The sequence below is a fragment of the Chiloscyllium punctatum genome, chromosome 22, assembly GCF_047496795.1.
Source record: "Chiloscyllium punctatum isolate Juve2018m chromosome 22, sChiPun1.3, whole genome shotgun sequence".
Taxonomy (NCBI): domain Eukaryota; kingdom Metazoa; phylum Chordata; class Chondrichthyes; order Orectolobiformes; family Hemiscylliidae; genus Chiloscyllium; species Chiloscyllium punctatum.
This window is the reverse complement of record NC_092760.1, coordinates 59,930,355-60,053,481: the sequence shown is the minus strand read 5'-3', so window position 1 is coordinate 60,053,481 and position 123,127 is coordinate 59,930,355. Positions and strand designations below refer to the sequence as shown.

At 42.2% G+C, this 123,127-nt stretch overlaps 2 protein-coding genes across 2 annotated transcripts; one reads left to right on the top strand and one right to left on the bottom strand.

Annotated features, from left to right (window-relative positions):
• Positions 1–2,417: 2,417 nt before the first annotated feature.
• On the top strand, positions 2,418–41,019 carry LOC140493696 (malignant fibrous histiocytoma-amplified sequence 1). Its single transcript, XM_072592437.1, has 11 exons — positions 2,418–2,781; positions 6,117–7,002; positions 11,100–11,394; positions 12,061–12,247; positions 16,371–16,549; positions 20,751–21,238; positions 22,135–22,292; positions 33,350–33,512; positions 37,395–37,510; positions 38,130–38,227; positions 39,185–41,019. The coding sequence occupies exons 1-11, from the start codon at positions 2,766–2,768 to the stop codon at positions 39,194–39,196; spliced, it is 2,598 nt and encodes an 865-aa protein (XP_072448538.1). The 5' UTR covers positions 2,418–2,765; the 3' UTR covers positions 39,197–41,019.
• A 3,193-nt stretch (positions 41,020–44,212) lies between these two features.
• Positions 44,213–68,497, bottom strand: irf7 (interferon regulatory factor 7). Its single transcript, XM_072592436.1, has 9 exons — positions 68,161–68,497; positions 63,023–63,197; positions 61,802–61,938; positions 59,044–59,104; positions 57,946–58,122; positions 54,003–54,155; positions 49,705–50,073; positions 48,972–49,084; positions 44,213–48,165 (listed from the first exon to the last, which is right to left on the bottom strand). Exons 1-9 carry the CDS (start codon positions 68,323–68,325, stop codon positions 47,995–47,997), a joined length of 1,521 nt encoding a protein of 506 aa, XP_072448537.1. The 5' UTR covers positions 68,326–68,497; the 3' UTR covers positions 44,213–47,994.
• Between the last annotated feature and the right edge of the window lie 54,630 nt (positions 68,498–123,127).

The following is a 123,127-nucleotide window of genomic DNA, read 5'->3' as shown; positions in this document are numbered from 1 at the left end:
GGCAGAAAAAGGTGGGGTTTGTGTGATGTTTGGGGAACATTGCTGTACCTTTATACCTAACAACACGAGCCCTGGGGGATCTTTTACTAAAGCAATGAAAAAACTAAAGAATCTAAGATGGGAGCTAAAAGACAATGTGGGGTTTGGACATCAGGCTTTTGATTGGCTGAATAATATATTAGGGTCTTGGGGAGCATGGTCGTATTGTAGATGCGGTTTTGCTTCTTGTCACCTTCGTCTTTTGTTGTGCTTTACCTTTTATTAAGTCCTTTTTAGTTCGCGTCACTGCACGGCAACTTGTGGTCATTTCAGCTACCTCAGGAAGCACTTACACCTCTGATGGAATCCCACTGCTCTACTATTATGAACTAACAACCACCATGGTGCAAGGAATATGTCCACGTGGGGACATCGATGATACTTCTGAAGAACGCGCGGGTACTAGATTGTGAGGGGTCTTGTCTTTTTTCCTGTTCTGGTTATTGGAGGACAGGTTTTTGGTCCAAGGGACCCTGGAATGGAGGAAGAACCCTTTAGGTCCCAGATTCCAAAAATTATTTAGCCCTTGTTGGGACCTATATTGTTTGTATTGAGCATAAGAGAGGCTCAATTTATTGTCTTCTTTCTCTGGGTGAGACCAGTAGGTCTCAAAGGGGGGAATATGGAAAAATAAAGAACATGAAATCATGGGAAGGGTTAAAGCATGAAACTACTGACAATCTGTGGTCTGTGGAAGGCAGGATGGGATAACCATAGTTGAATTTTCTTACACCAATTAGCAAAGTAAGGTTAAGGCTGAAAGGTCACTATGGTGAGATGAGATAATCCAAGTAATAAAACAAGTTTCTCTCTCAAGTGTTATGATAGGACCATAAATATTTGTGACATGTCATTAAAATATCTAATTATAGTTAGACAGGAGGCTATTGTAATAGATGGAATAGCTAAATATCTATCATGATAGGTTAGTCTGCAATGGAAGATCACTGTAGCAGAAGTGATAATAAATATCTAATCATGACATTAGGAAAATATTAAGTAGGGTCTGGAATGAAAGACCATTGTAGCAGAGTTAGCAATAAATATCTAACCATGATATTAGAATAACATTAAGTAGAAAGTACAACTAAAAAGATAATGGGAACTAACATCACTGTTTTATTGTGTAGCTAGAGTGAGGTACTTAGCTTATCAGCATGTCCAACGATATTAATCAAACAGAAACATGATAAAAAAAATAAAAATCCATAGACCCTGAGGTTGGTGGGCATTTGAGAATCTGCTTTCTCAGTTTCACAGTTTTTTGTTTACAAATAAAAGACCTACTTCTTGAAGAACTCTGTGTCTCCTAGTGGTTCTCTATATTTTCTCCACAACAACTCTAACCTCAAACCTTTGATACATTGTCTGAGCTGAGAATTCACTTTTTATAAAACCTTAAGTCATCTTGGAAATGTGACTTGAAAGAAGTTCTGTAATTTACACATTAATGAATTGAAACCTGCAACCCCATTCTAAGTGATTGAAGACTTAACAGCTATATAGGTTTGTTCAATACATTGCATCAGTTGTATTATACTGTAATCTTTTACTGCCCTATGATCCTGCCCCACTAGCTACTTGATGAAGGAGCAGCGCTCCGAAAGCTTGTACTTCCAAATAAACCTGTTGGACTAAAACCTGGTGTGTGATTTTAACATTGTCCACCCCAGTCCAGACCAGCATGTCCACACCAACTGACAAGGCATGGACAACTTATACAGGCCAAGCAAAATGGCTGAAGAGCTTTCCTTTCCACTGCATCAGTAGGATAATGGGCATTTCCTGGCAGTCATGATGTAGAGGAGCCAGTGCTGAACTGGGATGGACAAAGTTAAAAATCACACACCACCAGGTTGTGGTCCAACAGGTTTAATTGGAAGCACTAGCTTTGGTAGCACTGCTCCCTCATTTGGTGACCCACAACCACCTGATGAAAGCCCGCTCCGAAAGTTAGGGCTTCCAAATAAACCCGTTGGACTATGATTTGGAGATGCCGTGTTGGACTGGGGTGTACAAAATTAAAAATCACACAACACCAGGCTATAATCCAACAGGTTTATTTGGAAGCACACGAGCTTTCGGAGCGACTCTCCTGATGAAGGAGCAGCACTCCGAAAGTTAGTGTGCTTCCAATTAAACCTGTTGGACTATAACGTGGTGTTGTGTGATTTTTTAAACTACTTCCTAGCAGGATAGTGCTGAGTCTGTAAAAAGTACCCTAATGTGTAGGGATTCCTCGCCATGTCCATTGTGTGGGTCACATTGCACACAGAATTACAGCGTGTCCATTTTTCGGATGTCGGGTTGATTGGAAAACACGGTTCCTCCAGCTTGCAATTGGCTGTAGCTCTGAGCCGTCTTCCTTCCCTCTCACTGACCCAAGTCAGTGGCAACGGTATGAGGAAAAGGAAGCTGGTCATTCTGGTTTTATGTGACCTGGCCCGGTCCACTTCTGTTCACTATGGCCCTGCAAATCAACAAGTTGTCTCTCCAACTATAAATGTAGCCTCTCCAGGGATAAAGCTGCACTATTGGTCATAAACTGCCGGGGGTAAAAACCCCTACTCTGGGATAATATTGACCCTTTCTGACGGGAGCAGGCCTGTCCTTTGTGATAACGTGGATGCAGACCTGTGTGTGTTTGATGGGGTACACACTTGCCCCTTCGGAGACAGCCCAACACGTCACTCACTTTCAGTTTCGTTTCCCTTTTTCGGAGCAGAATGGCCGGGAGAGCGGGTGAGTGAACCAAGTGTCCTCCTCTTTCTGCCCCCCACCACCACCTCCCCTTTCTCCCTTCTGCTTGGTTGGCCCTGGCCCCGCTCTCCGGACTCTTTCCCCGCGGATTCAGTCCCTGGGATGGGACTTGGACCCACAGGAACCGTCCCAAAAAGGCTCTTCGCTGATTGCAGCGCTCAGAGTGGCAGCCCAGCCCAACGGCTCGGAGTTCTCCCTCCCGATCCGTACTCTCAAACTCTGCCTCAGAGATGTGACCAGTTGGTGGCACAATCTATCCCTGTCCCTCTCTCCCAGCCCCAGCACCTCTGCCTGATGCTGACCTATCTGTGAGCTGTCCTGCCCCTCAGTCTTTCACTTGAGTCTGTCTCCCTGTAGAATATGGGAACAGAGTGAGCCACTTTATCGGCCTCCAGTTCCTGCTTTCAAACAGTTTTAGTTGCATAAAACAATCATATTGGTAACTGAGTGAAATTTCCCGGTGAAAGCCTGCGGTCATTCAGAATGGGAGAAAAAAAAATATTTCAATCCTTCTCTCACTTTCACCTGATTCATCTCTGACTCTTCACTCCCCTCCTTGACTTCACTGTTTCCATTTCTGAGGATAGGCTGTCCACCAAACTCTATTACAAACCCACTGACTCCCACAGCTTTCAATTTTACACTTCCTCACACCCTGCTTCTTGCAAGGACCTCAGCCTCATTCCAGATGAAGGGCTTTTGCCAGAAACGTTGATTCTCCTGCCCCTCGGATGCTGCCTGACCTGCTGTGCTTTTCTAGCACCACACTCTCGACTCTGATCTCCAGCATCTGCAGACCTCATTTTCTCCCAGTCCATTCTGTCAGTTCTTCTGCCTCCATTGCATCCTTTCCAATTATGCCAGTCTTCCACAGGAGTGCCTCCAACATGTGCTCCTTTTCCCCCAACTCTCTCCCATTGTGGTTGACAGGGCCCTCAACTGCGTCCGACCCATTTCCCATATTTCTACGCTCACCCTTTCCCTTGCTTCCCTCCTTTTCTAACCAACCAGTCTCATCAGGATCATCCTTCACCATTTCCACTATATTCAGCATGGTGGCTCAGTGGTTAGCACTACTGCCTCACAGCGCCAGAGACCTGGGTTCAATTCCTGCCTCGGTCTGTCTGTGTGGAGTTTGCACATTCTCCCCGTATCTGCGTGGGTTTCCTCTGGGTGCTCCGGTTTCCTCCCACAGTTCAAAGATATGCAGGTCAGGTGAAATGGCCATGCTAAATTGCCTGTAGAGTTAGGGGAATGGGTCTGGATGGGTTGCTCTTTGGAGGGTCAGTATGGACTTGTTGGGCCGAACGGCCTGTTTCCACACTGTAGGGGAATCTAAGAATGCCACCACCAAGCACATCTTTCCTTCCTTTCCACTGTCAGCCTTCCACAGGGATAGTTCTTTCCAGGGGCTTCCTGGTCCACTTCTCCATCACTCCTAACAGTTCCTCAATCCACCATGGCACCTTCCCATGCAACTACAGCAGATGTATCACTTGACTATTCACCTCCTACTGTCTAAGGCCCCACATTGCCTTCCAGGTGAAGCAATGAATCATTTGTGCTTCTTTCAGACTTGTATTTGCTGTCTATTGTCTTATTGTATTTGCTGCTCACAATGCAGTCTTCTTCATGTTGAAAAAAACCCAATGCAGACTGAGTGATCACTTTACTGAGCACCTCCACTCTGCCGATTGGAATCAGCGCAACCTTCCAGTTGCTTGACATTTCAATAAACTGCCTTGTTCCTATAGTGATATTTCCATCTTGGGCCTGTTAAGAAGTTAACATGAGCTGAAGGAAAAACAATTAATATTCCACTTGGGCACACAATATTGAATTCAACAACTTCAGAGTATGACTGTCCTTTATTTGTCTGACATCTCCCTAGCCTTCCTGACCATGTCTTTACCATGTTTTATTCTTTACTTTGTTCCAGGAGAGTGGACCCATTTTCTCCTTTTCCCATATATTATTTATATCTACATCTATTTTACATCTCTATCCCTCCTTTACAGCATTAACACTCACTCTGCCTTTTACTCTGAGCACTCTCACAATCTGTTCCACTCACTCCTCCTCCCTCCCCGTTATCAACATAAGAAGTATCCTTTTCTAGCCCCTTTTTGTTCTGAAAAAGAGTTAATTCACTCCACAGATGCCAGCACACCTGCTGAATTTTCCCAGCACATTTTGTTTTGAGCCTAATCTTTAGCTCACCAACAGCCTGCATGCTCACAGAGGCTCTTTGACCATGTCCAGCACATTTCCCACCTTCCTTTCTCATCCTTTCTCAGACTCCCTTATCTTCCATGTACCAGGTTTCAGTTTAATGGATCATCCTCTATTACTTCATCCAGTGTAGTGTGATGCCATTATCAAACATATCTTCCCCTGCCCTTCCCTATCAGCATTCTAAATGGACCATTCCATCCATGATATCCTGGTCCACTCATCAGTCACCATTAGCACACCATCCCATATCTTCAGCAGTTTCCACTGCTCATTGGGTGGAAATTGAACATTAGAAAAAAAGAAGTGATTTCATACACATTTGACTTACCTTGCCTCTGATCTATATCCTCACAAGTTACACATTTGAATCCCTGCAATTTACACCCTCTGGATTTACACCATACACTCCCTGATGTATAACACAAATTACATCCCTAATGTATACCCACATAATTTACATCACCGGATTTACATTTCCTGATTTACGCACTTCTTGATTTAGAGCCTAATGATTTACACTTACCGATTTACACTGCCCCAATCATGAGTTACACTCTTCAGGTGTATATACATTCTTTGATTTATGCTTCCTTGAATTTACAGTCCTGAATTCACATACCTCCCCAGATTTGCACATCCGTGATTTACACTCAGCTCCCCAAACTTATACTCTGCTGAATTAAACCACCCCATCCTTCATTTAGGCATACGTTCTTAATTTACACTCCCCCGATATACACACATGCACACAAACAGACACACACTCTCCAGGATTTACACTCCCCTGACTTACACACATGCTCCTGGACATACACGCCCCTGATTAACACATTTCTATCTGATGGTGATTGTCAGTGATGTGTTAGGTGATTGGGATGCTGCACAAAGACTTATTCAATTAAATCCAAACTCTGTCCAGCCAGGAAAGAGGACACAGCCCTTATTTTTGTAGCATGACTCATCAATCTTTTATATATCTATTTAAAATAAATCGGGGTACAGCAATTGTTCAGGAATATATCACTGAGACTTTCTAATTCTCAAGTTTTGAATGCATTTTTGAAAGTGTGTTTGCCTTTCAGAGCAAAACCAGACAGCTGAGCAAACCCAAGATCGAGATGTGGACCTATCCATGAAGCGTCTGAAAGTTTTACCTTTGGAGATCTTGCAGAACCCTCAGATCGACCATCTCAATCTAGACCGCAACAGACTGAAGAATATAACAGACATTTCGAAGTTGAGGAATCTGAAGACCCTCATCCTGTCTAAGAATGAGCTGGTGGATTTCCCCTCAGAGATCGGCTCACTGCGATATCTTGAAAAGCTGCATTTAAACCAGAACAAAATCTCGCAGATCCCAGCAGAGATTTTCTCCTACCTCCCACTCCTGAAGCAGCTTAAACTCAACAACAATCGGCTCAATGACCTCCCGGAAGATCTGACCTGTTGCACTGAGCTGCAGTACCTCAACCTGTCTCACAACCTTATCAAGAAACTTCCCAAAGCACTTGCCAACTTAGGAAAACTGGAGGAATTTTACATTGAAAATAACAAGTTGTGTGAACTGCCTCCTGTGCTGTTTGAAAGCTGCTCTCTCAGGAGATTCAGTGCCCGTGCAAACCCACTTCGAGAGCCCCCTGATGAAGTCTGTGCTGGAGGCCTGCAGCATATCCGCAGTTATTTCAAACAACTCCAAAACAACGAGTCGTTGAATGACAAGCGGGTCAAGACCATGTTTCTGGGCGCATCCATGGCGGGCAAGTCAACTCTGTGTAAAAGTTTGACCAAGCGGGAATTGGTGACAATTGCAGAGAAGGACAGGACAATTGGGATTGAGATCAGCGAGTTTCAAATGGAAGACTTCTCCTTCCTGTGCTGGGATTTCGCTGGGCAGCTGGAGTATTATCTGACTCACCATGTCTTCATCACACCACAAGCCCTGGTTGTGCTTGTTATTGACTTGCACAGGTGAGCAGACAGCTAGGATTGAGAGATCAGGAACAAATCAGGAAATCCTGCAGAAACATAGCAGCTTTGGTAGAGAGCGAAACAGCATTGATGTCTGAAGTCCCATGTGACTCCTCTTCAGTCTATTTGTTATTCCAGGTGTTTGTTTCAGATTTCCAGGACCGGCAGTATTTCACTTTTATTCTTGAGATTAGGAGATGCCTGATCTGCTTCGAGTGTTGATTTAATCACAATGCTTCCTTTGTCTCACTGAGTGAACACAGCTCAGTGCATAACAGCAAGCATTAAAGATCCACAATGCATCAGCTTCATTTGTGGAACTACAGTTAACTGAATCACTGGAGCAAGGAGAAGCAGATCAACCAAACCTGATGTGAATCAATATCTGGAGGTCCCTTGTCATTATTCTTTCTTCATCTCCCCTTTCATCTCTTTCTTTCTTTCTGTTTTATTCCTCTCCCTGTCTTTTGCTGGATTGCCTTATTCACTCCATCTTACATTCTCTTCCTTTTCTCCTATTTAAAAAAATACTCTAATTAGTTTACTTTCATTCTTTCCTTCCATCTCTCATTGCTTTCCTTTCATTCTCTTCATTGTTTCCTTCTCCCTGTGTCTAAAATAAGATGAACAAATTCCATTTGAATGTTTTTCACTCTATGCTGTTCATATTTTTGATAAGGTCCAAATACTAGTGTCAAAATATCTTAGTATCACAATATCGTATGGTTTCCATGTCCCAATGTTACAATGTCTCAGTGAGCCCCTGTCCCAATATTCCTCCGTCTCAATATCCCCAGTTCCAATATCCCCTGTCCCAGTGTGTCCCTGTCCAAATATCCCCCTGTCCCTTGTCCCACTGTCTCTATGCCTTGTCCCAGTGCCCCTCTGTTCCAGTGTGCCCCTGTCCCTGTGTCTCCTGTCCCAATATTGCCTTGTTCCAATGTCCCTGTCTCAATATCCCCCGTCCCTGTGTCCCCATCCCAGTGCCCCCCCATCCTAATATCCCACTGTTCCTGTGTGTCCTGTCCCAATATCGCCTTGTTCCAATGTCCCCCGTCCCAATATACCCCATCCCTGTGACCCACTATCCCAATGTCCCCCTGTCTCAATGTCCCCTGTCCCAATATCCCCCTGTCCCTGTGTCCCCCTGTCCTTGTGTAATGTTAAAAGATTAAATAGGAGTATCTCTCTGGACATTAATGTAATATTAAAGAGTTAAACCGCTCTGAGTAAATATTCTGGAAATGGGTGAGGACAACATTCATGCAGGAATGCAAGTGAGCGCCACTCCAATTAGACAGTCATTTACTACTCCTCCGGCTACTATTATCAAATTAAACTATCATTCAATCTTGTCCATTCAGAATTGTTTTCTAGCCATCCCCTGAAGCTATGTATGCCGCATCTGCATTGTCTTGGGGAATCACTGAGTCAGGAAATCATTTCCGTAATGATTCCCCAGGCTTAAGGCATTTACATTATCTCTGAAGATCATCTCATCCTACCATTGTACCTGGGGTAACATGTGACTGTGAGGGAGTGACTAGGGGTTGTCTTGAGTGGCATGTAACTATGGAGGAGTGGTCAGAGTATCTGTGAGTATTACCAACTGACCTGTTTAAAGGGGATTTCTTTGTTTGGGGCCTCACTTTGACTTGACTTCGCACACCTGCGAGGAGGGTCAAACGGGGTCACCACTTTAACTGTTTGCAGAAGTTGGTGTGTGCAAAAAGATCACTAAAACGTCCTCACCTCGGTGGAAACTGGACTGAGGAACACCACCCTACCATCAGACAAGGCCGCGAAGAAAAGAAAGACCAGCTGTATCCTCCTGATGAAATCACACCCAGTAAAAGAGAAAAGCCTGCCAGCCGACCACGTGGCACTGCAGTCCATGCCACTCCATTCCTCCAGAGTCGAGTCCATGGCACAAAAACCCAGACAAAGCTTCTGCAGCAGTTAATGTACTTTACTGTCGGGACCCAAGCGGACCAGCTCCACTTTCTCCCCCTTCTCCCGGTGATGCCATATTGTCTAAGAGTAAGGGAACGTGTGGGGGACAAAGGCAACAATTAAGTACCAAATTCTAACTTTTTTTCTGTTCTGCAGCTTCAAACCTTGTGTCTGTAGAGGACTTTAACCTCCTTTCTCACTTTACTTCTCACTGGGACTCTCACCCCCCTTTTAACCCTGGAGACTCTAACCCACTTTTTAACCCTGGAGATTCTAACCCCGATTTAACTCTGGGAACTCTAACTCCAAATTAACCATGGGGACTCTAACCCCAATTTAACCCTTTTTGCGCAAAGTGACTCATTGGTGTGCAAGTGTGCGAGTTACCTTCAAAGATTCTGTCACCACCGAGTCCCAGGAGATGAGGGGTTGATTGAGTGTTAAGTTTAGAGAGAGAGAGATCAAAGTGAATCTTACCTTGTGGTTCCATCCATCTCACGCAACCAATACTCAGATGATTGCTTATTCAGTCCACTTGGAAGCTCTGTGTATGTTGGAATCCCACTGCTGCCACCATATGTTAGGTTCTTTTCCCGAGGTTTTGCACACAAGATGCAATTTGCACACACCGACTTCTGCAAACAGTTAAAGCGGTGACCCACTTTGACCCTCTTCGCAGGCGTGCAAAGTCGAGTCAAAGTGAGGCCCCGAACAAAGAAAATACATCCCCTTGATACAGGTCAGTTGGTAATGCTCCCAGATACTCTGGCCACTCCCCCATAGTCACATGCCACTCAAGACAACCCCCAGTCACTCCCTCACAGTCACATGTTACCCCAGCTACAATGGTAAGATGAGATCATCCTCAGAGATAATATAAATGTAAATGCCATAATCTTGGGCAATCATTATGGAAACAATTTCCCAAGGCAATGCAGGTGTGATATGCTTGCTTCAGGGGACGGCTGGAAAACAATTCTGAATGGAAGAGCTTGAATGATAGTTTAATTTGATAATAGTAGGGGGAGTAGTAGAAAATGACTGTCTAATTGGGATGTGAGTAATTCGTTCTTGCCTGAATGTCATCCCCACCCACTTCCAGAATGTTCACTCTCTGCAGTTTAACCCTTTAATATTACATTGGTTTTCAGAGAGATAATCCCATTTAAACTTGTAACATTACACCTCTGTCCCCTGTCCTAGTGTGCCCCTGTCCCAATAACCCCGTCCCTGTTACCCTGTCCTCGTGCGCCCCAGTCCCAATGACCCCTGTCCCTGTTACCCTGTCCCAGTGTGCCTCTGTCCCAATGGCTCCTGTCCCTATTACCCTGTCCCAGTGTGCCCCTGTCCCAATGACCCCTGTCCCTGTTACCCTGTCCCATTGTACCTCTGTCCCAATGGCTCCTGTCCCTCTTACCCTGTCCTATTGTACCTCTGTCCCAATGGCTCCTGTCCCTGTTACCCTGTCCCAGTGTGCCCCTGTCCCAATAACCCCTGTCCCTGTTACCCTATCCCAGTGTGCCTCTGTCCCAATGTCCTCCTATCCCTGTGACCCCGTCCTAGTGTGTCCCTGTCCCAATGTCCCCTATCCCAGTATCCCAATGTAGTTGTCATTATTGCTTTGTTAGTAAATAATTTCATTGAGACTTTAAACAAACTGAGACTCCTATATATTCAGTATAATCTCTCATCCAAAAAGCAAACTCTGCTCTGCTCACAGGTACTTTGATGACAGAAAAGGATTGACCCAAACATGTTCATTTTCAGCTGATTTACTGTCAGTGAAGACACACTGACTTGACCTTTCTGCAAGAGCCTGGATAAATCTCAGGCTTGGATTGGTATTGGAGATTAAAGGGTCATCACAGACTTGGAAGATCAAACAATCCCCAGCACCTCAAATGCCAAGGTTTTGGGCAATGACATGGATATTAATGTTGATTGTAAATGGGCTGAAAAATGGAGCTGTGAGGTTGAATGACTGTTCTGGAGGTTTTCTTATTTACCTTGTGAGGACTAAACCCCTATCAAGATTAATATCACAGGGCACCTTCTGTGCTAACGTTGATGAGATAAACAAGCTTCCTGAGTTGCGCACTTGGCTCTCATTTTGTCTTTAAGTGACGCTAGTTATCTTCTTCCAGGTATAAGATGGATGACAAGGATTCCTTCAAGGAGCTGGTTGGTTTCTGGATCAATAATATTTTGATGAGAGTCCCCGATTCCATTGTACTTCCTATTGGGAGTCACATGGATCTGTGTGAGAAGGATGAGGTCCAGATGAAGAAGAAGGACATTGAAGAGAAGATCAAAGAGATACTGATTGAAAGATACGAGAATTTGAATCAGCGCCTGGCAAAACTAAATAAGAAATCACAGTGTGAATTATACAGAGATCAAGTGAATAAACTGGATGATTTAGTCAAGTACAATTTAAAGGTGAAGATAATGATGTTTCTATAATGTAGAATAAGGTTCATGTTGGGAAGGCTGACCATTTAAAGGGTCACTGCATTGTTTGGAAAACCTTTTGTTTCACCTGTGCACATCAAGTTAAACAGGACCGAACCAAATCCATGGTAACACCAGACCGGGACCTTTGGCGCTGAGGCCACTGGATTGTGGTGCTTCAGTAATGGGCAGACAATGGCATGGAGCAAGTAGTGACAATTACTATTTCTGGCACTGCCTGTTCTTGGGGAGGAACAGGAGGAGACAGAGAGAGATGATGTTATTCAAACATTACTCGGTCCACTTTATTTTATAATAGTCTCAGGTCTCACAACAACCTCAGTCAATTTACAAAGATATGGCACATCCTGTTTGAACCTGAGTAGATTAGGAAATGTTAATCCCTCATTCCCTTCCTTTCTTCACTTCTTCATTCTCTCCACTCCATCTCTCTTCGACTTTCCCTCCATCTTTGTATTCCTTTCTCCACATTCTCCTTTCCTCTTTCATTCCCTTCCTTCTATTCCCATCCTCCCTGCTTTCATCCATCCTTTGTCCCCTTAATTCCCTTCCATTCCTTCTTCCATCATTTCTTCTTGGGCAGTTGAGAATTTGAACAGGGTTGAACTAGAATTGGTGATCCTTGTCTTGCAGGTTTTGGACCTCATTCCCGTTGACTGCACTCAGTATGATACAATCATCAACGCTTGGATGCAGATTCTAGAATCAGTTCGGAATAAAGATATTTTCCCAAATGCAATCCGGACACTTCCAGTCACTTACAAGAAAGTGGAAAAAGTTATTACTGAACTGATTGAAACAGAAAAAGTTCCATTTCATGGTAAGGATTATTCATTTTACTCCGCGCTGAGTCTAGTCTCAATGCTGGCAATAGTCATTCATAAGAAAATAAGAAACAGGTGCAGAAAGCCATTCAGTCCTTTAAACGTGCCATATTGTCCTGGCAAATCTCCTCATTATTGTGATCATGGCTCTTCTATCTCAGCGGCTCTTCTATCTCAGCTACAATGTCTGAAATAATCCATATCCCTAAATTCTCTTAGTACCAAAAACTAATTGAACTCTGTTCTTGAATACACTCAACCAACTGCTGTCTGAGGTGGAGCATTCCAAAGATGTGCCATCTTTGAAGAAAAAAATCTCTTCATCTCAGTTCTGAATAGGTCCCAGCACTAACCAGTTCCTGCTCTTTCCTCATTCTTCCATCACTTCTCCCCTTTTCGCACTCCCAAAAGTACTGATTCTCACTGGAGTACAGTTCCACACACATTTATTTACATTGGCTTTATAGATCATATTTTGTCTATTTTTATTTAACTGAAACACAAGCACTCAAACAGAAGTTTATTATGCAATACAAATTGAATAAACTAAACTACTTGTATGTTGGGAGATTTCAAAACACACAGGAAAATGACAATCCCATATCCCAACATCATCGATTTACAGTATCCACAAATACTAAAACCCTTCTGTAGCACATCTATCGGTTTGCTCAATTGTTTCTTTTCATCACCACTTTTGGGAATTTGATAACTTTTTCCGTGATTATTCACACAATTGAACTATATTTTCTCAGATTCAAATAACCCTTCAGGGTTCTAACCAAACAATTCAGGTCTGAAGATTTTGTAGGTGGCATGGTGGCACAGTGGTTAGCACTGCTGCCTCACAGCGCCAGAGACCAGGGTTCAGTTCCCACCTCAGGTGACTGTCTGTGTGGAGTTTGCACATTCTCCCTGTGTCTGCGTGGGTTTCCTCCGGGTGCTCCGATTTCCTCCCACAGTCCAAAGATGTGCAGGTTAGGTGAATTGGCCATGCTAAATTGCCCGTAGTATTAGGTGAAGGGGTAAATGTAAGGGAATGGGTCTGGGTGGGTTGCACTTCGTTGGGTCAGTGTGGACTTGTTGGGCCGAAGGGCCTGTTTCCACACTGTAAGTTATCTAATCTAATCTAATTTCAAACCTAATACTTACAATGAGGTAACCTATTTCCCAACTGTTCTGAACTGTTTCCTTTCTTCAGGGGATACTGTTTTTGCATCTAATTCCAACCAGGACATTAACAAATTGCTACCAGTCAGTGATGTATAGAAGTTTTCTAGGTTTTGCTAAAAACTAGGCAATTACCTATCCTTCAATCACTTTATGAGTTGTTCACTGGAATGGTGCTGGTGCATGTTTTGTTCTAAAATGATGATTTTGCATCGATAAAGTATTACAAAGACCCAGATAAGTAGTTCTTCAAAAGCTGGTATTGGAAGTAAAGGCGCAGGTTTTACTACTTGACATGTGTGGCATGTCTGCCAAATTTAACCACATGTTCTGTAACCCTGGCCAATACAAAACATCCTATATTTTAGCCTGTGTTTTCCTCATCTCAGGCTCTTACCATAGTAACATTTCATTGTGATATTTAGATGGAATTACCACCCATGGACCACTTTCCATTCCTTATTGGCTGGTATTTGAATTGATCTCCATTTCCCCATTAGTTCTTTGTCTTCCAAATAATGACATACAGGTATTGTTTCTGAATCAATTTCTGAATAGGCTGTTTCACTTAACTCTTTAAATTCTGAATCTGTTGATGGCATTTCTATTAAAGAAAAGTTAAACATATCAGCCTGATTCTCTTTACATTCATCTTTTTGAGATAAATTTTTTGAAAAATGTATTTGATAACTGAATTTATAAATCAAACATCCTCCTGTTTCATAGACTCTTTTTCTTTCTGTCTAATGCAATGCGCTGAAATTGCAACACAATCAAGGAACAGTACATGGTATTCCTTCTGCAACCGTTCAGTTTACCTCTACCAGTCATCACCACTCTTGGTGAGGTTAATATTCTTGAACCTGCCAGGTCAGTTTACAAAATAAAATCAATTCCTTCTATTGGCATTTATTCCATTATTTCCACTATAATGTCTCCATTTACCAATTCACTCTTTAATCTCACTCTGTATCTGAGACTGGTTTGTAACCTCCATGTACACATCCAGTCAATATTTTCTCATTCATTAACCCATCTGTAAGACAAATAGTATTGTCAGTCAGCAACAGTGACTGACTTGCACCGGTGTCTCAATGTCTTTACTTAGATTAGATTAGATTACTTACAGTGTGGAAACAGGCCCTTCGGCCCAACAAGTCCACACCGCCCCGCCGAAGCGTAACCCACCCATACCCCTACATCTGCATCTACCCCTTACCTAACACTACGGGCAGTTTAGCATGGCCAATTCACCTGACCTGCACATCTTTTGGACTGTGGGAGGAAACCGGAGCACCCGGAGGAAACCCACGCAGACACGGGGAGAACGTGCAAACTCCACACAGTCAGTTGCCTGAGGCGGGAATTGAACCCGGGTCTCTGGCATTGTGAGGCAGCAGTGCTAACCACTGTGCCACTATGCCACCCAATTCAGGTATTGGTTTACCTCCTTGATTCTAAACACAAGGAGTCACCCTCCTTTTCGGACAAAATACTCAGAACTTCTAGAAATCTGATTCTCTCTGTCAATATTAAATAAAGATTTTTTGCAGCTATCTAGAACTATCTCTCCCTTCGTAGTACATTCCAAGGAAACAGGATCTCTGCTGCTACCATTTTAATACCTATACCTGTTCTTGTCTGGATAGGGTGGATGGGGAAAAGATGTTTTCACTCGTAGTAGAGATTAAGACCCAAGGGCACAGCCTCTGAGTGAAGGGGCAACCATTTAGAACTGAGATGAGGAGGAATTTTTTCTGCCAGAGGGTGGTGAATCTGTAGTCCTCATTGTCACACAAGGCTCTGGAGAGCAAGTCATTAAGTGTATTTAAGACAGAGGTAAATAGGCTCTTGATTACTAATGGGAATCAAGGGTTAGGAAGAGAAGGAAGGAGAATGGGGTTGAGAAACATCAGCCATGATCAGCCATGGCAGAGCAGACTTGACAGGCCAGATGGCCTAATTCTGCTCCTATATCTTATGGTGATATGGTCACATGGTACACAACCATAATCTGTACTTGTCAAACTCTGAAACAAATCTCTTTCACTTCACCAATCTGTCTACGTTCTCAAATGAGGTAAAATGACTTTTGACTCCATGTTCAGGAAATGTTGTCACTGAGCAGAGAGTCTTAAGTTAAACCAAGTCCTTCACTGGAATCAGAATCATTCTTTGAACTATCACCTTGTCTTTTCTACTTTACCTTAAGCTTTTTCTCTCGCCAACTCATGTCGTCAAAGTTCTCTTTGGAATTCAATTGTTCTTATAAAACTGTTCTTATCTATCTCCTTTCTTCATCAGAAACCATATTTTTTTCATTTACCTCCAACCAGACATGGGCAAATTGCCACCAAAATATTTCCAAGCCAAGTGGTTTTCCTCAAGCGATAAAATATCATTTTCTGACTCTTCTAAACCGAAAGCAAGCTAATGGTTTTCAAAGTTCACTCCTTATACATATAAAGTCTCACAATGTAAAAAGATTCCTATTATCACTCTGGGAACTCTCTCTCTCTATCATAGCCGTTTGGAAAAATAAATCAATGCTTCAGAAATACTAACAAATTAATCATTAAATGACTACATGCACACTGACTAAAACTCACACGTCACTAGTTCAAAATCCAAACTCTAAAATAAATGTTATTAATATGCTAAATCACACACTTTACATCATAACTCACATTACAGTCCCACACACACTCTTATTAGAGTGCAATTCCACTCATGTTAATTCAGATTGGGATATATTTTCCAGAGACTCTGGTTCTCTCTGGGATATAGTTCCACCAACACAGATTCACACTTGGGTATAGATTCTACAAGCACTGACTCTGGAGTATAGTTCCACAAAAGTAACTCCCATTGGCACACAGTTCACCCACATAGATTGGCATACAAGTTCCACTGTCGCTGACTCTTAATGCTGTGGGTTTTTAAAAACAGGGACTGTAGCACTCGATGAATTACAGAAAATGTTAAATCTTCACAACATTGACAGTGAACAACTGGAATATATCCTGAGTTATTTGCATCGGATTGGGTTAATTCTGTGGTTCCAGGATCTGCAGGCTCTGGAAGACACTATATTCCTGAAGCCATCATTTCTGATCACTTTGTTTAAGGTAAGTGTCTGACTAGGATCACTCTTGTTTTTATTCTGTTTGAGATGATTGCCATTCTTAGATGACTTCCTCATTTCACATGCATAAAATCATAGAAACGTACAGTACAGAAAGCATCTGTCACCTCTGTACCAGTCCTTTGGGTGAGCTGTATTTAATTCAGTCTGTCGGCTTTTCCCCACATCATAGAATCATAGAATCATGCAGACCCTTCGGTCCAACCAGTCCATGCAGACCATAATCCCAAAATAGACTAGTCCCACCTGCATGAGCTTGGCCCATATCCTTCCAAATATTTCTTATTCATGATTCTTATCACTTATCTAAATGTCTTTTAAACATTTTAAGTGTACCCGCATCCACCCTTCCTCTAGAAGCTCATTCCACACATGAACCATCCTCTGCGTAAATAAATTGCCCCTCATGTCCTTTTTAAATTTTTCTTTCACATTAAAAATATGCCTCCTAGTTTTGAAATTCCCCCCATCACAGGGAAAAGCTATCTGCTATTCACCTTACCTATCCATCATGATTCTATAAACCTTGCAGATGTTTCTTATTCATGTCCAAAACTTCTTTAAAATCTAATTCCATAATGCTTTGAAGGAGTGAAATCTTAATTCAGAATCTTAACTCGGTGTGACGAGAGTCTTCCCTATTTCCCTCTAGTTACTTTGCCAAACATGTGAAATCTCGGCCCTCTAGTGACAAAGCAGAGCTTTTCAAGGGCCAGGGTGCTCAGGTTCAGAGTGGTGAAGTTCAGGATGTATTGTGAGTGTTGAAAGGGGTGAGACTTGGGGATTGGAAGAAGGGTGAGGGATCAAGATGGGTGCTGCTCCCCATGAGTCAGTGGGTGCTTGTGATCCTTCAAAAGATGTGGTGCTGGAAAAGCACAGCTGGTCAGACAGCATCCGAGGAGCAGGAGAGTTGACGTTTTGAGCATAAGCTCTCCATCAGGAATGATGACGAGCTTATGCTCGAAATGTTGACTCTCCTGCTCCTAGGATGCTGCCTGACCGTCTGTGCTTTTCCAGCAGCACACTTTTTGGCTCTGATCTCCAGCATCTGCAGTCCTCGCTTTCTCTTTGTGATCCTTCACACCTGAAAGGAAGATAAAATGTTTCTTTGTTAAAGTTCCAAATAGGGTGGAGGATGAAATGAAGCTATGGAACATTTGGTGTGCTTAAGGTAGAGATTGGGAGAGTGAGCCCACAGTAGTGTGTGGCTTTGAGAGGATGTCAAAGGCTTGATGAATTTTCTGCCTCTTGGACATACGTATGATCATAACATAAAAGATGCAGTTGGAATCCAGAAGGAGTAACTTGAAGCTGAGATAGTTGCTGAGGAAGGCAACATGGCTGTGAAAGGAGTTTTTTTTTAAAGATACCTGCTCAAACACGAGGTGGAAAGGAAAGAAGATGACTAGATTAGACGAGCTCAATAGAAATCCAGTCAGAGTGGACAGTGGAATGGGTAGGCATTCCGGAAGAGAAGTGGCCATGAATTAAATAGTAATATGAAAGAAAAACTCTTCAGAAGCTGAAAATCTGAAAAAAAAAATCCAAAAATAAATGGATGGAAATCTCAGCAGGTCAGGGAGTATCTGTCAGGTGTAACAGGGTCAATGTTTCAGGTTGATAACCTTTCATTCAATGTTATGAGTTCTAGTCAAATCCCACTACTCCATGACTGCACCAAAAGTATGAATAACTTAGTTAATCACCAAAATGGTCAAATTATTTCTCTTTACCACTGTTATCTGAAAAAAAAGAGACCTTCACCTAACTATTTAATAAAGTAAAGAGAAACCTATTTATTAGAAACAAACTTATGCTTTAAACAACTGGTAAAGCTGGTTATCAACTAAACTATTACACAGAATTAATCTATATCTCCCAAATCCAACACAAATGTAATTCATGCACAGACAAGGAAAGACAACTCTGCAAAGATATCATGGCTTCAAACTTAGGCAAAAAAAAGGAACAAAATTTCTGTAGGGCAAGGTTTTGAATGCAGAAGGAAGAATTGACTGAATTCTGTGATTTCCTGTCAACAAGATTAAATTTCTGACAGACACAGAATGATAGAAGAACTTTAGCCTAGATTTCACCTTCAGATGGGAAATAGTTAAGAGTCCTGATAATTCATCAATTTTTTCAAATTGCTTATCAGAGAGAGATTTTTTAGCTGGTTTTGTTTTAAGAGCTTTTTTCTTACTGACTGAGAGAGGGAGTATGTGTGTGAGTGAGAGAGACAGAGATAGTGCTACTTCTCTTTGCAAGCTTCTCCACAGCTACAACTTCAGGGTGTGTATTGAAAATGCAACTTTAGTTTAGAAGCTGTTAGTTGGCAACCATCAGCATAGATCCAGCTTTTCCAAACCTGTTTGTTGAACAATAAATCCATAAAAATCTTTCTCCTATTACTTCTTAAGCGTTATCTGGATATTCTTTCCATAAAGTCAATTGATTGGATAAACCGATATCTATTTGACCTTTTATCTTTTTGTTTCTAATAAATCAAATGGTAAATCCCTCTTCAATCTAGCAATGTCAAAATGGTTCCATATTCAGTTTCTCATAGTTTAAAAATATATATGTATTTCTAACATGCATCCACTCTTGGATGAAACATCAGTCCTAAATGTCTGTCATCACAAAGTGGACCTGATATAAGTAAATGCAGGAAAGTCACATTAATTCATCAATATTGACTCCTAATACAGGATTTAGAAAGATTAAAAACTTGGAGCTGGTGTAGGCCATTCAGCCTTTCAAGCCTGCTTTGCCTTTTATGATGATCATGGCTGAATCTCTGTCTTGATTTATACAGTTTCTTGTTACCATTTTTTTTCTTTCTCCATACTATTCCATTATATTGTTCAAAGTCAAAAGTCACATGACACCAGGTTATAGTCCAACAGGTTTATTTGATATCACAAACTTTCAAAGTGCTGCCTCTTTGTCAGGCCAAAGGAGCAGTGCTCTGAATGCTTGCGATTTCAAATAAACTTGTTGGACTATAACCTGGAGTCATGTGACTTTTGACGTTGTCAACCCCAGTCCAACACTGGCAACTCCATTTCATGTTGTGTTCTTGATGCATCTGGAACAATTTTTACCTTATAAATTTACGTTAGCAAAATGCCAACAAAATAATTCAGTGTTTTAAATTTCAAATTTACAAAGGCCAAGGATTTATGATCAATGTAAATTTGTGTTTTGTTGTGGCAGTGATACATGAACTTGGCAACTTTTAAGTGCCAATAATAAACCCAGAGCTTCCTTTTCCACTCTAAAGTCTTTCTATATGTCCCTGCCTGGGTGCTATTTTAGCCTCAGTTTGTTCTATTCATTTATGGTCATCTTGTGCAGTGGTAGTATCCATACCTCTGAGTCAGGAAGCTTGGGTTCAAGTCCGACCTTGAAGTAACATCTCTGAACAGGTTGATTAGAAAATTTCTAGAAGGAGCACTGCATTGTCAGAGATGCTGTGTTTTAATGAGATTTTAAAGTGAGGCCTCATCTGCCCCTTCCTGGCAAATTGAAGAGCCTATAGCCACTGAAGGAGGAATAGCATGGGAGTTCTGCCTAGTGTCTTGGCATTCATCACACCACTAATCTCACCACAAACACGTTATCTGCTTATTACTATATTGTTTTTTGTGGAATCTTGCTGTCTACAAATTCACTGCTGTGTATAATAACAATGATCACAATTCAAAGAAATACTTTGTTCACTGTAACATGGTGATGTTGTGAAAGGCCTTTACAAATCTTAAATTAAAAACTGAAAATAATGGAAACACTCTGCAGAGTTGGCAGGATCTATGGAGCGAGAAACAGAGTTAAAGATTCGAGTCTAAGGCCATTCATAAGAACTGTGAAAAAAAAATCACAGACCTAAAACGTGAACTGTGTTTGTTTCTCTCCATGGATGCTGCCATTTGTGCTGAGCATTTCCAGCATTTGCCATTGTCATTTCAGATTTCCTCATCATTCTGCTTTCTGCTACAGAAATCTTTGTATGTTTTTCTTTCAACAATCTCCCCTTTTCGGGAATATGTGAAATAACATGAATGATAATAATAATCACAAATGAAAATGCTCTAATACACCTACTACTGAGTAAAAGGGAAAACAGACTCAAGTTTCTATCAACTGGAATGTCTTTCCAATCAAGTTCTGTGCTATTTCAGATGATTGTCCGCCATGATCTGTTAAACCAGCTGAACAATATCCCAGCCAGAACACTGAAAAAGGAGTCAGCCATTAAGCCAGACCAACAAAAATGGATCAGTGACTTTCAGACTAAAGCAACTCTACACCTTAAAGCCATCATAGTACTTGTCAAGCATCAATTGAGGCTAAACGGTAATAAGGATCTGCATGAAATTACAGAGGAGCTGATTGGAGACGAGAACGAGAAAGGCAAACTCTTCCAAATATTGGAATATTTTGATATCTGTCTTTCTTCAAAACCCCAGGCCCTAAATCCTGATGCACTTGAGTTCAGACCAGGTTCCCAGTGGTTACCGCCAGATAATGCTCCGCCTCTCACCTACCTATTCCCAAGTTACTTGACTGATGCAAAGGTGGTATCAAACAAGTGGAATGAAGACAGTGATAAGGATCTCCATGTTCGAGCTTTCTTTTTGCCTGAAATTCCACAAGGATTCTTCCACAGGTATTCCTGCTCTTAGCCTTTTTTTTACTGTTCCATGTTTCCCTCCTCTGTTAAATGCTACTGGGAAAAAACTTCATGAGGAACAGTTCTCTCTACAAATCTAGCCCATTTAGTGTGAGTTTAAATGATGAGATTGGAAAACCTGAGAAAAGGAACAGGCCTGAGCTATTCAGCCTATTTCACCATATTGTTAATAAGACAGATGTATCACAAACTAGCTTTATATTTCAGAAATTCTGTGTATCTTAAGCATTTGCAGTTTGGCTTCTTATTAAGTTTACATTAATTAATTTAAATTGCATTTTAAATCAGTTTTGTTTTAACTGATTTGGATTTGTTTAATGAATATTAATTGTAGCCATGCTGAAAATACATTTTATTAAAGTGATGCTGCATAAGCCTTTGTTTCCTGGCTTGATAGCACCTTAATTTAAAATTTTTCATTCTTGTTCTCAGATCCCTTCACCTTGCCCCTGTCTCACTCTAGAAACTGTTCTACTCCATTTGTGATATTTGCATTCCTGCCCTTCTGAATTCTCCAAAATCTATAATATTAATCTTTCCAAAATTGATGGAAATACCTTTGGTAGCTTGGTGTTTAAGCTCTGGAAATCCCTCCTCTTTAAACCTCCCCATCCCTCTGTTTCTTCCTCTCTTTCTTATCATGCTTCTTAAAACCTACCCTCTTTGAGCAAGCTAATTATCACCGACCTTAGTATTTCCTTATTTGGCAAATATTATATGGTAATGCTTTATTTGATGTGGCTTGGCAAATTTTACAGTCTTAAGGGTACTACATAAATGTAGTTATTTTTGTTGCTGTTGAAAACCAATTGGTTATGAGCAAGTGTTTGCAAGACAATTCTTTTCCTAATTCCCATCTCTGCTTTTCACAGGGTTACAATTAAACTGTGTAATTTTATTTACTCTCACTGGGTTGGTAAGGAGCGATGTCTAGTGATATGTAATGGGAGGAAACTGCTCCTGAAGGAACACAATGAAGAAGCCAACAGTTACATTGAATTCCGCTGTAAGGAGAAGGGAGAGGAGAATGGTAAGCCTGGTCACACCCTTTTGTTCACCTGCCCTTTTGTGAATTGGGGTAACTGTTTCAGTGAGACCTTAGGATAATCTATAATGAAAACAAATGCAAATGCTGCAAATCTGAAACAATAGCAGAAAGCACTGGAGAAGCCCAACAAGTCTGTCAGCATCTGTAGAGAGAAAAACAAAGTTAACATTTTGAGTCCAGTGACCCTTCTTTTGAAGTGAAAATAGCAGGGCAGGATTGGTAATTATGCTGATGATGGGTGGATGTGAATAGAGTACATGGAGAAGGTGCCCAGAGAGAGAGAGAGAAAGAGAAAGGGATGGGCAAACAAAGAGATTGCTGATGATAAGTCGAGAGAGAGAGAAAGATAGAGACATGCTGGGTGGGATGCTAATAAGAAAACTAAATAGTTGAAAATGAGTTAGTTGTGCAGGGAGCAGCCAACACAGAACAGGACCTAGAGGTGTGAGTGATGGTAACAAACATAACTCAGGGTGTTCACATTCTGAAATTGTTGAGCTCTGATGGCTATAAGTACCTGTGCAGAAGATGAGACGTTCTCCCTCCAGCTTGCGTTGAGTCTCACTGGAGCAGAGCAGCTGACCTGAAACAGTGACATTGGCATGGAAACACAGTGGTGTGTCGAAGTGCCAGGCAACTGTAGGCTCACAGTCATTTTTATGGGCAGAGTGTAGGTGTTCAGCAAAATGGTCACCCAATCTGCATTGCATCTCCCCAGTGTAGATGAGAGTGCAATTTTGGAGAAGATTTGTAGCTCAGGTTGTGGATCGGGTTGTAAGTTTGCTCGCTGAGCTGGTAGATTTCTTCTCAGGCGTTTTGTTATCATGCTAGGTAATATCATCAGCACTTCATTGGAGGCACACTGATGATGTTACCTGGCGTGGTGATGAAACATTTGAGGACAAATCTACCAGCTCAATGAGCAAACTTACAATCTGGTAGAGGAGACTAATGTGGTTTTCCATTCCTTTACAATTGTTAAAATACCAATTAAAGAAGGAAGGGAATGCACTAAACCCTTAAAATATTAGGTGTACTATGTTCTCCTCAGCTGAACAAGGTATGCTACGTAGATCCTGATGAAAGGCTTGTGCCCAAAACGTTGATTCTCCTGCTCCTCGGATGCTGCCTGACCTGCTGTGCTTTTCCAGCACCACACTCTTGACTCTGATCTCCAGCATCTGCAGTCCTCACTTTCTCCTAGGTGCTGGATGAAAACAGATTCAGTATTCTATGACCACCAGAACAACGTATTGCAATTATCTGGCCCCTTTGAGAAGGTTACATGTTCCAAGGTGTTTTACAGGAATATTATGGCACAAAATTTGACATTGAGGCACATAAAGAATGATAGAGCAGGCGACTGTAAATGGTAGGTTGTGAGAAGCATATTAAAGGAGCAGAGGTACTGGAGAGATGGAGGGAATTCCAGAGCCTAGAGACCAGGCAGCTGGAGGCATGGTCAGCAAGAGTGGGGCACTGAAAATCTGAAGGACACAAGAGGCCAGAGTTAAAACACCACCAGTTGGCATTTATATCACGCCTTTAACCATAATGAGCAATGTCAGAGGTTGAGGATGAGCTTTTTGAGGAGAGGGTGTTTGAGGGAAGATTTTCAAGTGGAGACAGACAGTACTTGAAGAGAGGGAACCGTTAACCATATGAGCTAACATGGAGGCCAGGAAGGGACATGTCAGTGGTCAGACATTTCCTGAGAGTAGGTCACAGGCAATAAGAGGGTTCTTGTGCATTCCTGATTTTCATAATCCATCATTGGTGGCTGTAAAATCAGCTGCATGGATCCTAAACTCTGGAACTCTGTCCCCACCTCTCCTCTTCCTATAAGAATTTGTTTTCAGGCCTCTATTTTTGGTGATCTGACCTAATACCTCCTTAAGTGAATCAAATGTCAGATTTCATTGATAACAATCCTCTGAAACATCTTGCAACATTTTACTTTATTAAAGGTTCTATATAATTGCAATTTGTTGTTGTATCTCTATCTCTGTTGTATCAGTGATTATTAGGTATTAGAGATTTTGTTATAACAGCAGTAGGGATAGTGAACTCTCTCCTTGTACAGGACATGACTTATTTCTGGGCTCTGTCCTGCAACAGTGAGGAACATGATGGGGAGAAAATCTATTTGCTCACTTTTGACTGCAGAACATCTGGCAGTCAGGAAGTTCCTTTTTGATTTTAGAGTTCGCTTGTAGGATATTTTAACTGTCTTAAACAAAAATGCACTTCCCACAAATAAAACACATAAATATGTCTTTTCTGCTTGGGACAGAAACATCTTAAGCAGTTGCTCAGTGTAGTTTTCCCATTCTGCATCTTAGCCCCAGTCTCAGAGAGCAGTTCCCAAAGGATAGTGCCACATCACCATTTCCAAAATCACTTAGTGGATCCAGGCTTTCTGAGTGTCAGTGATTTCTGGAGGATTTTATACTTTGTATACCCACTGTTTAAATGTAAAATGTGTCTGTGTCATGAAGCATCCTCTCAGTTGTTCACCATTTTATACAAGGAAGAGGCCATTTTTTTCCTCTTAAGCTGTTCCACCATTCCATTTGATCATGGCTGATCTGCCCCTTAACCTCATTTGCATTTATTTGATACAATTTGCAAAAGAGACGAATGGCCAATTGAAGTCCATGGAAATGAAGGCAATTATTTCACCTGGGTTAGGAAATAGGCAGGGTAGCAGAAGACAGAGATAAGGGCTGAGAGTAAGTACACTAACTGGCAGGACGTGATGAGCAGTGATTCCAATGATGAGCATTCTCATGTCCGTCTGGGATTACAAACTATAGCACACCTTCCACAATATGGCATGCTGCAGGTAGCCACAGTAAGGTGGGAGTCTAAGACGTCGACCTCATCAGGTCAAATGCCATGATACAGTGATGATATCATGAGCATGTCTCTTAAAGACATACTGTATTGTAGCTGGGAGACCAAACACAACATCAATTACTCACCATGCTTATTAATAACTTAGATGAAGCGATAACCATTTATCTATATTTGCAGATGACAGAATGTGAAGCAATATTGTAAATCATTTAGATGAAAGCATTGCATTAGTAGGTGATATTGATAAATAGGCAAAATTGTGGCAAATGAATTTCAATGTAAATAAGTATAAGGTCATCCATATTTGGAACCATAAAGGAAAGAATAGAGTGATTTATAAATGATGCAAAACTAGAAACAGTGGATGCTCAGTGAAATTTGGGATGTGGGTACACAGGTCATAAAGGTATTATAAAATCAATCAAATGCTGATGGGCCAATCTGGTCTTTATATTGAGAGCACTGAAATATGAGTGGATGGAAATCATGTTACAGCGAGTCAAACGCCTGATTAGACTACACCCAGAGCACTGTTAGCACGTCTGGGCACCATACATTAGGGAGGATGTATTGGGCTTGGAAAGAGATTGTTGGACTCCAAGGTTCTGACCACATGGACTAGGAGTAGAGGAGGCCACTCAGGGCCCCTAAGCCTGCTATACCAATGAATAGGATCATGGCTGATCTGATTACTTCGCATTACAGTCTATCTCAGAAAACCTTTCATCCTCAAGTTTATCAAGAATCTATCTATCTCTATCTTAAAAATACTCAAATGACTTTGTTTCAAGTGTCTTTTGAGGAAGAGATTTTCAAAGACTCTGAAAGAAAAAAAACTTCATCTCTGCCTTAAATTGAGAACTCCTTTTTTTTCTAAAAGGACTGTGACTCCTAATTCTGGACTCCCTATAACAGTAAACATCCTTTCCACATCCACCTGTCCAGGCCCTGTAAGATATGATATGTTTCAATTAGGTGGTCTCTTAATCCTTTAAACTGCAGTGGATAAAAGCCCTGGCTCTCCAATGTTTCCTCATATTACAACCTGCCCAGTCCAGATACTTAATCAAGTAAACCTTCTTTGAACAGCTTGCAACACATTTACACCCTCACCTTTTCTTAAATAAGGAGACCAATACTGGACACAGTACTCCAGCTGTGGTTTCACCAATGACCTGTATGAACCATTGCCTCTATACTTTTGTATTCAATTCTCCTCATGATAAATGATCATCTAGAGTCGAAAGGGATGGTGCTAGAAAAGCACAGCAGGTTAGTCAGCATCCGAGGAGCAGGAGAGTTGACATTTAAGGCATAGTTCCTCTGTCTCCATAGCACATGAGTGAAAGAACTCAAATGAATTGATAAAAAAACATGATTTTCTTTTCATATAACTATTTGACTCTGTCTAATTACTTTGAACTTTTCTAAATGCCCTATTATAAGATCTTTAATAGTAGCTTCTAACATTTTCCCTCTGACAGATATTAAGCTAATTTCCTGATGAAGAGCTTACGCCCAAAATGTTGACTCTCCTGCTCCTCAGGTGCTGCCTAATCTGCTGTGATTTTCTAGTGCCACCCTTTTCGATTATGATACTCTAGCATCTACACTCCTCATTTTCTTCTAAATGAAAACTCAGTAAATATTTTCTAAGTACTTGCTGTACCTGCGTACTAATCTTTTGTTACTCACGCACTCAGGCACTGAAAATCCCTCTTCACCTCAGAACTCTGCAATCTCTCACCGTAAAGATGATATGTTTCTTTTTTATTCTTCCTATCAAAATAAACAATACACATTTTCCTACATTGTCCACTGGACAGATTTTTGTCCACATGGGTAAACTACCAGTAGCCTTTTCTAAATGTTTTATGTCACATTCAGAACTTCCTTTTCTACCTATCTTTGTGTCATCAGCAAATTTAGAATCCATAACTTCCATCCCTTCATCCAATTCATTTATATAGATTGTAAAGATTCAGAGCCCAGCACTGATACCTGTGGCATAACACCCTTTAGATCTTTGCAGCCAGTAAATGACTCAGTTTATTCCCAATCTCTGTTTTCTTCCTTTTTAGACAATCCTCTGTATCAATATGTTAACTTGTACGTTATAAGCTTTTATTTTCTACAATAAACTTTGATGTGGCTCTTTATGAAATGTCTTCCAGAAATCTAAGTACAATATATTCACCAGTTCCCCTTTCTTCATAGCATGTGATATGTCCTGAAAGAACTCAAGTGAATTGATTTTTAAAAATCATGATTTTCTTTTCATAAAACAATATTGACTCTGCCTAATTACTTTGAACTTTTCTAAATGCCCTATTATATGATCTTTAATAGTAGCTTCTAATATTTTCTGACTGACAGATATTAAGCTAATTGGTTTGTAGTTTTCAACTTCTTGTCTCCCTCTTTGGTTGAATAAAGGAGTTGCATCGGCTATTTTCCAGTCTAATGGAAACTTCCCAACATCTTTGGAATTTTGTAAAATTAGAACCAACCCATTAATCATCTCCATAACCACATCATTTAAAATACTATGATGAAATCCTTCAGAATTTAAAGACTTGTCAGATTGCAGCTCCAAAAATTTGTTCACTACCATTTCTCTGATGATTGTAATTTTCTTGTGTTCTTGCTCCCTTCCATTTCCTAACTTAGAGCTATTTCTAGGATATTATTTGTTCCTTGTGTCATGACGATTGATGCAAAACACCTAGGAGAGAGTGAGGACTGCAGATGCTGGAGATCACTGTCAAAAAGTGTGGCGCTGGAAAAGCACAGCCAGTCAGGCATCAACCGAGAAGCAAGAGAGTCGATATTTCAGGCAGAAACATTCCTGATGAAGGGCTTTTGCCCGAAACATCAACTCTCCTGCTCCTCGGATGCTGGCTGACCTGCTGTGCTTTTCCAGTGCCACCCTTTTTGACTCTGATGCAAAATAACTGTCCATTTCATCTCCCCTCTCCATATTTTCCATTTTTAATTCCTATCACTCACTTTCGATAGGACCAATGCTTCCATTTTAAGAAGAAATCTGGAGAAACCTTTACAATCTATTCTAAATGTCAAGTTAGTTTTCTCTTGTGCTCTAATTTTCCATCCTTTTTAAAGTTTTAGTCATTTTTTTGCTTTTTATTAATATATTTTGTCCAATCATCTATCCTTTCACCCATCTTTGTGCATTTTCTTTTAAGCTTTTTCTTTAAGTTTGATAATGCCTTTGAGTTGTTCTAGTGAAGCGTGGCTGGTGGGTCCATTGTAGGGATTCTTTCCTTTCTCATTATAGCTCCTCTATTGTGTTTGTTCTAAAATAACTGCTTAAATGTCTGCCACTGCAAATCTATTGACCTATCCCTTCATCTAATTTGCCAGTTGACTTCAGCAAGCTCACTTTCAAGCAATCATAATTGCCCTTTTAAAAATTAACATATTAATCTTGAATCCACTCTTCTTCAAATTGGAAGAAAAACTCAATCATGTTACGTTATATCTAGGAGCACCTTCACAATGATGTGATTAACTCACCAAAGCTCACTGTACAATACCAGGCCCAGAATGCTCTGCTCTCTGGTTGGCTGTAGAATGTACTCTTCTGAGAATCTACCCTGTTAACATTCTGTGTGCCCTTCGTCTAGGCTGTCTTTGTTCATCACTTTTTTTTCTAGTCTACACATAGATGAAAACCCCTCATTGCTAAACCTTTCGGACAATCTTCCAACGAGTGTTTTCTTTATATTCTATCCTACTATACTGTTAGGACTGTACGTCAATCCCACCAAGAGACTTCTTGTCATTAGCATTTCTCATTTTTACCCAAGCATTTCTTATCTTTATCCTGGGAAAAGTGACGGCTGCAGATGCTGGAGATCAGAGCTGACAGTGTGGTGCTGGAAAAGCACAGCAGGTCAGGCAACACCTGAGGAGCAAGAGAATCGACGTTCCGGGCGTAAGCCAAGGGCTTTTCCAGCACCACAGTCTCAACAGCTTCTAGTTATTTATTTCCACTTGCACAATGATTTAATCTGGTTTGTTTCAAATGTTATTTGCATATCGATACAGAGCCTTTAGGTTTGACCTTCCTCATCTTTGTAACTTCTCGCCTCCTTTGTTAATTTATTCTCAAAGTTGTACTTCCCATTCCTTCCTGTCACAGCTCGTTTATCATTTCCCATATTCATACAATTCTCTCGTGCCTTGCATCCATTATTTTAGTTTTTACATTTTCCCAAATGTTATCCCATGTCTCCAGTATTTGTTTTAACATCCTCACTGTTTCCCTAGTTATGTATGACTCACTGGATCACTGGTCCCAGCACCATTAGGTATCGACCATCCAAAAGGCACATCTCTTATGTTCCGCAGTCCTCATGCCAGTGACCCATGAACTGGAAGCCACTTCTACCATGACAATGTTTCAGCATGCGATTTATTTATATTATCTGATTTTCCAGATGCCAATTTTTACATGGTTTAAGTAATAATCTAGAGGTTATTAATTTTGATGTTCTTATTCTTACCTTGATGCCGAGCTCCTCTTAATGACTATGCAAACATTCTTGCTTTGTCTTGTTTATGTTATTGACATCGATGTGGACCTTAATGACTGGATCCTCTCCCTCTCACTGCAGGTTTCTCTCCAGCAGATTTCCCAAACCCTAGCACTAGCCAGGCAATGGACCTTCTAGACTGTCACTCTCTGCTGCAGAGAACAGTGACCATTCCCCCTCACTATACTGTCCCCTACAAATATAACATTCCTCCCATTCGATTGGCTTTGTCTACAACCGTCAGGGTAGCTTGTACATCCTGCAGCTCTCCCTCTCATCCAAACAAGCTGAAAGAACTTCAATCCTATTGGACAACTGCAACAATTTAAGCTCTTGCACCACTGCCCTCAGGATCCACTGATCTGTGTCAGTCACAGTCATAATCTTGTTTCCCTGACCGGTGACCAAATCAGAAGAATCTAGCCTAAGGGTGTAGCCGCCTCCTGCAATAAAGTGTCCAGGTAACTTACCCCTTCCCGATATGTTGAGGTGCCTGTGGTTGAATGTCCGGCTCATAACCTCTTAGCCAAAACTGCTGCTGACATGTTTGACTTGGACCACATTGGCATTTGGGAAGACCCACATTCTGTAGTTGCAGCACACCACTTGCTCTGCCATGTTTATTGTGTCTGAATTCAGTAATTAGCTATTAATTAATTATTAAGTAAATTAATGTCTCTTCTCCCTACCATTTGCTGTACTAACTTTAAAAAATACATTTTCCTCCATTTCATCACCATCCCTAACAGTAGTTACTTCCCATCCAATCAGCTCACACATTTTTGTGATGTCTCTGTTCGATTTTCTTTTAGCCTTTTCCCAACCCTGTGTAAGTTCTGTTGGCCCACCCCTTTCAGGTCCTGTCCCCAAAGGCCTGGGGTGTAGGCCACCTTCCCTGGGCAAGCTTTATTGTTATCCCTGCTCTGTGCATCTCCTGCAGGATTGTCTCTGCCCACTCCTCTCTTTGAGGGTATGTCATGTGGGCTGCACTTACTGACATGTCTTTATCCCACTCCGGTATCACGATGTATCTGCTATAGATCTGTCTCTGTCCGTTTTTCTTCCAAAGGAAGAGGTGATAAACTACAAGGTAAGATGACACAACTCACTATATTTTTGAAGGTTGAAAGGTGATTTAATCAAAACTTTCAAGGTATTAAAATAATAAGGAGGTGCCATTGTTGGACTAGGGTGGGCACAGTTAAAAAAAAAGGTATTAAAAGGAACAGAAAGAGAAAAGGAACTATTTCTGGTGGTTTTGGAGCCTAACACTAGGGGGCATAGTTTAAAAGTTAGAACCAGAATTTTCACAAAGGAAACACATTCAAACACAAAAGTTGATAGAATTTATATCTCTTCTCGAAAAGTCAGTCGATGCGAATCAATTGTACATTTTAAATTGATAGATGTTTATTAGCCAAATGTATTAAGTGATATGGGGCAAATATAGGGACAGGAAGTTGGATTGCAGATTGATTGTAATCCGGTTGGATGGTGGAACAGGATGGAGGGACTAAATGGCCTTGACCCATCCCTATTTTCATAATCAGAGACAGAAGTGGAAATACAGAGAGTGAGTCAGACACACAGGGAGAGGAAGAGACAGAGAAAAAACAAGAGGATTACAACCTGATATAGGGAGTGTCAGAAAGACTGAGAAAGCAAATGACAGACCAGAAATTGACAGACACACAGAGAAACTGAAATAGAACATTTTATGTCTCTTCAGAGAGACAGAGACACAGAGCAAGAGACACAGAATAATTGAGAAAGAAAGGTGTATTTGAAAACAACAGAGAAAGAGAAGAGAGCTATTGAAAAACAAGGAGATTGTGCGAGAGAGAGAGGAAGACAGGCAAAGCGATAAATGTGGGGACTTTCTCTTTATAGACAAGGAAACTGATGGGCAGCAAAAGAGGGGAGTTGATTTTCAAGTACTGACAAGCTCTTACAAAACCAAAATACTGCAGTTGTTGGAAATCTGAAATAAAAACAGAAAATGCTGGAAGTCCAACATGTATGGACACACATACATCACACGCATTGGTACAGGATGACTCTTATACCTCTTAGCCTACTTTCTTAACCACTCATTCACCTTTAAGGCTGCGTCACATCTTCAGGTTGTCTCACTGAAGTGGTTCTCTGGAGACGCCGTTGAAGAAGGTGCAAAAAGCACAATGAGTTGGGCTCTAGGTTGCCCCTTTTATCTCCCTCTGCATCTTCTTGAAGATTCTCTTGCCTGTATCCAATACCATAATAGGACAGGAAGGTCCAGTGAGACAATTAATTTCCATATTTGAGAGATTACAGAATATGGTTTTGAATCTTCAACTGTCAACTGATGAGGGCAGAGTGATAGAGGTGATCTATATGGACTCCAGTAAGGCGTTTGACAAGGTGCCCCATGGGACACTGGTTAGCAAGGTTAGATCTCATGGAATACAGGGAGAACTAGCCATTTGGATACAGATCTGGCTTGAAAACAGAGGGTGTTGGTGGAGGGTTCTTTTTCAGATTGGAGACCTGTGACCAGTGGAGTGCCACAAGGATCAGTGCTGGATCCTCTACTTTTCATCATTTATATAAATAATTTGGATGTGAGCTTAAAAGGTTTAGTTATTAAGCTTGCAGATGACACCAAAATTGGAGGTGTAGTGGACAGTGACAATGGTTACCTCAGATTACAACAGGATCTTGATCAGATGGGCCAATGGGCTGAGGAGTGGCAAATGGAGTTTAATTTAGATAAATGCGAGGTGCTGCATTTTGGGAAAGTAAATCTGAGCAGGACTTATACATTTAATGGTAAGGTCCTAGGGAGTGTTGCTGAACAAAGGCACCTTGGAGTGCAGGTTCATAGTTCCTTGAAAGTGGAGTCGCAGGTAGATAGGATTGTGAAGAAGATGTTTGATATGCTTTCCTGTTTTAATCGTAGTAATGAGTACAAGAGTTGGGAGGTTATGTTGCAGTGGTTAGGCCATTTTTGGAATATTGCATGCAATTCTGGTCTCCTTCCTATCGGAAAGATGTTGTGAAACTCGAAAGGGTTCAGAATAAATTTACAAGGATGTTGACAGCATTGGAGGATTTTAGCTATAGGGAGAGGTTGAAAAGGTTAGGGCTGTTTTCCCTGGAGCATTGGAGGCTGAGGGGTGACCTTATAGAGGTTATAAAATCATGAGGGGCATGGATAGGATAAATAGACAAGGTCTTTTTCCTGAGGTGGGGGGGAGTGAGGGCATAGGTTTAGGGTGAGAGGGGAAAGGTATAAAAGAGATCCAAGGGGCAACCTTTTCACGCAGAGGGTGGTACGTGTATGGAATGAGCTGCCAGAGGAAGTGGTGGAGGCTGGTATAATTGTAACATTTAAAAGGCATCTGGATGAGCATATGAATAGGAAGGGTTTAGAGGGATATGGGCTGGGTGCTGGCAGGTGGGATTAGATTGGGTTGGGATATCTGGTTGGCATGGATGGGTTGGACCAAAGGGTCTGTTTCCGTGCTGTACATTTCTATGACTCTATGACTCAACAGGTTTGCATGGACTCGGGAAAAGTTAACATTTCAGGTCAGTGGCCTGCTGTCAGAACTCACCTTATCCCATGTGTTACTATTTCAGATTTTGAAGGGCGATGGTGCCTGATTATGATGGCCATTCAGAAAGTGAAGAAAGTGTTAGAAGATTGGCCAGGTCTCCATTATTCATTGAAAACACCGTGCAGGAACCCTTCCTGCAGGCATTACTTTGACTGGCCAGATTTAGATGAGAAAGACAGAGACATGTAAGTTTTCATCTCAGATCATCCATTCAAATTAAAATTTTAGTTGGGCTGATTCCAAAAGCTGGTAAGTTGGTCCTTAGAATGTTTTATCAGGTGGGAGAATGCAGGACAGATTCTAACATGAAATGGTTCAAAGAAACCGTGAAGACTGCAGATCCGTGAACAAGAGAGTTGTAGCTGGGAGAAATACAAAGTTGGATTGACACCATATAGTGTATTTCCCAGGCATGGGATTGCTCAGATTAGCTGTGGGGCTTTCGCAGCACAGTACGTGCTGGTATTTATAGAGCAAAAGTAGATTTCTGGAGACAGAGATTACAATAACAATGAAAGTTGAAGCAAGCCTTCATACTTCCCTGGTTTAGTCTCAATTGGAGTCTCATTTGAATTTTCTAATTTCTAAATTCTAAGTGAGAATTTCTTAGAAATTAGGAGAGCAGAACTCAGATCCATTTTCAACAAGAAAAACATACAACTTAATTTGAAACTCTGATCTTGAATTCCATGCTTCATAGAATAGGTGGCATAGGTGGCACTGCTGCCTCACAGTGCCAGGGACCTGGGTTTGATTCTCCCCATATCTGTGTGGGTTTCCTCCCACAGTCCAAAGATGTGCAGGTTAGGTGAATTAGCCATACAAAATTGCCCAGAGCATTCAGGGATGTGTGGGTTAGATGCACTAGTCAGGAGAAATGTAAAGTAATACGGTAGGGGAATGGGTCTGGGTGGGATACCCTGCAGTGGATCGGTGTGAACTTGTTGGGCCAAATGGCCTGTTTCCACACTGGGGTAGAGACAGGTGAACATTGCTGGCATTTATGGATGCTCCTAGGCTATCCAGGGAATTCTAGATCTAAACCATCTGCACTGATCTTGCTTTCTTTGGTTTCCTCCACTGTACCATTGAAGCTCATCATAAACCCAAAGCACAGCTCCTCTGTCCATGTGATGGTAGAGTAATGATTACATTACTGGACTAGTAATCCGGAAACAAAAACAGATGTTGCTGAGAAAGCTCACTTGGTCTGGCAGTATCTGTGAAGAGAAATCAAAGTTAATATTTCGAGCCTGGTGACCTTTCCTGAGAACTGGACCGGAAACATTAAGTTTGCCTTTTCTTCACACATGCTGCCAGACTAAGTGAGCTTTTCCAGCAACTTCTGTTTTTTGTTTCTGATTGACAGCATCTGCAGTTCTTTTGGTTTTAATTTAACAACCCAGAACACCAGGTAATCATCTGGAAGCAAGGGTCTATTCCTACCCAGTAGCTGTGGGCATTTAAAACCAATTAATTAAATCTGGAATAAAAAAATCTAGTATCAGTAATAGTGACCATAAAACCATGGGATTGTAATAAAAATAGAACTGTTACCTAACGTCCTGTAGGGGGAAACAAAATTGCTTTTTTTAACCAGGTCTGGCAGCAAAAGGTATGAGAGAAGAGGTCTGACAAAGTGTTAAAACAGGCTAAGGTCTCGTGGCGTTGGAATGAGAGACTGTCATGGATAGAGGATTGGTTAATGGACATTAAGCAAAGATTGGGGTTAAACAGGGCATTTGTGAGTTTGCAAACTGTGACTAGTGGTGTGCAGTAAGGATCAATATATCTAATATTCATCATTTATATTAATGACTTAGACAAAGAAGCCAACAGTAATATATGCACGTTAGTTTATGATGCAAGTAGGTAGGATTGTATTCGGTTAGGGGACAAAATTGTGGAGGTGCCGGTGTTGGACTGGGGTGGACAAGGTCAAAAATCACACAACACTAGGTGTGGAAGGAGCACCAAAAGCTTGTAGTTTCAGATAAACTTGTTCGACTCTAACCTGACAGGGGACAAAGGTATGAGTTGGTTAAATGAGTGGACAACAATGGAGTACAATGTGGGATGTGGGAGCTTATCCACTTTAGTAAGAAGAATAAAAAAGTAGAATTTTTTTAAAAAGCATGGCACTTGTAAATGTTTAAGTTCCGAGAGACCTGGGTGTTCTCATACAGGAGCAGAGAAAGCTAGCAATTAGGAAACCGAATGATATGTTGATCTTTATTGAAGTGGGAGTACCAGAGTATAGGAATCTTAATGCAATTGTACATGGCTCCTCGAGGACTTATGCAGTTTTGGTTTCCATTTTTAAGGAAGGATATTCTTTCATTGAAGTTGGTACAGCAAGTATTCATTAGGTTGGTCCCTGGGATGAGAGGGTTGACCTCAGATGGGAAATTGAGTAAATTGGACCTATATTCTTTGGAATTCAGAAGAATGAGAGAGTTGGGGTTTGACAGGTTAGACACAGAGGTTACCTGGGAGGCTGATCTTTTACAACTCAGATGGAAAGAAATATTTTCACTCAAAGTGATCTGAATCTTTGGAATTCTCTACCCCAAAGGATAGTGGATGCTCCATTGCTGAGTATATTTAAGGCTGAGATAGGCAGATCTTGGTCTCTCAGGAAATCCAGATGAAGGCTAGAGTGAGTAAGTGGAGTTAAATGTGCATGTTCAGGTGTGGAGCTGTCATGAGATGCCCTCTGGATTAGACCCTCTTCTATTTCTGACATTGTCTCTCGCCTACCCTTCTCTAATTCTAATCTATTTGAATATCACTCATTTTTATTTTCCTGGATAAAGTGAGGAGTTCAAAATGTTAATCAGTCTATTGTCCCTCCAGATGTTGCCGGACCTACTGAGTGTTGCTGATTAGAGTGGTGCTGGAAAAGCATAGCAGGTCAGGCAGCATCCGAGGAGCAGGAAAATCGACATTTCGGGCAAAAGCATCTGAGGCTTTGGTTGGGTTTGATTGCAAAGTGTTTGTACTTGACAAATAAGATTTGAATTCCTTGATTATTAATGCCAGGCACTTATCTAGTAATCTCTGAGGCTGAACTGGACTGTTCATAATCTCTGTATTTGGCCATGAGATGAGCTTCTTGATCATGTATTTGTGCCATCACAAAGATTATTGCTTTCCACCTTTGTAGCTTTACTTGATTCCCACTTGCATTACCTCATCTGTTGCTAAAGCACTTATAAAGGTTTTTGTGACCTATAAATGTGACCATTTCACTGCACTCTGGACTGGTCTACCTTATGTATACTTAAGATAATCCCAAAATTTTGTTATCTCACACCAAATCCCATTTTCGAATATCCTGTGCTCATCAAAATATGTTGGCTTCTGGTCAATCAGGACATAACTTTGAAATTTTCAAACTTGTTTTCAAACCCTTCTATGGCTTCAACTCTCTCATGTCTAACTCTAATATCCTCTGTTACTAAAGCTTTCCAAGGTCTCTCTGCTCTTCAAATTCTAGGCTCTTACAAATCTCCAATTTCAATTTCTGTCTCTTTCTGTCCCTTAAAGGTGCTCCATAGAAACTACATCTTTTGTTCATCTGTCCTAATATCTCCACAGGAGGCATTTGGTCTCTGTTATTGTGTGATTTCATGCCACAGTATGAATTTGGATTCTTTACAGGCCGGTCAAGGAGAATGCAAAATCAAGAACTGTTTTTTGGACTTAGATTTTGAAGTAACTGTTTAGTTTACATTCACACTGAATACTGATAAATACGGTCATCTTAGATGTACCAGGCTCTGACTTAGTTATATTGGAGATTGACTAATTCATGTTCTTTATGTTCATGTCCATGTGCTCTTCGTATTTCTTCCAGACAGTTTCACTTTGGAGTGTCTTGTATAATGTTCCTTCTAGTCTCTCTAAAGACTAACATGTTTTATGTCTGCCCACATCATCGCAAGGTTACTCCAGGGTCCCAATCCCCTTATACAGCAGTCTCAAATTTTGTGTGTTAGGGCACATCATTGGCTAAATTACTCCTTTAAAAGCACCGTATGAATTGACTTCGTTGCTGTTAACAGTGAGCAGTTCTGGGAGGAGAAGATAAAGACATGTGAGAACTGTGGTGAAGATTTCCCGGCCAACCTCTTGTTCTGTACAGGGCAAAGCTCGCAGGGTTCAAATGGGACAAGTAAAGGTTAGTAATATTCTTCCAGGGTTCTTAAGTGCTGCAAAATGTACATGGTCTGTTTTACCTCTTGGCACATTGTTTTGTTATGTCGTATAGCACTGATGATCTCAGAATGTCTCAAGTGCCTTTGCAACAATTTAAATCCAGTTACTTTAAAAATGGTCCAGTGTTGTAACGTACGCAATTGCACTGGCCAACCTGCACACCATAAAACTGCAGAAATAGCAAAACAACTCAGGTAATTACACATTACAAAAGAAAGTTGTTGGACACATTGTTTCTGTACTCGTTCATTGAAGGAACAACCCAATTCTTCCTGCAGCCCGCTTTTTCCACATAGTAATTGTTTTTCTAAGTGTCCCGATAATCTGTTTAAGGTTGAGGTATAAAGGTATAAATAATGGTAAGTATTGTAAGATACTGGCAGCCTGTGCAGTTTGGTTAGAGGATGGTAGGTGTGTTTGAACTAATGAATGTATAGTTTAATGGGGCAGGAGTCGGGGTGGGGGAGGGTGGGGGGTGGGTGTAGAGTTATTTTGGATGAATCAAAATAAGTTGGGTATGCACATTCTAACTCGATTGTCTTCCGATTCTTGGGATAAAGTTAATTCCTTTGATTTTACAGCTGCAGACAGCTTTGTGAATCAACAGACTATCCAAAACACTTATAACGTAACTGGAAATTATGTCAGTGGCTCCTGCTCAGTGAATATAAACGAACAGGTAAATCTATGAGTTTGGTTGTGAGAGAACTCTGTAGAATAAAATGCTGGAATGTTTCAATGGAACTAGACTGCTCACTCCTGTTATTACAAATCCGTATCTCACAGCTGATCCATGAATGTCCATGCCTGTTAGAGAACTGCACAATTAGTACTGACAGAAATCTTCACGTTTTCTAATGCTTACTCTCCCACACTAAGCCAGTTAAACCAAACCTAATGGTGCTTAATTGGTTCATGTGATTTTGCACTGGTCACTATCTCAGCATCGGCTTAAACCCACTTACAATGAATAAATGAGCATCTCTGCAAAAATATAGATGTGTCATTAAGAATGTCACAAGTTAGGTTAACACTATTTACAGATAATCATTGTCTTCTACCCCTGGTCACCTTTCCAGCATTGACATAATGCCATATCTACTACTGCATATTATGGTGGTCTGTTTGATATGAGATGTCTGTGCTTGAGGGTGATGTGCTGATTGAGGACCTTGGATGAGAATTCATCAAAGGCCATAGAGGACAAGTCACTTGGTGAATGAACTTGAACGTGCACCACTCTGATACCGACATTAATCTGCAGCAGTTTGTGGCCGAGTGGTATTCAACTTTCCATAATCAGCCTCTCTTCAAGTAAGATCGAGACAACCAAATCCATGTTGTAGGAAGAAATGGAAAATCTTTCACATCCATCTCAGCTGGATTGAAACATGGAATCACATGAAAAGATTGAGCTCATTGTGTCAGAATCATGCAAGACCTTGGAAAGGTCACTGCAATTTTTAAGTGTGATACAGGGTCCAAATGGAACAGAAAACATGTACTTGATGTACCATTTTACCGGCTGTAAATATATTACCTACTGGTATAATGTTAACGATCTACTTTAGGAAATATTTGTATTAATTTGCAAATTAAGAAGTTTGCAACCTAATGGAATATTTTATTTTTGCAGGAATTCCATTAATAGTCTTAACCATTCCAAGTGAAAGTGACGGCAACATTTCTGGAATTGAAAATGAAGAACTGATTGATTTGGAGAAACCAAGCACATTTTCCTTAACCCCTAATCCATATGTGAGCAGCATTCAGTGACACTATTCTCCTCCCATGCTGTTCAATCTGGACCTGCCTGTTCCCTGCTGAATCACAGGGAGCCCACTTTGCTTGGTCAGTCTATGTTATGCAGGTTAGTGTCCTGCGCATTTGGTCCTGTGAAATGATTCAGGGAAGATTCAACACTAGGATGAGGAGGAGACAATTGAGCATATTCAATTCTTTTGTAACCCTTCATTTGTCCAAAAAGTTTTAATTAGATAACAGCATAGAATCCCTACAGTGTGGAAACAAGCCCTTCGACCCAACACGTCCACACCGACCCTCCGAAGTGTAACCCACCCAGACCCATTCCCTAACCCTATATTTACCCCAACTAATGCACCTAACCTATAGGTCCCTGGATACTATGGGCAAATTTAGCATGGTCAATCCACCTAATCTGCAGATCTTTGGACTGTGAGAGGAAACCAGAGCACCCAGAGGAAACCTACACAGACACAAGGAGAATGTGCAAACTCCACACCGACAGTCGCCTGAGGCTGGAATCAAACCCTGGTCCCTGGCACTGTGAGGCAGCAGTACTAACCACTGAGCCACCGTACCAACCCATGATCTTTGCAACCATTCCAATATATATTTTTGAGGCTGCTCATCTTATTTTCCATCCCCTCAGCACGTGAAGCAGGTTGCATGGAAGCATAACTAAGAAGCCTACACCAGAACATTTATGACATATCTTTTGGAGGTTACATTAAACACACTATATAAGGAGTAGTTGATGTTGTAGCCTCTACACTCGGAGAGGTGAGAGTGCTAGAAAGTGGTGATTGCTATATTGTTTTCTTCCTAGTACTCCCCTTGACTCACAATCCAACTGACAACTTCCACTGTAGTTGGTTGCTGTTCTCAGCAGTGTGATTACACAACTGAGGAGCCATGTGATCAGAATATTGTGTTTCTCTTATGCGACTATGAGGGTGAGATTCATTGCCTTAACCCCTACTTTCTCTGTAATTTCTTCCTTTCAACTCTCATGAGATCTGAGCTCCTCTAATACTGACCTCTTCAGCCTCCCTGACTTTAATCACTTCACGTTTGTTGGCTATGCTTTCAGCTACCTGGGACCCAAGCTCCTTTCCTAAACCTCAACACCTCTCTACCTCTGGCTCTTGGTTCAAAATATTTCTTAGAAATTACTACTTTGACCAAGCTTTCAGCCAGCTCCTCTAATATCACCTGGCGTAGCTTGAATGTATATTTTGCATTATAATATTTCTAAAGCATCTTGAAACACTTTATGGTTAAATACACTATGTAAACACATTTTGCTTTTGTGCAATAAGTCCAAAGTGAATGATAGTGATTATGCAGGGTATCATGCTATCTCCTGAGATGTATTGCATCCTCATTGTTAGAATTGGACTCTGTTTCAGTAAACCTACTAATTCAATGTCAGCTTGATTGGATTAAGTTGATCGTATATTTCTGTACCACTGATTCATTTTTGACTGTTACCTAATGAAGTAACTTTTATGTGAACAATGATAACACTCGGACTGTGTCAGCAGGAATCTTTGGCCTGGGCCATAGGGTCAGTCCCCACTCAGTGGAAAATTACTGAGCATTGGAAAATTGTTTCATTAACAAGTGTTTCTGCTCATAAAATGCCTCTTCAGTTTTGTGAAAACAAAAGAGAGGAAATCCTCAATAAAGAAATTACTTTTCTCCCCACTGAGCTCTGATTTGTGACGTCTGTTAGTTGTTGGATGGTGAGGTAATGGAAGGGTTAATGTTTGGAGAATGGGAATTAGTTGCTTCCGTAACGTGAAATGCTAACACAATAACAGTAACCTTCCCCTGTAACTGGAAAAGATGCAAAACCTGTCAGTACATCACCCCCCTCACCTCCATCCAGGGCCCCAAACAGTCCTTCCAGGTGAGACAGAGGTTCACCTGCCTCTCTTCCTGATGGGGTCTTCTCTACATCAGGGAGAGCGAACGTAAACCTGGAAACAGTTCACTGAGCATCTCAGCCAGGACTGCAGGGGCTGACCGGACTTTCCAGTCACCGCCCATTTCAATTCCCCTCACCACTCCCTTTCCAACATGCCCATTCTTGGCCTCCTCCATTGCCACAATGAACCACAATGCAAATTGAAGGAACAACACCTCAGCATCCGCCTGGCAGCCTTCATCCCGAAGGACTCAACATTGAGTTCTACAATTTCAAAGAACCTCCCTTCCCTTTCCTTGACTCCCTTCCCAGACCCTCTCCCTCCATTCCACTTCTCCCAGCCACCTATCGGATTCATTTCTCCCATTGACCAATCAGGACGTACCCTCTACCTGTCTTCACCTAGCCCCACTTCACCACCTTCCCCCCGCCTCCCCCTTTATCTGCAGCTCCCCTATACACACTCCCAGTCCTGAACAAGGGTTACACTTGAAACGTTGACTTCTCCACCTCCTGATGCTACCTGGCTTGCTGTGTTCTTCCAGCCTCCTGCTTAACACAATAAAAATAGCAGAATGGTTGGGTCTAGGTTAAAACCAAACCATAAAATGTATCATCGGTAGTCACAGGTGAGGTGCTGCAAGACTGGAGGTTGGCTAACATGGTGCCACTGTTTAAGAAAGGTAGTAAGGACAAGCCAGGGAACTATAGACCAGTGAGCTTGATGTCAGTGGTGGGCAAGTTGTTGAAGGGAATCCTGAGGGACAGGCTGTACATGTATTTGGAAAGGCAAGGACTGAGTAGGGATAGTCAACATGGCTTTGTGCGTGGGAAATCATGTCTCACAAACTTGATTGAATGTTTTGAAGAAGTAAAAAAAGGATTAATGAGGGCAGAGCAGTGGACGTGATCAATATGGACTTCAGTAAGGCGTTCAAAAAGGTTCCCCATGCGAGATTGATGAGCAAAGTTAGATCTCACGGAATACAGGGAGAACTAGTCATTTGGATACAGAACTGGCTCAAAGGTAGAAGACAGAGGGAGGTGGAGGGTTGTTATTCAGACTGGAGGACTGTGACCAGTGGAGTGCCACAAGGATTAGTGCTGGGTCCACTACGTTTTGTCATTTATATAAATGATTTGAATGTGAGCATAAGAGGGAAAGTTATTAGTTTGCAGATGACACCAAAATTGGGGGTGTAGTGGACAGTGAAGAGGGTTACCTCAGATTACAACAGGATCTTGACCAGATGGGCCAATGGGCTGAGAAGTGGCAGATGGAGTTTAATTTGGATAAATGTGAGATGCTGCATTTTGAGAAAGCAAATCTTATCAGGACTTATACACTTAATGGTAAGGTCCTAGGGAGTGTTGCTGAACAGAGACCTTGGAATGCAGGTTCATAGCTCCTTGAAAGTGGAGTCGCAGGTTGATAGGAAAGTGAAGAAGGCATTTGGTATGCTTTCCTTTATTGGTCAGAGTATTAAGTACAGGAGTTGGGAGGTCATGTTGCGGCTGTACAGGACATTGGTCAGGTCACTTTTGGAATATTGCGTGCAATTCTGGTCTCCTTTCTATCAGAAGGATGTTGCCAAACTTGAAAGGGTTCAGAAAAGATTGACAAGGATGTTGCCAGGGTTGGAGGATTTGAGCTATAGGGAGAGGTTGAATAGGCTGGGGCTGTTTTCCCTGGACCATCGGAGGCTGAGTAGTGACCTTATAGAGGTTTATAAAATCATGAGGGGCATGGGTAGAATAAATAGATGAGGTATTTTTCCTGGAGTGGGGGAGTCCTGAACTAGAGGGCATAGGTTTAGGGTGAGAGGGGAAAGATATAAGAGAGACCTCAGGGGCAACTTTTTCACTCAGCGGGTTGTACATGTATGGAATGAGCTGCCAGAGGAAGTGGTGGAGGCTGGTACAATTGCAACATTTAAAAGGCATCTGGATGGGTATATGAATAGGAAGGGTTTGGAGGGATATGGGCTGGGTGCTGGTAGGTGGGACTAGATTGAGTTGATTTATCTGGTCGGCGAGGACGGGTTGGACCAAAGGGTCTGTTTTCATGCTGTACATCTCTATGACTCAATATCAGCTTCCATTTGAACAATGTATAGAGTCAGCAGTTCCTGTGTCAAAGACCTTTGTCTTTTTTAGTGAATCAAATGTCTGCTGTTCTATCTGCACATCATCATTCTATCACAGCCCTGATGGACAAACAGTCTTTTCTACCCTCTCCAACATTTTAACTGCAAGTAAGCTGAAATATTGGAAAGGACTGGAAGAAAATCTGTAGTTCTTAATATCTCTTTGCTGCTGGTCAGGGTTGCATTGTGTTCTGGAGATCAGTGGATATCATGATCTACAACACTTTGAGAATGTTTATATCCTGGAAGGGTACTGCACAGAAGCAAGTTATTCCCCCATCGAGCTTGTGATGGAGTCGGCTGCTGGTTGATCTTCTTGAATGTCTTGTAGCCTGTCACAATGGAAGGCCTTGCTCTGAGCCACTTCACAAAGTTGTTAATAAACCATACTGGTTTGGAGATCCAGTCTGGAGATTGCCAGAACCAAAATCCTTCAAATTCTCTTGCTAAAACTCTCTAGCTCTGATAAAGAATGCTTACTGCAAAGAAGGAGACCCTTCAGGATTATTTGCCTGTGACTGTAATTGGGACGTGCTTGTTCAGGAATTGACTTTCATCTTTTCAAGTTGCAACAGCGACTACAAATCAAAACAACTTGGGGGCAGCCTGAGAAAATGTCATGATGGGTCTGCAGATAACTGTAGGGGTGAAAATCTACTGGAAACACTCCCAGAGCAGGCTGCACTGTCAGAGGACTCGCCGCACTTGGAGACAACTGGACATGGTTCACAGGTTCTGTCAACACATGTTCAAAATAGAAACAGTGCAGCTTAAACGATGCGGGTGTTACTGAAAATGAATTGAATCCAAGAAAACACAGGAGTTGCAATTTGTCTCTATATTTTAATAAACTTCAAGAAAGTTTTAAACAGCAAATTTATAAAATATATAGTTTTAGAAGAATATATACACTTCACCCTTATAACCCCAATAAGACTGTACACGCTTTGCCAAGTTAGGAAAAAGGGTTTTCTTCTCAAAGTGCAGATTGAAGAGGTTTTGGTGGTTGGGGGGGGGGCATCTAACTGTAGGTACTATTTCCCAAAGGGGTTCTGTGGGTCAACAACATAACAATTGCCCTGGAATGTGCACTTTCTTCATTCTGCTCCCCCCTCCACCCTCCTCAGATCAAAATAAATTCAGTCAGCAGGTAACCTGAAAACACTTCATATACCTGATTACGACAGGTGCATGTGGATTGAATGTAGATTACTTAAGCACCAAACCTCAGAACCATTCTGATCCTGGAATGAGTACCACAGCATTAGTGGCACATTAGATATCTAGAGAATTCAGCATAGCAATTCATCGATGCCCTGATCACATCGCCACACAATAAACTCCTCCCCAAGATATTTCATTTGGCAAAGGAGTGATTGCTACCAACATCTGGTAGACCAAGTTAGCTTGTTTTGGGATCTAATGATCCCATGACTAATAAAGAGCAATTCCTGTCTCCATTAATTAGTACCCATTCCAATGCTGATTTGGGAATCCTCATCAGATTGATTTCATGGAGTGACAATTTAATTGAATCAGTAATATCCGATGATTCCCCAATTTTAACTGGGGTCAGATTCTGCCCTTACCAAAGAGCAAAATGCTCAAATACAATCAAATGGCTTTTTCTCAGTGATCTCTGCATTGAAGATCACCGCTGCTTTGGGCTGAAAACAGAAGTACAACATTCTGCCTGGCCAGCAGGAATGGTATCCCACCACCACACCTCCCCCACCCCGATCAACAGGGAAGGAGATAAAGTCAGCTGGATCACTGGAAATAAAACTGGGCGGGATCAAAAAGATTATTCTGAGCGAATCGACAATCTGTGAAATTAACTTTTGGACAAGTTAACATCTAGAAATTTACTGAAGTTAAGATGCTCTAGACTGGTTTCACATCATTGCCCTGTGTGATCAGATGAATGTGCGTTGTTCTTAATTCATAGTTTAAATGGAAGCCCTTAATCATTCTTGTAAACATTTTCTAACACCATCCTACCAGCGGACTATTGACTCATTGTAACCATCGCTCTCTGAAAACCATGAGTGTGGTTACTATGCCTGAATTCAAACCATCAATGACCAGCACCAGAGAAACCCTCACTGATGAGATGGATTTTCAGGTTTTCTGCTTTAACTTTTGTTTCAAAGTATAAAAATCAACGACTTACAAAAGGGATTAAAAGTTTCTTGAAGAGGCAGCAGAAATAAAAATACCATACAAAAACAAAATAAATATTTAACAAGCTGGGAGAGTTGTTTCACATTTCCTGACTGTTCATGTTAGATTCTGCCTCGAAGTTAATGAGTATTAGCTTAAAGAGATTTAATGTATTTTTGTGAAAAGTTAGTGAAAAATCATAAGAACCACTCCCATTTGCTTTCTGTTTAGAGCAGATAAAGGAATTTAACATTAAATAGGGCAGCATTAAACTTTGTTCAGCTCACTGAGTTGACGTCTATTTCTTAGAAAGTTATCTGAAATTTCGAAATTAATATTTGAAAGGGCGTTTTCAAGGCCTGTAGCCTATACCCTCTCTCACTACCGACCCTGAACAGAGTGCAATTCAGACTGGAGGTTAATCAAATAGCTACAGAGGGACATCACCACCCAAAAGATGACTTGCATATTTTTAAGAAAAGAAACAGACATTGGTGGATCTTCCAAGTCATTCTAGAATATTCTGCTGTGCTTAAATTCCAGAATTTGCAGGCCAGCACCTTTTTAAAATCTCGAATTGAAAATGTGCCAACGTCTGTTTTACACTTCATGATGTCATTAGGTGAAGGAGTGGAATGAGTCCATATGGGAATTGAGAGTGAGATTATTCACTCCCAGATATTGGGCTGAGTGACATTAACAGGAAGGAAACTCTGTTACTAGAGGAAACTCTATTACTAGCTTGCTTGCAGTTCTCTCCCTAGGTCTAAGAACAGGATGATCTGCAACAATCATCTCCAATAAATCCTGGAGATTCCAGGACAGTCTTTTGAGGGAAGGTATTGTTGGTAACGCATTGAACTACAAAACTGTTGCTGCTGTAGAACCATAGGCAACTCCAGCTGTTGTGTGATTTCAATTTAAGTTAACCAGACATATGGAAAAAAGGTGGATTATCTTGTGTTCCACAATAGGTTCTCATTTTCAGTATTCACTGAAACATAGCAAGTTTTTTTTCCCCCCAGATACTTCTAAATTTCAATTAAACAAACAAGTTGGTTTGTTTGTTTTGTCTCAGCATGACTCCAGTATCAGAGAAATAGTTTGACTGTTGCTGTGTTAGATCAGAACTCTCTTAAGCTTTAGCCATTGCTGTCCAGTCTCCAATCAGGAAGATTAACTGGGCCTTTGGGAATTCCTCTGCCATTGTTTTGAAAATGGGCTCACCTTTTTGAAAGAATTGCAGGTAGGTTCTCTTTCGTGGAAATAAAAAACCCATGCAGCAAATTGCAGAGTTTTTCTTTTAAACAAAAAGCTGTACCTCCATACTCGGGACCATCACTACCTGCAATGGACAACACAGGGCAACACCGCTCCCAAGTCACACTCCAAGTCACATGTTGATGTGGAACTGTATCACTGTTCCTTCACTGTCACTACATCAACAGACTCTTTAACAGGATGTTGAGTATCTCAACATTAGGTACGCTGATCAGCGACTTACCTCAAACTTCTCATCAGCAAAGGGGGATGAGTAATGAATGCTGGCCTTGCCAACTGAGGCAAGCATCCTAAAACTGATGAGAAAGGATTTACAAACTGATATCAGAGCAGGACAGTGGACTAAAAGTGACTGGAACATTTTTTGAATGAAAGGGACAAAAAAAGGCATTTAAATTTCCAAAGATAGATAACAAAAATCACAATTCCTCAAATACTTTACCCACTTTCAAAAAGAAAGCTTTGTAGTATGCTGGGAAGCAAAAACTAATTGCCCTATGCCAAATGATCGAAATCTGTGGCCCCACAATATGCTTCATCTGGCCATTACTGTTTGCAGGATCACTCTGTACATCAAATGGCTGCTGTAAGTCCAACATTATGAAAAAGTACTTTGAAACGTCCTGAAGTTGTGAGAGGAGGCTACAGAAACGGGAGGTGTTGGAATCTTGATTTCCAATTTCCCAACTGAGCAACACACTGTGCAACTGGATGTGTTATTCTTCATGAAGATCAGTCTCTGCTTCTTTTGGACTTTAACTGAATCGGAATGGCAGAGAATTAAAGATGAGTTTGAAGTTTGATCTTCTGTCAATTTTCTTTACTAGCAAGCACCAGCTCAGATGGAAGCAAATTTTGATCCAGCTTCTCGAATGCTTGCAAACAGTCCAAATTCCTTGACTAGTTATTAGAAAGAAGCAAGATGCAATGATCATTCCTCTGAATGCTTAAAAGATTATACTTAAGATTTGCCCAGAACTCAAATGCACAAAGATTAAAAGACAGTGATAAGTTCTAGAAGATCCTTCTGGCTAAGCATTGTAGAAACTGGGTCAGAAAACTTTGCAGCTACATGCTCAAGTGTGATTAAGAGGAAGCTTTTGTGACAAGTTGACATTTGTAGGTATTTCAAGCACCCAATGCCTGGGACCAGTGTCTCAATTACTCTAGCTCCATCAGGTTTTCCAATTCATGGATTAAAGCCATCAAGTTCTCCATGGATGAAGTGCTGGAATTGTTAGACATCTGCAGGCTGACATTATCACTGGTCAGTGAGGATGCTCCTTCTTGATGGGTGTATTCAATCAGACAGATGCAGATTTTAGGAACAATCTGAGGGTTGGAAACAGAAAAAAGACAACATTGATGGAATGAGGTTCAGTCACTCAAAAGTGAAAAAAAGCAAACACTAAATTCTGCCATTGGCCAATATGACCAGGCCGTTTGAGTAAAGTTGCCAAAGGCACCCATGATCAAGCCTTTGCTATCTCTGGTTCTCAGAGTGAAAAGCTTGGGTGGAACTGATATTGTTAGCAAAGGGATGGGTTGAAAGGTCTTAGCATTCCCTCTGCCCAGAAACAGAGTGAAAATACTCCTGTGGTAGATTCATAGAATGCTACAGCAAAGAAGGAGGCTATTCAGCCCATTTTGCCTGAGGTAGCTTTTTGAAAGAGAGGATTCAATTGATCCTATTCCCCACAGAGCCTTAAAAAACCATTCCCTTTGAACATTTACCAAATTCTCTTTTGAAAGTTATGCTTGAAAACACTTCGCCAACCCTTCAGCTGGTGCATTCTAGATCACCAAAACTCACTCTACAAAACAAAATTCTTCTCATTTCCCCTCTTAGTTCTTTCACAAATTATCATAAGCTTGTGTCCTCTGCTTACTGAGCCTCCCATCACAGGAAACACTTTTATTCACATTTTCTGTATGAAAACACTTCAGCCTATCCCACTTCAATACCTTTTCCCCGTTTGAGTGCTGTGAAGAACCATCACAGGCAAATCTAAAATGTTATTTTGCTGGTTATGAAATGCTTTGGGACAAGCTAAGGTTTGGAATGGTATTATGTAAAACGCAAGTCTTTAAAGACATTTCTCCAGAATTGCCTGTTGGATTGGTGAAGATCCTCTGACCTTGACCAGGATGAGTTTCTTCTTCTCATATCCTATCCGGAATCGTTGTCCAAAGCATAGGAAGATGGAGCTTTGTGGCATTCCGCGTTGCTGCTCCATGAACTCCACACATTCTGAAGAAAAAAAAGAAGACTGTATTTTAATCGTTGCATTTTAACTGCATTCAGAGGCTGCGTTTTGAGGCAAATTTTAATAGAGGCAGGGGTTGGGGAAAATGCTGAATAAACAGCCTGCCTTATTGCAGTCAGGGCTTAAACCCAGCGTTTAGTTACATCCCAAACGGCTTGTGCTCAACGGATTGGAGGTTGTTCCATCATACATCATGGAGAGCATGATTGCTGTGGCTGCTCTTAATCCTCACTCTCTTCTTTTGGAAAACATTTGAGGAGTTGTGTTTTTAAGCAGAGGGAATGAGGTGGGTAATAAATACATACATGGATAACCATCGAGAAGCATAATCCCTCCAAAAATTAAATTCCTGAATGAAATAGCTGATTATTAAAAAATGTTGAATGGGAATTGCAGTAGGGAAGGAGTATTGGAGCTGCAAGTGTATCAGAGCACACAAAGACATTAGCCTTGTACAGGTGACTGAGAAGGAGATCAGGCAATGACAGCAGAAGCACTCCAAGGTGAAGGTGGAAAATTGGATTGTATCTCCAATATTTGAGATTTACAAGGAAGCCAGGGCCTTTAAACACCAGCAACAGAAAGCACTGAGCAGGAAACTCACCCGTGTAAAAATCTTTCAGGCTGAATAATTTAGTCTCCTCATTTCGGTTCAGCTTTTGTGATTCCTCATTCATGGTTGCCCCTGAACGGGTCCAAAAGACTTGACACTTGCCCAGTCTCTTGGCGAAAAGATCTCCATTTTTATTCTCCAGAAGAAGTCCTCCTGCCATGTTTGCCAAGAGACAATTGGTGAACTTTTTCTGTTGATGATCCTTTATCTCCTCTGTACTTGGGAACCTGATGTGTTGTAGCTGAGCGAATCTTTCATTCTCTTCATCATGATACAGGCGGCAGCCATTAGCATTGCTAACCGTGCTCTGAAAGACTTTTTTGCCACGGTAGTAAATGGTAATGTCAAAATCTCTTAGAACTGCACAAAGAGAAAGAGAGGTTTAATCACCAGACAGCTTTTGATTTTGCCTTGCAATAATTTGTAACGTTTAAGCAGATCTAGTAATCAGATACCAAGGATAACAAAAAAGGGTAGAATTCTGAGGATGGTTAGACTGCATGTGTATTTACTTGAATATAGGAAATTTAAAAAGTAATCTCATTAAAATGAAAGAATTTGATAGTGTGGTTCGAAAGAAAGAATTTCCTGAGGTGGGAGAGGCAGCACAAGAGGGTGTAACCTGGCCCTTAGACACTTCTGGAGTGAGGTTGTGATGTCAGGAAGCACTTCTTCACACAAAAAGTAGTGGATTCTGGAACATTCTACTCAAAACGCTACTAAGGCTAGGGTTCAACTGAAAAATTGTAGATTTTTGCTGGGTAAGGGTATTAAAAGATATGCAATAATAATCTATTCTACTAGTTACTATCTCCAGAAACTCCAGTGGGTTTGTCAAACATAATTTCCCTTCATAAATCTATTTTGACTGTCTAAATCCCAATGATATTTCCTAAGTGTCCTGTTGTCATATCCTTTACAATAGATTCTAGCAATTCCCACAGTGATAATATTCTCATACAGTCAGAGAGTCATAAAGTTGTACAGCACAGAAACAGACACTTTGGTCCAAGTCGTCCATGGCAACCAGATATTCTAAATTAATCTAGTCCCATTTGTCAGCATTTGGCCCATATCCCTCTAAACCCTTCCTATTCATGTACCCATCCAGATGCCTTTTAAGTGTTGTATTTAAACCAGTCTCCACCACTTCCACTAGCAGCTCACTCCATATATGCATCACCCTCTGCATGAAAAAGTTACCCCATGGGTCCCTTTTAAATCTTTCCCCTCTCACCTTAAACCAAACCTATGCCCTCTAGTTTTGGACTCCCCTACCCTGGGAAAAAAGACCTTGAATATTTACCCTATCATGCCCCTCATGATTTTTATAAATATTGACAAGGTCAGCCCTCAGCCTCCAACACTTCTGGGAAAACAGCCCCAGTTGATTTAGCCTCTCCCTATAGCTCAAACTGTCCAATACTGGCAACATCTTTGTAAATCTTTTCTGAACCCTTTCAAGTTTCACAACATCTTGCCTGTAGCAGAGAGACAAATGCAGTATTCTGAAAGTGACCTAATTGATGCCACGACGGGACATCCCAACTTTTGCACTGACCAATAAAAACAAGCATATCGAACGCCTTCTTCACTACACTGTCCACCTGCAACTCTGCTTTCAAGGAACTATAAACCTGCACCCCAAGGCTGTGTTGTTGGATGTCCAGTATTTGAGGATGTGCCACATTGTGGGAGGGAAAAGACTGAGGATGTACGGCACTAGTGCCATCTTTTGAATGACACATTAAAACTAATGCCCTATCTGCCCTCTCAGCTGGATGTAAAGATCGCATGGCTCTATCTTAGCGAGAGTAAGGGAGTTCTCCCCAGTGTCTTTTCCAATGTTCATCCCTACACCGAACCACACAAGACAGATTATTTTGGTAATATCCAAAAAGGAATCCTATAATGTTGCTAGGAAAGATAACAAGTCTGAGGATTGGGAGTAGTTTAGAATACAGCAAATGAAGATGAGAAGATTAATGAAGAGAGAAAAAGAAAAAGAATATGAGACTAAAGTTAGTTGCAAGGTATATAAAAATGGACTGTGAAAGCTTCTACAACTATGTCAAAAGAGAAAGATTAGTGAAGATAAACATTGGTCTCTTATTAAAATAAAATAAAAACAGAAAATGCTGGAGAAACTCAAATAAAAACTTTAAAACCCCTATGTCCTCAATAAAGAAAGTACTTTTGAATTCAAAAAGATAATTATGTTTCACCCTCCGCAAATACTGGCAGACTTGCTGAGTTTCTCCAGAACTTTATATTTTTATTTCAGATCTCCAGCATCTGCAATATTTGACATTTATTCATAGGTGTTTTGACAGCGGAGAACAAGGAAATGACACAGAATTAAACGACTATTTTAGTTCTGTCTTCATAGACAACAACACAAAATACTTCTGAGAACTGCTGGGGAATCAAGCTCAAGTGAGAAGGGGAAATTGTATTAGTGAAAAAAAAATACTGGAGTGATTAATTGTACTGAAAGCTGATAAATGCCCAACCTTTGATAATCTACATTCCACAGTATTACAAAAAAGGGATAAAAGGTGGATGCATTGATTGTCATCTTCCAAATTTTTGCAGATTCTGGAATTCTCCTGCCTGATTGGAGTGTGGCGCCCCAATCCTAGCCTAAAATCAATATTAGGGAAAATGCTAGAGTGTATTATAAAGAATGTGATAACAGAACACTTTGAAAATATCAATGGAATTAGACAAAGTCAAAATGAATTTGAGGTAGTAATTAGTAGAATGGACGAGAAAGAATCCAGTGGATGTAGAGTATTTTGCTTTACAGATAAAATCCCACCAAAAAAAAGTGTAAAATCGAAGCAATTGGAATTACACATCACATTTTGGTATGGATTGAGAATTGGTTAGCTAACAGAAAACAGAGCAGGAATAGACAATCTTTTTCAAACTAATGGCGAACTGCTGGGATCAGTGCTTGGGCTTCAGGAATTCCCATAATCCATCAACATCTAACATTGTCAGGTTTGGCACTGAAAGTGACAATGAGGGTGCAAAGAGGCTTGGAGATAATTCAGACCATTTGAAGGAATGGATAAATGCATAGAAGATGCAATACAATGTGGATAAGTGTGATGTTATCCACTGACGTAGAAAGAAAACAAGAATGGCAGAGTATTATTTAAGTGGTGACACATTGGGAAAATGTTGATGTACAAAAGGGACCTAAGTATCCTTTTGCAGCAGTCACAAAGCAAACATGCAGATGCAGCATGCAATTAGGAAGGCAAATGGTGTGTTGGTCTTTGTTACAAGAGGGTTCTATTGGAGGAGCAAAGGAACCCTACTGCAGTTATACAGAGCCTTGATGAGACCACACCTGGAGTATTATATGCAGTTTTGGTCTCCTTAAGAAAGGATATACTTGCCAGTGTAGAGGGAGTGCAGCGAAGGTTCATAAGGCTGAATCCTAGGATGGCAGGATTATTGTGTAAGGAGAGACTGGGTCAGCTGGAGACTGTATTCACTGCACTTTAGGTGAATGAGAACAATTTCATTGAAACATATAAACAGCTGCTTGAACAGGCTGGATGTATCCCCAGCGGTGGAGGTCAAGAACTTAGGGTCCCAGTCTCAGGATACAGGATTTAGGATTGAGATGGGAAATTTCTATACTCAGAAGGTGATGATCCGGTGGAATTGTCTACAACAGAAGACAATGGATGACAAGTCATTTAATATATTTGCAAAAGAAATAGGTAGATTTCTAGACATTAAAGATGTCAAGGCACATGGGGTGAGAGGAATGTGGTATTGCGAAGAGGGTCAGCCATGATCAGACCGAATGGTGAAACTGGCTTGATGAACACCAAATAGCCTACTGTTACTCCTATTTTCCATGTTTTTATCACATTGCTGTTTATAGGATCTTGCTTTTCACAAACTACAGTATCTGGACAATTTTGTATAATTGAACTGTAACAAAACTTCAAGAGTACTTGAACTCTGACCGTTCTGAAGGAGGGTCACTGGATCTGAAACATTAACTCTGCTTTCATTCCACACATGCTGCCAGATCTGTTGAGTTTTTGTTTTGGTTTCTGATTTCCAGCATCCACAGTTCTTCAATCTTTTTCTTCGTTGGTTGTCAATCATTTTGGGTGTTCTGAATTTCTGGTGAGCGCTTTAGAAATGCAAGTTTTTCTATTCTGTCTAAATGTTCCATTTTAAAAAATTACTTTTAAATAGAAAGGACAACGATTGGACGAGCTGGGACAAGAGTTCAGCTGTTTCTCAGCTTGACATACCTTGTTGGAGTTGAGATACAGTTGGAATTTCAACCTGCGTTCCTGGAGCTGGATTCAGAGGAGCATCTGAAGCAGGATAGTGTACTGGTATCTCCTGGGCCACATTCTCCATTACATGAAATGTTGGGTCAAGCAGAGGCTCCCAAGTTTGGTCTAATATTAGGAACATAAAACACTGATTTTACTGCTTAAAGACATCAACTTAGCATGCACCATTTTTCAGCACTCTCCCCAAATAATGTCACATGGATTTGACCCCAAATGGATCCCAAGTGCATGTCAATGGGACCTGGGTCTAGAGTGTGATCAAAGGACCCTTCCTCTCCATCAGACTGCTGCAGCTAGAGTTGAGGTCAAAGAGGTCATGATTCACAGCCTCACTAGTTTTGCTGCACAGGGCAACATGCCCAGTGTCTCAAGCCAAACAGGAGATTGCATTATTTCCTCCTCTGCCTATTGCCAGGTTATGTGCTGTGTGATAAGAATTAACACAACCTGCTTTGTGTTTCTTGGCCTGGTGAAAAAGAGGGCCAACACCCCATGGCCATACCTTGGGATCTCTGGGGATTATTCCTACGAAGCTCAGCCCTACGAACTGCCTGGTGACAAGGCCAGGCGGTAGGTTTCTGCCTCGTATCTCTCATCTGTACTGAAAAGGTAGCCATTTGGTCCATCTAAGGTTGCTAACATTCCAGAAATTGAGAAATAATGTCAAGGGCACAACTGGACCAACAATCCCCAGAGAAGAATCAAAGGAACATTAAAAGAAAATCTTTAAAATCATTTTCTTTGAACATTCCTCTTTGCCAGACATTATATATAAAATCAAAGAGACTAGTCGACACTCAAGAATCATCTAATTGTGTATGTATTACTTTCACTTTCTGGCAGCCATAAGTCGGAAGGACAGATATGCCAATGGTAAAGGCCACTGTCATAGAGTCATAAAGATGTACAGCATGGAAACAGACCCTTCAGTCCAGTCATGCATGCCGACCAGATATCCCAATCCAATCTAGTCCCACCTGCCAGTACCTTGCCCATATCCCTCTAAACCTTCCTATTCATATACCCATCCTGATGCCTTTTAAATGCTATAATCGTACCAGCCTCCATCACTTCCTCTGGCAGCTCATTCCACACACATGCATCACTGTCTGTGTGACAGAGGTGCCCATTAGGTCACTTTTATATCTTCTCCCTCTCACCCTAAACCTATGCCCTCTAGTTCTGGACACCTCCACTCCAGGGGAAAGACTGTCTATTTATCCTATCCATGCCCTTCATAATTTTGTAAACCTCTATAACGTCACCATTCAGCCTTTGACACTCCAGGGAAAACAACCCCAGCCTATTCAGCCTCTCCCTATAGCTCAAATCCTCCAACCCTGGCAACATCCTTGTAATTTTTTTCTGAACCCTTTCAAGTTTCATAACATCTTTCCGACAGGAAGGAGACCAAAATTGCAAGCAATATTCCAACAGTGGCCTAACCAATGTCCTGTACAGCTGCAACATGACCTCCCAACTCCTGTACTCAATACTCTGACTAATAAAGGAAAGCATACCAAATGCCTTCTTCACTATCCTATCTACCTGCGACTCCACTTTCAAGCAGCTATGAACCTGGACTCCAAGGTCTCTTTGTCCAGTAACACTCTCCAGAACCTTACCATTAAGTGTATAAGTCCTGCTCTTATTTGCTTTTCCTAAGGCAGCACCTCACATTTATCTATATTAAACTCCATCTGCCACTCCTCAGACCACTGACCCATCTGATCAAGATCCTGTTGTACTCTGAGGTAAGCTTCTTCAATGTCCATTAAACCTCCAACTTTGGTGTCATCTGCAGACTTACCAACAATACCTCCTATGTTCACATCCAAATCACATTTATAAGTGATAAAAAGCAGTGGACCCAGCACCGATCCTTGTGGCACTCCACTTGTCACAGGCCTGGAGTCTGAAAAACAACCCTCCACCACCACCCTCTGTCTTCTAACTTTCAGCCAGTTCTGTATCCAAATGGCCAGGTCTTCCTGTATTCCATGAGATCTAACCTTGCTAACCAGTCTACCATGAGGAACCTTGTCGAATGCCTTACTGAAGTCCATATAGATCACATCTACTGCTCTGCCCTCATCAATCCTCTTTGTTACTTCTTCAAAAAACCCAATCAAGTTCATGAGACATTACTTCCCACGCACAAAGCCACGTTGACTATCCCTAATCAGTCCTTGCCTTTCCAAATACATGTACATCATGTCCCTCAGGATTCCCTCCCCTTGCCCACCACCAACGGCTGGCTCACAGTCTATAGTTTCCTGGCTTTTCCTTACCATCTTTCTTAGTGGCACCACATTAGCCAACCTCCAGTCTTCTGGCACCTCACCTGTGACTATCAATGATACAAATATCTCAGCAAGAAGCCCAGCAAACACTTCCCTAGCTTCCCATAGAGTTCTAGGGCACACCTGATCAGGTCCTGGGGATTTTTCCACTTTTATCAGTTTCAAGACATCCAGCATCTCTTCCTCTGTAATATGGACATATTTCAAGATGTCACCATCTATTTCCCCACATTCTACATCTTCCACGTCCTTTTCCACAGTAAACACTGATGCAAAATACTTGTTTAGTATCTCCCCCATCTCCTGCGGTCCACACATAGGCCACCTTGCTGATCTTTGAGGGGCCCTATTCTTTCCCTAGTTATCCTTTTGTCCTTAATGTATTTATAAAATCCTTTTGGATTCTCCTTAACCCTACTTGCCAAAGCTATCTCAAGTCCCCTTTTTGCCCTCCTGATTTCCCTCTTAAGTATACTCCTTCTGCCTTTATACTCTAAGGATTGACTCAATCTCTCCTGTCTATACCTGACATATGCTTCCTTTTTTTAACCAAACCCTAAATTTCTTTCGTCATCCAGTATTCCCTCCACCTACCAGCCTTTCCTTTCACCTTAACAAGAATGTACTGTCTCTGGACTCTCGTTATCTCATTTTTGAAGGATTCCCATTTTCCAGCCGTCTCTTTACCTGCGATTATCTGCCCCCAGTCAGCTTTTGAAAGTACTTGCCTAATACCGTCAAAATTGGCCTTTCTCCAATTTAGAACTTCAACTTTTAGATCTGGTCTATCCTTTTTCATCACTATTTTAAAACTAACAGAATTATGGTTGCTGGCCCCAAAGTGCTCCTCCACTGACACCTCAGTCACCTGTCCTGCCTTATTTCCCAAGAGAAGGTCAGGTTTTGTACCTTCTCTCGTAGGTCCATCCAATACTAAATCAGAACATTTTCTTGTACACAGTTAACAAATTCCTCTCCATCTAAACCCTTAAACACTATGGCAGTCCCAGTCTATGTTTGGAAAGTTAAAATCCCCTACCATAACCACCCTATTGTTCTTACAGATAACTGAGATCTCCTTACAAATTTGTTTCTCAATTTCCTGCTGAGTATTAGGGGGTATATAATACAATCCTAATGAGGTGATCATCCCTTTCTTATTTCTTAGTTCCACCCAAATAACTTCCCTGGATGTATTCCCAGGAGTAATGCTATCCCTTATCAAAAACACCATTCCCCCTCCTCTCTTGTCCCTCTTTCTATCCTTCCTATAGCATTTGTATCCTGGAACATTAAGCTGCTGTCCTGTCCATCCCTGAGCCATGTGACCCAAGATACAACCTTTTACCCTTCAGGGAACTGCATCCAGCAAGGCCTGGAGCGGCAGAGAGAAAGTCCCATTGTACACCTGGATAGCAATGGCTACCCTTTGGTCTCCATGTTCCGGGTAAGTTCCATATTAGACACCCCTTTTGAGGTAATGATTGCAGCCTTTACCTACGGTTACCAGGTGACAAACGAATCACACTTGATATTTTACTAAATGCCCTTCAGCCCTCAACCTATCCCCTGGTTCTAGTTCCAGCAATTACCTGCGTTGAATGTTTGACTTGGCAGCTTTCTGTACTCATCAGTGGGCACGACTTGGGCTGGTGACACATTGAAAACTTCCTGGGGAGGAGTGCCAGGAGGCACCTGGAAATTGTAGATTCCGTTCACAGCTGAGTTATAGATGTTTGCTGGATTGGACAGGCCAGGAGCCATTTGGTCTTTAATTAAAGAACAAAAAGGAAGTTTTTTTTTTCTTGCATTATCACACATTTCCCAACATTCCAAAGCACACTGCAATCACTGCAAGCGTTGTCACTCTTTCATTTTGTCTACTGTAAGCTCCCATAAACCTTTAGCTGCTGCATCATTCTGGTGAATATATGCTGTGCCCCCTCTGAAACCAAACTCTCCTTTCTGTGCTCCAGGTGAGAACGTGACTTATCGCTCCCTATAAATGAAGCATTGCTTTAGGTCAAGAACTGGGAACTAGGGATCAAAGGAAACAACTCTCAACATGTTGGCCTGGGTATCTTAGCCTGCTGGACACACTTTCCTCATTCCTGAAGAAGGGCTGATGCCCGAAATGTCGATTCTCCTGTCCCTTGGATGCTGCCTGACCTGCTGCGCTTTTCCAGCAACACATTTTCAGCTCTGGGTACCATCCGGGCAGGGGTCGTAAGGGGGAGTTTCCAGGTCTTAAAGAGAGTCTTCCAGGGTCTTCAGGGAGTTTCAGTGGAATGAAGTTTCAAGTGGAAAGTCTTATTTCGCTGTGAAGAAGTTTTAATTCCTCGTTGTAAGTGAGTCTTTTCTCATCAATAGATTCTCCACCTGGAGTCACCTGGTATTTCAGGTGGGGGGAGGAGTGGGGGGAAGGAGCTCTCAGAACAGGCAAGTGATGGTGGTGGGGCAAAGTGGAGGTAGGGTTGGTTAGTTTGAGGGGTTATGCTCGGCTGCACGCATCCCCACTTCTCCCAGCCCACAGACAGTTCTAATAAGGCTTCCTTATTCACCTCCCCATAGCTGCTAGCTGCGAATGACTAGCTGTGTACCGCAGTGGATTCTCCATATCAGGGTTTCCATGCAGCCCAAAAAAATCACAAAGGTAATACCCAACCAATATCGAGGAATAAATTACTAACCTTCAGCACTGTCCGACAGGTTCATTAAATCAAAATCTGGAATCCATTCTTCTAACTGTCCCTGATTGAATAGAACCAAGGGGAGACATCTGTACTTTAGACTGTTCGCATTCCCAAATCACAAAGCTCTTCATCCATTCCTGTCACATTCAGCTCAGAAACGGATTATACATACAGTAATTGGTCATTAATGAATGTTTTTATCAAGTAGTTTAATTATTGCATAAGTGGAAAAGTCACTGATTCCCTTGTTATAAAGGGGATAATGTGAGGGGTTAGCTTGAGATCACCCTCACTTTCTTTCTTTCTTTCATTTGAGTCAGGAGGCTGTGGGATCAGGATCTACTCAAGAGTCCCTGAGCACATCACCCCACACTACTGTAGGGCTAGTACTTGAGCACAGCACTCTTAGTGCTGAGGGAGCATTGCACTGCTGGAGGGCTAGTACTGAGGGAGCACTGCACAGTTAAAGAGTCAGTACTGAAGGTGTGCTGCACTGTTAGAGGATCAGTACTGAGGGAGCCTGAAATGACATAGGCGTGCCTTTCATATATGAAATAATACAAGGCCCTGCATGCCTGGAAACCTGCTGTGTGCTTATTGGCTGTTGTGTATCCGACACTGGAACAGTGGCTACATTTCAAAAGTTACTTCATTAGTTGTAAAGTGCTTTGGGAAACATTAAGGGTGTGAATGGTGCTATAGAAAGACACGTCTCAATTTTTTTCCCACTCAAAACAAAAAACTGTCACAAAGCTAGTCCCTTGTTTTTCTAAAAGCTGTTCCTTGGCTCAAGGATGCTCTGTCCTTGGTTATCTTCAGAGGGGTAATAAACCAGGCCGGGCTCTGATCGTTCTGGTTTAGTACAGAGATTAAAGGGTATTGAGGAGTCTTTTTCTTTATATGTAATAGATGAGACTTCAGGCCAAAGTGGTCATGTTTTAGAAGTGACCTATATAATGAAAGGGGAGGGGTCACCTCTCTAGCTGAGCTGAGCAGTTTAGTTCAGTCCAGCACTGGTTGGAAATTTAACAGGGAGCTGTGTGGAAACGGTCTCTCCCTCTCTCGTTCTGCCCTTCAACTTCAACCTGTAAGCACGTGTTCCATTTATACTGGTTTTTGGGACTGTTGTGTATATTCGGAACAGCATACTTAAGTTTAGTTTGGATAGACAGTTCTGTAGGGGTTCTTTATTCTGTTCTGTGTGTTCCATTGTGTAATTTTGTGAATAAATTTTTGTCTGTTTTAAAACTAGAAGTCAACCTAGCTAACTTACTCCGAGTAACTTTCAATGTACACTTACCGAAACAAATTGCAATGTTATGGTCTGGGCTGCCTGCTTAAGAATATTTTGAGTGGTCTGGCCTAGTCCATAACATAACAAAAACTAAAAGTGCTAGAGAAACCTAGTCAGGATTTATGGAGAGTGAAACAGAGTTAGCAAGCTTAATTAACAGGTTTTTCAGGACACGAACTCTGCTGCAATAAGGTAGCTCAATATCAGACACTCGATATAGTTTCAGGTGACTGGAGAATGTCATGGAATTGATTTATCAGTAAGTGAGCACTTAATGTCAGAGTAAGGATGGAGCTATCTGTAATAAACAAAATGGCAGTTCCTAATTCCTTCCTTTGCTTCAACATAGGAAATAATCGTAGATCCTGTCAAAGGCCAATCTTCGATGTAACATGACAGGTTTCATCCGAAAACTAGAAATAGAACTGAAGTGTTTGGAATTTGTTTTGTGAAACTGTTTTCTTGCTATCCTTGTTCTGGACACTCACTGTTTCTTGCTATTTTGTTGTAATTGTTTAATTTACAAGTAAAGCCGATTGCTGGTTTTAACCTGTTAGATTCTGCCACACTCACAGCACAGAACATAAAACAAGACATGAATTTCTATAATGATTTTCCCAACCCTCAAGATGACTCAAAGCCTTCTGCAGCCAAGTAACAACGTTTTGAAGGGTATTCCTTGTTCGAATGCAGCAGCCATTGTCTCCAGCAAAACCCCACAAATAGCAACATGATAAATGACTGGCATTCCTATTTTCAGCGATGTTGGTTGAGTGACCTTGAACTCTTATTCTTTCTAAAAAAATATTGCAATGGCACCTTTAACATCCATTTGCACGGGGAGACACTTTAAGGTCTTTCCAGAAAGACAGCACAGGCATCCCTTAGTACTGCCCCTCTGACAGTGCAGTGTAGCCTTTGTATTGCTCCTCTCAGTGTATTGCTTCCTTAATATTTGATCCTGTATATTCAATATCTGAAGTGGGATTTCAACCCACCGCATTCTGTCTTAGAGTGCTGCCCGCTTTGAGGCAAAGCTGTGACAACACTGATTAGCAACCAGAAAAACTGTCTTCTGCTCAACAGACATGAAGTTTGAGTGTTCTGGTCAAGGTCTTTAAAATTATGACACAGATTAAGAATACCTTTTCCCTTCAGTTGAGGAATCCTGAATAAGGAAGCCAGATATATAAATTGTGTTAAAGCAGGTTAACAGTGCATCTTGATATTATACAAACTTAAATGGTAAGAACTTGTAATATTCCCCATGGTTATGGATCCAAAATAATTTACAAAGGGACAGCTCTAGAAAAGCAGAATGAAGCTTCCTGGTGCTTTCTAGAGGTCTCAAAGCCATACTTCCTGCTCCACATCCTGTTTCCTGGGTTTGTGAAATTCTATTATCATGGGTTTCCTGATGATTGAAAGTTCAGTGAAACGGAATCCCAGATCCCAACATACCTCAGTGTTGGGTATTGCAGAGGACTGCTGGGGAACATAGAGTGCAAAGTTAGGCTGTTCCAGGTTAGTCTCTGGACTAATGTGCAGTTGTGATTCGAGATTATCATCTTCCTGCAGAGTTCCATCCATGTTTGGATCTGAAATCACAGCAAAAAGAATTTTTAAAATGTAACCTTTTTTTGTTTTAAATTGTTTTTTCACAATTACTACAAATCAAGGAATATGATGCAGCACAGAAGGAGGCCATTCAATCCATTGTGCCTCTGCTGGCTGTTTGAAAGAATGATCCAGTTAGTCACACTTCCCCGCTTGCCCCATACTCTAGGCACATTTGCCTTTCTATGTGCAATATTTATTATTGAATTTGCTTCCGTCATCTTATTGGACACAGTACCTTCCAGACCATACAGTGGTCCACAAAAATATTCTCATCAATCTCCTGTTCTTTTGCCAACTGTCTTAAATCTGTATCCTTCGGTTCCTGACCCTTCCATCACTGGAAACAATTTCTCCTTATATCAAAATAATCCAGAATTTTGAACGCCTCTGTTAAATCTCTTTCAGACCTCTTCTGCTGCAGAGGACAGCAACCTCAGTTTCTCTCATCTCCCCACATTAACTTAGGTCCACTTGGCAACTACCGAGACCCAGCACTGGTTATTCAATCCATGAGCCCCACAGTCAATCAGAAAGGAAACTGACTCTTTGCTAATCAATTGCAGGATTCTAAACTGACACCACTTGGACTGCAGCAGTTCAAGATGGTAGTTTGTGACCTTATCAAGGACTATAAGAGATGGAGATTAAACGCTTGTCTTGCCAGCAGAACCCAAAACGCATGAGCAAATAAAAATGTCAAAAAGCTTTCCTCCACAAGTTCAAATCTGTTTCACAATAAAAACAAAGAAGTTCATCAAGATTTTCAGCAATGTTCAGGATCTTAATGATCACTGCAGAATAGTCTTGTATTGCCATTTGCTATTTGGATTAGGTTGCAACCACAATAAAACAATTATACTGAGTCCAATTAGGTAGAGATTTCCAAACACTAGCACACACAGACATGCAAAGGAACTGTGTAGGGGCAGAGGGGAGAACGTGTGGTCTCTCTAATCTGTTCTTTGAGACCATGGCTGATTTGTCACTAAATGCCAGACATCTCAGTCCTTGAAGTGGAACACTTAAGCTACAGTTATGTCTCAGATCACAAGTGAAACATACCAAGCGCTGAATTGATCTTGTCGTTAGTAATGACATAGATTTTATGTGGATCCGTTGATTCCTTCGAGTTGTCCTCCAGCAAAGTGAATGAGTCAATGTTGTTGAGGGCACATCGGAAGTTAGTTTTCCATTTGGGTGGACCATCAGTACATTTCCCACTCACTGTTGCCCAACCCTGGAGAAGAAACAGCAAGATTCTTTAGCAATTGACTGCAATGAACAGTACCAGAATGGTGACAATACAGTGCAGTGTTCCCTCAATACTGTCCCTCAAACGCTGCAGTGCTCCCTCAGTACTGACCCTCACACAGCATAGTGCTCCCCCAGTACTATCCCTTTGACAGTATAGCACTCCCTCAGTACTGCCTCTGAAATAGTGCAGCACTCTTTTTGCACTGCATTGATAATGCCAGCTATGGTAAAACACCAAAATCCCTGAAGTGGTTCTTGAGGCTACAACATTATGGCTGATAGGTGATAAAGTTACCTACCGAACCATGAGTGGACACTGGCAACTATCTTTCCTTCTATTCAAAGAAGAACAGTAGAGTTAGGATTAAGAGAATGTGGTATCCAAAATATATTCTCTAGCTATCATCGATAATAACAGTTTGCCTGATCATCACCTCATTGCTGTTTGTGGGCTCTTTATATACAAATTAGCTGCCACTTTTGCCTCTATGAGTTCCAACACTTCGTAAGTGCTACACTGGTTGTGATGTTCACTTCATATGCAAAGATGAGAAAGATGCAACAGGAATACTCCATTTATCACGTGAGAAATATTGATATCAGAGGATCATGAATTCGCAGAATGGTCTCCCAAAGTAGTATGATTAATTGACATGTCAGGACCACTACGTACCTTTAGAGTTTCTGCCCAGTGATCCTAGAGCATGTGCTTGTGTTTCACCTCACTGATGGAATGGGCGCAATGGGCTAGTGGTGTGTCCACTGCATAAACTGCCAAGAACCCACCTCAGTCAATCGGCTCTGACCCTCACTGCACTGCACAGTGGAGTTTCTTGACAGCCTTTGATTCATGTACGTGTTACAACTGCATGGTCTGGAACTATAGCACTGTTCCTGCACTGTTACCATGTCAAAATCCTGGATCTCTCTCCTTAACAGCATTCACAGTCTACCTACACCAAATGGACTGTAGCAGTTCAAGAACTCAGCTCACCATCACCTTCTTAAGAGCAATTAAGGATGGGAAAAATGCTGGCCTAGCCAGCGACATTTTTATTCCATGAACAAACAACAAGGTAGCAGAGGTAATAGAACTTAGTGAAAAACAAATGAGCAAACTCCAGTGCTGAAAACAAAAAGCAAATGCTGGAGATCACAGTCAGGCAGCATCCATGAAGAGAGAGCGAGCTAATGTTTCGAGTTGAGATGAGTCTTCATCACAACTAACATGAAGTCCTCATGGCATTTCATGTCAGCTCTGATGAAGAGTCATCTAGACTCGGCATGTCGCTTGCATTCTTTCCATGGATGCTGTCTGACCTGCTGTGCTCTGCAGCATTTTTTGTTTTCAGCACAGATTCCAGCATTTGCAGTAATTTTCTCCAACCATGAGCAAACTCCAGTGTTCTTCTTGAAGCCAGCTCCACAAGCAATATCATCGATGGTGGGCTGCACACTGTGGCTCAATGACTGAAAAGGCTCAGCATTCCAAAAGAAAACAACGAAAATGCTACAAAAGACCCAACCACCAACAAGCAGGAAAGCATAGATGGGGAAAAGCTGTTTCTGCTCCAAAAAGCAAAAAGAACAAGAGGGCACAACTTTAAAGTGATGTGCAAAGGAAACAGGTGGTAATGTGAGAAAACAACTTTTTCACACAGTCAGGTCTAGAATGCACTGCCTGGAAATATGGTGGAGCCACATACAATTGAGGCTTCAAGAGCACACTGGCTGATGATTTGGATAGAAATACTTTGCAGGAATGTGGAAGAAAAATCAGGACATTAGTAATGCCGCTCATTGGAGGATCTGGTGCAGGCACAACGTCTCAAATACTCTCCTTCAGCACCATAACAATTCTGTAACTTTATCAAAGCACTCGGAAATTCTCCATGAAGCACAGCAGTGTTGACAACAATGACTGGTTGGAGCCTATTACCCATTATCCAAAATGGTGATAACTCGTCCATTAAGCTGCAATATGATTTGAATCTAATTGCTTTAACGATGACAGAGATTGGCAGTAGAGAAAGAAGGTCAAGAATGCAAATCCTGCGCATTGGATCCCATTATCCATGCCCCATGTGTAAAAAGATATGCAGGTTGAGGATTGGCCTGGTTAAATCACATAAAGACCCTCAAAGAAACTCATAATTCTGGGGAGACAGAATCCCCAACTTGAAGACATCCAATGACCACAATGGTAGTGGGAGAGTGCTAGTATCACACATATTATATTAGACAGTGTTAGGTTATCAGTATTTCCATGTTAGTTATTACTGGTCCAAATAACACTGAAATATTCTAAACTTCCGTGTATTCTAGGACAGGCACATTGTCTTTCCATTGTATCAGCCTCCACACTGAGAGCGAGAAACCATTGATTTAGAGTTATAGAGTCGTACAACAAGGGAAATAGACCCTTCAGTCTAACCCGTCCATGCCGACCAGACATCCCAATATGACTGCCTCCAATATCCCATTTGGCCCATATCCCTCTGAAACCCTTCCTATTCATATACCTATCCAGATGCCTTTTAAATGTTGTACCAGCCTCCACCACTTCCTCTGGCAGCTCATTTCATACACGTACCACCCTTTGCATGAAATAGTTATCTTTCAGGTCCTTTTTAAATCTTTCCCCTCTCACCATAAACTTATGTCTTCTAGTTTTTGACTCCACCACCTTGGGGAAAAAGACTTTGATTATTCACCCCATCCATACTCCTCATGATTTAATAAAACTCTAACAGGTCATTCCTCAACCTCTGATGCTCCAGGAAAAAAAGCCCCAACCCATTTAAGCCCTCCACTCTTGGCAACATCTTTGTAAATCTTTCCTGCGCCCTCTCTAGTTTAGCAACATCCTCTGACAGAAAGACGACCAGAGCTGTACACAGTACTTTAAAAGTGGCCTAAACAAGATCCTATGCAGCTGCAACATGATGTCCAAGCTCCTATACTCAGTGTTCTGACCAATGAGGACAAGCCTGCAAACACCTTCTTCACCACCCTGTCTACCTGTACCTCTATTTTCAAGGAACTATATACCTACACCACTAGGTTTCTTTGTTTGGCAACACTCCCCAGGGCCCTACCATTAACTGTAGAAGTTCTGCCCTGGTTTGCCTTAACAAAATGCAACACCTCACATTTATCTAAATTAAACTCCATCTGTCACTCCTCAGCCCATTGGCCCATCTGATTAAGGTCCTGTTGTATTCTGAAAGAGCCCATTGCACTACATATTTTGGTGTCATCTGCAACCTTACTAAATATCCAAATCATTTATATAAATGACAAAAAACTGTGGATCTAGCACCAATCCTTGTGGCACACCACTGGTCACAGACCTCCAGTCCAAAAAGAACCCTCCACCACCACAGTCTGTCTAGAAGGGGCAGCAAAGTGACACTGAGTGTATTGAGACACTCAGACAATAACAGCTAGAGAAGGTCTGCTGCTTGAGATTTCAAATGGGTAAAAATCACCTACCTAATCATTGCTTAGAAGGTTCATATTTCCACACAGAGACACATGTGCATCAACAGGCCCACATAGTCCTAGTGGAACCAAACAGCCACCATCTCACCAGAGAAACAACTGATGATGTTTGAACCTGAGGGTCACTGCACCTCACGTGAGGGGAGAGGTTGAGGTGGAGAGTCCTTCAGGAACCTCAGCTGGTACAGGAATTGAAGCCACACTGTTGGCAACAATCTGCATCACAAACCAACTGTCCAGCCAACTGGGCTAACTGCTTCCTCAACACATATACAGAGACAAAAGGCAGCTACTCACTGACCCAAAACTGAATATTTCATCAAACCCCGTTAACAACAAGGTCCACATCCTCAACTGCCCCACCTAATCTAATCTAATCTAATCATACAATGCAGTACCAAGTGATCTTGAAGATGTGGCTGAATTAATCTCCCATTTGAAGGAACAGGCCATTAGAACTTTCCACTGCGCCAGCAGAGGGAGCAGTGACCAGGGACCATGTTTACAAGTGCATGCACATCAGATAAACACCATCTGTACCACGGGAGCGAAGGATCCAATGTTTTTATTTGATGTTTGGCATATGGAGCAAATACAAACTTAACTAACTGTGGATTCCATACATTGGACAGTCTCTGCTGAGATTTGCTGATTAGCCTCACTTTACACTAAGCCACAGACTTTCTGTGCTATAGATCAAACACTAGACTAACATGTCTTGAGAACAAGAATCCATTGAACTGGACAGCTTAGCCGTCATTTTTCAATTTCTCAGAACCAAAACATTTCAAAAGGAATCCCTACAGAGACAAAGTGTAAAGCACCTGCATTGACATAGCACTTTGTAGGATCATCAGACATTTTAACGTGTTTTACAGGCAAGTAAGTAGTTTTGAAGTTAGTTGTATTATTGGAATTAAAACAAACGGTTTGTGCACAGCAAGCTCCCACAAGCAGTAGTGAGACAGTTACCAAAGAATCACTTAATTCACTAGTTTTGACAAAACAGCAGAGCAGACTCTCCTGCTCTTCTTCAAATTAATGCCAGAGTCTTTACATCAACCAGGGTCTGAGGTTCTGAGCGGCACTTCCTCATGGCTGGATTAGTGGTGCTGGAAGAGCACAGCAGTTCAGGCAGCATCCAACGAGCAGCGAAATCGACGTTTCGGGCAAAAGCCCTTCATCAGGAATAAACGTCGATTTCGCTGCTCGTTGGATGCTGCCTGAACTGCTGTGCTCTTCCAGCACCACTAATCCAGTATTTGGTTTTCAGCATCTGCAGTCATTGTTTTTACTTCCTCATGGCTGCCAATCTCCGGCAAATTATTCGGATCGCACTTTGTGATTCAGACATTAGCTCGCTCAGCCGCCTCAGACTTCGAGGGACAAAGGGCTGACTCTAGAAACAGCATTCATTCTCACAAACCGCTGCAAGTCCCTACCTTGAAGATGCTGTAATCATTCTCACAGAGGTCCTGCCTGCCGGCATGTTTCCAGGGAATTCGGAACATGGTCCTTTCGTGGTTCAGCCAGCGCAGCCCATGATAACTACCGCTGTTGACCTGAGCGATTAACCAGGATCGGAACTGTGGTTTCTGGTTGTTCATTCTGCAAACAAATAAGGGCAACGCTCCGTGTGTGGAATAGTGTGCAGAGCAAAGGAGGACAGTGAATTCTGCAAATTAGACACAAAGACTTGCCGCCGGCAAGTACATTTCTACAGTGTAGAGCAAGTCACCTCTGCTTGCCCATCGCAGACACTGCAAACATTAAAACATCGCTCTGCTTTCAATTCAGCGCATCCTGGGTCTCCAAAGTTCTTATATACAGATCTGGGCACCCAATGACGTCACATGCTGACAAGGAGCTCAGCCAATCCCTAAACCACCACCACAACCCACCCCATCTACCTCCCTCACAGCCACCAGCCTCTGTCCTTAACACTAGGTGCCAAAACTACCGTTTTCCAAATATGGCCATCCGGTTTCCTTTCCCCGAAATTACGTAGAATCCAGTCGAGTTTGTAAGCTCTAGTTTGTTTCTAAGTTTCGCTTTCTATTATTGCACTGTTTTCCAACCGAAATTGGCGCCAATCATGTACATAGCCAATGCTGAGCAAGAAGGGGACGTTCAGATAATAAAAAAAGGACAGCCCTTTCATTTTGCAAGGCTTTGGAAATTTTTTCTTTGCCAGTCAACATTATCAGCAAATAATTCGAAGGCCGTGGAAATCCACACGCTGCCAGTTCCCAAGCCCTCGGAGTAATTCCTTATCCCCGCACCATCCATGGACAGCAGTTTCTGCAGACTAGTGTGTGCCAGTTGTACTTGAGTGACTCATCAAGTTGCCTCCAACCTTCCAAATCCATGACCTGGAAAAGACACGGGCAGCAGTCACATGGGCACACCACCAAACAACTTCAAGTGCTCATCTTAGAGACAAAAAAAAAGTGCAGATGCTGCAATCCAAAATAGACAGGCAGGAGGCTGGAAGAACACAACAGGTTAGGCAGCATCAGGAGGCGGTGAAGTCGCCATTTCAGGTGTTACAGGTTCTTCAGCACTGGATCCTGACAAGGTCAGAAGTGGAGATGTTAATTGATGCTTGGAACAATGTTCAGTATCACTTGTGATGCTTTAAATCCTGAAGCAGTCCTTGCCCATAGCAGCTCGACCTGGGTAACATTCAATCCAGGGCTCATCAATATCCTATAAAAGTAACATGTGCCCCTCGAGTGCCAGGTAATGATCATGTTGCAACAAAACCGAATCTCCGTTTGATATTCAAGAGCAGCACCATTTCTAAACTCCCCCCTATTAATATCCTGGGGTATAATCATTGACCAGAAACCAGACTGAACTAACTATACAAATAATGTGGCTACAAGATCAGATCAGAGCCTGCAGTAAATAACTCACCTTGTGACTTATAAAGCTTTCTGCTGTTTAAAAGGCACAAGGAACATAATGGAATGAAAAACAACGGGAGATGCTGGAAATTGGAATCACAAACAGAAATTGCTGGAAAAACTCAGAAGAGTTCTGAAGAAGGGTCACTGGACCCAAAATTCTAACTCTGCTTTCTCTCGGCAGGTCTGGTAGCATCTGTAGAGAGAAAGCAGAGTTAGCATTTTGGGTCCCGAGTTCTTTAGAACTCTCCTGAGTTTTTCCAGCATAATAGAATAAACTCCAGCTTCAATAACACTCAGGACGATTGACAACATTCAGGAGAAAGCATCACTCACTCAACATCCCCTTTCATTGCCTGAAACATTTATTCTCTATATCCAGTGCACAGCTGTAATAGTGTTTACCATCTAGAGGTTACAAGACAGTAAATCACCACTACTCCACTGCAACCACCTTCTAAACCTGCAACCTCCATCACCTCCAAGAACAAGGGCAGCACTTACATTGCACTGCAACATCACTATAACAGGTTCCCCACTGAGTTATACACTTTGCTGAATCATAATCCTGCTACTCCTTTTCTAGCAACATTGTTGCTAAACCTGTATCTCACAGGCAGAGCATTGAAGGGTACAGCTCTCCAGTATTTCTCAAGAGTACTTACTGATGGACAATAAATGATAGCCTTAGCAGTAATACTTTTTCTCAGGAATGAATAAAACAATACTTCCCAGCTGTATCTCAGTCGTTAGCACCCTGAGTTAGAAGATGTGGTTTTCAGTCCCACTCAAGGGCTTGGTTGATTGACTGCCTGATTTGATTTATTGTCAAGCGTACCTAAGTACAGTGAAAAGCTTTGGTTATGAGCAGTACAGGCAGATTATAGTAAGCAAGGATGTAGGGTTTTCCAGCAACACATTTTTAAGCTCTGATCTCCAGCATCTGCAGTCCTCACTTTCTCCTGAAAAAAAACTTGGACAGCGTAAGGCATACAGGTTACACTGTGCACTAGGCAAGATCACATTAACGATCAGCATTGTTTGAAGTTAGAGCGTCCATTCATCAGTCTAATAGCAGCAGGGAAGAAGCTGTTCTTGAACCTGTTGGTTCGTGTGTTCAGGCTTCTGTATCTTCTCCCTGATGAAAGAGGTTGTAGGAGAGCATTTCTGGGAGGAAGGGGTCTTTGATGATGTTGGCAGCCTTTCCGTGGCAAAGAGACATTTAAAGGTGGTCCATGGATGGAAGGTTGGCTTCTGTGATGGTCTGGGCTGTAGTTCTTCTGTAGTTCCTTTCGGTCCTGGGCAGAGTAGTTGCTGTACCAAGCTGTTGTGCGCCTGGGTAGTATGCTTTCAACGGTGTATCCGTAAAAAGTGGTGAGGGTTCTTATGGACATGCCGAATTTCTTGAGCCACCTGAGGAAGAAGAGGCGTAGATGTGCCTTCTTGACCATTGTATCTACATGGGAAGTCCAGGACAGGTTATTGGTTCTGGTCACTCCTGGAGCTTGACGCTCTCCACCTTCTCAGCCTCTGCCCTGTTGATGTAGATGAGGAGGTGCGTTCTCCTCCTTTCTTGCTGAAGTCAATGATCGGTACTTTTGTTTTGCCAACACTGAGAGAGAGGTTGTTATCAGTGCACCACGTCATCAAGCCCTCTCTCTTTCCTGTATTCTGTCTTGTTGTGTTAGGTTCTTTTTCTTGAGGTTCTTACACACTTGGTGCAACTGCAATATACCAACTTCTGTGAACAACCAAAAGTTTATTAAGCAAGTACAAGCTTTGGAAGAACTCTTGACACTCTTTGCAATGCTTGCGGAGCCATGTCAAGAGATCTCTCTGAACAAAGGAACCAGTTCTTCCTTAATACAAAATATTTACATCACAGTCAGAAATGGCCACAAAACAACTTTTAGCCACCCCCCCACTGTCACATGCCACTCCAGACATAATGCAGTGACTTGATCATTTCCAGAAACAATGTAATGTAAATCATCTCTTAATGGCAAGATCTGTTGTAAATTGTTTTTTAACTACAGGATGTGGTAAGAATTTTAATTGCAATGTTCTTATTGATTTTAAATAGAAGATGATAATGTAATTTTTTTTTACTCTGGACAAGAGGAGATGATAATGTAAATTCTTTTACTGAATAATAGGAGATGATAATACAAATTCTTTTCCTCCGAAGAATGGGAGCTAATAATGTAAATTATTTTACATTGTACCAGCAAGCTAAAGAAACATACCACCCTACCCTCGGGATATCCAATTTCTTGCAAGTCAGCAGAGCAAATTAACCCCTTAATATCTCAGTTGTTTTTTGATATCCGTCTTACCATGGTGGTGTCATCAGCGAATTTGTAGATGGCATTTGTTTGGAATTTGGCAACATAGTCATGGGTATGCAGGAAGTACAGTAGGGGCTGAGAACACAGCCTTGGAGTGCTCCAGTGTTGAGTGTTATCATGGAAGGTGTGCAGTTGTCTATCTTCACTGACTGTGGTCTTTGAGTCAGGAAGTGGAGATCCAGTTGCAGAGGGCCGAACAAGACCTTAAGTAAAACAATCTAGGATACACTCCAGTGAAGTACTGAGGGACCACTGCACTGTTGGAGGGTTAGTGCTGAGGCAACACTGCACTGTTGGAGGGTCAGTGCTGAGGAAACACTGCACTGTTGGAGGGTCAGTGCTGAGGGAACACTGCACTGTTGGAGGGTTAGTGCTGAGACAACACTGCACTGTTGGAGGGTCAGTGCTGAGGCAACACTGCATTGTTGGAGGGTCAGTGCTGAGGAAACACTGCACTGTTGGAGGGTCAGTGCTGAGGAAACACTGCACTGTTGGAGGGTCAGTGCTGAGGAAACACTGCACTGTTGGAGGGTCAGTGCTGAGGGAACACTGCACTGTTGGAGGGTCAGTGCTGAGGCAACACTGCACTGTTGGAGAGTCAGTGCTGAGGAAACACTGCACTGTTTGAGGGTCAGTGCTGAGGCAACACTGCACTGTTGGAGGGTCAGCGCTGAGGCAACACTGCACTGTTGGATGGTCAGTGCTGAGGAAACACTGCGCTGTTGGAGGGTCAGTAATGAAGGAATACTGCATTGATGGAAAGGCAGCAGTGAGTGAACATTAATGTTTGAGATTCAATCTTGAAGGGTCACTATACTGTTGGAGGGTCAATGCTGAGTGAACACAACATTGTTGGAGGGTCAGTACTAATGGAGTACTGCACAATTAGAGGATCAATACCTAGGAAACACTGAACTATTGAAGGGTCAGTACAATGAAACACTGCATTTTTGGAGGTTCAGTACTTTGGGAGTCCTGCACTGTTGGAGGGTCAGGACTGTGGGAGTGCTGCATTGTTGGAGCATCAGTACTGTTGGAGTTCTGCACTTTTGGAGGATCAGTACTGAGGGACCGATGGAGTGAAAGCTGCACAGAACTGAAGGAGTGCTGCATTATTGGAAGATCAGTACTATCAGAGAGCTGCATTATTGGAGGATCAGTACTATCAGAGTGCTGCATTATTGGAGGATCAGTACTATAGGAGTGCTGCTTTGTTGGAAGGGCTGTACTAAGGGAGCACTGCACTGTAAGATGTGCAATACTGAGGGTGCGTTGCACTCTTGATAGGGCAAAATGGAGGGAATTTTACACTGTTGAAGCAGCTATCTTTCATTGAATCATGAAACTGAGGCCTTCTCTGGAGAATACAAAAGCTTCCATGGCACTATCTTAAAGAGCCAGCATATACCCCCAGTATCCTGGTTAGTATTTGTTACTCAATCAACACCAGTAAATTATCTGGTCATTATCACATTGCTGTTTGTGGGATCTTACTGGTTAAAAAATAGCTGCTGCATTTCCCGTGTTGTAACAGTGGCTGCAAAGTTCTTTGAGACATCCAATGGTGTGGAAAGGAGCTACTGAATTGCAGTGTTTGTTCTCTGTTTTACAGAGACCCTGCATTCTATTTATTTTCTCACCGTCACTTGGAATCAATGCTGTATGTTCTACATTACATAACAACAGAAAACACCAAAAGTGAAAGAAATAGATTTTCCACTGCAGCAGATGAACAGAAATTACTTCCATTTTCCCTGTCATTTGTACTTTAAGAATGATAAAAAAAGAATGTTGAAGAATGCTGCAGTTACCTCAGAAAAGGAGAACTAACAGAAGTTTCAGGTCACTGTAGGAATTCCCTTCCACACAAAGCCAGTGGTAGCGCTGAGTGTCAGAACTTAATGCTAGAACCCAGTGTCATCTTGTAATATCAATGTCCAGTGCCGGTACCCAGTTGTGGTGAACAGTGTCAATACCTGAGTCAGTGTCCACGATCAGCGTCCTGGGCCAGTGCCTAGTACCCAGTGTCGACATCAATAATCTTCAATAAAGGTTGTGTTGGTTACTAACGATAGCACTGAACCTAGAATTTTCAGTGTGAACAAGGACTCTACTTTCAGACAAACATTGGGTGGAACTGATTGAAAACCAGGACTCTAACCAGCTGCCTGCCTCATTCCTGTGAGGTCGGGAAGGCTAATATCAACCCTTTGGGTGGGATCTAATAATCTGAGAGCAGATAGTTTAGAGCCAGTTGCTGCGACTGGGTACCTGTGCACTGAAGCAAGATCCTCTGGTCAGAACCCCAGGATCAATAAAAGTGCATTACGCATTCTAACTACTGCTTTGTCTTCATGTCCTATATTCAATGGCATCAGATGTTCTCCAGTGCATAAAGAATGGTGTTGTTGTTCTGTGCATAATGTAACAAGAAACCTTCTTCATTCTACCCTGGCTTCTCTCTGTCAATTTTTGCTAACACAACATCACCTAATGCTAAATGTTCCATTGTGTACCTCTATAAATATGATTTTACAATCAGATAAAGAATCTGCTGCTGGTTTCAGTCCATCATAGACAAATAAATAATCAAGGTTTTTTTCAATGTATAATTTCAATTACATCACACTGTAAACTTTTGCTATAAATTCTGTAGGCAGAAGTGAGGACTGCAGATGCTGGAAACCAGAGTCTAGATTCGAGTGGTGCTGCAAAAGCACAGCAGGTCAGGCAGCATCGGAGGAGCAGGAAAATCAACGTTTTGGTCAAAAGCCCTTCATCAGGAATGGAGGCCTTTCCAAAAATACCCTGAGTGTTTGTTAAGTCTCTCATCTGTTAGAATGGCCATGTTGAGTTTCACACTGTAAACTTTTGCTATAAATTCTGTGTCTTACAATATTATTCTCCACAACCACCTGATGAAGGAGCAGCGCTCCAAAAGCTAGTGCTTCTGAATAAACCTGTTGGACTATAACCTGGTGTTTTGTGATTTTTAACTTTGGCTTTTTCGCAGGTAACTAGGACAGAGTTTGAGGGTAATGCACTTGCTGATATCCAGCATCTGCAGTCCTCACCTTCTCCCAGAGATTAAAGGATGTCAGGTTTCAAGGACAAGTGGAAAGTTAGATCCATAAGTACTGAGCGCAGAAGGTAATGGTTGAATGGTATAACTAGAAGGCTGTCTTTGGAGGGGTCTTGCAGTAATGGGTCCCCTGGTTATTTTTGAGGTATGTGTATATAATATATATTATGTATCTCAATGACTTAGCTTTAAATGTAAAAGTCTAATTAAGGCATTTGCAAATGATAGGAAAATTGGCTGCATGGAAGAAAACTTTTAATTACAGGAAGAAATCATGGGTTTGTAAGGTTGACAGAAAAGTGGCAAATGAAATTCAGTCTGGAGGATTAAGAGGTCATGCATTTGGAGAGGACAAACAAGGCAAAAGAACACCAAATAAATAAGAGGTATCGAGGAATCTTGGAGAGCATATCCGCAGAGCCCTGAAAGTAGCAGGACTGGTAAGTAAGATAGTTAAGAAGGCATGTGAAATACTTTCCTTTGTGAGCTTAGACTGTCATACAGTGTGTGATTTATATATGTTTTAAATTATTTATTTTGACATTTGGATTTTGAACTAGCTGCATGTGGGATTTGGTCTCTGTGTATGAGGGGGATTAATGATGTTTTTTGTAAACTGTTGTGGCCAATGCCCTGCACCTTCCTTCCTTACCTGCCTCAATATGTACGGGGATGTTACATTTGGATCCAGGTGACTTATAGACTTAAAATAGAGCCAACCTTTTAATGTCTCCCCATAGTAATTTTTAACAGAACCTGAACAAGCTTCCTTAGGGGCGGCATGGTGGCTCAGTGGTTAGCACTGCTGCCTCACAGCACCAGGGACCTGAGTTCAAATCCTGCCTCGGGCGACTGTATGGAGTTTGCACATTCTCCCCGTGTCTGCATGGGTTTCCTCCGGTTGCTCCAGTTTCCTCCCATATCCAAAGATGTGCAGGTCAGGTGAATTGGCCATGCTAAATTGCCCGTAGTGTTAGGTGCATTAGTCAGGGGAGTAGGGGAATGGGTCTGGATGGATTTCTCTTTGGAGGGTCAGTGTGGACTTGTTGGGCCGAAGACCTGTTTCCATACTGTAGGGAATTGAATTGAATCAAATCTTTGTTATGAATTTGGTACCATCTCTTCCTTGGCAAAACAAGATGCAAAATCATTATCTAAATGACTGTGCCAAAAAGTTCATTCAAAATATTCCCAAAATATCCTAGGCTTCAGTTAAACTCTGAGAACCTGTCCAAGCCGAGATTGGCTTGGCCCTGATGTTTATTGAAGTGTGGTATTGGAGTGGGAGGGAGGAAACTCCTCTATGTTTAAAGGATTATTTCCTTATTTTCCAGCCTTACTGACAAGCAGCCTGTCAAGTAGGAAAGGCTGCTATAAGGTTCAGTGAAGGTGGAACATAGCATTACCTCCAAACACCAGTACACAGGGGCAGCAGTGTACACCATGCATTGGATGCACAGCAACCTCCTTTGACATCACCGTCCAAACCTACAATGGCAAGTACAATGTCATTGCTACAGCTCGTTGTACTATAACGTGCATTTTGTCAGTGCGAATTGGCTGTAACACGATTGATAAATCGTGGACATTGTTTGGATAACACAAACTTTCTACTGTATGGGTAAAGCGATTTTCTATTAGTGATCTTCTACAGCGCGATTTTCTATAGCGGTTTTCTATAGCGCGATGTTGCAGAGGAACACAACTGTTGCGCTGAAATATCCAAGGATAAACGTCCATTCAGAAGGATGAGCAGATGGTAAGAAGGGCCTTGTAAGTAAAAATGAAAATAAATCAATAACAAGAAGTGGTGTAGAGTCAGAAGGTGTAGAATCTGTGTGTGTAGAGCTCAAGAACCGCAAAAGGAAAAAGACCCTGATGGGAGTTATGTACGGGCTTCCTTGCTGCACTCAGAGTGCAGCACAAGAGGTTGCAGCTCAAAAGATTGCTAAATAAGATAAGCGCCCATGGTGTTATGGCAAGGAGACATGGAGAAAGATTTGGCTGACTGGCAGGAGACAGAGAGTGGGAATACATGGGTCTTTTTCAGGATGGCAGCTGGTGACAAGTAGAGTTCCACAGAGATCCGTGTTGGGACGGCAACTATTCAGGTTATACAATAACGATCTGGACAAAGGAATTAGGGACATTGTTATTAAGTTTAAAAATAACACAAAAATAGGTGGAGGGACAAGTAGTATTGAGGAAGTAGGGAGGCTACAGAAGCACTTGAGCAGGCTAGGATTGGGGAAGGAAGAGGGCAAAGGAGTTCTAATTGGAATAGTCGGAGGTTACCCACTTTTGTAGGAAAAGCAGAGGCATAGACTATTTTATAAATATGGAAAGGCTTTGGAAATATGGAGCACAACGGGACTTGGGAGTCCTAGTTCAGGATTTCCTTAAGGTTAACTTGAAGGTTCAATTGGCAGTAAGGACTGCAAATGCAATGTTCACATTCATTTCAAGAGGGCTAGAACGCAAGAGCAGAGATGTACTGCTGAGGCTGTGTTAGTCTCTGGTCAGACTGCATTTGGAATATAGTGAGCAGTTCTGGGCCTCATTTCTAAGGAAGGGTGTGCTGGCCACGGAGGGTGTCCAGAGGAGGTTTACAGGAATGATTCTGGGGTTGAAGGGTTTGTCCTATGAGGAGCAGATGAGGACACGGTGTCTGTACTCGATGGAGTTTGGAAAAGTGGCAGTGAATCTCATTTAACTTTACAGGAGACTGAGAGGCCTACATACAGGGGATGAAAGTGAGGACTGCAGATGCTGGAGCTCATAGTCGAGAGTATGGTGCTGTGAAAGCACAGCAGGTCAGGCAGCTTTCGCGAAACAGGAGAATCGACATTTTGGACATAAGCCTTTCATCAGGAATGAAGCTTGTGAGTCAGACTTACAGATAAATGGGAGAGGGGGGATGGGATTGGAGGGAAGGTAGCTGAGAAAGCGACAGGTGGATTAAGGTGATGGAGAAGGAGATAGATCAGAGGGGAGTGTTGGACAGGTCAGGAGGGCGGTGCCAAATTGGAGGCTTGGGACTGGGATAATGTGGGGGGAGGGGAAATGACGAAGCTGTTGAAATTTGCATTTATCCCATGTTGTTGCAGGATCCCAACATGGAATATGAGGCGTTCCTCCTCCAGGCATTAGGTGGTTATGGTTTGGTGGTGGAGGAGGCCCAGGACCTGCATGTCCTTGACAGAGTGGAAGGGGGAGTTGAAGTGTTGGCTGAACACTTCAACTCTCCCTCCCACTCCGTCAAGGACATGCAGGTCCTGGGCCTCCTCCACCTCAAAACCGTTACCACCTGAGGCGTGGAGGAGGAATGCCTCATATTCCAGCTTGGGACCCTACAACCACACAGGATAAATGTGCATTTCAACAGCTTCCATATTTCCCCTCCCCAGACATTATCCCAGTCCCAAGCCACCAGCTCAGCACCACCCTCTGGACCCATCCATCACTCTCCCCTCTGACCAATCACCTACTCCCTCATCTTCATCCATCTATCACTTTCCCAGTTACCTTCCCACAACCCCACCTCCCCCTCCCATTTATCTCTCAGCCCCACTCCATTAGCCTTATTTCTGATGAAAGGCTTATGCCCGAAACATTGATTCTCCTGCTCCACAGATGCTGCCTGACCTGCTATGCTTTTCCAGCACCACACTCTCGACACTAGATAGAGTGGATGTGGAGAAGATGTTTCCACTAATTGGAGACACTATGACCCAAGGGCACAACCTGAGAGTGAAGGGACAACCCTTGAAATGAGGAGAAATTCCTTCAGCCAGAGTGTCATCTATGAACTGAGTACTGCAGAAGCCTATCGAGGCCAATTCATAAGATGTATTCAGAGATAGATAATTATGGGGAGAAGGTTGGAGAATGGGGTTGAGAAACATATCAGCCATTATTGAATGGCAGAGCAGACTCGATGGGCCAAATGCCTAGTTCTGCATCTAGGTCTGATGGTCTAATAGACCTCTACCATCCTGAAGAAAAAGTGTTGCAAATGCCTGGGAACATTATCATATACAAGTTCCCCTCTAATTCACACATTATTTTGACTTAGATTTTATGACTAATCAGTCATTGTGTCTGTCATAGAGTGATAGTAAGTCATAGAGTTATACAGTATGGAAACAGATCATTCAGACTAATTAGTTCACACTGACCATGTTCCCAACTAAATTAGTTGTATTCATGTACTTATCCAAATGTCTTTTAAATGTTGTAATTGAACCACTTCCTCTTGCCATTCATTCCACACACTAACCACTCTCTGTGTAAAAATGTTGCCCGTCATGTCCTTTTTAAATCTTTCTCCTCTCACCTCGAAATATGCCCCCTAGGTTTGAACTCCCCACCTTAGGGAAAAAGAAATCTTTGCCATTCACCTTACTTATATCCCTCATGATTTCATAAGCCTCTATAAGGTCACCATTCAACCTCCTACGTTCCAGTGAAAAAGGTCCCAGCCTAACCTTCTAACTCAGCCTAACCCAGTCCAAGCAGCATCCTGGAAAATCTTTTCTGGATCCTCTTCAGTTTACTAAACCAGAACTGCACACAGTACTCTGGAAGAGCTTCGAAACCCTCTATAACCTCAACATGACATCCCAAATCCTATACTCAAAGGACTGAGCAATGAAGGCAAGTGAGTTAAATGCCTTCTTAACCCTACTCTGTCTCTATGACACAATTTTCAAATAATTATGTACCTGAACGCTAGCGATTTGAGACAGCCCAGGGAATGTCTTATGGTCTCAGACCTGTAAGCCTCTCTCTCTCTTGGTTCATTCCAGAGATTGTACTCTTTGTAAGTTTGGAATAAAAAACCTCTTACAAACAGATTAGTTTAATTTTAGTCATCCCCTTTATTTACCAATGAAAACACTGTTACAACATAATACTGATACCTATAAGCTAAACTAACTGGGTTCTAATAACCTAGGAGAGTAGGTTACCAGCTCTTCAAGTGCCCCAGCAGGCTACTCCGGTGTACTGATACAAAGTGGCTTCCTTTATACAAAAGTTTACAAAAACGTTGCATGTTCTTAATTAGACAGATTACAGTGAAAGACAATAATTCACGAGGAAGAAAAGTTAATTGACAGGTCTGTATATGCTTGACTAATCACTCCTACAGGCCCCAAGCCATTCATCAGGTGGGAGAAACATACCCAGCCGAGTTAGGCACCTGCTAATGAGATAAACTCCTGTCATAAAGCGGTATCAGTCTGAGCTAATTGGAGAGTTCATAAGGTAACATTGCACAGCTCACGTGTCTGATACAGTTGTTTTACAAAATGGTTTCTTAGCAAGGAGGGCAAACGTTTGGCCATAAAATGGCTTCCTTACATATTGTGCCAGAATCTCTTCAATATTAGGCTGAGCATAATTTCTCAGCTAGGAGCAGACTTCTGCTTTTTAAGCAATGAATCATTCCGTACCTGAGACTGAGATGTTACCATAAGGTTATATTTAAACTGATTCATTAGTCTTCAAATTAAACATGCTTTCTTTTCAGAATTGTGATTCAAATTCAAATAAGACATAAGATCGGATTAGTTAGAATTGACAGTGGGGCAGTCTGTAAGGGCTCTAGAGTGGTCTGCAAGAACAGCAAGTAAGTTAAAGCTTCATCAATATTACCTTTTAAAACATTTGTATTTAATAACTGGTAATGGCTACTCAATATCATCATAAAGTCCCAAAATGTAATTAAATTCAATCCATAGCAGGTAAGCACTAAGAGTTAATTTTCTACTGGCTTCAACAGCCTCAGCACTAAAATGGTCTCTCTCTCTCTCTAATGTCCTTTTGAACTCACAAGTCAGGGTCTTGTAACAGCAAAGACGTTTTTTCTCTGCGTCTGCCCTGCTTGCAAGAGTAATAAGAGTCCAATATAATTGATAGGACCTGACCGTCAATTACAAGGCTTTTGATCGTACCGTGTTTTGTTTCAGGGTCAGAATTGTGGGATATAGGTAAATTAATGTTACTTCTGCAAGTCTGCAATTCCATCTTACAATGTAAAATGAACTCACACCAGTGTGTAATTGTTTTAGCCAAGAGCTGAGTCAACAAGAATGGAAACGATGTGGAGGAAATATATAATTGTTTTTGTATTAGCTAAAACTGTATGTCAGAAGGTAGACATTATGGGCAAGTAGATAAGATGTTGTGAGGGGATGAAGTTAAGCTAGATACGCCTGTACAAACAGTAGATATAAACATGTGCTTCCCACTTTTACAAAAACACAGGAACAAACCCCAATTAAAAGGGTCATAGGGATCAGAACGGCCTCGGGAAAGGCACAGATGAAGGGGATAGATAATGATGAAGAAAGAATATGCCTAACAATGACCTACAGCAGGATGAGGTCAAACAGCCTTGTGAGACCAGAAATAAGCATTTTGTCACAGACAAGGCCGGATAAGGCAAGAGATAAACAGGGGTAATGGGGGCCGGTCTTAGGGAAGTGGACGATGTAAACAGGGGAGGGAGCAGTGTAAAACAATAGACATCAAATCATATAAATGTTGTGGATGAATTGAATTTAGTGTGTGTATGTCCTCGGCCTTGTAGACAGCGGACATCACACCCACTTGCAAGTGTAAAATAAATGACACTACTGATTCAGATCTGGTCTCGGACTGAAATTATTGAAGTGAGTGGGCTTTGTTTCTCACAGAATCAAACACTGTCATTAATTACACAAGGGAACGGCCGTAAATGTTATCACTTGGTGTTCTGTTTAGACAGATTCACTGATGCTAAGGCGCATGTTCTTAGTTGTCTTAGGGCATCCTGTTATCACTTGGTGAGCACAGATGTCCCTAAATTATGCATTCCTTGATTTCCCCGCTTTTTCTGAGCCTTCCTGCCTGTCTATTTTCTAGTGCAGCAAATGTAATTCAGCATTACATTACAGTCTAAATGTTTAAAGACAAGTTTTAAGGCTATAGACTTTCTCAAGGGTATCTTTGTTTGACAAACTAGACAAGGCCCTACCATCAATTGTATCAGTCCTGCATTTGTGTGTTTTACCAAACTGCAGCACCTCGCATTTATCCAAAGTAAACTCCATCTGCCATTCCTTAGCTCATTGACCCAATTGATCAAGATCTCTTTATATTCTTACATAACCTGCTTCACTGCCCACCAAATTTGGTGTCATCCACAAACTTTTTAACCATGCCTCCTTTATTCTCATCAAAATCGTTTCTCTAAATGACAACCAAAAGTGGACCCAGTACTGATCTCTGTGGAACACTGCTGGTCATGGGCGTCCAGTCTGAAAAACAACCCTCCACCATCACTCTCTGTTTCTCTTGTAAAACCTATTTTTATTCTGGATTAGTGGTGTTGGAAGAGCACAGCAGTTCAGGCAGCATCCAAGGAGCAGTAAAATCGACATTACGGGCAAAAGCCCTTCATCAGGAATACAGCTATTTTTACTCTATCCATGCCCCTTCTGATGTTGTAAACCTCTATACGGTCACCCCTCAATCTTCAATGCTCCAGGGAAAACAGCCCCAGGCCTATTTACCTCTCCCTATCGCTCAAATTCTCCAACCCTGGCAACATCCTTGTAAATCTTTTGATCAGGTCCCAAAGATTTATCCACCTTCATGTTTTCTAAGACCTCCAGCACTTCCTCTTCTGTAATATGTACTGTTTTCAAAACATCAATGTTCATTTCCCAGAGTTCTTTAGTCTCCATTTCTTTCTCTACAGTAAAACCTTTAGCAAAATATTTACTTAATATCCCTCCATCTCCTGAGGTTCAACACAAAGGTGACCTTGTTGATCTTTAAGGGGCCTTATTCTGTCTCTAGTTGTTCTTTTACTCTTAATGTACTTGTAGGATCTCTTTAGTTTATTCTTAATCTTGTCTGCTAATGCTATTTCATATGCTCTCTTTGCCTTCCTGATTTCCCTGTGCTCTTTATACTCTTCAAGAGAGTCATTTTATCCCAGTCATCTATATCTAATATATTATTCCTTTTTATTCTTGACCAGAACCTCCATATCTATTTTCATCCATTGTTCCCAAATCTTACCAGCCTTACCTTTCACTGTAACAGGATTATGATGAACTCTTTGTTATCATACTTTTGAAAGCCTCCAACTTGTCAAATCTGTGAACAGTCTACTTCAATCAACTTTTGAAATTCCTTGTCTAATACCATTAAAATGTGCCTTACTTTAATTAAGAACTTTAAGTTTTATCTTATTCCATAACTACAGGTCGTTTGGCTTTGACGGACGTTTCATTAATGCAAGTTCATGATAACATGATTGATGAATTGGGGACACTGTTTCTAAAGCACCAATCTTTAAAGCATGTGTTGGTTATATTGTGATTCTGGTACCATTAGCTTAAATGGTGCTGCTATTATGCAAGTTTCTTATAACATGGGGTTGCACAAGAATGGAACTACAAGAACCGACTGTATTCTAAAACTAATAGAATTATGGACACTAGTGCCAAAGTGTTCCCCGACCAACACTTCAGTCACTGGCCCTGTTGTATGTCCCAAGAGAAGGTCAAGTTTTGTTCCTTCTCAATAGGAATGTTTACATGTTGATAAAAAACATTTTCTCAAACATAACAAATTCCTCACCACCCAACCCTTTAACATTATCGGTCAAAACGTACTCTTCCCTCACTAGCACTGTGGGCATACTTATACCACACAGACTACGACAGTTCAAGAAGAAAGCCCATTGGCATCTACCTATGGTCCAAATGTGTTCATATCAAGAGAATAAATTAGATAAAATTTGCGTAAAGCAATAATATGTGAATGACACATTTCAGCATATCAAAGCATCCCAATGCAATCAGGCACTTGGCAAGCTTGGTACATTCCACTGGCAAAATGTAACCACCCCTTGCAAGACCCTTAAACAGAAGCAATGAACTGTAAATGCTGGAAACTTTCAAGAAAAACAAAGTGATCAGCAGGTCAACAGCATCTTCTTCAGAAAATTTAGATTGGATTTGAAGCATTAACTCTTTTTCCTTCTACGCACCTGCGCTCGACCTGCTGAATTTCTGTTTTTATTCCTGACAAGACTCTTATGAGCTCGGGATTGAGAGTGCTGTGGGATCCGTGCATGTGGATCCATATTTCTGACTATCTCGTTGTTTTCCTTGTTAAGGGATGAGGTTCTGCTCCTTTCAAGACATGAATGAAATTCCTGGAAACCAAGAACACTTGGTCTGTTGAGGTCCCAGATACCACCCTCGGGTTCTGTATGTGTCATACTGACAGAATATAACAGCAATAGATTGTACTGCTTTAATGTTGTAACACATCCCAACATGTTTCACAAAATCATTTTCAAATGTGGTGTCCAAGTATGTGTCTTTTACAGGATCATCCCATAATTTTGCTCCTGGATGCACGTCCTTGTTTGTTGCTCAGGGGTGTCTTCTTTTGCCACTGAAAAAAATACAGGGAATACTGGAGAAGCTCAGCAGGTTTCCCGGCATCTGTGGAGAGAAACATGTTTCAGATCTGTATACCTTCTTCAGAACTAAAAGATTAATTTTGCTGTTGTTCTTTTGTCACTGACCTTATATCTGTGCATTTTGTGACTGTGCTTTGTGTTCCTGCACCCATACGATGCTGTCAGCCTGCTTCACCATGAGAAGGTGAGGAGAAGGACTCCAAGCTAGCATTGGAGGACAGACTATCTGAAAGAAAATATTAAAACACTGAAGTTCGTCTGTTTCTTGCAGAAGATTTTCAAAATTAACTCACAAAATTATCCTTATCATCATTCAGCTTGATGTTCCTTGTTTAAGCTGAATTTAAGCTTACTTCACATTTGTTTCTGTTTATCCTCCTCTGGCTCAGCTCCTGAAGTAACCAAACTGGAGCATTCCGACTGAGAGTCAGGACTGGACCCTGCTGGCTAGACTCAAGTTGTATGCCGGCTCCAGTGGGAATGCATTGTAGTAGGTTTTCATCATTTTCCATGGCTGCTTTGCACAGCTTACTTGGCATCTGATCCAGAGTTTTAAAGCCTTCAAATGCTGCTTTTGCATTTACTCAGGAATGGTCGCTACACATATCAGTCACTTATCTGAATTGAAGGACTTTGATTTAAGAGCTTGCACACACATGTCTTCATACCCCTTGGGTTGCTTGCAGAATGAACCAGCTGAAGTTGGCATTGCTTGTTTGCCATTAGATGACTCCCCTGTGCACAGCCGAGATCTCCAAATCCGAATCCTGTTCAGGATCTAGAACCTCTCTTTCTCAATTGATATCAATTGCTTCAAGGTCTGTATCCACATGGAACCGATGAACTTATTCCCCTCAAGATCTTTCCTCCTGAATGATATCCTCTTTCTCAGGCTCCTGATGTTTGTAGAGAACTTTGGACAGCTATACATCTGGTTTCATCCTTTATCTGATTCAGTGACAGTCAGAGTTGGTGCTTCCTTAGTGAGTGAACAATCCAACGCTTGGTGAATTTGGCTTCACAATGATAGGAAGAGCCGACATCGAAGGATCAAAAAACGACGTCATTATGAACGTTTGGCTATAACTGTTTATAATAAACTAGGAAACATCAATTTTCCTGCCCCTTGGATGCTGCCTAACCTACTGTGCTTTTCCAGCACCACTCTAATGTATAACTATTTATAACCTATTAGCCATTGCTCACAGTCTATAACCTATTACCCAGTCCCAGAATTGCTCACAGTCAAGGCAGGACGTGGACCCTGCCTGAGTCACTGTTACCCAGGTCAGAATGGGGTAGAAGAACTGAACCTTGCAGTTGGGACAGAGTATGCTGCAATTCTGCCAATAATCCCTGATGAATATGAGTATGTGGAACTAGTCACTCAACAAGGGCTCGAACCAGCACTTGTCCAATATCTGATGGCGCAACGACCTTTTCGTTTCCTGGAGTAGGGGGTGAGGTAGCATGAAGGTGGTAAAGAGAATGGTAATGAGCTTTCTCTCTGTTTGAGTTGGCTCCATGATGGAGCAAAGTGTGTGTCAGAATTAATTAGTTTAACTCTGATCAAGCAGAAACATTCTATTCCAGGGTAATAACAACGATTGACCAGCCCATCCCGGCTTGTCAATGAAAGTTGGAGTGACAGACCTGCCTCAGATGCCTTGAGATTCTAATTGCACCCCATTTCAGTAAGACGTTCGATAAGGTTCCCCACGGGAGACTGGTTAGCAAGGTTAGATCTCACGGAATACAGGGAGAGCTAGCCATTTGGATACAGAACTGGCTCAAAGATAGAAGACAGAGGGTGGTGGTGGAGGGTTGTTTTCAGACTGGAGGCCTATGTCCAGTGGAGTGCCACAAGGCTCCGTGCTGGGTCCTCTACTTTTTGTCATTTACATAAAAGATTTGGATGCGAGCGTACGAGGTACAGTTAGTAAGTTTGCAGATGACACCAAGATTGGAGGTGTAGTGGACAACGAAGAGGGTTTCCTCAGATTACAACAGAATTTTGACCAGCTGGGCCAGTGGGCTGAGAAGTGGCAGATGGAGTTTAATTCAGATAAATGCGAGGTGCTGCATTTTGGGAAAGCAAATCTTAGCAGGACTTGTACATTTAATTGGAAGGTCCTAGGGAGTGTTGCTGAACAAAGAGACCTTGGAGTGCAGGTTCATAGCTCCTTGAAAGTGGAGTCGCAGGTAGATAGGTTAGTGAAGAAGGCGTTTGGTATGCTTTTCTTTATTGGTCACTGTATTGAGTACAGGAGTTGGGAGGTCATGTTGCAGCTGTACAGGACATTGGTTAGGCCACAGTTGGAATATTGTGTGCAATTCTGGTCTCCTTCCTATCGGAAGGGTGTTGTGAAACTTGAAAGGGTTCAGAAAAGATTTACAAGGATGTTGCCAGGGTTGGAGGATTTGAGCTATAGGGAGAGGTTGAATAGGCTGGGGCTGTTTTCCCTGGACCGTTGGAGGCTGAGGGGTGACCTCATCGAGGTTTATAAAATCATGAGGGGCATGGTCAGGATAAATAGACAAAGTCTTTTCCCTGAGTTGGGGGAGTCCAGAACTAGAGGACATAGATTTAGGGTGAGAGGGAAAAGATATAAAAGGGACCTAAGGGACAATCTTTCCATGCAGAGGGTGGTACGTGTATGGAATAAGCTGCCAGAACAAGTGGTGGAGGCTAGTACAATTGCAATATTTAAAAGGCATCAGGATGGGTATATGAATAGGAATAGTTTGGAGAGATATAGACCAGGTGCTGGAAGGTGGGACTAGATTGGGTTGGGATATCTGGTCAGCATGAATGAGTTGGACCGACGGGTCTGTTTCCATGCTGTACATCTCTATGACTCTATGGTTTAATTTATTCCTCTTTTTCATAATAGTGATAGCATATTTCCCCTATACCTTCCATTTATGGACCCTGACTTTTTCAGAATTGCAATTACACTGCAGTAAAGTTAAACCAGATGTAGGATTTAATTCACACATTCTTAGATGGAGATAAATAATTTGTAACACAGAAAAATATGTTGCAAACATATCTGAGATGATAGAGTCAGAAAGGATGAAGAGATCAAGTTAATAGCAAAACAAGTACAAAACAACCAAGAGTTACCAGTTTAACAATATCCTTGTTCTTAAGATGTCATTAAAATGGCACTGTATTATGGCGACACACACATCTCACTACATTTTCATAGCGACAAGTGACAATAAATTGCTATCCTACCGAAGGCACTAAAGTCATTCCAAAATTACTAAATAATCGAGGGGCAAAGGAAGGAGAGGCAATAAGTACAGTCATTGCTACTGGAGAAAAAGTGCTGGGGAAACTGATAGGGCTAATGTTCCCTCTGAGCTGCATGTTTGAATGCATGCAGCTGCTCAATGATCCATGCATGGTATTACTTAAACACTAAAGTTGAAACATGAACAAAAGAAAGCAGAATTTAGAATAACTTAACTATTGGAAAACTTAACTGATGTGAAGCAGTAACAATTACGAATTAACTGTTTTAATACAGTAACATCACATAAACATACTCCTTGGCTAAAAAGCTAAATTCAAACACAGATTCTTACAGACAGGAGGGAACAACATCCAGAGAGAGATTTCAGAGCAAGTCAGAGGAAACCTTTGCGGAAGCTTGGACTCTGGACCCCAACATCTTGTGGCTGCTACAGCTTAAATAAAACTAGAAAAAATCTGAATTGGCAAAACTGGCCACTCCTCTTCCATTGTTAAACTGTTAAATACCCTAGACTCCTCGGCCCTTCCGCCTTTACAACCTCTCAAAAAAACCCAAGGACAAAATAACCGTTTTAAAGTGACAGCATTTTCACAACACCCCTATGACTCTTTGACTCCACTTCCCTCCTGTATGCATTCAGGTGAATATTTTGAACAAATGCCAATAGTTGGAGCAGTATCAGTTGGGCTTGGGCACATATCGATACATTGTAGACAAGACCTTCCTGATCATAGACAGGGTCCAAGGTTGATTTTAGAGAGGTTTAGCTTCAAACAATGATTGGGTCCAATCTTTTTCAAAACGCATTCCATTTTTCTGCTTTTATCCAAGCAAGGTATGCCATTTCGAGCAAATTAAGGTCTGTTTTGTATCTAAGCAGGGTGTTGTCTCAATCAATCTCTCAGCTTGATAGTCTGCTAAATATAGTATAATGCTGTATACAGTTATGAAATAGAGGTAGAATTCCCTAGTCATTGGCAGTTTATCTTAAGTCCCATGGGTCAGGAAGCTTGGCACAGAGTCACTTACTCAGTCTTTATTAACTATATAAACAAATTCTTTGGCAACAGATAAAGTGAAGGCTTAGTCAGAGCAGGTCTAGAGAAGCATGCATGGACACTCAATACTGCTCTTGCAAAAAAGTACAACAAACTGCAGATGCTGGAAATCAGAAACAAATATACGAAATTGCTGGGAAAACTCAGCAGGTCTGACAGCATCTGTCAAGAGAAAGCAGAGTTGACTTTTTGGCTCCAGTACTGGATTAGTGGTGCTGGAAGAGCACAGCAGTTCAGGCAGCATCCAACAAGCAGCGAAATCGACGTTTCGGGCAAAAGCCCTACGGCTTTTGCCCGAAACATCGATTTCGCTGCTCATTGGATGCTGCCTGAACTGCTGTGCTCTTCCAGCACCACTAATCCAGTATTTGCTTTCCAGCATCTGCAGTCATTGTTTTTACCTTTTTGGCTCCAGTGACCCTTCTTTTATAAACTGGCTGAGCAAACAAAAGTAACATTCTTGTTATCTGAAGAGAAAAGAAATGCTACAAGCTGCATTGTACCCTCAGTATCATTAAGGAGTAGCGAAACCAGACATAGAAATATGCCTAGATCCAATAGATCTCAATGAAGAAATCTCAGTAACCATAGCCAACCACTGAAGATATTTTGCCAAACCTGTCATGGCTGTCCTCAGTGCAAAGTAAGTTTATTTGTAAGTGAAGCTGGATGAAAACAACAGTTTTCAGTCTAGATTCTGGACACTATTTGGGGGATACAGGTCTTTTGCATGCTATTTGGCACATTCACTGCTTTGGAATAGGGTCAACACAGACAGCATAATATAGCCAATGATCTTCCTGGATTAAAAACCATTGTGGATGATTTGTTAGCCTGTGGAAGCCACTACAGACCAAGGTCTAGTGTGACGACTATCGAGAGCTTGTCAAATGAACCCGAAGCTGAATGACAAAAAGAATTATTTGAACAGAACTTGCTGGAACAGCTCAGCAAGTCTGGCAGCATCTGTGCAGAGAAATCAGAGTTAATGTTTCAGGTCAAATGAACCTTTCTCAGTTCTCTCTGCAGATGCTGCCAGATCTGCTAAGCTTTTCCAGCAATTTCTATTTTTGTTTCTGATTTACAGCATCCGCAGTTCTTTTGGTTTTTTAGAAGTAATTGAAGATGCCTGAAGTCAAGTAATCAGTAATGTACTGACAGAAAGTACTCTGCTTAGATCCTAACAGGTTGAGAACTGTAACAGAAATACAGCAACCAATGGATATGAAAGTAGTGCAACAATTTGTTAGATTCATGACCCATCTAGCAAAAGTCTTGCCAAATTTGTCATTAGAGTGTGAACATCTACATAATCTCACTGTTAAGGATGTGCACCAATATTGGAACACAGAATAAGAAGCAACTTTAACTTGAATCAAAGAATTAGAAATAATAGCTCAATGTCCTCTGAAAGGCATCAACCCAACAGTGACATTGAATCAGAAAGACAAGTGTTTTGTTCTGATTAAGCACTCATCATGGAAATGATACTGCTCAAGGAAGAATCATTGCCTCAAGAAGAGTTATTGCTTCAGGAATGAGCAGATACCAAACAAACTGGCAACTGCAACCCACCCACAAGTCATTAAAAGACCTAAATGCTTTAGGGATAATGGATGAAATGTATGTGCAGAAACTGACAAAAGTGGGACAGACTAGAATTTTCACAGTTTTGGTCTAAATTAAAGTGGTGCTGGAAAAGCAAAGCAGGTCAGGGAGCATCCGAGGAGCAGGAAAATCGACGTTTTGGACAAGAGCCCTACATTAGGACTGATGAAGGGCTTTTGCCTGAAACATCGATTTTCCTGCTCCTCGGATGCTGCCTGATCTGCTGTGCTTTTCCAGCACCACTGTAATTTAGATTTCCAGCATCAGCAGTCCTCACTTTTGCCTAGTTGATTTTCACAATTTTGGTCAGGAATGATAGTTTTTCTGTATTGGCCAATATACAAATATTGGGTAACTTGAGTGGCTTATAACAATAAATGATGGTGCATGCAATTTTTTCAATTAAAAGAGGGATGTTTAAGAAATATTTAACATACTAGCTGGATTTCTGTAGTCAAATAAACTCTACCGCTGCTGTTATTTATTTTTGCTTAAGTTTGTGGCAGCCACTAAACATTTCACTTGAAAGACATTTGAGGGAAATTGAAGAAAGATCTTGAATGTATATAGCACTTTTCATGATTCAGGATGTTTAGAACCATTTACAATCATTTAAATAATAATTTTTAAATGTAGTCAATTTGAAAACAGAAGTATTGCTCAAACTGTAATGATATACAGACCAGTTAACATGCTTTTTCCTGCTATTGGTTGCCAAATAAACATTAGTTCACTACTGGGAATATTTCTTCTGCTCTTCTTTGAATGCTGTGCTTTAGGATCTTTAGTGTTCACTTGGAGGTGGTGTTGATTGGGAGTAGGTGTATGGTTCAGTTGTGAGCCCTTTGTTTAACGTCTGATTGGAAAGATGTTGTTTCCCTCCGTACTGATTCTCCAACAGTACAGCATCCCGTCACTATGCAAAGTACAATATTCCCACAGTACTGCTCTTGTGACTGTTATGCAATAACCTAGAACTGTTACTCTGACAATTTCACTGTCCCTTTGGTATTGTAATTCTCCCCTTATTTAACCCCCAACACTGCATCCTTCACTTTGCCCTTTCCCTAGCATTGTGCTTCCTCAGTGTTGCTGCTCCAGTGCTTGTATCAATATCCAAAGGTTCAACAGGAAGTATCACCAGCACCATCTGAAGGGATTGTGAGAGATGGGCAATAAATGATCACCTTGCCAGTATGTGGCAGACGCATCTTACAAATGAGCAAACAGGATAATGCCACAGTGAAAGTAAGATTAGAAATCCGTGTCAACCCTCAGTAAAGTTTGTAGATACAATGTTTATCCGAAACAAAGTTAAAAATCACACAATACCAGGTTATAGTCCAACAGGTTTATTTGGAAGCACTAGCTTTTGGAGAGCTGCTCCTTCATCAGGTGGTTGTGGAGAATAAGATTGTAAGACACAGAATTTACAGCAAAAGTTTGTAGTGTGATGTAACTGAAATTATATATTGAAAAATACCTGAATTGTTTGTTAAGTCTCTCATCTTTTAGAATGAGTACGTTGGTATCAGTTCTTTCGTATGAAATCGCAAATTTTTTTTTTTAAGTTACATTCTCAAGTGCACTTTAACAATTGTAAAAGTGCCCTTGAGAATGTAACTTATTAAAAAAAGTTTTGTGATTTACATATGAAAGAAGTGGAACCTACACAGTCATTCTAAAAGATGAGAGACTTAACAAACAATTCAGGTATTTTTCAATATATAATTTCAGTTACATCACACTATAAACTTTTGCTGTAAATTCTGTGTCTTACAATCTTATTCTCCACAACCACCTGATGAAGGAGCAGCTCTCCAAAAGCTAGTGCTTCCAAATAAACCTGTTGGACTATAACCTGATGTGTGATTTTTAACTTTGTACACCCCAGTCCAACACCGGCATCTCCAAATCATGACTATCCAAAACAAAATAGTTAACAACAGATAGGAATATCCAGCATTCACCCATTACTCTACACTGCCTTCTGTCTTACAAAATCTTCATTTTAAAATTCTCGTCCTAGTTTTTAAATCCCTCCATTATCTTGCCTTGCTTTTAATCATCTCTAATCCCTCAACCTTGACAATATCTGCACTTCCCTAATTCTGGACTTTTTGAGCATCTCTGATTTGAAGTGCTCCCCCATTGGTGCTCAGTTACCCAGGCAATAGCCACTGCTTCCCAAACTCTTTTGCCTCTGTGATCCATTACAAGGCTTGAAAATTGTCCTGACCCTGGAGTGAGAGCTGTGAGAATGGGGGATTGTTAGAGCAGGAGAATGGCTGTTGTAACTTGGCTTAAACTTTATATCTCAGATCTGAAGTGCAAAGTGACTTGGGAGTTCTAGTCCAGGATTCTCTCAAGATAAAGTTTCAGGTTGAGTCAGTAGTTAGGAAGGCAAATGCAATGATGGCATTTGACCTTGAATATAAAAGCAGGCTCTACAAAGCTGAAGGCAGACCATATTTGGACTATTGTGCACAGTTTTGAGCCCCATATCTAGGAAGGATGTACTGGCCCTGGAGCATGTTCAGAGGAGGTTCACGAGGATGATCCCAAGAATGAAAAGCTTAACATATGAGGAATGTTTGAGGACTCTGGGTTTATACTCCATAGCGTTTAGAAGGATGAGGGGGGGGATCTAATTGAAACATGCAGAATACTGAATGGCAGAGGTGCAGGTGAATTTCTGATGGATATTGAAGGATTCCTTGGGGCCTTGGAGGGAAGTAAGGGGGGAGGTGTGGGCGCAAGTTTTCCATTTTCTGCGGTTGCAGGGGAAGGTGCCGGGAGTGGAGGTTGGGTTGGTGGGGGGTGTGGATCTGACAAGGGAGTCGCAGAGGGAGTGGTCTTTCTGGAATGCTGATAGGGGTGGGGAGCGAAATATATCCCTGGTGGTGGGGTCCGTTTGGAGGTGGCGGAAATGACGAAGGATGATCCGATGTATCTGGAGGTTGGTGGGGTGGTAGGTGAGGACTAGTGGGGTTCTGTCCTGGTGGCGATTGGAGGGGCGGGGTTCAAGGGCGGAGGAGTGGGAAGTGGAGGAGATGCGGTGGAGAGCATCGTCAACCACGTCTGAGGGGAAATTGCGCTCTTTGAAGAAGGAGGCCATCTGGGTTGTTCGGTATTGGAATTGGTCCTCCTGGGAGCAGATGTGGCGAAGGCGAAGGACTTGGGAATATGGGATGGCATTTTTACAGGGGGCAGGGTGGGAAGATGTGTAATCTAGGAAGCTGTGGGAGTCAGTCGGTTTATAGTATACGTCCGTGTTGAGTCGGGTGTCCAAGATAGAGATGGAGAGGTCTAGGAAGGGGAGGGAGGAGTCTGAGACGGTCCAGGTAAATTTGAGGTCGGGGTGGAAGGTGTTAGTAAAGTGGATGAACTATTCAACATCCTCATGGGAGCACGAGGTAGCGCCGATACAGTCATCAATGTAGCGGAGGAAAAGGTGGGGGGTGTTGCCAGTGTAGCTGCGGAAGATGGACTGTTCCACATATCCAACAAAGAGGCAGGCATAGCTAGGGTCCATGCGGGTGCCCGTGGCTACTCCTTTGGTTTGGAGGAAGTGGGAGGATTGGAAGGAGAAGTTGTTGAGAGTGAGGACCAGTTCAGTCAGTCGAAGGAGAGTATCAGTGGAAGGGTACTGGTTGGTTCGGCAGGAAAGGAAGAAGTGGAGGGCTTTGAGGCCTGCGTGATGGGGGATGGAGGTTTATAGGGACTGGATGTCCATGGTGAAGATAAGGTGTTGGGGGCCGGGGAATTGAAAATCATGGAGGAGGTGGAGGGCGTGGGTGGTGTCCCGAACGTAGGTGGGGAGTTCTTGGACTAAGGGGGACAGGACCGTGTCAAGGTATGCAGAAATGAGTTCAGTGGGGCAGGAGCAGGCTGAGACAATGGGTTGGCTGGGGCAGTCAGGTTTGTGGATTTTGGGCAGAAGGTAGAAACGGGCGGTGCGGGGTTGTGGGATGATGAGGTTGGAGGCAGTGGATGGGAGATCCCCTGAGGTGATGAGGTTATGGATGGTCTGGGAGATGATGGTTTGGTGGTGGGAGGTGGGGTCATGGTCAAGGGGGCAGTAGGAGGAGGTGTCCGTGAGTTGGCGTTTAGCCTCAGCACTATAAAGATCTGTGTGCCAAACTACCACCGCGCATCCCTTGTCTGCCGGTTTGATAGTGAGGTTGGGGTTGGAGTGGAGGGAGTGGAGGGCTGTGCGTTCCGAGGATGAGAGGTTGGAGTGGGTGAGAGGGGTGGAGAGGTTGAGACGGTCCATGTCACGGCGGCAGTTGGCTATGAAAAGATCGAGGGCGGGTAAGAGGCCAGCATGGGGTGTCCAGGTGGATGGGCTATGTTGGAGGCGGAAGAAGGGGTCGTCAGAGGGTGGGCGGGAGTCCTGGTTGGAAAAGTAGGCGCGGAGGCGAAAGCAGCGGAAGAATTGTTCGACGTCTCGCCGCATGTTGAATTCGTTAATCCGAGAGCATAGGGGGGTGAAGGTGAGGCCTCTGCTGAGGACTGATCTTTCATCCTCAGAGAGGGTGAGGTCTGGAGGGATGGTGAAAATACGGCAGGGCTGGGAGCTAGGACCTGGTGTGGGGCTGGAGCTGGGAGTGGGGACGGGGTTAGGCGTGGGGGTGGGGATCGGCGCAGGGGCGGGATTAAGCGTGGGGGCGGAGATCGGCGCAGGGGCAGAGATCGGCGAGGGGTCGGAGATCGGCGCGGGGGCGGAGACACATTCAGCGTTGTTGGTGTGCAGGTGAGTGACGTCACTGAGAGCGGAAGTAGATGCGGCGACGGCAACTCCGAGGACGGAAGTGGCTGCGGCGACAGCAGAAACAGTGTTGTTCCCGGTGGCTGTGGACCCGGCGGAGGCCGCGAATCTGTCGGCGATGGTCTTCCTGGTGATCGTGGAGGCGGTTGTCTGGGCGGTGATCGCGGAGGTTGCATGGTCGGTGGGGGTGGAAGTGACGTCATGATTCGCAGTGGCGGTTGCTGCAGCGGCCGTGTGGTTAATGGCGCCCGAGTGCTTCTTCCCTTCCCGCCGAACCAACCAGTACCCTTCCACTGACACTCTCCTTCGACTGACTGAACTGGTCCTCACTCTTAACAACTTCTCCTTCCAATCCTCCCACTTCCTCCAAACCAAAGGAGTAGCCACGGGCACCCGCATGGGCCCCAGCTATGCCTGCCTCTTCGTTGGATATGTGGAACAGTCCATCTTCCGCAGCTACACTGGCACCACCCCCCACCTTTTCCTCCGCTACATTGATGATTGTATCGGCGCTGCCTCGTGCTCCCACGAGGAGGTTGAACAGTTCATCCACTTTACCAACACCTTCCATCCCGACCTCAAATTTGCCTGGACGGTGTCAGATTCCTCCCTCACCTTCCTAGACCTCTCCATCTCTATCTCGGACAACCGACTCTACACAGACATATACTATAAACCGACTGACTCCCACAGCTTCCTAGATTACACCTCTTCCCACCTTGCCCTCTGTAAAAACGCCATCCCATATTCCCAATTCCTTCGCCTTTGCCACATCTGCTCCCAGGAGGACCAATTCCAATACCGAACAACCCAGATGGCCTCCTTCTTCAAAGAGCGCAATTTCCCCTCAGACGTGGTTGACGATGCTCTCCCCCGCATCTCCTCCACTTCCCACTCCTCCGCCCTTGAACCCCGCCCCTCCAATCGCCACCAGGACAGAACTCCACTAGTCCTCACCTACCACCCCACCAACCTCCAGATACTTTGTCATTTCCGTCACCTCCAAACAGACCCCACCAACAAGGATATATTTCCCTCCCCACCCCTATCATTGTTCTGGAAAGACCACTCCCTCTGCGACTCCCTTGTCAGATCCACACCCCCACCAACCCAACCTCCACTCCTGGCACCTTCCCCTGCAACCGCAAAAAATGCAAAACTTGCGCCCACACCTCCCCCCTCACTTCCCTCCAAGGCCCCAAGGAATCCTTCAATATCCATCAGAAATTCACCTGCACCTCCACACACATCATTTACTGCATCCGCTGCACCCGATGTGGCCTCCTATACATTGGGGAGACAGGCCACCTACTTGCGGAACGTTTCAGAGAACACCTCTGGGACACCCGCACCAACCAACCCAACCGCCCCATGGCTGAACACTTTAAAACCCCCTCCCACTCCGCCAAGGACATGCAGGTCCTTGGACTCCTCCGTCGCCAGACCATGGCAACACGACACCTGGAGGAACTCATCTTCCGCCTAGGAACCCTCCAACCACAAGGGATGAATGCAGATTTCTCCAGCTTCCTCATTTCCCCTCCCCTCACCTTTTCTCAGTCCCAACCCTCAGACTCAGCACCGCCTTCTTGCCCTGCAATCTTCTTTCTGACCTTTCTGCCCCTACCCCCTCTCCGGCCTAACACCCTCACCTTAACCTCCTTCCACCTATTGCATTCCCAGCGCCCCTCCCCCAAGTCCCTTCTCCCTACCTTTTATTTTAGTCTGCTTGGCACACCCTCCTCATTCCGGAAGAAGGGCTTATGCCCGAAACGTCGATTCTCCTTCTCCTTTGATGCTGCCTGACCTGCTGCGCTTTTCCAGCAACTCATTTTTAAGCTCTGATCCCCAGCATCTGCAGTCCTCACTTTCACCTAGAATACTGAATGGCCTGGATAGAGTGAATGTTGGGAAGACAAGGATTCGAGGGCATAGCCTTAGAATAAAGGGAAGACGATTTAGAATAGAGGTAAGGAGAAACGTCTTCAGCCAGAGAGTGTTGAACCTATAGAGTTCATTACCACAGAAGGCTGTGGAGGCCGAGTTGTTCAGTATATTTAAAACTGAGATGGATAGGTTATTGGGTATCAAGGTGATCAAGGGTTATGTGAGGAGAAAGTGGGAGAATGGTGTTGAGAAGCTTATCAGCCATGATTGAGTGGTGGATCAGACTCGATGGGCTGAATGGCCTAATTTCTGCTCCTGTGTCTTATGATCTTGTGGTCTTATTTGACTACTTCAAAATTTTAGCCCATGACCTCACATGGGGTCTCAAATCCAACTTTGAGAAATTCTGCCCTAAGCTTTGGCGTTCCTTCTGCAAACGTCTCTATCTCTCCCCTTCTCTAAGACACTTATTAAAACCTCCCTCTTTGACTATCTGCCCTAATGTCTCTATATAGTTCAATGTCAAGATTGGCAAAGCTCCTGTGAATCAGCCAGGCATGTTCCATCAAATAACTGGCAGGCCCCAGGTGGACAGAGGGAATCTGTCAGTGATACCTTCAATGCCTCACTGCAGAAGTGCAGCATTCCCACTGACACTTGGGAATCACTGGTCCGAAGTGAAGGGGGAGCATTTGGGAAGGTGTCAAGTACCTTAAGACTCGCTAATGGGAAAAAGTGGAAGCCAGACGGAAACAACACAAGGAGCTTGCTGCCACATCAAAGCCCTATCCAAGCCATTCCCACCACCATCTTCTGCCCTAAGTGTGGCAGAGTCTATGGAAGCTGCATCGGTCTGTACAGCTACCCACGACTCACCCTGAGAGTGGAAGAGAGTCATCCTGTGAGGGTCCGCCAACGATGATGATGACGATTGGGTTGAGTTTGCAAGCTGTTGTTGTTCACCAATTGTACAGCTCCAGTGTCATATCTGGTGAAATCCTGACCAATGCCCTTCAGCTGGTTTATTGACCCTGGCCAGAGGGGATGTAGTATTGAGCACGATGGAAAAGGATTTGCTCTTTGTACTGATTTGGCAATGGATTAGAGCCAGCTGCTGGATGTCGGAAGGCATTTGTTCCTTCTTGGGATTTAGAGGAAGTTGTGACAGGAACTGAATTACAATGTTTGCTATTGCCATTTGATGTATTGCGGTAAATTGCGGTGCTGTGAATCAGTTCCAATTCTTGCCTTGACTCACTTTGACACATTTCATTCTTTCCATCAGAGAATCCCCATCCTGTCAGCCTGCCACATAATAGTGTGATTTATGGGAAAAAGGTAGGCAAGCTTTTGTTCACAGTTTGTAATCAATGTTTCTTTTATACCTTTCATTAATAAATGCAATAGTGAATTCAGGAGAACTGTCTATACTTACTCAAGGGATTCTGGATTAGATTAGAGTGGTCCACAGAGGATCGCAGATATTTCTCTCCATTAAAGCCAGGGACAATTCATTTTAAATGTATCTCCTTTCTTTGTCAAGTTTTGTTGGGCTGTACAAAGAGACTTGTCAGTAGGTTATGCCCTGTCTTCAGAATGTACTGTAATTAGGGCTGGACAGAATAACCACAATGATTGCAACTCCAAGTCAATCAACTTTCAATCCTACCAGCAGGGGTGCCTAGTAACAGGATGTGGCTAGCACTGTGTTATTACATGAGCAGGTCTTGCTTGATAATGCCAAGACCTCACTGATATAACCTCCTGCTACATTTGAGGTGGAGCAACAAGAGGCAGGAGGCGCAGTGCTAGAGAAGTTACAAACAGAGCTCAGTTACCAAACGCGGAAGTGAAACAGTGTGGATGCGATCAGGGATGAACCTGGGTGAAAGTGCAGTCGGTATGGACTGGGCCTAGTTAAAGTCACTTAGAGTCATAGAGATGTACAGTACGGAAACAGACCTTTCGGTCCAACCGTCCATGCCGACCAGATATCCCAACCCAATCTAGTTCCACCTGCCAGCACTCAGCCCATATCCCTCCAAACCCTTCTTAATCATAAATGTTGCAATTGTACCAGCCTCCACCACTTCCTCTGGCAGCTCGTTCCATACACGTACCACCCTCTGCATGAAAGATTTGCCCATTAGGTCTCTTTTATATCTTTTCCCTCTCACCCTAAACCTATGCCATCTAGTTCTGAACTCCCCCACGCCAGGGAAGAGACTTTGTCAATTTATCCTATCCATGCCCCTCATGATTTTATAAACCTCTATAAGGTCACCCCTCACCCTCCGACGCTCCAGCGAAAACACCCCCAGCCTGGTCAACCTCTCCCTATAGCTCAAATCCTCCAATCTTGGCAACATTCTTGTAAATCTTTTCTGAACCCTTTCAAGTTTCACAACATCTTTCCGATAGGAAGGAGACCAGAATTGCACACAATATTCCAACAGTGGCCTAACCAATGTCCTGTACAGCCGCAACATGACCTCCCAACTCCTGTACTCAATACTTTGATCAATAAAGGAAAGCATATCAAACACCTTCTTCACTATCCTATCTACCCGCAACTCCACTTTCAAGGAGCTATGAACCTGCACTCCAAGGTCTCTTTGTTCAGCAACACTCCCTAGGACCTTACCATTAAGTGTATAAGTCCTGCTAAGATTTGCTTTCCCAAAATGCAACATCTCTCATTTATCTGAATTAAACTCCATCTGCCACTCCTCAGCCCATTGGCCCATCTGGTCACGATCCCATTGTAATCTGAGGTAACCCTCTTCATTATCCACTACACCTCCAATTTTGGTGTCATCTGCAAACTTACTAACTGTACCTCTTATGCTCGCATCCAAATCATTTATGTAAATGACAAAAAGTACATGACCTAGCACCGATCCTTGTGGCACTCCACTGGTCACAGGCCTCCAGTCTGAAAAACAACCCTCCACCACCACCCTCTGTCTTCTACCTTTAAGCCAGTTCTATATCCAAATGGCTAGTTCTCCCTGTATTCCATGAGATCTAACCTTGCTAATCAGTCTCCAATGGGGAACCTTGTCGAATGCCTTACTGAAGTCCATATAGATCACATCCACTGCTCTGCCCTCATCAATCCTCTTGGTTACTTCTTCTAAAAACTCAATCAACTCAAAAGACTCATGAGACATGATTTCCCACGCACTGTGGTGCAGCCCTGAGGCCAGAAGCTTGTTGTGATGTGGTCCCTGCATTGGCAATGTGTTGGTGAGAAGGTTGTGCCTAAACTTTCCAGACACTGTTACTTCAAATCTCTGTCACTTTACAACACACAACGTATAGTGAATGAGTTGGGAAGAATCTGTTTCCAGTATGTCTAATGCAACATCTCAGCAGCTCAGTATCCCAACAAAAGCTGTTGAGGTGGTCACCAGCTAGATTAGATTTGTTCTGCTGTTTGCAGACTGGACATATCTGGGTGATTTTCCACTTTCCCAGCTGGTTTGGAGTATTTTAGTCATGAGCATGGCTAGTTCTGAAGCACGAGTCATCAGTAATACAGCTGGAATTGTCACAGCACGTAACACTTGCTTTATTCAGTCAGTCACTTCTTGATGTTAGATGGAGTGAAATAATTTAGTTGAAGTGTTTCTGAGGACCCCAGGAGAAGGTTTAAATATATCAGCAACTTGACTTGGTGAAGATGGTCACAAATGGTTCAGCCATGTGTTTTGTACAGATGTTCTGGGTTCACTAATCATTGAGGATGGGGATATTTGTAGACACCTCTCCAATTAGCAGCTTATTTGTCCACCACTGTTCACGACTGGACATGACAGGACTGTAGAGGTTAGGTCTGCTCCATTGGTTATGGGCGTGCTTAGAGCTGGCTATCACATGCTGCATTTGGGGTTTAGCAAGCCTGTAGTCCTAGCTTGTAGTTTCACCAGGTTGGCACTTTATTCTCTGGTGCTCCTAGTGTTGGTCCTGGCATGTTTTCATGCACTCCTCATAAATCAGGGCTAGTCTTTCAGCTCTTGTTAATGGTAGAGGAAGGGATATTCTGGATTATGCAGTTGAACTCAAATCTATTGATATTAATGCCCTACAGCGCCTCATGAATGCTGTGTGTGTGTCTGTGTGTGTGTGTGTGTGTGTGTGTGTCAGCTTTCTGAATGTGCAATTTTATAGATCTTTGGTAGGTTCTGATGGGATTAGTTTGAATTTCAATGAGGGATCAGGCATGAAGTGAGCAATGAACATCGATCTGAATAAGATCAGTAAGAGGTTGTGGGAAATAGGTAAATTAATGTTACTTCTGCAATTCTGCAATTCCATTTTACAAAGTAAAATGAACTCACACCAGTGTGTAATTGTTTTAGCCACGAGCTGAGTCAACAAGAATGGAAACGATGTGGAGGAAATATATAATTGTTTTTATATTAGCTAAAATTGTATGTCAGAATGAGATGTGCCAGCAAAACAATGGTAGACATTATGGGCAAATAGATAAGATGTTGTGAGGGGATGAAGTTAAGCTAGATACGCCTGTACAAACAATAGGTATAAACATCTGCTTCCCACTTTTACAAAAACACAGGAACAAATCCCAATCAAAAGGGTCATAGGGATCAGAATAGCCTCGGCAAAGGCACAGATGAAGGGGGTAGATAATGATGAAGAAAGAATATGCCTAACAATGACCTACAGCAGGATGAGGTCAAACAGCCTTGTGAGGCCAGGAATAAGCATTTTGTCACAGACAAGGCCGGATAAGGCAAGAGATAAACAGGGGTAATGGGGGTCGGTCTAAGGGAAGTGGAAGATGTAAGCAGGGGAGGAGCAATGTAAAACAAAAGACATCAAATCATATAAATATTATGTATGAATTGAACTTGGTGTGTGTATGTCCTCTACCTTATAGGCACTGGACATCTCACCCACTTGCAAGTGTAAAATAAAGGACACTGCTGATTCAGATTTTGTCTCGGACTGCAATTATTGAGGTGTGTGAGCTTTGTTTCACACAATTGGGGGCGGTCCGGGATTTTCTTCCATCACCGGGGGGAGTGGCTGGCCTTGGACACTGGGAAGACGCATCCCGTTCCCCATTGAGGAGCAGTCTCGTGTCCTGGTTTGGTCTGCTCCTTTGGGCGATTGGTACGAATCCCACAAGAGAGACATCTGAATCAGACAGGGATAGGCGTTCGATAGAAAATACGGCGACAAGGGGCCAGGCAACTCTGTGCACAGACCAAGGTAAGGAACCTAACTTTTAAGTGTTGCCTTGGTGGCCGGGATTGAGTTTTAGTAGTTAATAAGGGACTAACGAAGGAACTCAATATGGGTTGTGCCATGGGTAAGGAAAAAGCCTCCGGGAAAACAAAAGAAGGAAAAAGCAATGGAAATGGAGGCGGGGTCCCTTACAACATACCTCCAGAAAGTCCTTTGTGGAGGATGTTGTGGAATTGGCAAAATAATACTTGTACAAGGGAAAAAGATGATTAAATATTGTTGCTTCGTATGGACTAAGGAATCCATTCTTCGTCCCACCTCTTCTGGCCAAAATACAGATCGGACAAAGACAGGGTTTGTAAATATCTGAATTTATTTGTCAATGAGTGAGAGAGAGAGAGAGAGAGAGAATGAAAAGAGCTGTACAGCTGGTAGAAAGTTTAACCCTTTGTGATTTGGTTTGAATGCACATTTGTTTGTTGGTGATTGAATGTTTGCGTTTTATTCCCTGGAGCTTGAGTTCCGGGACTGTTTTGAATCTGATTTTTATTATGGAAACTTAACATGATTTCTTTTAAGGTTAAGGATTCTATAGAGATTATGGAATAAAAAGAATGATAACTCCTGTTCTTCTTCCAGGTCATGACTGCCTTACTATCAGTTTCTAACTAATCTCTTTTATCTTTACATAAAAGCGATTTATGGAGGACAGTTGAAGTTTCAGTTCAACATTAGATTGTAGTAAAAACAAAATTCTATGGTTAATATCTGTGACCTTGGATTCGGCCATTGTTCATGCATTAGAAGTTTTTTTTTAACTTGAATAGACAAATTCTTTTAAGGCAGCTCTGATTATTTCAAGACCTATAGTATTGTAATTGAGCAATGATTGGTCAGCACTACTTAAGCAAACTAATTTTGGATTTAAATTAAGGGACTAAAACTGGGTGATTACAGCTGATTTCAAAATTGAGAACTGTATGCATTTTACATTTTGAATATTAAATACTGAATAAATGAACGTAAATATATAAATATATTTACAAGTTTGGAACAGGCTTTAAAGTTAGTCAAGCATGAATTGATGAATTGGTGTTTGAAGTTATGGGGAGCTAGAAATATTGCAATATTTCTTTAAAAAAAGAAAAAGGGGAAGAACGTAATGACTTATCCCCTTCGGGAGGTACCAATAGGGGACAAAGAGATTGGGTTTGTAAGTGCCCCCCTCAGCAGTGGGGAGGTCAGAACATTTAAAAAAGAAATGAAGGTCCTGGTTGAGGATCTGGTAGGGTTGTCTGAACAAATTGATCAATTTTTGGGGCCCAGTCTGTATACCTGGGCTGAGTTAATGTCTATTTTGAATATACTATTTACTGGGGAAGAAAGGGGACTTATATGGGGAGCAGCCATTAAAATATGGGACAGGGAACACCCCATTGGAGATGGGGATGCTGGACAGGGAGAGGTGAAGTTTCCCCTCAGAGACCCTCAGTGGGAAAATCAAAATCCGGAGCATAGAGAAGAAATGAGGGAATTGAAAGACCTGATTCTAAAAGGAATAAGAGAGGCAGTTCCGAAGTCACAGAATTTGACTAAAGCCTTTGAAGTTAGACAGGAGAAAGGTGAGACTCCCTCAGCTTTCTTGCAAAGATTAAGAGACTCAATGCAGAAATATTCTGGAATGAACCCTGAGGACCCAGTGGCACAGGGTCTTTTGAAAGTACATTTTGTGACAAAGGCATGGCCAGACATACAGAGAAAGATACAGAAGATAGAATGGTGGAGTGAAAAGCCATTAGATGAATTGTTAAGAGAGGCACAGAAAGTGTTTGTAAAGAGAGAGGATGAGAGACAGAAACAGAAGGTGAAAATGATGGTAGCTGCGGTTGATGAGGGAGTTAAGAAAAGAATGGAACCAATAGTGACCAACCGGAGCGGTGGGTGACAGCATGTAGGACAGAGAGGACAAGGGGGAGCGTTTGATAGAGGGTTCGAGTGACAGGGGCAGAGCTGGAGGTCTCCACAGGCAGGATGCTATTATTGCGGAAAGATAGGGCACTTTAAGCGGGAGTGTCCTGCTCTGAAAAGGGAAGAGAGGGCAATTCCGCTTATGAATTTTGATGAAGAATAGGGGTGTCAAGGGTTCCTGCCCTCGGGGGCCCACCAGGAACCCTTGATAAACCTGAAGGTGGGACCTTGTAGGGAAGAGGTAGTCTTCCTAGTAGATACGGGGCAGCACGGTCATCGCTGAATTTTAAACCAAAGAAAGTAGGAATGTCAACACAGTCAATTACTGTTTCGGGGGTAAAAGGGGAAGGATTTACTGTTCCAGTATTTGAACCTATGATGATAGAAGGTCCTAAGGATAGGGTCACAGGGGAACAGTTGTATATCCCTGATATAGGAAGTAACTTACTAGGGAGAGACTTAATTATCCTCTTAGAACTGGGGATTGGAATTCAGGAAAAAGAATTAGTTGTACAAAAGGCAATGTTGACAGAGGATGTGGAGAGAGAGATAGACCCTATTGTATGGGCTAGGGAAGGGAATTGTGGAAAACTACAGATCCCTCCCCTTGAAGTAAATTTTAAAAAAAAAGGAAAAGGGGACGTTGTCTGTGAGCGACAATATCCCATTTCCATAGAAGGTAAACGAGGACTGCAGCCAGTAATTGAAGGATTGATTAGAGATGGATTGTTGGAGCCATGTATGTCTCCTTATAATACCCCAATCCTACCAGTGCGGAAATCCGATGGAACTTATCGATTGGTGCAGGATTTGAGAACATTGAATCGAATAGTACAGATCAGGCACCCAGTGGTGCCAAACCCCTATACCTTATTAAGTGAGATCCCTCATGACCACAAATGGTTTAGTGTGATAGATTTAAAGGATGCCTTTTGGGCTTGTCCCTTGACAGAGGACGGTAGGAATTTGTTTGCCTTTGAGTGGGAAGACCCTAAGACAGGACAGAAACAGCAATGCCGGTGTACTGTGCTTCCCCAGGGGTTTACGGAATCCCCGAATTTATTTGGACAGATGTTAGAACAAATTTTGGAGAAATTTAGCAGCCCCAAGGGGACTACCCTGTTGCAGTATGTAGACGACCTCTTAGTAACAGGAAAAAGAAGAGAAAGAATTGTAGAAGCCACTAACAAATTATTGTATTTCCTGGGTCAGCAGGGACTGCGAGTATCTAAAAACAAACTACAATATGTGGAGCAAGAAGTGAAATACTTGGGACATTTAGTTAGTGAGGAAAAGCAAAAGATAAGCCCCGAACAGATAGAGGGAATAGTGGGGATGCCGCTGCCCAGCACTAAACGGGAGTTACGCAAATTTTTGGGTTTAACAGGTTATTGCAGATTGTGGATTGATTCCTATGCACAGAAGACTAAGAAATTATATCTCAAACTATTAGAGGGGGAACCAAAATGTCTAAGTTGGGATGATAAGGAAAAAGAGATCTGATCCATGCCCCCGTGTCAGCCTTACCTTCTCTAGATAAAGCTTTCCACCTCTTTGCTACCGTGGATAAGGGAGTGGCTTTGGGAGTATTGACCCAGAGGTGGGGAGGAATGAGACAACCAGTAGCATATCTTTCGAAGCTACTGGATCCAGTATCCTGGGGGTGGCCTGAGTGTGTGCAGGCCGTGGCTGCCACTGCACTGTTGGTGGAGGAAAGCAGAAAGCTTACCTTTGGGGGAGCCCTAATAGTAAGCACTCCACACCAAGTGAGAACAATCCTAAACCAAAAAGCTGGGCGATGGTTGACAGACTCGTGGATTCTGAAATATGAGGCAATATTAATAGAAAAGGATGATCTAATGTTGGTCACTGACAATTGTTTAAATCCAACTGCCTTTCTTTGGAAAGGGGAAGGAGAATCTCCTCAGAATCCAGGGCACGACTGCCTTGACATTATAGAATACCAAACTAAGGTCCGCATGGACCTGAGAGATGTTCCACTTCATGCAGGGGCTAGACTTTTTATAGACGGATCATCCCGGGTGACTGAAGGGAAAAGACATAATGGGTATGCAGTCGTAGACGGGACAAACAGTAGTGTGGTGGAGGCAGGACGGTTGCCAAACGGGTGGTCAGCTCAGACTTGTGAACTCTATGCATTGGAAAGAGCCCTTAGGGCATTAGAGAATAAAGAGGGAACAGTATACACTGACCCTAAATATGCATTTGGTGTTGTGCACACTTTCGGTAAGATATGGCAGGAACGACGGCTGATCAATAGCCGAGGGAAAGAATTAGTACATGAAGAATTGATTAAACGGGTCTTGGAGTCCCTATTACTTCCCCGAGAAATAGCAGTAGTGCATGTAAATGGTCATCAGAAAGGAAATGAACTAGAAGTTAGGGGAAATAGATTAGCCGATGAAGTGGCTAAGGAAGCAGCCCTGAACCCACAAGAAGTGGTGATTCATTCCCTAATACCTACTGTCCCAAGTCCTAGGGAAGCTCCTATATTTACTGAAAGCGAAGAAAATGAATTGAGAGATTTAGGGGCTGTAAAAACAGCAGACGGGCATTGGAGGTTACCTGATGGAAGGGAAATGTTAAACAAAATGATGATTGCGAGAGAGCAGCCATTGGGGAGTACAAGCAATGTGTGATTTAGTTCTTAGGGAATATGGATGTAAAGGAATATATACAATTGCTAAACAAATATGTGAGGGATATATCATATGCAAAAAGGTAAATACGAAAGTCTTGAGAAAACAGACCCCAGGAGGAAGAGACCCGGGATTGAGACCTTTCCAGAGTATACAAGTAGATTATACTGAACTCCCCAGGGTAGGCAGACTAAAATATATGTTGGTCATAGTAGATCATCTATCTGGTTGGGTTGAGGCATACCCCCTAGCTACCGCCACTGCGAGTGGAGTGTCTAAAACAATATTGGAGCACATAATTCCCCGATATGGACTCGTGAACCATATTGATTCCGACCAAAGAACTCACTTTACCTCTAAAGTGTTACGGGGGTAATAAAAGGGTTGGGAATTTCCTGGGAATTCCATATTCCATGGCACCCGCCATCATCGGGAAGGGTTGAGAGAATGAACCAAACACTCAAACGACAGCTCTCTAAATTGATAATAGAAACCAGACTCCCTTGGACAAAATGTTTACCTATAGCTCTCTTGCGAGTACGAACAGCCCCAAGGAAAGATTTGGGACTATCCCCCTATGAAATCTTATTTGGATTACCTTACTTGGGAACGAATGGAGAATTGCCATTTCCCGAAATTAAAGATTTGTTTTTAAAGAAGTATATACTGGGCTTGTCCTCCTCTTTGTCTTTCCTCAGGAAACAGGGTTTATTGGCACAGACTCCACCCTTTGAATTCACTGTTCATCCCATCCAGCCGGGCGATTGAATCTTAGTAAAATCATGGACAGAGACTAAATTGCAGCCGGACTGGGAAGGGCCGTACCAGGCTCTTTTGACCCCTGAAACAGCGTTAAGGACAGTAGAGAAAGGCTGGACTCACTACACTCGGATCAAAGGGCCAGTGGAATCTCCAGTTGAGGAAGAAGTCTGGACAGCCGAATCAACGCAAGATCCGCTGAAACTCAGACTAAAGAGACTTTGAGTAACTAATTATACAGTGGCGACGCGAGAGTGGGATTATTTCTGTAAGATTGTATACTAAGTCTTTTTGTGCTTCAGCATGATGTTTAGAATACTGGAATGCTGCTAGAATTATGATGCTAGCCCTTTTAGTATTGGGATTTCGTCAAATATCATTTTCATATGTATTATTAACGGTTCCCGAATCTGATAATCCACAAGTAATAGACGCTGATGTATGCAGCTTAGTAAATTGTGGGGATGTAGATAATCAGAGACAGTACCGCAGCTCTGAGATACATCTTAAGTCCTATGGGGATGGCCTTGGGGATGGTACTTAGTATAATGGTCTCGTCACAATACACCGGGCCCCCTTCCGACCAGCGCGTGATTGTCCTGATAAAAAGTGTAACCCAATATGCCTAACGATAAGGAAAACCACATGGCACGAAACAATCCTGGGGGGGGGGGGGGGGGGGGGGGCACCTATGAGATACAATGAAATGAAATGTTTGGGATAGAAATGAAAGCAAATGGGAAGGATTTCTTGGGCTATTGTTTCCGAATTAGTGTAGGACAGGGAAAACGGGTAGAACTACTGGGTAATAAGATACAATCTTTCACCCCTCCCGATGATCCTAAAGTAGTAAAATTTATAGAGGTAAAGGACTTGAAACAGACCATTGAAATAGAAACTGGGTACGGGGATGCAAATGCCTGGGTTGAATGGGTAAAGTATACTGTGAAAAGTCTGAACAAAAGCAATTGCTATGTATGTGCCTCCGGTCGGCCAGTGGCCCAGGTGGTTCCCTTTCCGCTCGGGTGGAAGCGAGACAGGAAGGGCATGAAATGTATGATAGCCCTGTATCAGGATGAGACTGCGTAGAATGATAGGAATTGTACCTCCCTATCTCTGATGTTCCCTCCCTTGGAGAAGAAAGATGCAAAAGTTCCCCCCCTGTTTTCTGCCGCAGTTGGAAATCACACATCGTGTGTGTTGACGAGGTACAAGTCGGTCGAAAGATTTGGGAGAGCTGAAATTATGTACAGAGATTAAGAATGTTACCGAAATGGAGAAGGGAGGGAACTACTCAGCATTAAAGGTTCCCCGAGCGGATCTGTGGTGGGACTGTGGAGGCAAAATATTGAGACCCACGCTATCTCCAGATTGGAGAGGGATATGTGCAATTGTACAATTGGCAATTCCATTTACCCTGGCATTTGAGAAGGAAAAGATAGGAGGGAAAAAGGGAAGGAGTAAGAGATTACTGTTAGACACTTCTTTCGATGACAGGATTTATCTCGATTCGGTAGGAGTCCCTAGGGGGGTACCTGATGAATTCAAGGCTCGTAACCAGATTGCAGCAGGCTTTGTGTCAGCTCTCTTTTGGTGGGTAACAATTAATAAAAATGTAGATTGGATAAATTACATTTTCTATAATCAACAGCGATTTACACAAATTACACAAATTACATAAATTACACAAGAGATGCGGTTAAAGGAATATCAGACCAGCTTGATGCGACAGGTAGGATGGTGTGTAAAAACAGAATGGCCCTTGATAGGATTTTAGCAGAAAAAGGGGGTGTGTGTGTGATGTGAGGAGGAAGTTGTTGTACCTTTATTCCTAATAACACTGCACCTAATGGTTCAATTACTCGGGCCTTAAGAGGATTGACTACCTTAGCAGAGGAACTGGCTGAGAATTCAGGAGTAGATACATCTCTCACAGGATGGCTTGAGTCCTGGTTTGGAAGGTAGAAGGGGGTGGTGGTTCCTATCCTTACTTCCCTGATAGTAGTAGTCGGGGTATTGGTGGCCATTGGCTGTTGTATCATACCCTGTATACGAGGGCTCACCCAAAGACTGATTGAAACAGCCTTGATGAAACAGGTGCCCCTAAAAGAAAAATGCAGAAGATAACAAATGGTAATTAAAGAAAAGGGGGAAATTGTGGGATATAGGTAAATTAATGTTACTTCTGCAATTCTGCAATTCCATTTTACAAAGTAAAATGAACTCACACCAGTGTGTAATTGTTTTAGCCACGAGCTGAGTCAACAAGAATGGAAACGATGTGGAGGAAATATATAATTGTTTTTATATTAGCTAAAATTGTATGTCAGAATGAGATGTGCCAGCAAAACAATGGTAGACATTACGGGCAAATAGATAAGATGTTGTGAGGGGATGAAGTTAAGCTAGATACGCCTGTACAAACAGTAGGTATAAACATCTGCTTCCCACTTTTACAAAAACACAGGAACAAACCCCAATTAAAAGGATCATAGGGATCAGAACGGCCTCGGGAAAGGCACAGATGAAGGGGGTAGATAATGATGAAGAAAGAATATGCCTAACAATGACCTACAGCAGGATGAGGTCAAACAGCCTTGTGAGGCCAGGAATAAGCATTTTGTCACAGACAAGGCCGGATAAGGCAAGAGATAAACAGGGGTAATGGGGGTCGGTCTTAGGGAAGTGGACGATGTAAGCAGGGGAGGAGCAATGTAAAACAAAAGACATCAAATCATATAAATATTATGTATGAATTGAACTTGGTGTGTGTATGTCCTCTACCTTATAGGCACTGGACATCTCACCCACTTGCAAGTGTAAAATAAAGGACACTGCTGATTCAGATTTTGTCTCGGACTGCAATTATTGAGGTGTGTGAGCTTTGTTTCTCACAAGGTACAGGTGCTATAATATATTGGACTACAATGTCTTTGTTTAAGTGGCTGGCCAAAGGTTCTTTTACAGCTCCACCTTGAATCCCATAAAAGAAGCTTCCATGGTAATTTGGTTGACTGAAGAATTGCTGAGTGTACAAATGAGGTCAATTGGAAAGGAATGGTCAAGGTTAAGCTGATTTCATCTTGGAAAAGCAAAAGGGGTGACATGAATGGTCGTCATGCTCCTAGGCTAGTCAAATGTTTAACCAGTATTTGTAAACAAAGTAATTATGGACCTGAATGGGCAGTCTTCTGGTGAGGTCAAGCCCAGATTTAATTACATTGTTTCAACTCCCTGTCACTCAATGCCCCTGGCTGTTGCTTTAATTACATGCATTTCAGTGGATTTTGGTTCATGTTAGAGGCAGATGGAAACCTCAGTAAAGTCATGCATATTGGGGTTAGTTGACACAGTGAGTGTCATGACACTCAGCCAGGTTTATTCCAGACAGTAATGGATAGAGCAAAACATGCATTTCCTCCTCAGAGCCTGTTGCACCACAATGCATTCCTCACCATTTCAGGCAGTTCATTGCAGAACGACCTGTTTGTGTGCTGTAAACTTCCTACATTTCAAGCACAACAACTTGCCGTATGTGATGTAGCTCACCGCTGGATTCCTGCAGAAGCCCTCAAGTCCCAACAACCACACCAACAAACATTGATAATATTGTTGAAGCCATGTCATAGGTTCACACATCAAATGTGAGAAAAACTGAATTCCCCTGCAAATAAATAAAATTATTTCGAAACTTGCTCTGCTGACACTTGTGGAGAAAATACAAGCACAGTGACTGCTCACAAAAGGACGTGTCAGCATTGCTGACATTTATCTGTTAGTTCCTTTTCTCTCGAGGAGAAATGTTGTCTGACTCTCAAAATCCCCGACTCTCCAAAATCACCATGCAGCAGAACTGAATGACAACAACACAGCCTCAACACCACATCGATTCGTCCTTCACCATTGATCCTCAACTGAACCATTTCCAACACAATGACCTGGTCAGAGCTGGCTTCTGCCTGGCAACAGGTGGCTACAAGCTTCAACTCCACCTTGGAGCACAGCTGGTCACAGCAAAGTGTCAACACAACCTCCAGCCAATCACTAAGGTTTCAGTGAGGAAAACAATCAGCTGGGGGAATGGAATAAAATGGTGTAAAGGAGATGGGACAATTAGGTGGCATACGGGGTTAGTACTTTATCTTTTGCTTTAAGTAAATGCTGCTCTCTGGACATTGAGATATTAGTATGGAATATGTCTGAGCTGTGGGTGCCTGCTCATGCACTGTCCCTGAGACAGCTTGCTCCTTATCTTTAAGTAACACTCTTAGTGTTGTAAAGACTTATAGCACAGACAAGGCCCTTCAGTCCAATGTGTCCACACCAATTAAAAACAACCACCTAACTATTCTAATCCTGTTTTCCAGCACTTGGCCCTTACACATTCAATCACTTCTTAAAGGTTGTGAGGATTTGTACATGTACAGACAGTGAGTTTGAGATTCACATCATCCTCTGGTTATAAAAAAAGATTTTCCTCACACCCCTTCTAATCCTTTACCCCTTAGTTTATATCTATGCCCCTGGGTCATTAATCCGTCCTTCAAGAGGAAAGGTTTCTTCTTGTCTACCCCTTTTTGTGCCCCTCATAATTTTATACATCTCAATCATATTACCCCTCAGTCTCTTCTGCTCCAAGGAAAGCTGCTCCAATCTGTCTTCATAACTAAAACTGCCCAGCTGAGGGAACATCCTGGTAAATTGCCTCTGCACCTCTTCAATGTTATCAAATCCCTCCTATAATATGGATTGCAGAACTGCACACTATTCGCCAGCTGTGGCCTAACCAATGTTTTATACACTTCCAGCATAACCTCCCTGCTCTTAACCTCTATGCCTCAGCTAATTAAGGCAGGTATCCCATATGCCTTCTTACTCACTTTACCTACATGTACTGATACCTCAAGAGACCAGTGGACATGCACACCAAGGTCCCTCTGATCATCAGTGCTTCCCAGGGTGCTGCTGTTCACCGTCTATTCCCTTGATTTGTTCTGCCTGCCCAAATGCTTCACCTTACGTTTATCTTGATTAAAATGAATTTACCACTGACCTCCCCATCTGACCAGCCCATTTAAGACTATCCTCCTCTCAATTTACCATCCTACCAATTTTTGTATGAGCTGTGAACTTACTGTTCAATTTCTTTTTTTCTTAAAAGTGTTTCACTCCTTCACTAAAATATGTGCACAAGTTCTCAAATACTGTAAAGCATTCCAGTTAGTGCTTAAGACCTCTCCCTTCACACGCCCATTCGAAACTGCTCTCTTATCAATATCAGAATTCTATTTTCAGTTGCACCATCATTATTTACCAGAATCTCATTATACCACATCTACCCTCAGGTTTCTCTCTCTTCTTGGTCAACATTAGTTCAGTAGTTTACTTTGACCTACTTACATAGTATTTGTAATGATTAATATCATTATTACCATTATCAATCTCCCCCTCAAAATTCAAACCACACAGCTTGAGGCAATCTGAAACTCTGAACTGGATGTCCTGATCCAGTTGCTTTATTGTTATTCATTTTTGGGACATGGATGTTGTTGGCTGGGCTCGCATTTATTGCCTGTTCCTAATTTCCCTTGAGAAGGTGGTGATGAGCTGCCTTCTTGAACTGCTGCAGTCTGTGTGCTGTGAGTGAACCCACAATGCAGTTAGTGATGGAATTGCAGGATTTTGACCCAGTGACATTGAAGGAACTGTGGGAGATTTCCAAGTTAGGATGGTGAGGGTCTTGGAGGGGAACTTGCAAATGGGTGGTGTTCCCATCTATCTGTCACCCTTGTCCTTCTAGATAGTAATCATCATGGTGTGGAAAATGCTGTCTATGGGTATTTGGAGCATTTCTGCAGTGCACTTGTAGATGGTGCACAGTGCAGCTACTGAGCGTCAATGGTAAAGTAAGTGGATGTTTGTAGAATTTTGAGTTCAACACTAGAGTGATGATGTGGTTCCATGTCTGCAATACAGTGAAATTGGAATTAGTTGAATCACAGAGGACCCACCCACCAATTCCTTAAATGGAGCTTGAGATAATCAAAGTCATCTCACGTAATCTGATTTATCAACACGGTCTATGCCGATAACAATTCCAAATGAAAACACATAAGTACGAGGAGAGTGTCTCTGTTTACAACTTTTTTCACACCTTACAATGTTCTGATGTTGTACCATAAAACACAAACAAGAAATGCTTGGAATTAAGTCCTCAAAATCACTGCTTATCATGCTGTTTTTGGAGGAGTTGTCAATGCAGAGCAACATGGTTTCTGTGCTGCTCTACAGTATCCTGGGATAAGCTCTCCAGCCTTTGCAGTTGCTGCTATGGAACCATAACACCATAAGGCATAGGAGTGGAAGTAAGGCCATTCAGCCCATCAAGTCTACTCGCCATTCAATCATGGCTGATGGACATTTCAATGCCACTTACCTGCACTCTCCCCATATCCCTTAATTCCTTGCGAGATTAAGAATTTATCAATCTCTGCATTAAAGACATTTAACTTCCTGGCTTCAACTGAGCTCCGTGGCAGTGAATTCCCCAGGTCCACCATTCTCTGGCTGAAGAAATGTCTCCTCATTTCTGTTCTAAACTGACCCCCTTTAATTCTAAGACTGTGCCCACGAGTCCTAGTATCCCCGTGACGGAAACAATTTCCCAGCGTCCACCCTTTCTAAGCCAGGCATTATCTTGTAGGTTTCTATTAGATCTCCCCTCAATCTTCTAAACACTAATGAATACAATGCCAGGATCCTCAGCCATTCATCATATGTTAGGCCTACCATTCCAGGGATCATCAATGTGAATCTCCGCTGGACACGCTCCAGTGCCAATATGTCCTTCCTGAGATGTGTGGCCCAAAACTGGACACAGTATTCTAAATGGGGCCTAACCAGAGCTTTATAAAGTCTCAGTAGCACATCACTGCTTTTACGTTCCAACCCTCTTAAGATATATGACATAATTACATTTGCTTTCTTAACCACAGACTCAACCTGCAAGTCAACCTTTAGAGAATCCTGGACTAGCACTCCCAGATCCTTTTGTACTTTGGCTTTATGAATTTTCTCACCGTTTATAAAATATTCCATGCCTGTGTTCTTTTTTCCAAAGTGCAAGACCTAGCATTTGCTCACATTAAATTTCATTAGCTATTTCTTAGACCATTCTACTAAACATCTAAATCTTTCTGTAGCCTCCCCACCTTCTCAGAACTACCTGCCTCTCCACCTAACTTCGTATCATCAGCGAACTTCGCCAGAATGCCCCCAGTCTCTTCATCCAGATCATCTAGAGTGAATAACTACAGCCCGAACACTGAACCCTGAACACTTGTCACCAGCTACCATTCTGAAAAAGAAACTTTTAGCCCAACACTCTGCCTTCAGTCAGCTCACCTCGAACACCAGGGCCCTCATCTTACTCAGCAGTGTCCCGTGATGTACCTTATCAAAGGCCTTTTGGAAATCTAGATAGATAACATCCACTGGGTTTCCCTGGACTAACCTACTTGTTACCTCTTCAAAGAATTCTAACAGGTTTGTCAGGCACGACCTCCCCTTACTAAATCCATGCTGACTTGTTCTAATTTGACCCTGCACTTCCAAGAATTTAGAAATCTCATCCTTAACGATGGATTCTAGAATTTTACCTACAATCGAGGTTAGGCTAATTGGCCTATAATTTTCCATCTTTTGCCTTGATCCTTTCTTGAACAAGTGGGTTACAACAGCGAATTTCCAATCATCTGGGACTTTCCCTGACTCCAGTGATTTTTGAAAGATTACAACCAACGCCACCGCTATTTCTTCAGCCATCTTCCTCAGAACTCTAGGATGTAGCCCGTCGTGGCCAGGAAATGTATCAATTTTTAGACCTTTTAGCTTATCAAGTACTTTCTCCTTTGTAATGGCCACCATACTCAACTCTGCCCCTTGACTCTCCTTAATTATTGGGATTTTATTCATGTCTTTCACTGTGAAGACTGACACAAAATATTTATTCAATTCTTCAACTATTTCCTTATCTCCCATCACTAGCCTTCCTGCATCAATTTGGAGCAGCCCAATCTCTACTATTGCCTCTTGTTCATTTCTTACATATTGAAAAAAACTTCTATTATCATTTCTAATATTACTTTCATGTTTGATCCTCTTCTTCCTTATTTCTCTCTGTTTTTGTAGTCTTCCCAATCTTCTGATTTCCTAGTGCTCTTGGCCACTTTATAGGCTCTCTCTTTTTCTGTGATACATTTCCTGAGTTCTTCCATCAGTCATGGTTGTCTAATTCACCCCACCGCCCCCCCCCCCCCCCCCCCCCCCGCCGCCCCCCTCCCCAACCCCAGGTAATCTTTCTTTTGTTTGGGATGTACCTCCATACTGTGTCCTCAATTACACCCAGAAACTCCTGTCACTGTTGCTCTACTGTCTTCCCCGCTAGGGTCTGCTTCCAGTCGATTTTCGTCAGTTCCTCTCTCATGCTCTGTAATTACCTTTATTTAACTGTAACACCATAACATCCAATGTTTGCCTTCTCTCTTTCACACTGCAGACTGAACTCTACCATATTATGATCACAGCCTCCTAAGTGTTCTCTGACTTTAAGATCTTATATAAGTCTGGCTCATTACATAGCACTAAGTCCAGAATAGCCTGCTCCCTTTGGGCTCCATCACAAGCTGTTCCAAAAAGCCATCCTGTAAGCATTCCATGAATTCCCTTTCTTTGGATCCACTGGCAACATAATTCACCCAATCATTTGCATATTGAAGTTCCCCATGATCTCGGTGAACTTATCTTTCTGACATGCCCTATCTATTTCCTGGTACATCTTGCTCACCTGGTCCTGACCACATCCTGACCACATAACTCCCATTCTGGTTTTTTTGCCTTTGTGGTTCCTCAACTCCACCCACACAGACACCACATTATCTCACCCTATGTCATTTAGTGCCATAGATTTAACTTCATTCTTAACTAACAAGCCAACCCGGCCCCCTCTGCCCACCTCCCCGTCTTTTTGATAAGTTGTAAATCCTTGGATTTTTAACTGCCAGTCCCGAACCCCCTGCAACCACGTCTCTATGATACCCACCACATCATAATCATTCACGATGGTTTGTGCTATTAATTCATCTACTTTGTTTCAAATGCTTCAAGCATTCAGGTAAAGCACCTTAATGCTAATTTTCTTACCCTCATGATTTCCATCACCTCTACCTAAGTTATCCTTCCTTTTTGCTTCATTCCTAGTCTGTCTTGAACTTAAACCCTGCACACATGTTAAAACATGCTAACCTGCTGCTTATCTTTCTACTTGACTCCATATTCCCTGTTGCTTTCCCTTTCCCTTCCCCGCAACTCACAAGTTTAAAGTCCTAGTGACCACCCTATTTATCCTTTTTGCCAGAACCCTGGTTCCAGATTGGTTCAGGTGGAGACCATCCCATTGGTACAGATCGCCCCGGTTCCAGAACCGATGCCAATGTCCCATGAAATGAAAACCAGGCAGGTAAGTGTGTGGGCATTTAGACAACAGCCTTTTCTTTTGAAGAACATGCAGTATCTTTAATTACCTCATCTGTCAGTTATATTGTGCATGGTGTCATCCACTTCAGTTTGTTTCAATTGATGCCTTTGCTCAAATTTTCATGCTGACCTTCTGAAGACAAGGGCAAAGAGCCTCATCATCAAATTGGCTGGCCTTATTGTGCTTACCCTCAGCATCTTGTTCAGCAATTGCTTGTTGGACATTCCATGGTAGAGACAATTGGTGAATGTGGCTTCTTCAGAACTTTAGTTGGAGTTGAAAAGTGCGGCACTAGAAAAGCAGCCCTTCTGATGAAGGGCTCATGCCCAAACTGTCAACTCTCCTGCTCCTTGGATGCTGCCTCATCTGCTGTGCTTTCCCAGTGCCACACTTTCCAGCATCTGTAGCCCTCACTTTCTCCGAGAACTTTAGTGAGGCCAGATATGGAATATCATGCGTAGTTCTGGTCACCACACTATAAATGATGCTTTGGAGAGGGTTTGGAAACAATTTATTAGGATGTTTCCTGGTTTGGTGGGTAATATTTATGAGGAAAGATTGAACAAATTTGGTATGTTTTCATTTGAAAGTTGAAGAATGGTAGAGAAACTGATTGAAGTTTACATAATTATGAGCGGCATAGATAGAATGGATAGTGGGAATCTTTTTCACAGGATAGAAATGTCAGTTACTAGGGAACATAGGTTTAAGATAAAAGGGGGTAAACTTAAAGGAGATGTGAGAAGCACGTAATTGTTTTACACAGAGCCTGGATTGTGCTGCCAGAGGAGGTGGGGGAGCCAGATATATTGGGCAACATTCAAGAAACATCTGAACAGCTGTATGAATAGGCAGTGAATAGAGGCATACAGGCAGTGTAGAGGCAAAAGGTTTTTAATTTAAAAGGCGTCGTGTGTCAGTACAGTCTTGGTGGGCTTAAGGGCCTGTTCCTGTGCTGTACTGTTCTTTGTTTGGCATGAACATAACATCTCAGACATTTGTGATATACTCCTGCATGTTAATGCTGGCCTTAATAAGCTGAGCAGCCACTGATTTTGGATGTTCAGTCTTAATCACAGCCTGGTCTATTGACAAGAACCTGACCATGTTGTGAGGAGGCTGGAAGGTCTTGCCATATGAGGCCAGCAATGTCAGGGTCACTCATGACAGTTGTCTGGAATGACGATAATCTTCCCTTTCTTCCATTCCCTCAGATTATCCAGGTACCTCCTCATACATGAGTTTTCTCTTAAAATTCACAAAGGAATGTGGCTGCCTGGATTTTTCAATCACAAGGCAGAAGCAGGAGAGCAGTTTGAGATGCCTGGAACTAAATTAGTTGCTCCAACGCAGTTACAAGTTATGTCAGGTACTGATGAACTGTAGAACTGGTCCCATGCTGGGGTTCACCTGGACAGCAAACAGAAAACAGAGGCTCTTTGAGTAAAATTTAATTCCTTAGAGGCAAGGGAAATCATTGAAAAATGTTGCAGATTCACAGGCTGGGAAAGCAAAGAGTAAGAAAAATACTTAGACCTCATATTGAGGGTCATCGTTGTAGTGAGTGGACACTGAGGCATTTCTAAGAGAAATCAAGGGATATAAGAGCAAATTAAAATGAGGTTGCTGGTCTGAAAACACTGTGAATCCAGGATTAAAACAAAAAGGAGCATTTTAGAAACCTTAGAAGATGAGGTCTCATGGAAGAAGAAAGTAGGGTTCTACTGTGGGATAACCATTATTAAAAACATGGTGCAAGAGGGAAGTATTTTATTGTGGTAAAGATAGTGGTGAACACCATTGAAAAGTGTTAAACGAATAGGATTTAATAATTTATTCATGCAACAATTAGTGATATTCATCAAGAAAAGCAGTAAAAAGGAATGAATACTCCATTTTACTCACAAAAGTTGGAGATCCTCCATTTTACTTTCAAAAGGCTGGAATTTTCTATTTTAACCATGGAAATTAGGGAAAACCCTCTAATGTTGCAATATATAGCAGCATCATTGGGATATTGCAAAACATTGGTTGTCTAACCAAAAAAAAAATTAGGAAGATATGACATTAGAAACAATATTGCCAGGGACTTTGAAGTTCAGACTTGGGCCAAATAAAATGCAGAATTGGACATCTTGGAGAAAACAATTATTGTGATATGGAAGATATTAAATCAGAATCTGTATAACTTCATAAACTTATATCTACAATTGGGGTATAGCTCACTAATTTGTAAAAGAAGCAACAGTTGCTTTTGAAGAAGTATTGAAAGTCTTCTTGAAAGAGTAAAATATGGTAGAAATGTTCGATGTCCAAGAGAATGCATAGATAATTGCATCGCTGATTGCTATAGATTTGTGGTAAAATAAGGTCGTGAAGATATAAAGTCAGAATTTATAAGAGTCAGAATTGTTGTTGAAATTGTGAATGAGTCTTAGTCAGATTTATTACAGTCAAAAGAAGATTTGACTATAAAGAAAACTAGTTAAATTGTGAATGAAACAGACGTTTAAAAGCAACACAAATCAATCCTGAAAGGAGAAGATGAAATGTATCATGGGAGATCAGCAGCACACATTCAGTTCTTTAGGTACAACAGTCCAAAAGTCACATGTGAGAGAGACGTACAATGAATAGGACAGTGATAGTCAGTGTTGTGGAGCAGGGAAAGCTGACAGGCATAAACAGTGTAGAGCCATTAAAATAAAGAATGTTTTATTTATAAATATATCATTTCAGAAAATGTTTCAAGTAGGACACAGTTACAGACAAATAGCTATTCACATAAAGAAGGCTACAAAATAGGAAAAGCTAAAGATATTCCCGGGGTAAATAAGTGATCCAGGTCTAGCTTTTTGGCAAGATGAGATTATGTCAATGGACATCTCACCAATTTTAACCTCGATATAGGTGTCACTATATTATTAAATTATGCATCATGTTGACAAAATGCTGACTGACAACATGGCAATGGCATGGTGTAGGAGGTATAGTACTTATAATTGAAACTATGTTACAAGTGACTCCCTAACGTAAGGGGCATCAAATAACAGAGACTTTAAATATACATCGCAATAAAGAATTTTCATTCTAGAGTATGAATGCATGACTTGACCACAAATGTCTTTAAATTGTGGAAGTAGTCAGAATCTTATATTTCTTTGGTGAGTTATAGAGTCATAGGGATATACAGTACTGAAACAAACCTTTTGGTCCAACTTGTCCATGCCGACCAGATATCCTAAAAAATCTAGTCCCATTTGATAGCATTTGGCCCATATCCATCTAAAACTTTCCTATTCACATACCCATCCAGCTACCTTTTAAATATTATAATTGTACCAGCCTCTACCACTTCATCTGGCAGTTCATTCCATACATGCACCACCCTCTGCGTGAAAACATTGCCCCTTAGGTCCCTTATAAATCTTTCACCTCTCACCTTAAACCTGTGGCCTCTGGCTTTGCACTCGCCCACTCTGGGGAAAAGACCTTGACTATTTACCCTCTCCATGACCCTCATGCTTTTATAAACCTCTATAAGGCCACCCCTCAGCCTCCAATGCTCCAGGGAAAATAGCCCCGGTCTATCCAGCCGAGAGTTCAAACCCTCCAACCCTGGCAACATCCTTTAAATCTTTTCTGAACTCTTTCAAGTTTCACAACATCCTTCCTATAGCAGGAAGACTGGAATTGCATGCAGTTTTCCCATTGTGGCCTAACCAGTGTCCTGTACAGTCACAGCATGACCTCCTAACTCCTAAACTCAATGCACTGACCAATAAGGCCAACGATACCAAATGCCTTCTTCACGATCCTATCCACCTGTTTTTCCACTTTCAAGGAACTATGAACCTACACTCCAAAGTCTCTTTGTTCAGCAACACTCACCAGGACCTTCCCATTAAGTCCTGCCCTGATTTGCCTTTCCAAAATGCACCTCACATTTATCTAAATTAAACTCCATCTGCCACTCCTCAATCTATTGGCCCATCTGATCAAGGTCCTGTTGTAACCTTCTTCACTGTCCAGTGAACCTCCAATTTTGGTGTCATCTGCAAACTTACGAACCATACCTCCTATGTTCACATCCCAATCGTTGAAAAAGTGACAAAAAGCAGTGGCCCCAGTATTGATCCTTGTGGTACACTGCTGGTCACAGGCCACCAGTCTGAAAGGCAACCCTCCACCACCACCCTCAGTCTTCTACCTTCGAGCCAGTTCTGTATCCAAATGGCTAGTTCTCCCTGTATTCCGTGTGACCTAACCTTGCTAACCAGTCTCCGATGAGGAACATTTTCAAATGCCTTACTGAAGTCCAAATGGATCACGTTCAACACTGTGCTCTTATCAGTCCTCTTTGCTACTTCTTCAAAAAACTCAATCTCGATTTCCCACACACAAAGCCGTGTTGACTATCCCTAATCAGTCTTTACCTTTCCAAATAGATATAAATCCTGTCCCGTGGGATTACCTTCAATTTGCTTCAAGATGTTTTGAGGGATTCTGACTGTAAGACTTCTCACCTAATTTGTCTCATTAACTGCCTGCCCTGTGGTGTCCTTCAGATCCAGTTTTATCCCCATCTTACCAAGCATAGAATAACTCACCTGTTGGTGGAAATCTGCCAAAAGACCAGCATCCTTTGGACTCGTGCCATCTTTGAAAGGCAGCTGTGTGCCCAGATGCGCATTCCAAAGTCATCCTTCTTGTTTCACCCCTCCCCTTATAGTAACAACTTTTGTGGTTTTTCAGATTTGTCTAACCCCACAATGAGGAGAGAAGGTATCCTGAGTGAGGCACAGCTTGAGTGAGTATTTGTTTCTTGGAATTTAGAGTCTAGTTGAAAGGTTAATAAGGTAACTGACTCAGTGGACTGAATCCTTTTAAGAAGGGAGCAATTGATATGCCGGGAAACTAAAGGTCACTCAGTCTAGCTGCAGTATTGGGGAAATTTTTGGAATCAATTCTGAAGGGCTGAATTAATTTGTACTTGCAGGGGCATGGGTTAATCAAGACCAGTCAGGGTGATCTTGTTAAGAGAAGGTCATGTATAATCAACTTAATTGAATTTTTCAGAGGTAACCAGGGCAATAATTCAATGTAGTGCTGGGGCTGTTGTTGTTTGTGGTGTTTTAAGCAAGTTAATCTTGAATATAGGAGGATTGTTCAGTATATTTACAGATGATATAAAAATTGGTAGGGTGGTCATATGGGAGGAGAATAACCTTGGATTACAGGAGGATATGGATGGGCTGGCCAGATGGGCCGATCAGTGACAAATGGAATTCAATCCAGATAAGTGTGAGGTGATGGTTTGGGCAGGACAAACAAGACAAGGCAATACATGATGAATGGTAGAACCCTGGCAAGCATTGAATATCAAAGGCATGTTTGTGTGCATATCCATCAGCCCCTGAAGGATGTGAGACTGGTACATAAAGTGGTAAATAAGGCAAATAGAACACTTGCCTTTATTAGCTGAGGTATAGAATTTAACAGGAAGGAGGTTATGTTGGAACTGTATAAAATGTTGGTGAGACCACAGCTCGAGTATTGTGTGCAGTTCTGGAATCCATGTTATCGGAGGTATGTGATAGCAATGGAGAGGGTGCAGAGGAGATTTACCAGGATATTCTCTGGGCTGGAGAGTTTTAGTTATGAAGAGAAATTGATTGGAGCTGCTTTTTTTGGAGCAGAGGAGACTGAGGTGGGGGGGGGGGGAGTGGTGAAGGGGGGGTGGTGTCATGATTGAGATGTATAAAATTGTGAGGGACATAGACAGGAGGGAGCATTTTCTCTTGGTGGAGGGATCATGGGGCAGCGGATATCGGAGGGTTAGAGGGAATGTGAG

Bases quoted from the DNA above. Each gene is read 5' to 3' on its own strand.
- LOC140493696 (XM_072592437.1), top strand. The intron at 22,293-33,349 runs GTAAGCCTGGTC...TTACTATTTCAG, and splicing joins GGAGAAGGGAGAGGAGAATG to ATTTTGAAGGGCGATGGTGC. The intron at 33,513-37,394 runs GTAAGTTTTCAT...TGCTGTTAACAG, and splicing joins GATGAGAAAGACAGAGACAT to TGAGCAGTTCTGGGAGGAGA.
- irf7 (XM_072592436.1), bottom strand. From the start codon at position 68,325: ATGAACAACCAGAAACCACAGTTCCGATCCTGGTTAATCGCTCAGGTC. The intron at 59,105-61,801 runs GTATGTTGGGAT...CTATTCAATCAG, and splicing joins CTGCAATACCCAACACTGAG to GGACAGTTAGAAGAATGGAT. The intron at 58,123-59,043 runs GTTAGTAATTTA...CTTTAATTAAAG, and splicing joins CCTGTCGGACAGTGCTGAAG to ACCAAATGGCTCCTGGCCTG.